General features: G+C 43.3%; 1 pseudogene; it reads right to left on the reverse strand.

The window, feature by feature from the left end:
- Positions 1-135,748: 135,748 nt before the first annotated feature.
- LOC126212864 (5S ribosomal RNA) lies at positions 135,749-135,866 on the reverse strand (annotated as a pseudogene).
- Positions 135,867-144,179: the final 8,313 nt, after the last annotated feature.

The following is a 144,179-nucleotide window of genomic DNA, read 5'->3' on the forward strand; positions in this document are numbered from 1 at the left end:
ATCTAGCGTCACACGGAATCATATCACGCAAAGTAATACTAAGAACGTATTCATCACACACGCGAGTCCTCAACTGATACCATGGACGAGTACTTCTCTTTATCTTTTGTCTCATACACAGTTTGAGACTCACAGTACTCACCACATGGAAGTACTCGTCTCTAATTTCAAGTCCTGCACACGCCATTTCTTAAATATTTCAACTTATGGTACACACACTATTTCTGAAATATTTCAACTTATTGTACACACGCTAGTAATTCAGCTTGTATTTCAACTTATTGCTACACGTGGTTTCATTGTGACCGTTGGTCACTTCCGAAGATTACTACGATCCCATTAATATTACCTGCCTGACATTTAATTCTCCCCACAAAAGTTCCTGAAATAGAGAAATTATTATTTCAAACTACTCTTAAATATTCCACATGTATACCATGTCTCCACTCTTTCGTCATTACGGAGCACAACTAAAACAGGTCTTAACAGCACAAGATCCAGCGGCAGAGTGCTGAAACATGGCCATTCTCTAGGTCATCTCGCACCTATCTCGAGGTGGGAGAAGACCATGCTACCGTATTGGTCAGCCACATTTCAGGTGCTCAAAGCTCAGGTAAATTTCATCTCTTTGGTCCCACCAAAGGTGGCCAAAGGATCGTCTCAAAGATGATCATATATTCACATTCACTATCAGCGGTTAGCAGACGACCATACATTCATTCATTTCACAGATCTCACCAAACTGGATGTAGGGATTTACTTTGTGGGAGTGCACATGTGATCAATTAAATAAATAAATTGTCATTCTTTCCCACACTGGTATCCGGCTTCGCTGTATTAATTGAAATTGAGTTATTTTACAAAAAAAAAATGTGTTGTTCTGACAAAAATAATGAAGTATGTTGTACCTATTTTCAATGTCGGGCGGTACTGTACCCTTTCAATATGAGGAATCTGATTATGCTACATATTTATTATGATGAAATATTGAAGTGTCGACGCAAGATTGACGTGTCAACAAATATGTATATGTGTAATAAAGTAAGGAATAATGAGTAGTGGTTAGGGACTCTGGTTTGTGTAAAAGGATGTTGGAAACCAAGAATCGTACTTTAAGAATTATGTAATGTGTGTATATGCGTGAATGTATCACAATTCCGGCGAAAATTTTTTGGACACTGTTATACACTCCTGGAAATTGAAATAAGAACACCGTGAATTCATTGTCCCAGGAAGGGGAAACTTTATTGACACATTCCTGGGGTCAGATACATCACATGATCACACTGACAGAACCACAGGCACATAGACACAGGCAACAGAGCATGCACAATGTCGGCACTAGTACACTGTATATCCACCTTTTGCAGCAATGCAGGCTACTATTCTCCCATGGAGACGATCGTAGAAATGCTGGATGTAGTCCTGTGGAACGGCTTGCCATGCCATTTCCACCTGGCGCCTCAGTTGGACCAGTGTTCGTGCTGGACGTGCAGACCGCGTGAGACGACGCTTCATCCAGTCCCAAACATGCTCAATGGGGGACAGATCCGGAGATCTTGCTGGCCAGGGTAGTTGACTTACACCTTCTAGAGCACGTTGGGTGGCACGGGATACATGCGGACGTGCATTGTCCTGTTGGAACAGCAAGTTCACTTGCCGGTCTAGGAATGATAGAACGATGGGTTCGATGACGGTTTGGATGTACCGTGCACTATTCAGTGTCCCCTCGACGATCACCAGTGGTGTACGGCCAGTGTAGGAGATCGCTCCCCAGACCATGATGCCGGGTGTTGGCCCTGTGTGCCTCGGTCGTATGCAGTCCTGATTGTGGCGCTCACCTGCACGGCGCCAAACACGCATATGACCATCATTGGCACCAAGGCAGAAGCGACTCTCATCGCTGAAGACGACACGTCTCCATTCGTCTCTCCATTCACGCCTGTCGCGACACCACTGGAAGCGGGCTGCACGATGTTGGGGCGTGAGCGGAAGACGGCCTAACGGTGTGCGGGACCGTAGCCCAGCTTCATGGAGACGGTTGCGAATGGTCATCGCCGATACCCCAGGAGCAAGTGTCCCTAATTTGCTGGGAAGTGGCGGTGCGGTCCCCTACGGCACTGCGTAGGATCCTACGGTCTTGGCGTGCATCCGTGCGTCGCTGCGGTCCGGTCCCAGGTCGACGGGCACGTGCACCTTCCGCCGACCACTGGCGACAACATCGATGTACAGTGGAGACCTCACGCCCCACGTGTTGAGCAATTCGGCGGTACGTCCACCCGGCCTCCCGCATGCCCACTATACGCCCTCGCTCAAAGTCCATCAACTGCACATACGGTTCACGTCTACGCTGTCGCGGCATGCTACCAGTGTTAAAGACTGCGATGGAGCTCCGTATGCCACGGCAAACTGGCTGACACTGACGGCGGCGGTGCACAAATGCTGCGCAGCTAGCGCCATTCGACGGCCAACACCGCGGTTCCTGGTGTGTCCCCTGTGCCGTGCATGTGATCATTGCTTGTACAGCCCTCTCGCAGTGTCCGGAGCAAGTATGGTGGGTCTGACACACCGGTGTCAATGTGTTCTTTTTTCCATTTCCAGGAGTGTATTTACAGGATTTTGTTTCTACGCATTTGTAACACAAATTCTCCACCTGTGAAATTTTTATATGAGACTGTCACTGTAGTTCAAACTGGTGTCGTAAATATTTCGGTAAGAAAGTTAAGTAACCTCCTTCACGTAATGCGTCATGCGCACCCAGCTGCGCGACAGTTGCCTGGAAAAAAGCCATTAATGTGTACCTTTCAGAGGCACAGGTGGAGAAAAAAAAAAGAGGCCATTATACTCGCTATTGACATTCCTTTGTAGAAAGCATCGCAAATATGACACGCTCAAACTTGAAACATATGATTACACTGTGGAGCTCTTAATTTATGATATTTACTAAAATGCCAAATGAAATAATGAGAAACATTTCTACATCTATTGTCTTTCTAGTTGAGAGATTGCTCAATTTGTTTAATATCTAGTTTCTAGCTCCACTGCAGCATTGGTTAAAATAAAATTTAATAGATGTACTAATATAAATATTTTGTGTCTACAGAGCCAGTAAATAATAATTTTATGATACACTTCAAAAAAAAATGAGGGAGCACAAAAAGACATTGCCCTTCACAGGAACTGCATACATAATTTTCTTTTCAAGTACTTGGTAATTTATTTTGTAGAATAAGTTGTGATGCACCATTTTAATTACATAGACATTAAGATGTGAATATACATTTCCCTTATCTGCATTGTTGTCTTGAGTGTACTATTTTTCTGCTTGTGGGTTTGTCATGTTTAGGTGTAAGTTATTACATTTACTGCTGCTTGCTTTGCCAATTTGAATTTTTTTGTCATTGCTGTTTGTGTTAATTGTTTTGTTCTGCTGCATTGCCTCGTCCCTTAGTTTAGCATCTGAGCTCAGTAGAATTAAGTTAGCTTAAGATGGGGTAGGCTATATGAGAGAACGAGTTGTGATGAATTGGAAGAAATGCATTGAGAAGCTATAAGAAAATTGTTTGGCCAAAAAAGTATTTTGAAAGAGGATATGAACAAAAAAGTAGGGTTTAGGGACAACAGGTTTAGGTAGGATTTTCTTGGAAATAAAAGATGAGGTAAGATAATGGACAATAAATAATGAGGTAAGCAATATATGAACATATAAATACAGAAAGCAAGCTTGGATTGGATTTTTTGGTGAAAACAAATGTTGAAATAAGAGGAAAGATCTATGGAATGAAGTTTGGGGTTGGACTGCAGTACCAAATGTTACACTGAAAACAAACCCTGCACTTTCCTCTTGTGTTATTCTGCTATGCGTTTGTGTACCCTTGTTTAATTGTGTTTTTCCTGTCTTTATGTGTTTAGCTACTAAGATTTATGTTGTAGAATTTTCTATTACTAAGCTACATTCACTATGATGAGGAATACTGTTATCCTCAAATATAATTTGCATTAATAATATGTTATTTACTTTGTAAAGATGTTTAGACATTATTTATTCTGTTTTGTTTTAATGCTCATGTGTGAAGTTGATGTTTCAAAAGTTATTCTGATCTTTTATGTATGTACTTATGTCATAATTCCTGTAACACTGATGTATATGCTTATTTCTATTCTTTTGTAAAGCACCTATTGCTACAAATGTTATCTGTATTGTTATGTTTTTTAATCATGTATTTTGCACCTTTGTTATTGTATTCTCATGTCGTAAATTTATAATTGTATAGACACCATTTCTTCAAATTAAGTTACATTTCACTGCACACGTTTCTGTTGGTCATAGTATACGCACAATATGTGAAAAAAAAGGGACTTATTGTTTGCACGTGTGTTAATAATTCAGCAAGGGACTGGTTAACAGCATTGCTGGTTCTAAGGACTCAACAAAAAGTTTGTGAGTGCTCAAGTGATGGTCTATGGACTTGCTATATTCTCCGCAAGACTCTTCAATGGTGATTGTGCACTGCACAGTCACAGCAGATGGCTGCTAGCCATCTCTACAAGGACTACAGTGGGTCTACACCTTTGATGACTCACCAATACCATTATTTCTACAAGGACTGCACTGGGTCTGCATCTCTGGTGGCCCACCAATACCGTAATCTCTACCAGGACTACAGTTGGTCTGCTCTGTGATGACCTACCTACCAATATTCTTCAAAACTTCGACTTACTCTGCGGTGGGTTTGCTCTGTTGTGGCCCATTACCTGTCTGCATGTCAAGAGTCAGCACTGTCTTTCTGTTGGAAGGACAACACTACTTCTTCAAGACTGCTTGGAAATCCACTACTTCCGTGTGCATTGTCTTTTACTGCTCAGACTTTGAGGAAAAAAAAACTGCAATTTTACTCTGATGAATGATCAGGACTGTCTTTATGGACTGTGAGAAAATTTTAGCATTTGACCAACATTGTATCAATAAGTGTGTGCATATGATTTCTTTGTTATTGTAATTGTGAAAAAAAATTTAACAAATATGTATTGGCCAGTGTCCAAAACAATTTGTAAAATTTTTTTTGGGGGGGGGGGGGGGGAGCATGGGGACTATGTAAGTAGGCTGTTTAGGTTTTCTTATTGGTAACGCCACGTAGCGCTCTGTATGAAAATCACTGGCTGTGCTGTGTGTAGTCTGTGGCTAGTTTGCATTGTTGTTTGCTATTGTAGTATTGGGCAGCTGGATGTTAACAGCGCGTAGCGTTGCGCAGTTGGAGGTGAGCCGCCAGCAGTGTTGGATGTGGGGAGTGAGATGGCGGAGTTGTGAGAGCGGATGATCTGGACAGAGACAGTAAATTTGAAAGACTGGATGTCATGAACTGATATATATATATGACTTTTGAACAATATCAAGGTAAATACATTGTTTTTTCTCTATCAAAATCTTTCATTTGCTAACTATGCCTATCAGTAGTTAGTGCCTTCAGTAGTTTGAATCTTTTATTTAGCTGGCAGTAGTGGCGCATGCCGTATTGCAGTAGTTCGAGCAATGAAGATTTTTGTGAGGTAAGTGATTTGTGAAACGTATAGGTTAATGTTAGTCAGGGCCATTCTTTTGTAGGGATTACGGAAAGTCAGATTGCGTTGCGCTAAAAAATATTGTGTGTCAGTTTAGTGTTTATCAGAATAGGTAAAGAGCGAAATGTCTGAGTACTTTTAGTTCTGCTCAGCTGTTTGAAATTCAAATAATGTAAGAAATTTATCAGCACAGTAATTCATTAATTTTTCTAAGGGGACGTTTCAAAAGCTATAATTTTCAATGCAATAGGGTCCGTAGCTGTGATGAATTTTTTGAAAGATTTCTTGAAGCCTTCAGCTGTCACTCTCTTTATTTAATGTACTATTGTACAATCGGCCTTAGGCCATTTCCAAGTATTTAAAACAGAAGTATCATATATTGGATACATTAGTGACACTTATGATTTTGATGTAGGAACAAGTCATATCTGTAGATATACTAGGTGCATTATAACTTACTTTATGGATGATTTTTTAGTAGTATATTATGTCATGTACATCGTTGCTCCTATGACATGTTATGCTTATAAAGTAAATCCGAAATGTTGGCGCTATTTTAGGAGCACGCTACTTTCGAGCAGTTGTTGCAAAGCTCTTATAGCCTATGTAAGGCCCATGTTTTAACGTACTTAAAACTAGGAAGATTACAATTATTTGACAGAAATTTGCTACTTAACCTGCATATGCTTTTGTTCTCAATTATATTTAATTATCGTTCATCATTGACTGTATGTAATTTCTTTAAAATAACTTGCAAATATTTGTTCTGTTATTGTGGGAGCACGTCATTTTTGAATAGTTGGTACAAGAATCTTATATATGAAATCTATCACAGTACTCTAATGAAATAGAACTGTGAACTATGAGAGTCGAGTGAAAACTGCATTATGGTTGCGTGATGTTTCGCATTACAATCATATTTATTAATGAATGTTGCGATAATTTTACGTTCTATGCTTCTGTAATGCTTCGCCGTAGAACTGGTAGAAAGCTGTCTAGGAATTTGCCATTTGCTCATTTAAAAATATGTCTGACTGATCCTTTAGATGGTTAAATTTCAATTTCTTCCATTAGATCCATGATCTATCCTTTCTGTAGCTTATGTAATATTTGACGTTATCATCTGTATCAGGTAGTTTGTTGTCGGTGTCTTCAGTGTGCAGCAAAAGTGGATGGGTTATTGTTGCTTATTGTCGTGTGCTCTTTAAATCGTGTTCTAACTTTTCTTCCTGTTTGTCCAATATAAAATTTTGGGCATTCTTCACACTTACCAATGCAAAAAAAAAAAAAAATTGAGAAACGTAGCTATAAGCATTGGTTATCCTAAAACCTTAGTAGACACGTTATTCAAAAAGAAAAACAATCAAAACATGCCCATCCCACAGATGAAATAAATTTAACTAGAGAGGAAAACGAACCAAAGGAAAATAAAGTTCTTGTATGGCCACATCTAGGTATTATTTTCGACAAAATTACTCTATGTTTCGAGAATACAGAAGTGTACACCAGTTACCGAATTTATAACAATCTATAACGATTACTGACACACACACCACGTAAATCAGAACCGTTTTCGCAATCACGAATCTACACAATTAACTGTGAAGAATGCCCAAAATTTTATACTGGACAAACAGGAAGAAAAGTTAGAACACGATTTAAAGAACACACGACAACAATAAACGACAATAACCCATCCACATTTGCTGCACACTTAAAAGACACCGACTACAAAATACCTGATATAGATGGTCACTTCAAATATTACATAAGCTACAGAAAGGAAAGATCATGGATGTAATGGAAGAAATTGAAATTTAACCATCTAAAAGCTCAGTCAGACAGAGTTTTAAATGACGCCGACGCATTACAAACGCACGTGAAGTCTGATATCTGCCAATATCTGCGTTACGGCTTGTTACGGATACCGCCAGAGCACTGCGAAACGATCTCGAAAGGACCACTGGAGCGGCTAAGTCCGTTAAGATTGTACCGAGTGAGTTAGCGCAGTGGCTAGCACACTGGACTCTCATTCGGGAGGACGACGGTTCAATCCCGCGTCCGGCCATCCTGATTTAGGTTTTCCGTAATTTCCCTAAATCGCTTCAGGCAAATACCGAGATGGTTCCTGTGACAGGGCACGGCCGACTTCCTTCCTCATCCTTCCCTTGTTCGATGAGATCGATGACCTCGCTGTTTGGTCTCTTCCCCCCAAATTAACCCGTTCAGACTGTAACGAACAGGTAATGAGAAGAGAGCTTACGATCCAGAGGTCCTGTTCAAGTAACACGCTTGACACGAGGTCTTGCATCTCGCTTCGGTTCTGCTGTTCTCACGTCAACTGGCAACTGCGTCACCAGCGAAACAAGTTATTCACAGACGAGTCCAGATATTGTGTGACACAAGGTGATGGCCGTGTTCCTGTGTGCAACCACTGGTGAGCGGTACCTACCAAATATCATCCAAGAAATCGACAGATTTCCAAGGTTCTGCGATTCCGGGGGGGGGGGGGGGCTTCACTGTTGACAGCCATACGGATCCCGTCATTGTTCAGGATCGCCTTGCCGCCAGGCAGTACACTGAACAGATCCTGTTGGACCATGTGATGGTTGTTGCATAAGGTAGTGGTCCTGAGTTCCTTCTAATGCCACGGCCTATTTGGCACGCACCAGTAGCGATGTCTTGCGAAGCCTGGACATTGAAGTAATGCAACCGCCGGCGGCGATGCACGACGTGCATCGCAGCTTGAAGGCTATTAATATTGACTTGGCTGGACAGTTTAATAAACAGCAATTAATTGGAGGTCCAAATGTGTTTCGTGGACTCCATTTGAACTTTACATGTGATGTACAAGCAGTTTTTGGAGGTGGTACATGGCTCACGCTTGCTGTTGTATGGGGCAACCATGCAGATTATGGTGGCCTTGAAGCCTTCCCAGATGCAAATATTTTGACATGGAAGACGTGGAGTATAGCAGAGACAACAGGACTTTTGGCTAAACAGCCTTATGGGACACTTGTTCCAAGTATGCCATTTGTGTTGAGTACTAGAAAGAAGAAAAAATTAAATGCAGATGAGTACCTGTTTATATGGGCCAAGATTGGTAATGGAAATTGTAAAATAAAGATCAATGGTGACTGTATGTTATATTACAGACAATAAAGTTGCCCTACCCGAGAACCATCCTTATCCATCCCGTGAGAATTTTTTTTTAAAGTATAAAACACTATTCACTATCGTGAATATGTGGGGCATGCTTGACGGGCGTGATCGCGGTCATCCTGTTCCGCCACAGTCTCTCATTGAAGAATGGGAACGGGTACCTACCTCCGTGCACTTATGCGGAGCATGCCACGGTTATTGAAGCTCTCAAAGTCCAGGAAAAACACCCTGATAACGAGATGAATGAATCTTTCCACTTTGTTTACATTTTAAGTAAACGATCGAGGATGTTGTTGTGCACTCAGTTTGAGAAAGATAAACGTATAATGTGGTAAAATATCCCCAACCTTATTTTTGCTGAATGGAGTATGGCATACGCCCAAAGTCATGTTCTCCTAATTCTTTTGAACAGTGTATACGTATTGTAAAGTTGCAGCACAAAATCCAAGAAACAAAAATAAGTCAAGAGCAAAGAACGAAAGATGAGCTCAGTGAAGAGGTATTACAGACACTTCTAGTCTGACTGAGCGCAATTCAGCCTGTAACGTTGTGAGATTTTTCGACAAATGAAGTAAGACTTTACTCGATTTGGGGGCGGAGTTACACACAATCACCCATACATAATGTAATTATCTAAAAATTTAATTTCATTTATCCGTATTTATTGAGCTACCAATAGGAGATAAACAGTAGCTACTTACAACTGAGGAAGCACGAGATTTTTAGAAAATAGCACAGTTCCTACAGAGTTACTGGATTTCACTTATCTGGAATAAGCACAAATATAAGGGCCAGTGAAATGAAAACGGAGCAACCGCCATAACAGGACCATGGAATGGTTCCGCTCAAAAGTAAACAACACACGCGTTAAGACATTTGTCCCACTGGGAGAAGGGACGACCTATTCCTGTTTCGTAGACCGCACCCACTCTTGAACTTCCCCGTCCAACTGGAACCGACGTCCACGCATGTCTTTCTTATGGCCGCCAGAGATGCAAAAATTACGTAGCGAAAGCCTCGTGCTGTGCGGATGACGTTACAGTGCTTGGCAGTGTGGGGACGGGCGTTGTTGTGCATCTTACCGGAAATTGTGTGAACAGCTTTGGATTTCGTTTGCGTCGGAGATTTAGGATATTTCCACCATTGGCTCTGCGTTTGCCCTAGGGCTCGAAAAGTTGGCACCACTTAAGTTCATAATAACCTATTCTTCGACTGCAGGGGCCCTTTGTTCGTCGAGGTCCTCGAGCTTGGGACCACTATCAATGTGCAGCTATATGAAGACGCCCCATTAAGTGAAAACGTTCAGGAATGTTGCCGGACGGAATCACCCTCGTGCACTATAACGCCTGCCCCCGCAGTGCCAATCTCACGGAGGCTACACTTGGTTGGGAAGCACTACATCATCCGTACAGTCCAGATCGTTCACAGTGTAATTTTCACGTCATTGGCGACCTGAAGAAAGACATGCTCCGACGTCGGTTTTAATCGAATGAGAAAGTGCAAGAGTGGGTGCGGTTGTGGGTCCGTCAGGCGCAGACCGCTTTCTACGAAACAGGGATTGAGCGTTTCGTCTCCTTGTGGGATAAATGTCTAAACGTTTGACGTGATTACCTGTGAATGAAACCATTCCATGGTCCCGTTGTGGTAGGAGTGTTATTTTCCCTGTTTTGTTAATGTACGCGCTGACTCGTTCCACATCCCTCAAGTTTCTTCGTGCTTGATAGAATCTATGGAACATGATGAAACAGTAAATGATCAGGTGGCTTGATCGCCATGTCGTCACCTCATCGTCTGTTACGTTAAGTTTTTTAAAACTGTTTGTTTGCTGTGTTTGAAGGGAAGATTTTGAACCATCGGAGGATTTCTCTAGAGCAGTCCGTAGGAGCGCCTACAAACCACATCCAGGATAGCCAGTGCACGGGACCCAAGGCAGGTAGAAACTTAATACCGGTGTAAGAGTGGTTACTACGGTGCGCCTACTTGTGTAGTGACCTAGTGCGCTGTGCATTAAGCCATTCTAGACTTTCCCGACGGAAAGAGCAGTGTAATTCAAATTGTAATAGAAGAGTGAAAGCAACTAATAGATTTGATCTATTTAATCACATGCAGTTTACTTCTTAATCTGAGTCACTCGCTAACGTGCTTGCTGGGCAATATTCAACTCTCAAAATTTTAGTACCATATTTTGACGACATTGGCAGCTTAGTCTGAATTCCGTCAGCTTGAAACTGCAACATGTACCTACGGTATAAAAGAATTTCTGTACCGCACAGAATGAAATAATGGGCCACTAACAAAGTCGTTATGACCATCTATCTCTTTATCTAATTATTTTTAATGAGAAAAGCTCCTTCATGCAAGTAGGCCCATTAAAATAAGCATGAAGCCGACGTTTCACGCACGCATGCGCACCCCTACCCATCCATCCACCCGCCCAGCCTTACACACACACACACACACACACACACACACACACACACACACACACAAACATACTTAAAAGTTTCGTAACATATCTCTTGGGGCTAATTAAGAGAGGGGTGTGGAAACCGGTGTCCGCGTGGTGGAAGGTGCTGGAGCATAGCTGGTGACCGCTCTGTTCTGAAAGGAGAGCTGCGCCTATGTTAAAATGAACAGGCGGAGAAAGCTGCGCCTGTGTTAAGTGGCCGGGCGATCCATCAGGCGGTCGGCCAGTTGTTTCAGACCTTTCCCATTCTCAACGCTGTACGCTCCTGAAGACAACAGGGCGCTCGTCCATCTCCGGCTGTCATCAACAGGCGCTTCCTATCGCCGGAAATGCCACTCCTAACACGCTACGGTGAGGTGTGTACGGTGCCGGAAATGCAACTCACACGGATGCATCGCTTTCTCTTGAAATAGCACCTTCATGCCTTTGCGTAAGAACTAAAGCTAACTACGGGCGACGACTATCAACATAATGGAAACAGCTCCGGCGTATGCTCAGAAGAAAGGATCGTTCTTGCGCAACATCTATCAATTACACAGTTCTTTTAAAAAATAATAACATTATAGTTAACTTTTGTTAGGTAATAGCTCAAACCTGCGTTGTTTTGTTCCACGGAATTCACATCTGACCTCAAGCAAACAAAATATATGTTGAATGAAAAGTCATTTAATTATTCAATGTGAATAGAAGCTTTATTCTACATTTATCTACATCTACATACATACTCCGCAATCCACCATACGGTGCGTGGCGGAGGGTACCTCGTACCACAACTAGCATCTTCTCTCCCTGTTCCACTCCCAAACAGAACGAGGGAAAAATGACTGCCTATATGCCTCTGTACGAACCCTAATCTCTCTTATCTTATCTTTGTGGTCTTTCCGCGAAATGTAAGTTGGCAGCAGTAAAATTGTACTGCAGTCAGCCTCAAATGCTGGTTCTCTAAATTCCCTCAGTAGCGATTCACGAAAAGAACGCCTCCTTTCCTCTAGACTCCCACCCGAGTTTCTGAAGCATTTCCGTAACACTCGCGTGATGATCAAGCCTACCAGTAACAAATCTAGCAGCCAGCCTCTGAATTGCTTCTATGTCCTCCCTCAATCCGACCTGATAGAGATACCAAACGCTCGAGCAGTACCCAAGAATAGGTCGCATTTATTGAAGTACACTACTGGTCACTAAAACAAATAATGAAATTTCACTTGTTGTGTATACAAGCATAGTAGCAGGAGATTATAATTAAAGTACAGCTACTCACGAAGATTAAGTGTGGGCTGTAAGTATCGTGTCCCAACGAAATTTGGTAGATATGGTGTTGCGGTAATGTGGAACAGATTTACGCAGCAAAAAAATTTGTTGTAATTTCGGCCACCATGTGGAAATCTGGCACTGTACACGGCTTGTATAACGCTATGACATCCACGCTGTCATTTGACAAGCCATAACGTGAGTGAACAGTATGGCTTTCGAGAAGAGAGACCGTGCGCTGTTAGTGAAACTGTTTTATGTGAACGGAAACAATTATAGTAGTGCATTAGGAGAGCACAGGCGACCGAAAGGTCTGAGGAAAGGCCCGATGTCATTAAATGGTTTGAAGGACATGATGATGAAACGCTAAAACATGAGTGAGCTTGGTGTGGCAACCGGAAGAGTACATATAACACATTGCGCATACGTAGGAAAGGAAATCCAGATTGATGACAAACCGCTGGAAACAGTATCTACCGTAAAATATCTAGGAGTAACCATCCAGATCGACCTTAAGTGGAACTACCACATAAAACAAATAGTGGAAAAAGCAAATGCCAGATTCAGATTCATAGGAAGAATCTGAAGGAAATGCAACGCATCCATGAAGGAAGCAGCATATAAGGCGCTTGTTCGATCGATTCTTGAGATTAAATTTGTACGTGATCTGGGTGTATACGGGGCGAGAAAGCTAGTACACAGAACTGCCACCTTTAATACCAGCAACTGCTCTAACACGGGAGGGCATCGCGTCGTACTGACTGTGGGTGGCAGGTGGGATACATCATTCCACGCTGCTTCAGTTGTCCCAGAGTTCATCGATCACGATGGTTGGCAGATGGTGGCGTGCCAGTTTCTCGACAGCCGATGACCAGAGATTTTCAGTAGGTGGAAGATATGGAAAATATGATGACCAAGGCAACAGTCTATCATCCTAGGTAAGGCGTACACAGGAGCAGACGTAGACTCGGACCACAATTCAGCAATGAGGAAGAGTTGGCTGCAATTGAAGAGATTGTCCAGAAGAAGCAATGTGCAAAGAACTGGGATACTGAAGTACTGAGGAACGATGAGATACGTTTGAAGGTCTCTGTGGCCATAGATACTGCGATAACTGATACCACGGGGCGAAATACATAAGAAGTACAGGGAAGCCAAGGCTGCAGAAAAAATGTGAAGAAATCAAAAAGGAAATGATCGTCGGAAGGACTCATTCAGCATACATAACAGTCAAAAATCCTTGGGTGAAATTAAAATCAAAGGCGTCTATATTAAGAGTGCAATGAGAATTCCACAGTTGAGAGCAGAAAGGTACATCGAAGACCTCTTCGCTGTGGAGGAACTGTGTGATTACGTGATTGAGAACGAAACGGGAGCCGATATGTAAGACATAGCGATCCAGTAATAGAGCCAGATTTTAATAGAGTTTCGAAAGACCTTCGAAAAATAAGGCAAAATGGTTAGATAACATTACTTCAGAATTTTTGAAATCATTGCAAGAAGAGGCAACCAAGCGGCTATTCAAGTTTGTGCGTAGAATCTACGCGACTGAACACATACCATCAGACTTTCGGGAAGACACCACACACACACAGTCCCGAAGATAGCAAACGGAGATAAGTGCAAGAAATATCGCACAATTTACTTAACGGTTCAAGTATCTAGGTTGCCGACAAGAATAATATACAGAAGAATGGAAAAGAGAGTAGAGGATTTATGATGATCAGTTTAGTTTTCGGAAAGCTAAAGGCATAAGAGAAGCAAGATTTTAGAAAAATCAAGACACCTTCCTAGGATTCGTCGGTCTCGAAAAAGCGTTCGACGATGCCAGATGTTACATGTTCGAAATTCTGAGAAAAATAGGAGTACGTTGTAAGGGAAGCTAGATAACGTTCAGTATTTATATGAAGCAAGAGACGACAATAAGCAAGAAAGACCAAGAACGAAATACTCGGATTGAAAAGGGAGTAAGACAGGGATGCAATCGTTCGCCCCTACTGTTCAATCTATACAAGGAAGGTGCACCCACAGAAATAAGAGAAATGATGAAGAGCGAGATTAATATTTAAGGCGAAAGGATATCAATGATGGGATTTGGTGATAGCATTGCTATCCTCACTTAAAGTGAAGAATTTTTTCAGAACGTGTTGAACGGAATGAACACTTTAATGAGCACAGATTATGAACTGAGAGTAAACTGAAGGAAGATGAGAGTAATAAGTTGTAGCAGAAATGTGAGTAACGGTAAACGTAACAGCAAAACTGAGGAGGACGAAGTAGACGAAGTGAAGAAATTCTAGTACCGTGGTAGCAAAGCGACACATTACTGACTAAACAAGGAGGACATAAAAAGCAGGCTAACACTGAGAAAGAGGGCATTTCCGGGCAAAAGAAATCTACTGAGTGCGCCATCAGCTGTCAGTACAGGCACAGCCAGTGAACCAAATGGATTTTATCAGAATCTTTTGTGCTTACCACAAGGATGGTTTACTTATACGATATATGACATAACATTGGTGCGTCTTCGTCAAGGAGTTGCTCCCAAATCTGTTTGACTAGTTGACTGCACATCTATTGGCACAATGGTTGATGTATGTAGGTGATCCGAATATGGTAATTCAAATTGCCGAAACTAGTTGTTTACATTAAAGAGCCAAAGAAATTGGTACACCAGCCTAATATCGTGTAAAGCATCCGCGAGTACACAGAAATGCCGCAACACGGCGTCGCATGGACTCGACTAATGTCTGAAGTAGTGCTGCACGGAACTGAAAACATAGATCCTGCAGGGCTGACCATTAACCCATAAGAGTACGAGGGGATAGAGACATCTTCTGAACAGCACGTAGCAAGGCATCCCACATATGCTCAGTGATGTCCCCATCTGGGGACTTTGGTGTCCACAGGAAGTGTTTCAACTCAGAAGAGTGTTCCTGGAGCCATTCTGTAGCTATTCAGGACGTTTGGGGAGTCGCATTGTCCTGATGGTTTTGCCAAAGTTCGTCGGAATGTACAGTGGACACGAATGGATGCAGGTGATCAGACAGGATGCTTACGTACGTGTCACCTGTCAGAGTCGTATTTAGACGTATCAGGGGTCCCATGTCACTGCAACTGCAGACGCTCCACACCATTACAGAGCCTCAACCAGCTTGAACAGTCGCCTGCTGACATGCAGGGCCCACGGATTCATGAGGTTGTCTCCATACCCGTACGCTTCCATCCGCTCGATACAATTTGAAGAGAGGCTCGTCCGATCAGGCAACATGCTTCCAGTCATCAAGAGTCCAATATCGGTGTTGATGGGCCCAGGCGTAAAGCTTCGTGTCGTGCAGTCATCAAGCTTACATGAGTACGCTCCGAAAGCCAATATCGATGATGTTTCGTTGATTTCTTCACACGCTGACACTTGTTCATGGCCCAGCATTGAAATCTGCAGCCATTTGCGGAAGGATTGCACATCTGTCACGTTGAACAATCCTCTTCGGTCGCCGTAGGTCCCGTTCTCGCAAGGTATTTTTCCGGCCGCAGTGACGTCGGAGATTCGATGTTGTACCGAATTCCTGATGTTCACGGTATACTCGTGAAATGGTTGTAAGGGAAAATGCCCACTTCATAGCTACCTTGGAGATACTGTGTCCCAACGCTCGTGCGTCGACTATAGCACCACGTGCAGACTCACTTAAACCTTGATAACTTGCCATTGTAGCAGCAGTAACTGATCTAACAATTGCGCCAGGCATTTTCTGTCTTACATAGGCGTTGCCGACCGCAGCGCCGTCTTCTACCTGTATTTGAATACGCATGACTATACCAGTTTCTTTGGCGCTTCAGTGTGTGTATATGAGTATGAATTTGATGCGATCTAGTAAGAAGATTACAGTTTTCAAATTCAGAGGTCGGTTTCCTGCTGACAATGTCAGGTAATGTTAACCAAGTTTACTAATGTCAAACATCGACTTTAATTTGAGGGAGAAATTTCTGAGAATGTGAATCTGGAGTACAGCATTGCATGGGACTCAATCATGGTCTGTGGGAGGACAGGAAAAGAAGAGAATCGAAACGTTTGAGATGTGGTGCTATTGAATAATGTTTAAAATTAAGATAAATGCTAAGAAATGAGGTTCTTCGCAGAACCTGAGAATAAAGGAGCATATGGACAACAGTGACAAGAAAAAGAGAGAGTATGACAGGGCGTGTGTTAAGACATCAGGGAAAAACATCCGTGATAGTAAAGGTAACTGTAGAGGATAACAGTCACAGAGAATGATAGAGTTTGGAATAAATCCAACAAATAACTGACGTCGTAGTGTGCATGTGGTAGTCTGAAATGAAGGGGTTGGCACAAGGGAGGTGTTCATGGCGGGCCGCATCAAACCAATCGGAAGAGTGACGAAAAAAAAAATACAAGAGCGTGTTCCCGAACAGTCACATTTTTCCACAACCATCCACCGCCACCCGCTCCCATTTGAGGTGGCAAATACCCGTTACTATTCCACTGAAAAGTAAGTTCTGTAGCATTGCCGTATGAGGTTGGTGGATCAGAACCGTTCTCTCTCTAACATATCATTATCTTACGAAAAGGCCGAGAATGTTTTGAGTGGAGGAGTGCGGCGGCTAGTAGCAGAGAAGTGCAAGTGGGACGAATGTTATATAATTTCTTAGAAACTTTCCGGAACTGCAAATTGTAGACGCTATGGTCTACTAATTTCTGGCCTCTAACGTATGTAAGTATACAAGCAAAGATCGGTATACGAGTAAGGCAGAATTAAAAGGCTCTAAATTGTTGTTGTTGTTGTGGTATCCTGTCCAAAGACTGATTTGATGCAGATCTCTACATTACTCTATCCTGTGCAAGCCTCATCTCCGAATAACTACTGCAAACCACATCCATTTGCACCTGCTTACGGTACTCGTCTCTTGGTTTCCCTCCGTAGTTTTTGCAGCCCACCCTTCTCTCCAATTGACAATTTTCTGACGCCTCCGAATGTGTCCTATCAACCGATCTCTTCTTGTAGTCAAATTCTTCTATAAATTTCATATCTCACTATTTAGTTCAGCAGCTCCTCATTAGTTACGAGATCTACCCGTCTAATCTTCAACATTCTCCTGTAGCAACACATTTCTAAACCTTCTACTCTCTTTTTATCTAAACTGTTTACCGTCCATGTTTCACATCCATACAGGGCTACACTCTAGAGAAGTGCTTCCAGAAATGACTTTCTAACACTTAAATTTGTACTCGATGTCAACATTTTTTCTCTTTTTCGAGTCGCTTTTCTTGCCATTGCCAGTCCACACATTACATCCTCTCTACATCGGCTATCACGGATTACTTCCCCAATAGCAGAACTCATCTACTACTATTAATGTATCATTTCTTAACTAATTCCTTCAGGAATATTTGATTTAAGTCGACTACATTCCATTGTCCTCGTTATGTCTTTGCGCCGTAAGAAAAAGATTGATATGTGCGGTTTTCTGGAATTTTTTTGCATCTCATCTGTTAGGTACTCACCGTTGCAGTACGAGATTGCTGCAGTACAGGCACTCACCTGAAACAGGAAAGGAATTAGATCGTTGGACGTGCTTAAGAAAAGCATATGGTTAAGGCGAGTTGATAAATTTTAATTTATTTAGCAACATTGAATGCACAACTATATAGCGAAGGACAATAAATATCAAAATTTTATATGTGATTGTTATCCGTAGAAACTATTCCCAGCGAGGTAATATCAATTTCAGAGTGCTGTGTACAATATGTGAATGAGAAGGGAGGTTTCAGTAGGAAAGATTGGAAATATCAGATATAAGACGGGCTGATTTTGAGTGGAAAGTAGACGGCTGGTTTGCCTAGGAACTATTTTGTGATGCCAAGAGAACTGCTGCTGCACCTGAGAATACGAATACAAGTCGATATTGCTCCCTTTTCTGACACACTGAGTCTCACAAAACAACCGAAGCCTCTGAAGGTCAGCAGAGTCGGCGAGCACTTCGTCGTGTTGATACAGTTTAACTGAGTGCTACGGGAACCAGAAGGTCAGTATAAGACTGCTGGTTAGTCAGAGAAACAGCTAATGATCTAGTTGCACACTAGCTGTGGTAATCGGATCAAGTGGAATTACATGTCAGTTCGTAATTGTGATTGCCTCCAGACCACACACGCCTCCATGCCACCGTTAAGGTAATCGGCCACATTCTACTCCAGTCTGCCAACGTTAGACAGTATTTCTCTCAGTCGCCCTCAGTTACAAGTTTTATATCTTCATTTTGTGTCCTTTGATGACTGATATACGTCATTGACAAAAATGTTGCCTGTTGTGTCTAGACACTTTTACCATCTATTCCATGACCTTTTGCTTTGTTCAGTCGTGCGAGTTTCATCTAACAATACATATGCAGGGTGAACCAGAACTCCACCAATAAACCTTCAGAGGTTTTTCTGGCATACCTTGTAAGTGTTTTGCTACAAGGGTTCCAGGGTTTTGTGCTACTCGTTACAGTGTTGTTGCATTCAGTTTGGTTTGTTTCCGCAATTAGCTTTTACCTGTATTGGAATTAAAATGTCGATAGTGTGCGCTATGTTTTTGTTTCCATCGATTCAGAATACGTGCTGTTGAGAACAGTAATGCCGTCCGTACTTCGTTGGCATCAAGTTTGCATTCAGTGTTGCTCGGTGCTGTCTAGGGTTCTGTTTTCCGGCAGTGTTAGTTGTTCGTTAGCAGTGGTACACATCAGTACCATGGATAGGTTTACTGATGAAGGGTTGTCAGGTATTTACCACGTGTATGGGTTTACTGAATGCAATAGAAGAGTTGTAGAACGACGCTAGACTAGGCTCTTCCCGCGATGACGGCAACGTTTTTTCGTCGGAGGATCGCTGCATTGCTCTGTATTGTGGGTTGTACGTTTTAGTTAACGCATATTATAGTCGTCTTCTTTGTGAAGGTATTTTTACAGAAACAAAGTTGGTTGCAGTAGCAAAACACGTAAACCGTAATTGCAATATTATTCCATAACGAGTTGCCGGAGATTGAGTGTCCTCTATACCAAAATACTCAAAAGGTATCCCTAAACAACATCGGAAAATTTGCCAATGGGGTTCTGGTTCAGCCTGTATAGAGCTAGCTTCTGGCTCCAGCTTCACACAGGAAGCGCAAATAATCTACGGACGGACGACTTGTTCGTAAAATGTAGTTTTATATACAAATTTCCTCTCTATTAGTGAAGACCGTATAAGAATCCCTACGGTCGTTCCAGAGATAGCCTTTTCATACAGACAAAAGGACGGGATGTGGGACTTAAATTTATAAAATTATATGTAGTCCCATGCCGCGTTTTTCTTCTGACTCTGAAGGCTATCTCAGGATTTAACGTATTTGATACGGTTCTCATTAACAGACAGACTAATTCACGAGCGAAGTTTGTGTATTTAATTTTTAAAAATTTGTGCAAATTGGCTGAACTATGATGAATGAAATTCCCCGCTTCGTTCTTTTATTTGTATTTGAGAGTTAATGTCAGGAAGTCTGGCAATGATTTTGATACAGTCTTCACTAAGAGATAGAATGAGTCACGGCGAAGATTTGTGCATATATTTACAAAAACTTTGCGTAAAGCGTATGAGCTATGATCATTAAAGTCCCCCTGCCATGTTTTTCTGTCTTTATGTGAAGGCGAATCTCACGAAATACTGTACAGATTTTGATACGAGGAACTTTAGTATATTAATCTGTTGCCGCTATGCCAATTAAGACATCCAACCGTAGATACTTAGTTCCACCCGGGCGAAGCTGTGGCGGGTCGCTAGTTGTTGGTATGCTTGTGGGTGTTTATGAAAATGTACCTATTCAGTTGGTTCAGTTCCCTCCTTGATCAGTGACACACCTGATGTGCTCCTCTGCGAATGTGAAGACAAAATCGAATTACGCCTCTGGTAGGGGATGAATCCTTTGGTTTAAGCGTGATCAGACCAGGGAGACGGGTAGTAGGTGCTCGTTTCTAAGCCACACAACAGGGATCGTGGTCACCTTCTCACGACCTAGGCTTAATACCGTGAGAGGACTTCACAACCTTGTCGAGACGAGAACAATTTCTACAGCCTTGTGGGACGTAAATTTATACGATTCCCAGCCAAACTGAATGACTCTGTCCGCCGACCCTTCGCCCAGCGAGCCGGGCCAACCACTGCAAACAGGTTCTCGCTCGCTTGCCCATCCTTGTAAGAAGCTACCACACATCTGACGACAATTATTCTTCTGCTCCTCCACAAGCAAACTTCAAAAACGGCGTCTTCATTTTTCTGAAATATCGAGCGAGAGAAATCTATGATGAGAACGCGGTCAGCAGAACTATGAGAGATGGCGTTGAAAGCTGTAGATCCATCTCATAACATTAGCGGCCTTACAGAGCAAGAAGCGCTGCATTTTAATATTATTTTATTGCGAAATTAAAGACATGTTACCTGACGTTTTAAAACAGGTCGTACCACCTTTGCAGTAGTTTTTTTGTTTTATTTTTATCTACAAGATTTGACAAAGAATAATACTTTTTTAAAACAACAATGATTTGAGGTTGAAATATAAATAAAATTTTGATGTTTTAAGAAGAATGTAAAAAGACCATAGGATAGAGGAGAGAATTGTTAGTGCGATTACCAATTGTGACTGGCGGTGAATACCTCGGAATGGTTCCTTCGGGCTGATGGCCGTCAGTCACAACAAAAATGTTTGGTTAGTAGTAGGGAAATAGTACTGCTGATCCTATGCATTAACTCTGGATGCTCATTCTTGTACAACATTTGGTTCTTTCTCGGTTACATTGCCAGCACCTTATACTTATTTACCATGGGCCGCCGATAGGAACACGTCAGGGCGCATATGTGGGGCCGCAAACAGATGAACCAGTGAATCTCGCCACATGGCGGACAACTCATCTCACCGCCGGACCAGAGAATGCAACACTTTTGTTCCGAAAGCAGGTTGGTTTTATTCAGGATTCCAAATGTTCAAATGTGTGTGAAATCTTATGGGACTTAATTGCTAAGGTCATCAGTCCCTAAACTTACGCACTACTTACACACACACCCATGCCCGAGGGAGGACTCCAACCTCCGCCGGGACCAGCCGCACAGCCCATGACTGCAGCGCCTGAGACCGCTCGGCTAATCCCGCGCGGCCAGGATTCCAGTGCGCCGTATTATTCTCCACTCTTTTGGCTACAAAACCTTATTTTTCAACATAATCTCCGTTCAATGCGACGGCTTTAGGCTGCGTTACTGAGAGTGCCCTGTATGGCTGCATGGTACCACTCTACTGGTCGATGTCGGAGCTACCGCCTTGCTGCACCAGTAGATCGATAACCTCCCTATCATCCACGTAGTGCTTCCCGCAGTGAGCATCCTTCACTGTGCCAAACACATGGAAGTTGGAAGGTGCGAGCTCTGGACTGAAAGCCGGCTGAGGAAGAACAGTCCAATGAAGTTCTGTGACCTCCTCCCGAGTGAATCCAGCTGTGCGGCGAGATGTCTGTTTCTGATCCGTCGATATCCTCCAGTGAGAGTGTCCGCGCGTTCCATCATTGCACGAGTCACAGCCGGTCGGTACGCGGGAGATCGGACAGGTTTGCGCGAGCTTGTTGCGATGATGATAGACGCCTCGCCCAAACACTCATCGTGCTTTTGTTCGCTGTCAGGTCTCCGCAGACATGCTGCAAGCGCCTGTGAATGTCTGCGATCCTCTGGTTTCCCGCCAAAAGAAACTCAATCACTGCTCTCTGCTTGGAACGCACCTCTGTTACAGACACCATTTTGAAGGCTACGTATAGCGCCACCACCTGTCGGAACTTCATGAACCTACAGGGGCTAAAGCGGGAACATTCCAGAGTTTCACACAACAAATTCTGAATTTTTCACCCGAAACTGACCGGATTAGTTATTGAATGCTCTTAATATTAAACCGACCGAGGGATGTGGCGCAGTGGTTAGCACACTGGACTTGCATTCGTGAGAACGATGGTTCAATCCCGCGTCCGGTCATCCAGATTAAGGTTTTCCGCGATTTTCCTAAATCGCTCGAGGCAAAAGACAGAATGGTTGCTTTGAAAGGGCATGATCGATTTCCTTCCCCATCCTTGACACCATTCACGCTTGTGCTCCGACACTAAATTGGACAAGCAAGTTAAGAAGTCTACAAACACAATGAGGAAACTAAGAAACAAATAAGGAGCAGTCTAAGGCGACAACTCACATGATAAACAGCGAAATGCATCAGCACTCCGTTGTTAGATTATCAAGTGACTGTTTTTGCATTGTTGACCAATAAGTTGCGGGACAAAATGCTGAAAAGTTTGTCATTCGAAACTGAATTAGCTTCTGTAAACAGGACTGTCGACAGCCAATTCGATTTGAAAAAAGTATACTTCTGGCATCTTGTTAAATCAGTAATTAGCACTGTAAATGATTACATTGTTCAATGCCAAGAGGCTAGCGCGTCCTTAGACAAACAGGTTTCTGAACTCGGTGCTGATCTGCGAGGACAGCTGAGGTCTATTTTGTCACTTTTTCAAACTATGGAGGACACTGCAAGCAGTGTCAGTCGATTGCTTGTTGTTGCTTTTGGGGGACTCCAGCTGTCCGGTACGGGCCTCGAGAAGCCGCGAGTGGCTAAATCGGTCGGAGGCAAGCCTTGCCGGATCGCTTAAGGACTGACAGCGGCGAGAGGCAGGAAGAGCAGTGGACGCCGCGTGCAACCTGGTCGACAAATTCCCGTCCTGCTCTGCAAGATTACATTTTAGGGCACGTCGAGGACCGCCAGATGGATTGGAGGCAATAACACCCCTGCTTGGAATCCTGGAAGTCACGACTCCTTCGCACCAGAGTGGAGTTAAGTGTTTTTTTATATTTTTTTACTGGTCCTTGTCATCGTAAGGCCACGTCCGTGTTAATATGGAATCCGACCTCCCAATGATTGTGTGTATGGTCACCGCTTCGGGCAACTGATGTAATTTATTGTTCCAAGACATGTCCCGCGCAGGTGTATGAGCATTCTCTGTTATTAATTGAGTTTATCAAATTTAAATTGTAACATAGTTTGTGTCGAAGACAAGGGACACTTTGTAGATGGTTGTACCTTAGTCACTGCATTACCATCCGCTGATATTTCAACCTTTTAATTTTTAAGTAATTATAAGAAGTATTTAGCTTGTAGCTTGTATGTGTAGTTGCGCCTGCAATAAGTTAATGTTGGCTACATCCTAGGCATTCTTGTCTGCACTCTTATTTGGGCAGATTAGTGTTCCGTTCTGATGTGTATTGGCTGGGTAGTTTTGCCAGCGGACGATGCACTCCTGTTTCCTGGACACAGAGCAGAGACGTGTTTTCTTTGTGCTGCGGCGGCACTTCTGTCGTTGCACGACGTCTAGGTTGGCCCTGAACTTAGTGCCTCTACCAGCCGCATCGTGTTGGCTCAAGTACAGTTGATCGCTTCATATATGCCGTGGCGGAGTGTCGCCAAATAATCCGGAACTCTCGATCTATCCAATTTGTGAATTCGGCAAGCTCATAAGCTTTGAAGCATGTTCTACAAGCCCGAAGTTTCTCCTCACTATACCCGCTCTTTAAAACTACTCGTTTAAACCTTGCATCCTTTTTCTTACTTCTGGAGTGTGTTAAGTTTCAAGGCCTTTTACGTATAAATATGTACTTTATTGTTTATTTCATTTATTGCGTACTGAAAGACCTGCTGCCTATTTTGAAAAGCAGGTCGTACGTTTTACAATTTTGCATGTTGAAAATACACTGTTCCACATTGCCAACATAATAAAAGAAGAGTAGCAATACTGATTTGGTACTGGAATAAAACGAACATAAATTGAGGAAAAGAAAACGGAAACAACTCAATAATTTAGAAAGAAGCTAATAGATGATAGGAGAAGTTTTTAAAGAAAGAAAGTGACTCACTACCTGGCTGTTCCAGGTGGGAGGGCATTGGAATAACTTCGAGCCACTCCCAGATGGAGCATAAATTTTCTTTGATCTAAATACAAATGATATTAATATGTTATTTACAATTTTTCATTAAATATAATAAACATTTAATAAATGTAATAAATATTAACTGTTGACCTTTTCCTTTTATCCACTGTCATTAGCTAACTCCATTCATTGCAAAACTTGCCTGCTTGTCTGTTTGCTGTGATAGCCGCCTGCTGCATTTCCCAACTTATCTTGTATTTTGGGGGATTCTCAATGCTTCTGCTGATGTGTATTAGCTGGGAGTCACATTTAAATTGTATGCCTTCCCAGCTTTGCTTGTATTATAGGAGGTTGTGCATTTTATTGCTTAAGGGATTTTGTTAAGGGTTATACAGCGTTAAGTGCGTCCATCAGCCATAATCAGTGGCGTGTCTTGTTATGCTTTGTGTATTTTGTTTAACATGTTACCCATGCTTGGTAATTGTTAGTGCATTTAGTGACACTCATTTGTAATTAATTTTACTGATAAAACTCAATTTGTTGAACCCGCTTGCAGGTACACATAGTTGCTACGAATTCTTGTTTGTATTTGAGGACTGTACATTGCTGCTTTCAAGCACTGTTCTCAATGGTATGAATTGTTAAAGTTCATTATTAATGAACTGATCCTGTTCAAGTTCTTTAAATTATTGTGGGCATTGTTATTCTTTCAACTAGATTTTTTCATTGTAATTATAGTAATTGTTTTTAAGTAATATAGTGTATTCCATGAAACAACAAATGAGGAAATATGTGGGTCCAACTTCCATGTGTTTTTCCTAAATTATCGCAACCCTTGTTGTGAGGTATCAAAAATATCTCACCTGGAAATTTGACCGAAAAAAGTATGTTTCTTTCTAAAAAAAAATTACTTTTATATAACTTTGTTAATAGTAACGGAAGTGGATGTTACAGTTCTTGTCACGTAGTGTGTTTCTTAAGCGTAATTATGCACACGGATTTCCATATTTTTGCCTCTTCATTGTTATCTGTTATCAAAAATATTCATTAATAAAACGAATTTAAAACGACCTGTCGAGTCACGCTAGCCGAGAGACATTATGTTACTGCCTCTGAACACTTGCTCATCATGACGTTTTTGTCCCTTAGGCACTAATTTCGAATTTTTGGTTCGAGTTTCTGTAATGAGGGAATTGAGGTAACTTATTTGGTGTGTGTGTGTGTGTGTGTGTGTGTGTGTGTGTGTGTGTGCGCGCGCGCGTGTGTGTGCGCGCTGACAGGATGGGCTAGTGAGAGAGAGATTGAGTAGTAGTAGTTTTTATACAGGGCATTTGACAGTTCCTGTTGCGAGCTTCTAGGACAGGGCTGGCTGCAGCGTGCCAAACTTCACACAGGCTGAGCGTGCGCACAGCTCGGCTTGTCTCTGTTTCCCTCGTCCGTTTCCGCAAGTGCTCGGTTCAGCGCGATATTCCATTTAGTATTGCGGTGTGGCATTTGTCGGTCCGCACAGCTCTCTTCATTTCGGGATAATCGTGGCGTCAGTGCTGTTCACCCTTTGCTATTTGTTCGTGGTATGAAGGACGTTCATGGTTCCAGTGTATGTTTGCACAAAAAGAGGCAGTTTAGCGGTCTATCGTCATTTAAAAATGAATGGGAATGACAGAAGAGAGGCATGGGAATTCTCACATTTATTATGCAGTCGCACAACTGATGGATACTGCAAATTTGTTATGAAACGATAATACAATACCACGCAGAAAATATTTTTAAAGATTTAGGCCGCACTGGAAAGTGCAAAAAATTACAATGATCGACAGACGTGATTCATTGTTCGACAGACGTGATTAATTGTTCAATACATGGTGAAGCACTTCGTGCTCTATGTGAAGAAATTGGTGGTATGAATAGCAACATTTCTGAAGTCGGACGCATTATTCCACTGCCAGTCGCAACAGTTTTCGATGGAGCTGAACCAAGAGTATTGAGGTTTTGTACAGTAGTGCAAAGCAGGTTGCTTAAGTCAAGGGCATGTCTGGAACGATTTTTCGATATAAAACTCCCTGTTGTATTTATGAAGGAAAACAGAATGCAGGAACAAAACTTAAAACATCCAGAATGGATTGCATACCTCACATTTAAAACTTGACTGCACGCTGCCCACAATAAGGCGTTGCAATGTGAGAAACAACTTTTTTCTGATTTGATGGGGACATATTTAAAGAGAAAACCGGGTTATAAAAGGGACACATTCTGAGACAGTCGTGTTCTTAAGCTCACGGGAGGTCAGGAGACTTCATTGTGGCCTTGAAAGAATTGTGAGGTTAGCTTCCTAAACGTTTTGACGATACTGTACTTGTTACATCTGTTTTCGAGACCCATTTCAGTTGAAAGCGCCACTGTACATGCGCTGATGTAACTGTTTGATCTGCAAGGTAATAACCATTTCAATAAAAAATCCCTTTAGCTTAAAACTGTCCTGGATGTCCATATTGCTTTCCTTAGGTGGAGTTTCCACATCCCCATAACGAGGTTTCAAAGGTTCTACAATTCTTCGATAGACATATTAGTGTGAAAGACCTCTTCCCGGTTATGAAATTAAATAACTCACTATTACTGAGAGCTGGTTTCTCAGGATGGGGCAGCATAAGGTTACGATTGTGGATGGGGCCGTAATCAGTTACTCTCGGTAGCACAACAAATACGTAAACTTTATTTAAAGAAATTAAAATTTTAAAACAATCTCTTAAAAACATGGACTGTATGACGGCTGAAGGCCTTATCACTGTAGAAAATTCCAGAATTTTATGGCCGAAGGCCACCAACAATAACCTCAAACAACAAACGACTGAAGGCCTGAATTACAAGTCAGAAGAACAATTCCAAATAGCACATATTAATGTAAATACTTCGTAAACTGTAACACAGTTGAAGGTCTTATTATAAAGGAAATGAAATTGTTACTAGGCTGAAAGCCACAAACAATTTGAAGTAACAAACCACTGAAGGCCTTAATCAGAAGTCAGGAATACAGTTGCTTTTAAAACAAGTTTGCATAAAAAAATGAAAAAAAACTTACTGTAACATGGCTGAAGGCCTTATCACCAAAGAAGAGAAATTATTGCTCGGCTGAAGGCCACACCAACAATAATTAGAAAATTACAAATGTCCCTAAAACAAACATCACAATCTAGGGAATCAGGACAAGCGGTTCTCAGCAAGTGTTCCAAGTGTCAGTCTGGGAAGGTAACTCAAACATAAGGTAAGATGGGATAGGCAGCCAAGAGATGTACTCTCTAACAGGATGGCAACTCAAACTAGGGGCAGCTTAAGCGCCGACCGACTAACCATTCCGCCTAACGTCCGATCACCGGTACAACGATGGAATATTTTTAGGCACGGGCGAAGAGACAGCCTGCACTCCGTCTTCGGAAAACACCCAAGGCTGAAGGAAACACTAGAAACAAGGTAGACCTCACAAAAAATATGCACAGTACAATACAAGAGGCTGTCGAACTACACGCCGTGTCGGGCAGCATCAACACGACGAGGAAAGGTGCACTGCCGGAAAAGTACGCTAACCTCCAGGACAGGTAACTGGGGCGTTACCGGCCACAAGGCATAAAATACCACTGGTTGCACTTCACTAATAAGAATATTACTAAATTCAACGATGAATAACAAACAGAGAGACGGCCGCAATATTTCACCGTCTTGAAACACTTCACTCGTTGCCGCCAGGCTCAGCTGCCCTGGGAGCAACAACTCGCCGACTAAAGGCGAGATCTAAGAATAGCCGAGGTTGCATTAACAGTTAACTCTTCACTCAACTTAAACGTCTAGGGTTCGGTGTGCAACAAAGTCGTCGATCTCGCGGCTACGCCTCCCCGATTCGGCAATGGCAGCACGCCGCCAGCGGTCCTGGCTTCCCCTCGCACTGCACGGACCTGCTCGCTGCTGCGCCCCAACTGAACTGATCTGCGTTCGCAACCCTCCACTCCACACAACGGGACCCGGAAATACTAGCGGTCGCTCCACAGATAGTACTGCAGTACTCTTATCGATAAGCGCTGCTGCTGCCACTCACGGGCAGGCAAGCCAGCAACTTAGTGACGCCAGTAAATCGAATAAGAAACGAGATGCCATAACCGCAATGACAAGATGCCAAGCAATAAACGCATTAACACGAGCCGCGCACGGCTCCGTAGTGTAGCAGCTTGAGTGCCAATAACTGTGAAATTATCAGCGTCCGTCCACATTGTATCACATAAAAATTATATTGTGTCTTCATAGCGGCGAAAAGAAGTAATCCATTTTGTTTCGTCTGAGATGTATATTGTTGAGGAATTTGAAATATAAAATCCAGTCGTATGCAGTGCGACTGCGTCGCCATTTAAGTGCGACGCGTTCTCCGTTCCCCTGTCCTCCCCCCCCCCCCCCCCCCAAGCGGTCAGACAGCGCGCCATGGCGGTGGGTGAAATGTGCAGCGAGGCTGAGCGCTATGGCAGCTTGCCTAGGCGCGGCTCGTGGGCCGAAATCTTGCTCAGTCCTGTTCTTGGGGATGTAGAGCAGACTTGTGGGTGAAGTTTTGATAAGGAACCTATGGCCATAGATAAAAGGTTTGGATATAAAAATAAGTTTGATTATCACACCACTTCTGAATCTCCCATTTCACAGTACACACACAGCAGAGACAATGAGCTGTCTCGTGTGTGGTCTACAAGAGCTGATACACAAGGGACCCTTCTGTTCGCTGCACAAGGTGTATGCAGGTCGTTTTCTGTCATGCGCAGGGTCCACAAACATTGATGGGCGTCCGTGGAGCACCACAGTCTACTTCAGACGAAAATGGTATGTGATCGACTGAGGTAACCGAAAATGGTCTCGTGATGCATACGCTGTGCATTTCTATCGTTACGCGCCGTATCGTGAAACTGTTTTTACATCCAAACGGTACATTTCCGGACACGGGTTCCTTACCAAAATTCGTTGTGTTAAGTCTCCTCTACAATCTCAAGAAGTCTGTAACTGGAACTGTGAAGCAGCCTGCACAGGACAAGTTGTTTGAACGGTATCTTGATCTTGTCTTTGAGGTAGCGTCTAAGTGCAATATATCATCCGTGACAAATAGTCTTTTGTAACATAGTGTAGTGCATTCGTTTTAACACTTTCTTTCGTCGTACTACGGCCTCTTGTTTATGAATGGCACATTCCAATGAAACTTTTCACCTTATTATGTTTTATGAAAACATAATAAAGTGTCAGTATTTTCTGGGTGGTGGTTTCGGTCTAACAGATGTAGTGTGAAAAAGTGAAGTGTTTTGAGGATGATGAAGTTGCTTGGAAAAAAAAGGAAAAAAAGCCTAATATAATTCTCAACATGTGAAAACGGCAGCAAGATGATAACTACGAAACAAATACATTACAATGGCGCAGAATATATCCCCAAGACTTTATTGGCTCTACGCAGTATCAAATTTTATAAGAACATCCGGTGCGGCATACACTTCGAACTGAAGTGAGCAGTGCTTGGTTTTGTACGATACCTTCCGCAAATCAGAATTGCTTTGGTCTTTCAAGCATGATAAGATAATAGCTGATAAAGGAATATACTTATGCATTCAGCTAGATAGATAATGTCTTGCAGCTCGCTAACAATTCTGATGCAGAACGCAACTGAACTTAGTTATGCCGCATGGACTAGTCATTCAGTTAACAAATAGCCACCACACGCAAAATGTCGTCGCACATGGGTAACGGGGGTGGGAAAAACTGGCGTAATAGGAGCTGTCCTTGTTGAATTAGAACTATTTCTTACTGAATCCCTCCTAAACCTCTGCACCCTTTCGCTACGTTTAGATTCGTACAATGGCTGCCCTAACACTTCCCGCACTTCACTGTGTTCTTATTTACTGTTTCCCAGAAGCGAGTGTTTGCCAGAGTTAGTCTTTCCTCCTAAGTTGCACCCTTTCTGAAACTCATTAGAATTTCAAAGCAGCTTACGCGCCGAGAATAGCACCAGCGCTACAGCAGCAGGCCACACGGTGGGCACCGCAAGATTCAGGCGAGCTGCTCAGTCCATAGCAGTGGAGCAAATTAAAACATGTGTTGTAGTTTGTCGGCCCATCGACATCGAGGCTGTTAGTGACGGAGGTCAAGCTCCCTAGTACACGGACGAGGCGGCAAATACGTACGGTATGTCAACGGGAAGCGTTGTTCCGAAGTACTTCAGGAAACACGAAGGAAGAAAAAATGAGGATGGCGAGATGGGAAACTGAACGTCGCTCTCATGAGAATTCAGGTCTACCTATTACGCAGACAGCTTATGTTTTTATTGTTCGAACATGAGGGTACTTTGATTAAGATCAGTAAAACACAAAAATACCGTAAGAAACAATTAATGGAACGAAAATGTTCTTAAGAAGATGTTATATCCACTCTGATGATTACCTTTTCCACTAAGATGTTGTTCTATGGGACCTTCTTTGCGGTACTATATAGCTTTACATCTGTAACGAAATGATTTTATAGTTCGGGCGGTTGGTTGGCAAATTAGCAAGTCACATTATCTTTAAATGTAATTTTATTGCGGCAAAATACACTACTGGCCATTAAAATTGCTACACCACGAAGATGACGTGCTACATATGCGAAATTTAACCGACAGGAAGAAGATGCTGTGATACGCAAATGATTAGCTTTTCAGAGCATTCACACAAGGTTGGCGCCGGTTGCGACACCTACAACGTGCTGACATGAGGAAAGTTTCCGACCAATTTCTCATACACAAACAGCAGTTTAACGGCGTTACCCAGTGAAACGTTGTTGTGATGCCTCGTGTATGGAGGGGAAATGCGTACCATCATGTTTCCGACTTTGATAAAGGTCAGATTGTAGCCTATTACTATAGCGGTTTATCGTATCGCGACATTGCTGCTCGCGTTGCTCGAGATCCAATGACTGTTAGCAGAATATGGGATCGGTGGGTTTAGGAGGGTAATACGGAACGCCGTGCTGGATCCCAACGGCCTCGTATCACCAGCAGTCGAGATGACAGGGATCGAGACGTGGCTGCAAAATGCGGATAAGATGCCTGAGTCAACAGATGGGGACGTTTGCAAGACAACAACCATCTGCACGAACAGTTCGACCACATTTGCAGCAGCATGGACTATCAGCTCGGAGACCATGGCTGCGGTTACCCATGACGCTGCATCACGGACAGGAGCGCATGCGATGGTGTACTCGACGACGAACCTGGGTGGACGAATGGCAAAACGTCCTTTTTTTCCGATGAATTCAGGTTCTGTTTACAGCATCATGATGGTCGCATCCGTGTTTGTCGACATCGCGGTGAACACACATTGGAAGCGTGTATTCGTCATCGCCATTCTGGCGTATCACCCGGCGTGATGGTATGGGGTGCCATTGGTTACACGTCTCGGTCATCTCTTGTTCGCATTGACGGCACTTTGAACAGTGGACGTTACATTTCAGATATGTTACGACCCGTGACTCTACCCTTCATTCGATCCCTGCGAAACCGTACATTTCAGCAGGATAATGCACGACCGCATGTTGCAGGTCCTGTACGGGTCTTTCTGGATACAGAAAATGTTCGGCTGCTGCCCTGACCAGCACATTCTCCAGATCTCTTACCAATTGAAAACGTCTGGTCAATGGTGACCGAGCAACTGGCTCTTCACAATACGCCAGTCACTACTCTTGATTAACTGTGGTATCGTGTTGAAGCTGCATGGGCAGCTGTACCTGTACACGGCATCTAAGCTGTTTGACTCAATGCCCATGCGTATCAAGGCCGTTATTACGGCCAGAGGTGGTTGTTCTGGGTACTGATTTCTCAGGATCTATGCACCCAAATTGCATGAAAATGTAATCACATGTCAGTTCTAGTATAATATATTTGTCCAATGAATATCCGTTTATCATCTAAATTTCATCTTGGTGTAGCAATTTTAATGGCCAGTAGTGTAAAAAAGTTGAGCTTCATTAAACGTCACGTTCGTGTTCAACTGTTTTCATTATTTTTCTGGCGCTTTACATTCAAACTTCGTTTATCTGCGCTCTCTCAATGTGTCAAACAGCATGTCATGTCATACTGTAGTGCAGCCGTTTATAGCCTGCTTTCTATCGGCCATTGCTTTCTGTTCGTAGAAGTTTTCTTGTTTGCCAAGAGTTTGATATAAACTAAGAGTATGTTTTAATACTTCTAAGTCTGTGTCAATTTTTTTATGTGCTGGTTGGAAGGTACTAAGTGATCGAAAAATGTGCTATATGGACTGTTACTTTTAGGTTTCTGAGGTGTTCAGAATACCTCGTTTTAAACCCTATTTCTCCTTAATTTGAGCGAAGTTTATTAACGACTGAAACATTTCACTTGCACATCGCTTGAAGGAACCAGAAACGATAATTTCACGGGATATTTTATTACTGCCAGAACAGCTATTGCATTAAAATTCAGTCACGTTTCCAGCTGCATAGTTCGGCTGTCATTATTCGATAGCTTAATTAGCACGAAGAGAGTTTTAATTGTTCCGGTGCCACATAATAACCGTGAGTCTGCAGCCAGTATATGTTTGCAGCATTCCATTTAAAATCCTTAATAACGATAAACGTGACAGGAAGGGTGAGCAATGGCTTCATCGGCTATTTAACGCCGGCAACTCTTTTTCGATTAAAGGCCAGTCGTTGAATGCTTATTAATAAACAGAAAAATTGATAAGTGATTAAAGAGAACGGAGGTTATTTGAAACTTTAATAAACTTACGAAGAATAAATGAGAATAGTTCTTCACTCAGTATTTGTTCTTATATTTCGAGAGTCATTTCAATTGTTCTTTTCAAAATGGGATCGTGATAGGTCGAATTAATAATAATAAAAATCAAATTACTTAGGAAGGATCCATTTCAGGCTACAGCAACTTTACACAAGAGCTCTCAGCAATTATCCGTTAGCAAAAACTTTAAATTTGTCAGTAAGAGTTCATTTCTAGGCTAGAATTGCTTGGGAGACCCCCTGGAGTTGTCCAGACACCACACTGAAGGTAATGTCTTCCTTCTTCATTTAGAGTTGAATCATGTCTCTTACGCTTCCCTCCCGGGGACAGATGGCCATGGCGAACAAGGTATGAGTAAATTCAGGGTGCTTCCGTGATGATGTGAAGAAATATCAGAGGTGTAAATACATAAAACTGCAACCAGTCTCTTTTTTGAATATTTATTTATTATTCCATGAACCGGTTTTCAAACCTTTTCAGGTTCATCTTCAGATGGTGTTCTGGAAGTTACATCACTATTTCTAGCTCAAAGCTGGGTGCTGGTTTACGACAGTACTGGCGCGGTTCACGGAATAATAAATAAATATTAAAAAAAGCGCTGGTTTCAGATTTTCGTATTTACATTCACTTAACAGTAACGGGTCCTAAAATATCCGTAACGGATAAGTTTAATTTCAGTGATGATGGAGGAGAGAAAATGTATCAACCCGAGGTAAGGGATACTGGTTCGGAAACGACCGAATCGAAAGTTATAAGCGAGAGTCGTTCTGATACCTCCGACGGCGGCATATCTGTAACGGTACTGTTGTCACTTAAGTTGTAAAACAGATAATTCCGACGAGCACTTGGGCGTTGAGGTTGGGATATTAACGCAGCTAATCCAATGCAGATGGCGTACTGTGGACTGACATGAGCAGTCCTGGTGTGCAATGCCTGCGCTGTAGTACTCTAAAGTCTGTTTTTACAAGTTTAAGTACGAGGCGTGTTTTTTAAGTAAGTACCTTTTTGAAATTAAAAAAATACGTGCTAAGATACCTCAATAATTTTATTTTTACATGAAAGCCTGTACCTTAATCTACTTTTCTACATAATTTCCGTCAGTATTGAGGCACTTGTCATAACGTTGTACCAGTTTTTGAATACCCTCCTCATAGAAGTCTGCCACCTGACTTGTTAACCACTGCATCACCACTGTTTTGACTTCGTGATCGTCTTGAAGACGCTGACCGCCCAAGTGTCTCTTCAAGTGCAGGAACAGATGGTAGTCACTGGGTGCAAGATCGGGGCTGTACGGAGGATGATCTAGAGTTTCTCATCGAAAAGATGGGATGAGATCTTTGGTCTGATTCGCCACATGCGGACGGGCATTGTCTTGTAGCAAAACGATGCCCTTGCTCAACTTCCATGGACTGTTGCTTTGATTCTGGTGTGACTTAGGCCACCCATGTTTCATCGCCCGTAACAATTTGGCTTAAGAAATCATCACCGTCGTTGTGGTACAGCTCAAGGAAAGTCAATGCACTGTCTAAACGTTTGGTTTTGTGCACATCCGTCAACATTTTCGGAACCCAACGTGTGCACAATTTTCGATAATTCAAGTGTTCGGTCACAATGCCATACGAAACACTACGAGAAACGTTAGGGAAGTCATCCCGCAAAGAGGAAATCGTGAAGCGTCTATTTGCTCTCCTCGTATTGTCCACTTCCTGCACCAAACTTTCATCAACGACCGAAGGACGCCCACTCCGTTGTTCATCATGCACATTTGCGCGGCCTTCTTTAAATGCTCTCACCCACTTTCTGATCATTCCATCACTCATAATGTTTTCTCCGTAAACTGCACAGATCTCACGATGAATATCGATCGCTTTTAGGCCTTTAGCACTAAGAAATCTTATAACAGCCCGTACTTCACAGTCGGCGGGACTCACTATTATCGGAGGCATCTTAAACACTCAGTACACAACGTAAACAAGGAAGAATCAGACTGTAATGGCGTCAGTGCGTAGATTATGGTACAGGCTTTCACGTAAAAATAAAATTATTGAGATATCTTAGCAAGTCTTGTTTTAATTTCAAAACGATACTTACTAAAAAAACACGCCTCATACTAACGTCGTTCAATTCTAACTGATCAGAATTGTGCCCGGCGACGGAACTTGCAGACATGAATTTCATGTATGGGCAAGCAAATGGAAGCACCAGAGAAGAAGAAAGGTATTACAGGTCGAAATAACCGCGCAGAAGGCATCCAGTTGACACCATATTTCCAAGACTGTTCAAACGATGAAGTGGAGCAGTGGAACAGGAGAGCTGGGACCGTAGTACACGACTGAGGAGGACGACGAACTACACGGACACCCGACCTCCAAGATGCTGTGCTGACTCGAATGGACGAGGTACCTGCAATCAGCACGCCATCAGTCGCACGCGAAATGAATGCTTGTCAGAGTACTGTGTGGCGAGAATTACGGCATATATAGCTACACCCCTACCATCCACAGAGAGTGTAAATGTTTCGACTCCTGCTGACTTTGGACCTTGTGTCGTGTTCAGCCAATGGTTCTTGCAGTGTCTTACAGTCGATCTTCATTTTCCTGCGAATGTGCTTTTCACGCTTCAAGCCTGTTTCACCGGAGACTGAATGCTAGATAGTAGCAACAGCCATCTTTGGACCAATGAGAATCCCCACACTACAGTTTTGAAGAGCTGTCAACACACATCATCAGTCAACGTGAGGACAGGCGTAGTCAGTAATTATGTAGTAGGCCAGTTTCTTCTTCTTCCCCGCTTAGATTCGCCATTGTACACAGTTTTTATCAGTGACATACTACCCAGGTTCTTGCAAAATATCCCATTTGTTATTTGTCAGTGGATGTGTTTCCAATATGATGGAGCCTCACCTCACTTTTGAACGGGGATTCTTGAACACCTACGTAGAACGGCTATGGCCGAACTTCGTGCAGCGATGCCATGTGTGCATTGAAGCTGGGAGACGCCATCTTGAACAACTGTTGTAAATGTAGTAGCTTGTGAAACTTGTACAGGGAAATGGAAATCATTTTTACTGTGCCGCAGACAGGATTTTCGGTCTCTCTGACCTCACGTTACGTGTGCTGTTACTAGTCTGCCGCCAGGGGAATTATCTAAGGGTATTGAGAAGTATACAGTGGGAATTCTGTAGGGTTACTTCATGATCAGTGTTCGGAAGTTTGGGCCCTTAGTGAGAGCGCTGTGCGAGGCTAACGAGGAACTTGAGTAGAATTTCGCTTACTTAGACCCGGTCGTTTCCGGACTAGACTCCCTTACCTCAAAGTGATACATTTACCTCTCTCCATTACCATGAAAGTTTGTAACATCGCCACGGAATCAACCTGCATAAGCTCCTAGACAGGACTCTGTGGGCTTAACGTTCTTTCCCGAAGGAAAGTGTCCCATCCACAACAGTCAGTATCCTCGTTCACTGAGCACCGTGGTCTGGTTTGGCGCTCAGCACATGACGTCCTTTCAGTGCTGATTACACGCTGCGTCCTCTAGATCCTGGGTCTGAACATTTTTTCCAGCTCCATGATTCGGTTTATAGAATAAAAATCCGCTTGAGTTGCCAGTAATTTTCTTAATTCATGCCACGACCGATTTCGAAGTTTAAAGCTTCATCTTCAGGGGCTACGACTTAATTATGGGAACATAAATCTGAGGCCGTCAGTCATGGGGGATCACACCCACGTCAAAAAAGGTCCTGGGAGTATAGGACCAGTAACCAAAGAGCCTGCCTGGACAGCAGCTCCTACTCTTCCACGCTTCAGTTGGTGTGATTCCCCATGACTGTCCCCCATACGTTTATGTTCCCATAATTATTCGGTGGCACCTTAGCTTTAAGCCTATAAACCATTCTTAGAATGAATTAAGTAAATTACTGGCAACTTGGCGGATTTTTATTCTACAAATATGTTCCTCTGTTGCGGATATTTACAAGATCTAATATTTCGTCCATGATTCGAATCAGCGCCTTAATTTCTCACACAAGAGCGACTGAGTGTTTTCACTCACCGAGATGGACGTGTGGAGCGTGAAATGTACGTAGGTACCCTCAGTTCAAGGACCAACAGGTCCAGTTCATTTCATCTACGCAAGAAGCAGTCCGCGGGAAGAGAATTTGTCTGACCCGTCTGAGGACATTATAGGAAGAGTCTCTTAGCACGTTCTTTACCGGAGAGCTGTCTGATCTCGAAGAGGAGCTTGTGCTGAAATAGTAAGGATACAGACGAAATATTTCTTCTTGGAAGATGATTAAACAAAGATAACGTCAGAATTTTTTGACCATGTGAAAGGTAAACTTTTCTTGCAGTAATTGACGTCGGGTAAGAATTAATGAAAACTGAAATGAAACTCTCTCGCAGATTAAAACTGTGCGCCGACCCCCGGTGCTTGTCTAGCGCGGCTAATGGTGTTAGGTACACCTCTCGACTCGGTTCCAAGCTTCGATCTGACAGTACCTCTCCATTAGTAACACTAAATTTGAATCTCCCAGTAACTCTTTCTTACTGGAGATGGAAAGCTTCCAGTCTGGCATGAGACGTGAACGGATGTCACAGTTGGTACAGGATTGCCTGCGAAAGAGTGGGAGTTCGACTCCCTGTGCAAAAAGCGGCTTTAATTTGCCAGAAAGTTGCATACCGGCGTTCTCATCGCTCCAGAGTGAAATATCTGTTGTTGAAAGAAGGCTGTGCAAGGAAAATTGACGCAAGTTTTTACAACAAACAACTGCAATGCGTCGAAGCACACACACGTAACACGTAAGACATAAAAGGAACACGTAAGATATAAAAGGAACCCTAAAACTCAGTAGAAGGTGGGAAGACTTGAGTTAAGATCTCAAAACATTTGCTGTATCAAAACAAGTTGTGCGAACTTTATCGAGACATATGGAGTGACTGACGTACCAATTATTTTTAGGAAGTCGATTTTGGAATTTGAACTTTTAGTGTAGACATTTTATCAAACAATGCGAAGCCGCGCATAAAAATGAGCATCTTTCGGAGCTCATACCTCAGGTTCTGTTGGTGGTAGGAAGGGGGGGGGGTGACTTTTTTTCGATTGGGCCTTCGGTTAGGAACCATTTGTATCTATAACAGAAGAATCAACTTACTGTCATTGTATGGTACATTGTATTGTACAGGGTCAAAGTATGAATATTACGCATTTCCTCCTGCTTAGGTAAATGTAGCAACTCGGTTGGTTCTTTCTGTATTTAAATGTGGTCCGTAGTGGGCATTAATGGGCTTGTGGAGGCACCATTAGTTCATGAGCGGTTCCTTATACAACTCCAAAAATGTTCTCCTTTTTTTCGTTTCAAAATCGAGTCTCGGATGCCAGCCATGCAAAGCAAATGGCTGACAGTTTTAGATCCCGATACCGAAAAACTGAAAACTTTCTTGATATCTTTATCAGTTTACCGAGATAAAGAGGTTCACACTTACTCCATTTGTACAAGTAAAATCCGGACGTAAAATCCGGTGTGAGACGAAAAAGTAGTATATAATGTGACGTAACAAGGAAAAATATTATGTAGAGTGTCTCCGTCATCATAAGGAGGGTTCTGGGAACCTCATGATGTAGTACTGTTGAACACGCTTAATTTTTTTGCACGCAAAATCCGGCCTGAATTGTAGAATTAGTTTTTCGTTGTTACACTTTAACACAAGTAAACTATCAAAACTTTACTAACCCATAAACTTCTTTTCACATGACTGACATGCCAAGCTGTGGCACCGAAAACAAAGGAACCAGCGGAAAAATACACCGGTCGGAGCGCAAAAAAGGCGAATATGCTCCTGTTTAAAAGACGGTGACTGAAAAGTGGGGGTGGACCTGTATTATTATAGCTTCCTCAGCACTTTTAAAAATTCTCCTAAGATTTTGGCAAAACGTTTTCGTGCTTTTATGCTGAAGGAGGAGACAATGGCAGTGGGAAAGAGACGAAAAAGTAAAAAAATACTATACGATAGTAGACAGTGGTTGTGGTATAGAAAGAGAGAAGTAGAGGGACACAGTGCTATGGAGCATAGTTGATAGCGACAGAACAGTGCTAGGAAAAGAGTGAAGACTATAGTCCAGAGGGAGAGGAATAAAGACAAGGGGTGAGAGCCAATTACAAAGAGAGACAGAGGCTATGACAATGACAACGAAGAAGAGACAACAGCAATGGGAAGGAACGAATAAGATAGCAGAGGTAAGAATGGGCAAGAGGTAGACAGTGACAATGAGATGAGGCAGTAGTAGTAAGACAGAACGAATGAGCTTGTGGCTAAGACGGGGGACAGTGATAGTTAGAGAGACATAGAGAAATAATGATAATGGGCTGAATGAATGAGTGAGTGAGAATGGGCAAGTGGGAGTGGATGGGTGTGAGTGACAGAGCGATGGACTAGTGGGTGTGAGCGAGTTACAAATAGGGGAACTTGTGCGAGTGAGAAGTGAGTTGCATGTTAAACGGAGTGCGAATACGTTCGCATGCCAATATTATTGGAAATTTCTTAAAGATGCTAGGGAAGGTAAAATGAGGTAGTTAGTAGCCCACTTTTGAGCCAGAGTCTTTCAAACAGGTGCATATTTGCACCTTTTGTGCTCCGATATGTTTTATGTTTTATTCCACGAAAATCTTAAGGAGTAATCTTTGTTTGTTGTTGTGTAAATTTAACTATTAAGCAGATACAAAACTCTGAGTCTGCTGAAATGTTAGTATTTCATTTCCCACGTTACATAAGCTAAACGCAACCCAAAAGCTATCTCGTATTCATGAAGGATGAAGATCAGTTTTGCACCCAGCCAGCAAGATATTATTTTGTTCCTGTGGACTCCTGAAATAGTCATTTTAGGCGTACGCTAGGATGGGCCCTACGACTAGATCTGAGGTAGTCCTTATCTGGCGATTTTGTGAGAGCTCTTAAGATTCCAAGACGAATTAAGAAGAGTATTACTTCCTCCCACACATAACCTCACGCACGGATCTTGACGGCACAACTAGAGAAATTCAGACAAGCTCAGATGTGTTCCAACATATATCATTCCGATCGATGAACAGAACAGGAAAGTGGGACACAGATACTCGTATCCATTGCATCCACTGTCACACACTGTTCAAATGTACAACTGTAAATGTATTTGAAGATATCAAGATGACAAGAAAAGTCACTTCACATGACACTCCCATTGTCTGTTTTTCACCACATTGAGAGTCAAATCACGGAGACAAACTGAATGAAGGCGTGATCACATCTATTGACGATATAATGCCTCGTATATGACAAGAACCATAAAAATCCTTCATGTGGAATGCCGATCTCAATTGTTACGCCGGCCGGGGTGGCCGAGCGGTTCTAGGCGCTACAGTCTGGAAACGCTCAACCGCTACGGTCGCAGGTTAGAATCCTGCCTCGGGCATGGATGTGTGTGATGTCCTTAGCTTAGTCATGTTTAAGTAGTTAAGTTCTAGGGGACTGATGACCTCAGAAGTTGAGTCCCATAGTGCTCAGAGCCATTTGAACCATTTTTTTGAATTGTTACGGCGCTGTTACATCCTGCCACATCAAAGTACAGCCTCCATGAGGCGAATAAGAAAACGATTCCAGCAGAACACGTTCTGCTTTCTGTTGAGATTTTCCTAGTCTGCTTGTTGAATAGTGTTGATCACAGCTTTATCTAAAGCCAAATATGGCACCTAGCTGTAATTCGGGTTCCACGACAAAGTTTAGATAACACCTTGGAGCCCAATAATGATAAATAGACCAGGCAGCAATCGGATTTTTGTATTTATTATTCACTCTAAGACAAAAAAATCGATGCATTACGAAGGAATCATCAGAATGGCACGGAGATCGGTAGACGATATTGAAATGTAGAGACAAACAAATTATTACAGTTTCAGAGAAATTGGATGATTCATTCAAGAGAAAAGAGCTTCACAAATTGAGATAGTCAATAACGCGTTGGTCCATCTTTAGCCCTTATGCAAGCAATTATTCGTCTTGGCATTGATTGATAGAGTCGTTGGTTGTCCGCTTGGCATTGATTGAGAGAGTCGTTGGTTGTCCTCCTGAGGGATATCGTGAAAATTCTGTCCAATTGGCGAGTTAGATGTCAAAATCCTCAGCTGGTTGGAGGGCCCTGCCCATAATGCTCCAACAGCTCCCAATTAGGGAAAGATATGGCGACCTTGCTGGCGAAAGTAGGGTTTGACAAGTGCGAAGACAAGCGGTACAAACTCTCACCATGTGTGAGCGGGAATTACCTTGCTGAACCGTAGACCCAGAATGGCTTACCATGAAGAGCAACAAAATGGAGCTTAGAACATCGTCGACGTACCGCTGTGCTGTGAGGGTGCTGCGGATGACAACCAAAGCAGTCCTGCTACGAAAAGAAATTACATCCGAGACCACCACTCGTGCTGCTGGGCTGTATGCCGGACGAAAAAAAATGGCTCTGAGCACTATGGGACTTAACATCTATGGTCATCAGTCCCCTAGAACTTAGAACTACTTAAACCTAACTAACCTAAGGACATCATCACACAACAGCCAGCCATCACGAGGCAGAGAAAATCCCTGACCCCGCCGGGAATCGAACCCGGGAACCCGGGCGTGGGAAGCGAGAACGCTACCGCACGACCACGAGATGCGGGCAGATGCCGGACGACAGTCAAGTTGGCATCCCACCTCCAGCCAGGGCATCTCCGGAAGCTTCTTCGGCCTCGAGTCTCATTGACTGGCGTAGAATTGCGTCCAGTGATGTGTGCCGCTTCGAACTTGTGCCGCGATGACCAGCGAATACGTGTCTAGGGACGCCCCAGACAAAGGTGGGATACCAACCTGAGTCTCGTCCGCCATACAGCCCAACAACCAGGAGTGATGACCCGCCCTCACAAGGCAAGAGTTTCCGCTGCTTGTCCTGTTGCTTGGCAAATCCTATTTTTTGAGTGTATTTATGGTACGTGAAGTTCTGAACTCAAACACAATCGGCGAAAGCAGAAGATACAGTTCTCAAAAATTCTCCAGAAATTCGACGTCGAAGTTTTCCGAGCGTCTTTAGTACCCTAAAGTAAGATCAGTTTTTCGACGAGCAGTGTGGCTTTGTGGTAGAGTGGTGACCCGTCATGTGGGTGGCACGGATCCGTCACTGACTGGTTCATATTTATATACAGAGGTGGATGCACTCTGAATGTTTCCGTGAAGCGTAAAATATATAAAAGTGGAGAGCAATCGGTAGCGATAGAGACGTCATCGCTGGATCTCTGGTTCGAATCTCGTTTCGGTCATTATTTTTTTCGTATGTTTCCATTCAATCCGAATATGTACGTCATTTAAATGTAAAATTCATGAAATTTGCTAATTAACACATAACTAATTATTATTTGTATACAAAATGCACAGCTTTTCTCTACTCACACTTTGAACACAAAAATCAGTTTTCGTTAGAAATATAAATTCTTAATAACCGACCTTTTATAAACGGCTGTTAATGAAGACTTTTTAAATTAAAAAAATACAATTTTTCAACTTTATATGTCTTACTCTTCACGGGAAACTCGCAGAATATTCTGCTTTGTTTCGAGAATTTGCCATAGCCAGCAGTGGAACCCATGATGTCCACATCTCAGGCGATCATTCTACCACACAGCCACACTACCTGTCGAAAAATCAATCTTATTTTAAGATATTAAAACCACTCACGAAACTTTAATGTCGAGTTTCTCCAGAAATTTTGAAAGTTGCATCCAACTGCTTTGGCAATTGATATTTGAGTTCTGAACTATTTAATCCGTTTACTATCCCTGAGATCTCCTAGTGAGTACTGTCTTATTTTCATTTTGGAGTGGAAGCCAAGGTACTCCCAAATTTATCACGTAAGAATTTACCTTTTCTTTTGGACCGTAGTTGCTGCAAAAGAAAACGATGTACGATTCTCAATGCCTTAAAAAACGACACCGCACAACTTTAAATAGACGATAAATTAAAAATAAAGAATGTTTTGCTGATATCCAGTTTCCTTTCAGAGACCTGTCAATTGGTGAGTCATTTACGAGCCTTGTGTCTCCACTTCTACTGGAGTTGTAATTGTACAGGAGGTTCGCTGAAGTTCAAAGGGAAGATTTTCATTCGTTTCACGTATCTAAATAAGTAAATATACAGATATGTAGGTAGCTCTTCACTACTTAGATCCAAAGCGAGGAGATCGTTAAGAATGCGGAACAAGTCATATTCCGGTAAACATATGGTTGCACATATCCGTAATCTTTTCAAAACTTATCTTTTTCGAAATCAAATGCCAAGTCATGCTATTTATTACAATGGCAGTTATCACTGTGAAAATAGTCCTTCCCATTTAAGTGTTGTTTCTACTTAAACTACCACTTAAAATCATAGTTTGTCGAAGAAGATCCTTCTTCTACGATTTTCTGTCTCTGGTCTGATAACGCGAGCCTGGAAAGTATTTCGCAGATATAAATTTTGACACCCATGCTTGATACTATTTATTTATCTAATTATTAACATTACAGAGTGAACCACCGCCTTGACCGAATGATGGGTCGTTTGCTACTAAATGATAATAACAATAATAATCAGCTGCAGAGACAGATTCTTCGCCTTTTTCTGCAGCTTCTTTCATTTCTGTTATTTTTCTTGCCTTTTATATAATTAGATAGTTAATTAAAAACATGTGTTACATAAAGTAGATTTGGGGAAAGGAAAATAAATTTCACTACAGTCTTGAGAAGAAAATAATATACGAAAGGAAATATTTAGATAATAAAAGAGGTCCTTGTTTCAAGTGAGAAGGCAAACACTTCAAGCATGTGTCACCTGAATTAGCATATTCTGTTCTGTGGTTACTACTGTGTGTCTGTATGACGTACAATTAACACTACGTCGTTTTTGTGTGAGGTATAACAGTAATATTTGTTATTACAATTACTGCCTCTATTTGTCGCGCCATACGCGGAAGAGAAGCGTCGGAAAGGTGACATCGAGGCTAGTCTCTTCGAATGGCACTTCTTATCTGTGCTGCGCGTTCATGTTTGTGTATTGAATCTTATTACAATCAAGCGTATTTTTATGTAGAGTATTATAAAGTTCACATGTTTCACAGTTCGCACTTACGCAGTTTACGTATTACGCAATTACCGTGTAGAAACAGAAATATTCGTTGTTTTACTTCTCATTACAAACTTATTACTAAGTTTCATGTATATATTACTTGTAACATTGTTGCAGTCATGTGATAGGCTACTTTGCCGTAAATTTATCTGTTTATGGTGATAATGGTGTGTACATATCATCTGTGCCTTTATGTTCATCTGTTTCCATGTCACTGTTTGAATCTCTGTTGTCACATGAATCGTGTTGTGGCCTCGGGTGTGTGTCTGGTCGTGATCTTGTGTATGATCGTTGCTCCCCATAAGTCTTGTGTAGCGCTCTTGATATTTCATCAGTGATGCGGTTAAGCATGCTACATTTACACTGAAGAACCAAAGAAACAAGTACACCTGCATAAGATCATGTAGGGCCCCCGCGAGGACTCAGAAATGCCGCAACTCGAAGCGGCATGGACTCTACTAATGTCTGAAGTAGTGCTGGAGGGAACTGACACCATGAATCCTGTAGGTCTGTCCATAAATCCGTAAGAGTACGAGCGAGTGGCAAGGGACCCCAGATATGATCAACAATGTTAGTATCTGAGGGGCTTGGTGGCCAGTGTAAATTTTTAAACTCTGAAGAGTGTTTCTGGAGCCACGCTGTAGCATTTCTGGGCATGTGGGGTGTCGCATTGTCCTGCTGGAATTCTCCAAGTCCGTCGGAATGCACAATGGACACGAATGGATCCAGGTAATCAGACAGGATGCCTAAGTACGTGTCACCTGTGAGTCGTATCTGGACGTATCAGAGGTCCCACTCCAGCTGCACAGGCCCAACACTATTACAAGAGCCTCCACCAGCTTGAAAAGTCCCCCGCTGACACGCAGGCTCCATGGATTCATGAGGTTGTCTCCATACCCGTACACGCCCATCCGCTCGATCCAATTTGAATCGTGGCTCATCCGATCAGGCAACATGTTTCCAGTCATCAATTGTCCAACGTCTGTGTTGACGGGCCCAGGCGAGGCGTAAAGCTTTGTGTCGTGCAGTCATCAAGGATACTCGACTGGACCTTCGTTGAGTGGTTCGCACGCTGACACTTGCTGATATCCCAGCATTGAAAGCTGCAGCAATTTGCGGAAGGGTTGTACTATCACGTTGAACGATTCTCTTCGGTCGTCGTTGGTCCCGTTCTTGCAGGACCGTTTTTCGGTCGCAGCATTGTCGGAGATTTGATGTCTACCGCATTTCTGATATTCACGGTACCCTTGTGAAATGGTCGTACGGGAAAATCTCCACTTGTAAGGTAATGGAAGGTAACCTGATGAAATCTCCACTTTATCGCTATCTCAGAGATGCTGTGTTCCATCGCTCGTGCACCGACTACAACACCACGTTCAGACTCACTTAAATGTTGGTAATTTGCAATTGTAGTACCGGTAAGCGATATACTACACCAGACACTTGTCTTATATAGGCTTTGCCGACCGCAGCGCCGTGTTCTGCCTGTTTACATATCTCTGTATTTGAACACGCATGCCTATAGTAGTCTCTTAGGCGCTTCAGTGTATCTGAGTCTCTTAAAGCTTGTCCTGCGTCTTCGATTTCTGTCGTCTCTATTACGTGTGTGATTGTCCCGTAATGTCGTGTTATGGGTTGGGGGACCTATGTACCTCGCATTCACATGTATCACTTTGGCTAAGGCCAAAGTTGTGCACGTGTGTAGGGTAAGGGCCATGGCCCGACAATCTCGATACTAGCAGGGATTGTCTGGTCTCTTACCTCTGTTTAGCTGCTAAACGTGGCTCAGAGAAATGTTCCAATGCAACCAGTGATAAGGAAATGCTGTTTACACTTTTAGCTAGTATCGTCGAGCTTCTCATCTATCGCCGCTCGTGATAACCGCGCGGTCTTTGAGTCTTGTCATGGTTCGCGCAGCTCACCCAGTCGGAGGTACGAGTCGTCCTTCCTTCTGGCGTGGGTGTGTTTGTCCTTAGAATAACTTAGCTTAAGTTAGCTTAAGTAGTGTGTAACCCTAGGGACCGATGACCTCAGCAGTTTGCAGTTTGGTCCCATAGGAACTTACCGCGCGCATATATATATACATACATATATATATATATATATATATATATATATATATATATATATATATATATATATACATTTTTCGCTTTGTCATACATGGCGCTGTAATAGTCACAAACACATGGCTCACAATTTTAGACGAACGGTTGGTAACAGGTAGGTTTTTTAAATTAAAATACAGAACGTAGCTACGTTTGAACATTTTATTTCGGTTGTTCCAATGTGATACATGTACCATTGTGAACTTACCATTTCTGAGAACGCATGCTGTTACAGCGTGATTACCTGTAAATATCACATTAATGCAGTAATGAAATGATGTCCGTCAACCTCAATGAATTTGGCAATACGTGTAACGACATTCCTTTCAACAGCGAGTAGTTCGCCTTCCGTAATGTCCGCACATGCATTGACAATGCGCTGACACATGTTGTCAGGAGTTGTCGGTGGATCACGATAGCAAATATCCTTCAACTTTCCCCGCAGAAAGAAATCCGGTGACGTCAGATCCGGTGAACGTGCGGGCCATGCACCTGCGGGCCATGGTGCTTCGACGACCAATCCCCCTGTCATGAAATATGCTCTTCAATACCGCTTCAACCACGCGCGAGCTATGTGCCGGACATCCATCATGTTGGAAGTACATCACTATTCTGTCATGTAGTGAAACATCTTGTAGCAACATCGGTAGAACACTACGCAGGAAATCAGCATACATTGCACCATTTAGATTGACATCGATAAAATGGGGGCCAATTACCCTTCCTCCCATAACGCCGCGCCATACATTGACCCACCAAGGTCGCTGATGTTTCATTTGTCGCAGTCATCGTGGATTTCCCGTTGCCCAATAGTGCATATTATGTCGGTTTGCGTTACCGCTGTTGGTGAATGATGCTTCGTCGCTAAATAGAACGCGTGCAAAAAATCTGTCATCGTCCCGTAATTTCTCTTGTGCCCAGTGGCAGAACTGTAGACAACGTTTAAAGTCGTCGCCATGTAATTCCTGGTTCGTAGAAATATGGTACGGGTGCAATCGATGTTGATGTAGCATTCTCAACACCGACGTTTTTGAGATTCCCGATTCTCGCGCAATTTGTCTGCAACTGATGTGCGGATTAGCCGCGACAGCAGCTAAAACACCTGCTTGGGCATCATCATTTGTTGCAGGTCATGGTTGACGTTTCACATGTGGCCGAACACTTCCTGTTTCCTTAAATAACGTAACTATCCGGCGAACGGTCCGGACACTTGGATGATGTTGTCCAGGATACCGAGCAGCATACATAGCAAGCGCCCGTTGGGCATTTTGATCACAATAGCCATACGTCAACACGATATCGACCTTTTCCGCAATTGATACACGGTCCATTTTAACACGGGTAATGTATCACGAAGCAGATACCGTCCGCACTGGGGGAATGTTACGTGATACCACGTACTTATACGTTTGTGACTATTACAGCGCCATCTATCTCAAAGCGAAAAAAGTGGTACAACTGAAACATTCGAATTTCTTTACGTAGCCTACTACACGAATATGTAATAAAAAAAGGGTGTTCCAACGTAAAAAAAACGCAGTTGATATCCGTTCAACTATGGTAGCGTTATCTACCGGACCAACCATAGCGCCATCTGGTTTCCCCCTTCAAGCTAGACGAGTTTCGTTCTTTGTAGTTTTTTCGTTTGATGCTTATTTCGTGAGATATTTGGCCTGGTCACTATCAATGGACCACCCTGTATATATCGCCGCTGCAATGTAAACCTATCCTTCGGTTATTTCTACCAGTCGTCTTTTCCGCAGCGTAGGAAGCAGGTGCACAAGGACGCCGAGCTCCGCAGCCAGTATTCACAACCCGCGCATTTGTCTTCATTACGAAATGACGCGCCACCCTCAATTACATAAAATTGCGGCGCTGCTGCACACCTGGATTTCAGCTTCTTATGACGATCTGCAGAGAGAATTTCCGTAAGAATTCCTTCAGCCGCGGGCTGGCGTTACCAAGGTCGCCGTTGGCCTCCCGCTTGCAAATTCTGCAGCGCAGCCAAAGAAAGCACCAGGAGCGTAACGGCAGCGGCGTCTCCCGGGGCAGTTTACTGCGCGCGCGGGCGCGGGCGGCCCCACTGTTTCGCACGTACACTAAACCAGCTAGCTGGCTGGCTGGCTGGCTGGCTGGCTGGATCACGGCTGTATACCCGTCCCGGTCGGCCTTGCGGCTTCGCCAGACACTCGAGAGCCAACGGCCGCCTTCGCTCTTCCTTTTATTTTCAAGGAGAAGGAAGGAAAAAAAAAACGAATCAAGGTCCGTCGCGGTGTTTGTAATTGCACAGTATCTCTTTTCTGACAGTTACAATGCAAAATAAACACCTGACATTCCGGCATGTACGGTTTATATTACCGGTACATGTACAACAAAAGTAGGGACATGCAATAAGAAGGAGACAGGTATCTATTACCTTGTAACCCTCGAGAAAATATACTACGTAGTCACGTGTGGCTTTAGTAAGATATCATGCTCGCGGATACCAAATTCCCTGCTGAAAAGCTGCAGAATACTTTGTTTTCTTTTCACAAAGTCTTTGCGACACAGCCCTCTCGACCTACCGTTTCATCAACACTTGTAGGAACTAGGAAATTTTATTACCTGTGTGAACTGCAACAAAAACAACGAGAATAATTTGAGGATGCTTTTTTTCGCAGCGACATTCTCGAATAAATGTTTCACGGAGTTCTTGCCGCATCAGATTTGTATTCAGTCTCAGACTTTCGACGACTTCATCCATCGTCATCGTCCGCAGATTTGCCACGTGGAATTGGCGGTACTTCCACATGCTACCAGAGATAAAGTCTATGAAGGAAGAACAATGGTAGTGATTTTGATTTCGTTAGATGGTTGATGATCCAGCTTATTTCTCAGTTGCCTTTCAGCGTCAATCGCCTGTTTCAATGCACCGTTAAAGACGCGTTCTCACAAGTTTCGTTGATCGATTTTAAAAAAATGGTGCAAATGGCTCTGAGCACTAAGGGACTTAACATCTGAGGTCATCAGTCCCCTAGAACTGAGAACTACTTAAACCTACCTAACCTAAGGAAATCACACACATCCATGCCCGAGGCAGGATTCGAACCTGCGACCGTAGCGGCCGCGCGGTTCCAGGCTGTAGCGCCTAGAACCGCTCGGCCACTTCAGCCGGCGATCGATTTTAGTTGACCAGAAAAAACTGAATCAAAAACCTAGTGAGAACCTTTTTTGTCAATGATTTTGATCACTTTTTAGCGGTTCAATAGATATTTGACCGATTCACACTCTATAGTTGAAGTCATGAATTATCGGTGAAGTGAACCATGTATTGACAGGTGTGAACCATCCGGCTCATCCAACTGGCCTGTCACTTTGCTTCAGGATTTTTGAAGTAGCCTGTCGCATCACTGTCTCACCTTTCTTTATACGTCACTGAACTTTCAATAGCAATTTCTCAAATTTTTCTTCCGAGCTTCTCAAATGATTTTTATGTCCTTCACTGTCCTCTAACGCCGGTTCCTTTAGCAATGTTTCCGAAGATCCTAATTGATTTCTTCTCAAGATCCACTGTCTCACCAGAAAAGACGCTTTCCATGATTGTTACATGACAGAATTATTCACAGTTCTTCTTGTTATACTACACGCCACTTCGTGCTTCTTCAAAGCCATTAAAACACAGAAACGGTTTGATCGATTTCAGCTGAAATGTATGAACCGAAATTGATGCAAATCACATTCAACTTTTGCTGCTCAACTAAAATCAGTCAACTAAACTTAACTCGTGAGAATGTGCCTTAAGGGTATAGTTGCTGTCTCGGTAAAGTTGTTGTTACACATTCTGATCTCATTGCTTTCGTTGATGCCCGTAGATAGATGCCTGCGATAATATTTCCGTTTCATCAAAAATATCGAATGTTTGTTCATGAGGGTGTGATCGGCAACAGCTGATATGTTGAATTACCGATACTTAGTGTGGCGTCGGTGGACTGTGAATCGTCCTGGAATTGTACGCATTGGCTGACCAATGTAACTGCTACCCCATTTGCCAGATATTATTTTATAATTTCCAGGTAAACCGAAATTGAGGCTGTCTTTTGCTGGGCGTAGCATCTCTTCACACCGACGTGACGAATGTCATAGGATATCTCCTAAAATCATGTCGGACCTCTTTGTAGCTGACGTGCAGAAACTCAACGCGGCACGGAAGTCCCCTGCAGAAATATTGAGCCATGCCGTCCATAATTGCGGAAGTGCTTCCGTTGCAGGATGTGCTCGAACTGATCTCCTGATTATGTTTCATAAAAGTTCGATGGGATTCATGTCTGGAGATCTGGGTGGCCAAATCATTCTATCGAATTATCCAGAACGTTCTTAAAATCAATCGCCCGATGAATGGTGTATTGTTATCCAAAACTTCCATCGTTGTTTGAGAACATGAAGTCCAAGAATGTTTGCAAATAGTCTCAAAGTAACCGAACATAACCATTGCCAGTCAATGATCGGTTCAGTTGGACCAGAGGACGCAGCCCATTCCATGTTAACACAGCCCACATCATTGTGGAGACACCACCAGCTTGCACAGTGGCTAATTGGAAACCTGGGTCCATGGCTTTGTGGGCTCTGCACCACACTCGAACGCTGCCCTCATCTCTTACCAACTGAAATCGGGATTCACCTGACGAGGTCACGGTTTTACAGTAGTCTATGGTCCAACCTATACAGTCAAGAGCACAGGAGAGGCATTATAGGCGATGTCGGATGTCGTGCTGTTCGCAAAGGCACTCGCATCCGTCATCTGCTGCCATAGTCCATTAACGTCAAATTTCAGCGCGCTGTCCTAACGGATACGTTCGTCGTACATCCGAAATTGATTTCGTCGGTTATTTCACGAATTGTTGTTTGTTAGCACTGACAACTCTACGCAGACGCCTCTGCCATCAGCGGATGCGTTGTTCGTGGTGAGAGGTAATGCCTAAAAATCGGTATTTGCAGCATACCTAGGGTACTGTCGATATTGGAGTACTGAATTCCGTAACGATTTCCGAAATGAACTGGCCCATGCGCCCAAGCATCTAGCTCCAACTACCATTACGTGTTCAACGTCTATTAATCCCAGCTGTGCGGTCATAATCACCAGTCGAACACCCATTCATATGAAGCACCTGAGTACAAATGATAGCTCCACCTGTGCACTGCCATTTTATATTCTGTGTAAGCGATTACAACCGCCATCTGTATATGTCCATACAGCTGTCCAACGACTTTTGTCACCTCAGTGTAATTTTCTTGGGTTATCTGAAAATTGATTTAATATCGTGTCTGCCCAGGACAATTTTATTTGTTGTTGCTGCGAATGAAGGAAGGAGTGCTGCAGTCTAAACATCTTCTGATGATTGAATATCTCTGTGTTTTTGTTTCCTACAAATGGCTAACTTAAAATCTCGTCGGCTTTAGCCGTCCTTCCGAAATAACGTTTGTTTGTTATCTGATCTCGGAATCTAAGTGTCCGTTCTAAAATATAGTTTTAGCTCTGTTTATATTGTTCTCCGCCATAGAATAGGCAATTAATTAGTATAATTTATTGAAGTAAGTGAGCGATGACCAAACAAGTCGCGCCGCAGCAGTATGGATATTGCAGCTTTGGTTAGTAAGAATCCTAGCTGCTGGTGAAACTGCAGCCCATGCAGACGTGGGACGCCGGGTTGGATGCTCTCTCAGTGGGCTGGCAGAATCCCGGTCAGCCCCCTGCACGACATGTTACCGCCAGTTCACTCCGTGACAGGTAAGGTGCATCTTCCCAGACTTGGCACCGCTACCTGACGAGCTGCTCAGGAACGTGCACCATCGATGAAATCGAAGTCAGATAGATATCCGACATAAAGGTGTTGTTGCTGAAAAATGTATCGTGAAGAATAGATGCAGGAGCATCAGCAACATGCCAAACATTCCATTACAATACACTAATACGTTGAAGCATTTAAGGGAAGTGTTTTCGTATTTCCTCAGCCTTGTTTGTCCTTCTCGTTACTGCACTGAACAGCACTACGAGTAATAGAAGACATGTTTTCCGACAGATAACTTTAATCCGACTTTATAGAACAAACTGTCACTGTATGTAACTTCTCAACAACATTTTTTTAGTCTTTATAACGCACATGAGCATCTACAAAATTTAAAATATTTATTTTATCATTTTTACCCTTCATTATGTACCCAAAAAAAATGTCTGTTACACTTTGCACCGAGCAGGGCTTCTTTATTGAAATTAATGAAGCCACATTCAGAAATTAGTTACAATGAGAGATTATTTAATAAATTTGATTTAAAAATGTATTTACTCACTAACATACATTTTGATAACGCCGACCCAATACACTATCTAATCAAAAGTATCCGGACACCCCCATATAAAACGTAATTGACGATTAGATGTCACGAGAGGTGAACTTGTAAGTATAAAAGAGGGCGAGCATTATTTTGCTGTCAGCAGAGAAGAGAAACAGCAGAACTGGTCTGTCAGGAGCGCTCAGTGATTTCGAATTTGTAGTAAGTCATTAGATGTCACATGAGTAATAGGTCCGTCAGAGACATTTCAACCCTCCTAAAGCTGCCCAAGTCGACTCTTGGTGATATGACTGCTAGCTGGAAACGCGAAGGAACAACCACAGGTAAACCAAGAACAGGCAGACCTCGTGATTTGATGGATACTGACAGTAGAATATGTCGGAGGATTGTTGTTGTAAAAAAGTCGAGTGAAATCAGTGGAATGAATGACTCGTGAATTCCAAACTCCTACCAGCAGTCTAGTAGCACAAGGACTGTGCGTAGGGTGTTGAAAGGATGGTACACAGTGGTCGAACAGCCACCCATAAACCACGGATTTTCCGTGGTCAATGCTAAGAGAGACTTGACGTGGTGTAAAGAATGACTCCACTGGACAGTGGGGCCGGCCGCTGTGGCCGAGGGGTTTTAGGCGCTTCAGTCCATAACCGCGCTGCTGCTACGGTCGCAGGTTCGAATCCTGCCTCGGGCATGGACGTGTGTGATGTCCTTAGGTTAAGTAGGTTTAAGTAGTTCTAAGTCTAGAGGACTGATGACCTCAGATGTTAAGTCCCATAGGGCTGAGAGCCATTTGAACCATTTGGACAGTGGATGACTGAATGCGAGTGATTTGGAGTGATGATGAATCACGCTACACCCAAGCACGGAGGAGGTAAAGGGGTAATTTTATACATTAGGTTTTGGTTCCCTTATTGCATTCGCTTCAGACGCCACAGTCCAACGTCACTACCTTCTCTGGTCACAGTTCTTGATTAGTAGTGGGTTGCAGTTCTGCCACAGACATCCAGACACGTCACTGAAAGTGTACTCAGCAGATTTACACTGAAGAGCCAAAGAAACTGGAACACCAGCCTAATATCGTGCACGGCCTCCGCGAGCAAGCAGAAGTACCGCAAAACGACGTGGCATGGACACGACTAATGCCGGAAGTAGTGTTGAAGGGAACTGACACCATGAATCCTGCAGGGCTTTCCATAAATCCGTAATATTACGAGGGGGTGGAGATCTCTCCTGAACATCACGTTGCAAGGCATCCCACGTATGCTCAATAATGTTCATGTCTCGGGAGTTCGGTTGCCAGTGGAAGTGTAAACTCAGAAGAGTGTTCCTGTAACCACTCTGTAGCATTTCTGGACGTGTGAGGTGTCTCATTGTCCTCCTCGAATTGCCCGAGTCCGCAGGAATGCACAGTGGACATGGATGGATGCAGGTGATCAGACTGGATGCTTACGTACCTGTCACCTGTCAGAGTCGAATTTAGACGTATCAGGGGTCCCGTATCACTCCAACGTCCAACTGCACACGCCCCACTCTATTACAGAGCCTCCACCAGGTTGAACAGCCGCCTGCTGACATGCAGGATCCGTGGATTCATGAGGTTGTCTTCATACCCGTACACGTCCATCCGCTCGATACAATTTTAAACAAGACTCGTCCGACATGCTTCCAGTCATCAACAGCCCAAAGTCGGTGTTGATGGGCCCAGGTGAGGCGTAAAGCTTTGTGTCGTGCAGTCATCAAGGATACACGATTGGGCCTTCGGCTCCAAAAGCCCATATCGATTATGTATCGTTGAATGATTCGCACGCTGACACTTGTTGGTGGCCGAGCACTGAAATCTGCAGCAATTTGCGGAAGGTTTGCACTTCTGTCACGTTGAACGAGTCTCTTCAGTCGTCGTTTGTCCCGTTCTTGCAGGATCTTTATGCGGCCGCAGCGATGTCTGAGATTTGATGTTTTTTCGGATTCCTGATATTCACGGTACACTCGTGAAATGGTCGTAAGGGAAAATCCCCACTTCATCGCTTCCTCGGAGATGCTGTGTCTGATCCCTCGTGCGCCGACTGTAACACTACGTTCAAACTCAATCAAATCTTGATAATCTGCCGTTGCAGCAGCAGTAACCGATCTAACAAATGCACCAGACGCTTGTTGTCTTACGTAGGCGTTGCCGACAGCAGCACCAATTTCTTCCTTTTTACATAGCTCTGTATTTCAGTAGCATGCCAACACTAGTTTATTGGCGCCTCAATGTATAACCGCCATGGATGTGGATACGCCCCACATCAATGTTTTCCAGTAGGTGTTCGAAAACATTTCATCATATAATGTACTTGACAAATTTTCTGTCCACAGCTCGTGGTCGTGCGGTAGCGTTCTCGCTTCCCACGCCCGGGTTCCCGGGTTCGATTCCCGGCGGGGATTTTCTCTGCCTCGTGATGACTGGGTGTTGTGTGATGTCCTTAGGTTAGTTAGGTTTAAGTAGTTCTGAGTTCTAGGGGACTGATGACCATAGATGTTAAATCCCATAGTGCTCAGAGCCATTTGAACCATTTTTGGACAAATTTTCTGTTCATTTCACTGTGGGTACTCGGTGAAGTATTATTATAACCAAAAAAAGCGAAATAAGTGACAAAAACGTAATATATTAAATATTTTCTCTTAAATTATCAATTTACGTTCATTCGTTTATATTATCGCTTACGACTTCTTATAGCCTTATGGCTTGAGTGCTATAACCACTTTCCGTTGTTTCCTAAGGTACAGCTCCAAAATTTCGTCTTTACTTGTGTAAAGAAAATCGTAGTTTGAATGTTACTGCAGATACTCACATTACTTCCACTTATTAAAATATATTCCCTAACAAGGTGAAGACGTCTCTCTGAAGCACTCTAATGTCAAAAGGAAAAATACGAAAGTAATTTACCTTAAGTCTGCGTGATCTTTGATCGTAGAGCAAAATTAAGCCCAAAAGACAGCTCCGTACAGCAATTATCCGGCTACTGGACAGCAGGGCTCCATTAGGACAGCGGGAGAACATCGTTCCGCAATTAAGCTGGCTGGAGCCCGCTGAGAAGAGGAAGGTCAACGGCCTTCATTATGCATGCCAAAGCCGGCAGTTATCGATTCCAGACCGTGTGCCGCCGTCATTATTGGCTTAAGCTCTTCGCCTGAGACTAACTCCTTTGCGGGTGTAATCTGCGCCGTCATCCCAAGGGGTGGGCTCCGTCTGTAATTCAAGCTTCTCACTGTTGTTTTAAGGGATAGAAAATAGTGATTCTGAGTGAAAAAGGCTCCTACTACATCAGTGAAAGTAACCGACAGAGAACGTTGGTTTTACTCTGCCATAGTGTACACACACACACACACACACACACACACACACACACACACACAGATAGATAGAGAGGGGGAGTGACAGTGAGTGGGAGGGGGGGAGGGAGAGAAATGCAGGTGTTGAACAAAAATATGGAAAACCGCATGAAATGCATGCCAGAATACAAATGCAGATGCTAGCGGAGCCTGCAGGTTCCGCTGTTGTATCTGACAACGAACGACACCTGTGCAATGAACCTCCTGAACATACTGCAACTGTCAATAGTGACCAGAACAGTGTCCTGTGTAGTGATGACTGCATGACTTCAGGGATAAGTGAATTCGGACGTGCGCAAACAGTTCATGCTCGAATGGCAGGTGCTTCCGTAACCAAAGTAGCCCAAGGGTTTAGAGTTTCAAGACGCACCATGCCGAAGACTTGTGTCGCATACCAAGAAAGCCGAAAAACATCAGCCTCTAAGTCACACAAAATTACGTGTTGAGTGATTGTGAGAGACATCTTTGAAGAGGACTGTGACAACAAATAAGAGGACGACAGATGCAGAAGTCACTTTCAGGATCCCCTCGCTTCTAAACTAATACTGTTATTACTCAGCTTAGCCGCGAGTCCGTAGAGGGTGGTATATGTGACGTACAGTATAACTGGTCAGCATTTCCACCCGGAATTTGCGAGTGTAAGTCGGACCTTCCTTGATCCGCCTTGGTGGGTCGTGTCGTCGTCGGATTTCCTCCTACCTGTGGACGGTGCAGCTCTCGTACATGTCGCCCCGTGCAGATTCTTCATTGCTGCATTGGATTTCTCTGTCGGTGGAAGCTAATTATCTGAAATTGCTGTCGATCAACTTTGGGGTATCTATTTACTCGAAATTAACATTCAGAATGCCGTAATATCATTTCTATTCCTATTAGATCAACAATGAAACACTCATGTCACAAACTACTCGTAACCGAGAGCATGGCTACCATCGAACAAGTCTACCATCCTAACGCCGACTGGCGAGTTTGGCGCGCAGTCCGTATCTCTTACTAGTTTCGTCACAGTTCGTGGATTTCCGATCAAGTTCGTACTTACTAAGATATGCATATCTTAATGAACGGGTGTGAATTTTAACGAGGCAAAATTATGATAAATAGTTTTAAAGATCCAGAGGCTCCTCCAAGTATTCATGTTGTCATAAATGACAATATTTTTATTTAATAATTAAACAAAATCGGTGACTTTGGCGCCAAGATGGCTGTACTTCCCGTCATGTATATTTCCCAGGATGACGCTTGTTGCTACGGTCCAGAGCCGAGCCCCCACTACGCGCGACATATGGTCGCTTCGTCACCTAGCCAGCCAGCGTGGGAAATGCTCTCCGACTCATGGCCGGCTACGGACTACAGCACTTCCTAACAATTGTGAATACATCAATAAGAGAGAATAATTTATTAAAACTGGAAAAATGTCTTCCTCACGTAAGAGGCACCTCACACACTGCAGAACTGGATGTCGCACTCGCGAACCTTGTCAGTACCAGAACAACAGGAAGGGACTTCCAGAAGGACGGAATTGCAGGATGAGCTGATGTTCCAAAACCACACATCAGTGATACAGATGCCTGTGACAGGGAAACGTGCTGCCGAAGCCATAAAACGTGGACCATGGAGCAGTGGAGAAAGTCATTTCGTCGGACGAGTGTTGCTTCACACTGTTTCCAACTCCTGGTAGAGATTACGTGCGAAGACTGAAACATGGTGGGGGTTCGATGCTGATCTGGGCAGCCACATCGTGATATTCCATGGGCCTCATGGTTACGCGGCAAGGTAAAGTTACTGATAAGGACTGTATGACCATTCTGGATGATCAGGTCCATTCCATGGTACAATGTTCGTTGCTTTACTCATTGGTGATATTATGTTCCAAACAGCTCGCATCGTCTAGACTGTTTTGGTGAGCACGATGATGAACTGTCGCATCAAGTCTGGCCACCATCGTCACCAGACCTCAATTTTAGTGAGCCTTTGTGGTCTATTTTAGAGAGAACGGTGCGTGATTGCTATCCGTTTCCTCGATCGTTAGCTGACCTGGCTACTATTTTGAAGGAGGAATGGTATAAGACTCTCGTGAAAACCCTACATGACCTGTATTTATCCATTCCGAGGGACATGAAAGCTGTTATGATTTCAAACGGCTTTCCTGCACCGTATTAGGCATCGTAATGTGTTGCATTTTTGGTGTTTCCATATTTTTGTCCACCTTCTGTATATACATACACTAGGCAAACTTACTGTTGCTTGGTATTTGACTACTCCAGAATTAACAATAAGAAAAAGGTGAAAGACGTTCATAGGTTCTTTCCTTCACGGTTGGTGAAATACAAAAACTATAATGTCCTTCAGTAGTGTAACTGTGAGCATAAGGGCAGAGCTGTAAGGTAGATGCCCGTATGCCCGCAGCTACACTACTTTCTTCCACACAGAACCTTACACCACCTCGCTTCTTCCACATTAGTTGAAATGCGAATGTGTATCGTTCCTACTTTCCTAAAAAAGCTATAAGGTGACTATCAAGTTGTGCGACTTTATTTACATATAATTATACAAAAGAACCGTGCTTTCTGCATCGACCCTGAAAGATTGGAAAAGAGAATGAGCCGTAAGGTGACAGGGAGGTAATGATTTGGCTCAGCAGATGGTGAATAGGGGTTGATGGACCTCGAAGGCGGTTATTTGTCAGTCTCAGAAATCTGGTATCGCAATGACAAAAATGGAACTGTGGACTCACGGACGGGCAGCTCACCTCGCCAGTGCGTATGTTCCCCCAATCGGCCTCTCATCATTGGAGGAGTCATTACACCCGAAAACTGATTAGGATAATTACAGTTCTCTGAATGGGAGGCATGGCAAGACATACTACGAAATACCTTCTCTGAAAACTACATAGAACACACAGTTCGAAGTCCACTCACAATGGAAACGTGTTACATAGAAAGGCAACAAATAAACACGATATCTTTCAAGATGTCCTTGTTGAAATTGGTGTCTGTGACCATGAGGCGATTGTAGCAACGTGTTTAAGAAAGTACAAAGGACATCTAAAACAAACATTTTCAGTAAACTAGATAAAGAGGTAGTTGGAACATTTAGTTATGGTCAAGATCATGTAGAGAAAAGTGCGTGAAGAGAAGTGTAAGAAAAGAAAGATCTGTTTTCATCACCCTACGATTAACTTCAATTTATTATTATTATTATTATTATTTCTTTACTTTCTCAGACGTTAAGTCTGGTTAAAAATGGAAAGTGACGCGGACCTTGATCAAGCGTCACTTCCTTTTAACTGTACGGTATATGTTATATTGCATTTAGGAACTTTCGGGTAATTGAACATGTATCAATAATTACAGATTTCTGTAGTTGTATATATAAGTTTGGATGTAGCTGTATTGCATTGATGTACTGGTGGATATTGTGTGGTATGACTCCTGTAGTTGATAGTATAATTGTTATAATGTCAACTATATCCTGATGCCACATGTCCTTGACTTCCTCAGCCAGTTGGATGTATTTTTCAATTTTTTCTCCTGTTTTCTTCTGTATATTTGTTGTATTGGGTATGGATATTTCGATTAGTTGTGCAATGCGAAATCTCTCCCTGAGCATAAACTTCACTGAAAATTAATGAGCCCCAACTGAATTTCAGCAGACGCACTTTCAATGTCCGCTGCAAACGGAATTGCAAAAAACATTAAAGTTAAGTTCAAATAGATTTAACGTACTCAATCTATTGTTAAAGTTTCCGAACAAATTCATCAAAATGTTCGCTCAGTGTCTTCTTCCCAAGATTTAGTTCATTTGTAACTATTGCAGCATTCGAAAAGTGTCCAAAAGATCTTTCCGAAAGTTGCTTTATTCACAACAGCAATTTTCTTTCAAAACAAAAAACATCGGTCTATCCTGCAAAGTTGTACTCAAGACATTTAAGTACTTTAAAATGTCCGTCAGAAATGCAAGATATAGTATCCACTGGGGCCAGAAAATTTTTTGCTGGCGGTCATTTTGTGACTATGTTTGTGTTTCAGTAAAAAAGTAAATCCGCTTCCCAATGCGGGTCGAAGCATAGGGATTCGACCAATTTTCGTTTAAAGCGTCTCAACTCTTCCTCAGATAGTTCTAACTCACTAATTTTTTCCTACCACGAACGCCAAAGAGACTTCGACAGCGACAACACTAACGGAAAGGAGAAAACACGCTCGGTCTTGCAGTGCGCGCATCGGTAACAAACGAGTGATGTCAGCAGAGGTGTGGTGGGGGAACTGCCGACTGACTGAGCCCGCCGGCAAGGCGCATTTGCTCCCCCTGGCCTCCACGAAGGGCAGGAGAAGCTGATGTGACGGGGCGCGAGTTGCGTTTATTGAACACAAGCCCCAAGACCGATTTGTGGGAGGTACAAGCCCAACGTACAGAACCAAGTCTACGCGTAGTCGACGGTATACAGCTAGAGAGAATCTGACCCAGACAGTAATCCGTAACGACTTCGTGGGACAGGTTGACGGTGATGCGGCCGGAGTACGTATAAATAACATCAAGCCAGCAAACACACTGATTTGTTCGTACTTCGTAGTGCGAGCGAACTGCTGTCTTCCATGCACCATATGACCCTACGGGCAGCCGGTGGCGATATCCACTGCCTGCAGTTCCGTCTGACAAATCTCGTACAACTCTCTTACTAGAAAGCATGAAGACGCCGTAACCTCACAGTACACACATTTATCAACTTATTCTCATCGCTATTGTGCAATGTGATCCAACAAAAGCATTTAGTCAAGATGAAATAGGTAATTTGATTCTCCAGTATGCTAATTCAAGGAGGATGCATTTCACCTAGATTTCTTCAGTTTGTTTCATCAAGCGTGCTGAAAGCTTAATTTTTTCACCGGACGACCGTGCAAGACAGTTACTGCATAACATGTATGTAATTTCAGGAACTAGTTCCTATGCATTTCGCTACTAATACAGTGCATAAATTTTACTTTATCAACGGACAATCAAAATTAGGACACTAAATTAACATCTACGCAGCTACTGCTGGAAAAAAACACGTCTTTAGTTAAGACTTTCCACACGAAAAATTCTGTTGTATCACTTTTCATGAAAGTTGAAAATTATTATCTCTGCGATTAATTTTAAAACTGGGTGCCGACAACAGTCTGCTTTAGAGATACTTATAGCGGTTCAAAATGGCTCTGAGCACTATGGGACTTAACTTCTGAGGTCATCAGTCCCCTTGAACTTAGAACTACTTAAACGTAACTAACCTAAGGACATCAGAAATATCCATGCCCGAGGTAGGATTCGAACCTGCGACCGTAGCGGTCACGCTGTTCCAGGCTGAAGCGCCTAGAACCGCTCGGCCACTCCGGCCGGCACTTGTAGTGGGTGCTGCTACATTATTGCTGCACTAATAAGAGAAATGTACTTTCAGGCACTGTGCTCAAGTGCTGTCATCAACCGACGAGTCTTGGGCGTACAGTACTAAGTTTATCTGTAATAAATGATTTGATGAGGTATTGAATTTACACAAAGTTACGGGAACGGACAGTAGTAGTCGTGTGTTTCCTGGCTGCACTTCCTCGAACACCAAGTAACATAGATATTGGGTTGACTACAGGGAATCTGTCCAGCTGGTACCAGCACGAGGCAAGAAACACTGTGAGAAGATGATAGCTGGAGAGCAGTTAGATGCTGGAGGGAAGCGGGAGCCATTAATACCGATTTGTCAATATTTGCGGAAACTTTTCACCTCACAAATTCTGCTTTCCTCCTGGCGAAAAACAATATCCACGCCGAAGTTTTGATTCCCTTGAGTACACTGCAATGGCACGAGAGAAGAAATCAGAAAATTTATCTGCGGAGAAGGCGGCGTCTGGCAGGGCTGGCGATCTGCTTCTCGGTAACTGAACTTCAGACAGACGTAATTCGTACCGTTTCTGGTCGAAAAGACGGATAAAGTTCGTCAAACAATCAATCTTGCAATGAATTTTTTTTTTAATTTATTACGAGCAGCAAACAAAGTCAGGTCTAATTTAGCAACCGCACTTTCTAACAGGGTTGAAACTTTTCTTATTAGTGAATGTGTAATGCATTTGTTGCAATACCAGTCTTGTGCACTGTTCCAAACATTTGCGGCTGATAAAACTCCAATGAGAGATAATTGTCATTAGTTTTGTGTGCTGTGGACGGAATGTCATTCGTGATTTTAATCACGCGTATATAACAAAATGTCATGAGATGATTTTGCCTCACCTCATAGTTAATGCTTTACGCCGAGGTAACCAAAGTCTTGGAATAGCTCCTAATTTCGTGTCTGGCCTTCCTTTTCCAGGCTTTGTGCAGCATCTCGACGTGCCGTGAAGTCTTTGGAAGTCCCCTGCAGAGATATTGAGCTATGCTGTCTCTATAGCCGTCCACAGTCGTGGAAGTATTGCGGGCGCCGAATTTTGTGCGCCAGTTCTATTATGTCACATTAGTGTTCAACGGGATTCACGTTGGTGATCTGGGTGGCCAAATCACTCGCTTGAATTGTCCAGAATGTTCTCCAGACCTGTGACATGGCACACTATCATCCATAAAAATGCTATCGTTGTTTGGGAATATGAAGTCCGTGAACGGCTGTGCGCTGTCTACAAGCAGCCAAATATAACCATTTCCAGTCAATGATCGGTTCAGTTGGACCAAAGAACCCAGTCCACTCCATGTAGACACAACCCACACAATTATGGACTCACCACCAGCTTGCATAGTGCCTTCTTGAGAACCTGGGTCCGTTGCTTCGTGAGGTCTGCGTCACACTCGAACCCTACCTTCACTTAACATCTCAAATCTGGACTCGTCCGACCAGGTCACTGTTTTTAAGTCGTCTAGGGTCCAACCGATATGGTCACGAGCCCTGGAGAGGCGCTGCAGGCGATGTCGTGCTGTTAACAAAGGCGCTCGAGTCGCTCGTCTGCTGCCATGGCCCATTAACGCCAAATTTCGCCGCACTAGCCTAACATATACGTTCGTCGTACGTCTCACATTGATTTCTCCGGATATTTCACGCGTTGTTGCTTGCCTGTTAAAACTGACAAGTCTATTCAGGCGCCGCTGCTCTCGGTCGTTAAATGAAGACCATCGGCGACTGCGTTGTCCGTGGTGAGAGGTAATGCCTGAAATATAGTATTCTCGGCACACTCTCGACACTGTGGATATTGAAATGTTGAACTCTTCTAACGATTCTGAAATGGAATACTCATACGTCTAATTTCAACTACCATTCCGCGTTCAAAGCCTGTTAATTCCAATCCTGCGGTCATAATCACGTCGTAAATCTTTTCACGTGAGTCACCCGAAAGCAAATGACAGCTATTCCAGTGCACTCCCCTCTTATATCTTGTGTACGCGATACTACCGCTATCTGTGTATGTGCACATTCCTATCCGATGACTTTCGTCAAGTCAGTGTATACCACAGGTGTCGGTACATCGTTCCGTTCACTTTGCCATCAAGATGCTCGTGAAAGCCATACTGCCGTAGAGAAGCCAACACACCACTTGTTCAAGTCCTCATTACTTCCAAATGCCGACGTAAAAGGTAGATGTGTATGTGAATGTGCTATGCTAATATGAAATTTTGTTTGTGAGTGAATAAAAGTGCACTCGATTGGCAGATGCTTACCAGGACGTGTCGTGCTATTCCAGATGTAAAATACAGGGACTTACAGAGTGTCCTTAAGACCATAGCGTCTCTTTCCAATCACAAATACTTATTACACAGCTAACTGGTGAGATACCTTCATCACATCTAGACCATGTTCTGAGCGGTTATCGAAGTATTTAATCAAATAAATTTGTGTATTTCAGTGTCCTTGTTGATGGGTGACATACTGTGAGACGAACTTAATATAAAATGGCTTCTTCTCAAGAGAAAGTATGATGAATGTCATGATTCACTAAAACAAAATCGGGCTTGCAGCCTCAGCTCTACTTCAGAATTAAGCATGAAAGAGACATACCGTCAATTAATATACGCGACAAGAAATTTATGCAGGCAGAGACAGTGTTACGAAAAGGGAAGAGTGGACGACCAAGAACTTCATAGGACAACACAGATTGTGCCACACAAGCTTTCGGTCGTGACCCCAGGAAGCGTATTTACACTGGTGGCAGACAGTTACATCTACCACGTTCAACGGCAGTGGAAGTCTTGCACCAAGAGGCAATTTTACGTTTACAAAGTGCAGTTGGTAAAGGCAATGGAGGAAAGAGGTAAGCCGAGACGGAAAGTGTTTCGGTTAACACGCTGAACCGACTGTCTGCTGATGAAACATTCCTCATCCCAGTACGCCTCAGAGATGAGGCGATCTATAATCGTTCATGAAAACAACAAACACATTTTAGAATCTACGGTCACATCCCCTGGCTACTCACGTGACTAGAAAACTTCATCGATTTAGTCAATAGATTAACGTGTCGAGTGAGATCATACGTGATGGAATCATTGGTCCATTGTTGTTCGGCTACACAACAATAAGTGCGCTTGTTTTACTTGGTACTTATCACGGAATACGTGGTACCACAAATACTTCACCTTACACCAACAATCATTTGCCGAGAATATAGTGCATTCCCACATTGTTAACTGTGAGAATTGCATATTCATGCGTTTCTAAATGAAACATTTGTAGACTGGTAGATTGCAAGAGGTGGGTCAAAATCCTGGGCAGCCTATTTAACAGATATTACTCTTCTCGGTGCTTTCTGCGGTATGACTTAAAAGTGAACAAATCTGCGGGATATCGGTGACTTCGAGCAGACGATTAGTGATGCCGTTGCCTTAACTGACCAGCATTTTCGTCAGCTATCACAGCAACATATCAAGTATCGCCTTGATGCGTTTCGCGCAAATAATGGTCCCTTATAGAGGTTGATTAATTAGATAAAAAGTCTTACGTATCTATCATTTTTTGTAATAAATTTAGCGTATCTATGTTTTCGTTTCTCTGCGTAACATGTTTCTGAATCTGTAAAGTGACTTTCTATCGACACACTGCTTGTTGGTTTCCCAAAGGTGTTAAAACAGCCATATATCGGAAGCGGATACGTGAAAAAATAATCATGAATGGACAATAGAACTAAGTGATGTGAAGCAAGCGTCTATCGCCACGGCGAATGGGTTATTTCGGCATGCGAAGTGACTGGCGTCTCACTGGGTATGGTGACAGCCTTCGCAGTGACAGTGGACTGCAGGATGGGCAGGACACACGGTATTATTGTGTTTGATCGCAGCCAGATGCTCTGTCGGGAATATACCACATATCATGTACGTGTGAAAAAATCTATGTTGTAATGACTGAACGATAAATCAGCACCAGGGTCATCGAACATAAGCGACTTTGCAAGCTGGGGCAGGTGGAGAAATCGGCGGAGCACACACTGTGTGAGGCCGACCAGATATGTAGTTCGCCGAAACGGAAGTTCTTGCTTTAGGGACGAGCTATCACACCCGCTTGTTCAGGGAAGGTATAAAAATACACACACCTGACGACAAAGTCAACCAGAAAGAAGGAAGCTTCCGTGTGGACGGATCCTGGATTCCGGCGCTGCGGTCAACCACCGTTGCATGTAGCAAGAGGAGAACCACAGTGGTAATGACCAAGGAAAAGCCCTTGGATTTTGGCGCGCCAGCTACATTGTATAATCTGCGGCCGCGAACTCGACTCCAGTCCACCACCAGCAATGGAGGATGAAACTCCGACAAGCCAGCCACTTGTATTGGCGAAACGTCAGAAAAAGAGCAAACAAACGTCGGCCGAAGAACCCGAGACAGAAGCCAACAGGCAGTTCGTCAGATCTGGAAATCTTGCTGGCCACGGGAGTACCTCACCATCATGCAGACGATTCATGCAGAAACCTGCCATCAGTGGGTGAGTATTGTCTTGTTGGAAAATGGCATCATAATACTGTCGCATGAAAGGTAACATGTGACAATGTAGATATCTGTGGTGTACTGTTGTGTCATCACCGTTCCCTCAGTCTACCAGTCGTGATCCGAAGTCATACCTATGGCATCCCGCACAATGATGCCAGAAGCCACGCCACTTCTTTCTTTTTGTTCTTTCTTTTGCTACTGTCTTTATCCCGCATTGTGCTCAGGGTCGGCAGGGTTAAGTACGGATTTGGCATGGTTAATTTTAAGGGGTGGCCGGATGCCCTTCCTGCCGCCACCCCATACCCCCCGGGACGGAATTAGTGTACCCCCAGCTGTGTGCGTCTAGTGTAATTCGTGAAATAGTGTGAATGTGTTTCAAATGTCTGCGAGTCGTGTACCTGAGGCGGGACGTGGGGACCAGTGCGGTATTCACCTATAAGGATGTGGAAAACCGACTAAAAACCACATCCAGGCTGGCCAACACACCAACCATCGTCGTTAATCCGCCAGGAGGATTCGATCCGGGGCCGGCGCGCCTACCCGAGTCCAGGAAGCAGCGCGTTAGCGCTCTCGGCTATCCTGGCGGGTCCAGAAGCCACACCACTGCACTGCGCTTCTACAAAACATTTGAAGAATGACACCTCTCCACAGGTCACCGCCGTACTCGCAGACAACGTTCGCTCGGAGTAGTGCAGAGCCGCGGTTCATCGCTGTGCACAATGCGACGTCATTTATCAGCAGTCCATGCTTCCAGGTCACTGCACCACTCGAAACGCAGCAGTTGGTATTCTGGTGTGAACGACAGCGTACCCATGCAACGAGAATTCCCTGGTCTGACTGTTGCTAGCATCCGACTAATGGTCCGGATTGGGGCACAAAGTTGCAGTGACTCCACTACTCGTTCCCGGACGGCAGGGGCGGGTGTTAAGGGATTGCGATGTGGTTTTTACACAACACGGCGATCCCCCATTGTGGTGGTCGGACGTGGTCGACCACAACCTTGACGACGAGTATGCCTGCTCTAACGTTCCCATGCAGTCCAACATCGTGTCGCTGTCACACCCGAATACCACAGAAACCTAGATATTGCCAGATTCGACCAGTGGGTTAAATGGAGACCCACAATAAGACCCCTTTCAAATTGCCAGGCACTGATAACGCTATCTCGCACGAGTTCGTTGCATCTCAGTGTCCTTTGCAGATTACCAACACCTGACGCTGTTCACGGCACGTATCTACCCTACCAGGCCCCGAAACAACGCTAAGCCACGAACAGCGCTAGCTCATTTTGGTGTCCGTTCTTCGTGTCACAGAGAACTGCACCGCCGCCCACCCTCCCCACCCAAAAAATTGGTTCAAATGGCTCTGAGCACTATGGGACTTAACGTATGTGGTCATCAGTCCCCTAGAACTTAGAACTACTTAAACCTAACTAACCTAAGGACATCACACACATCCATGCCCGAGGCAGGATTCGAACCTGCGACCGTAGTAGTCGCGCGGTTCCGGACTGAGCGCCTGAACCACTAGACCATCGCGGCCGGCCCCTCCCCACCCAAATAATGGGTGTATGTAGGACGTTGCGTTGTCTAAGCTCCCTCTCCGACAAACATAGAGGAGAACGAAAGTGGTGGCTTGGCGAAACCAGCCGCCTTGTCACGTCTCCGACTCCTGCATTCCCTTTCTCAGACGGAGTGACCCAGCAAACAGACGGACATCTGTCGCACCCACCCACCTTCACTGTTTTCGCACTCATTTTCCGTAACGATTACGCTTTTCGGATTTTATTAACTAGCTAGGCGAGGCAGTGATTAGCACACTGGACGCAAGTTGCAAGGCCGGCCGAAGTGGCCGTGCGGTTAAAGGCGCTGCAGTCTGGAACCGCAAGACCGCTACGGTCGCAGGTTCGAATCCTGCCTCGGGCATGGATGTTTGTGATGTTCTTAGGTTAGTTAGGTTTAACTAGTTCTAAGTTCTAGGGGACTAATGACCTCAGCAGTTGAGTCCCATAGTGCTCAGAGCCATTTTTTTTGAGCAAGTTGCAATCCGCGTCGGCCAGCCAGATTTAATTTCTCCGTGATTTCCCTAAATCGCTCCAGGCGCATGGCAGAATGGTTTATTTGAAGAGGGGAGGGAGGGAGGGAGGGATGGAGGGAGGAAGATGGCGTTGAACGTCCCGTTGAAATCAGCCGTACCCTTGGAAAGAAACCATTCCGCCATTTGCGATTTAGGGAAGGAGTGAAAGTTATCTGAGTACTCAGAACCACGCAGTTTTTAGTTAACCTCAAAATACGGAGAGATTAATATGATAAAACATGCTATTAAAATTAAATGATTTACACAGAACAGAGAAACGAAATCCGCAAAAACAGATACTCCTCTATGTAAAACAGAGCACTTGTCGCATTACTTCACTATGAAAACTCTATAGTTGTCGACAATAACCACCATTGTCAGGGAAAGCTACTGACTGTCGAAAGAGTCACGGAATCACACAGGTGTGACCATTGTGGGATAATAAGGGGAGGCCGAACTACTGACTTACGATATGTGTTGTTTTGAAACCGGCACCGCCATGTTAGATGCCCAAAACAACGGCTATCTCCTGTTTGCGAATGCTTCTCGTTTTTGTGTGAATAACACTCAATCAGGAAGAGATTTTCAGAAAATTTTCCGGTCTTAAATGCACATTTGATCCAGTAATAAGACACTTTTTGCTTCGTAATTTAATTTTCTTTTTGTTATATGTTTCGAAAAACCTATAAGAGAAGGATGTGATGTGTAAGTTTGCTTTCATAATTCAGCATTTTGCTTAATATGGACCGATAAAACTGATATTCGGTCTATCTCCTCTCCCCAAAAATGCTGTGGACGTATTTTGCAAGGTTTGGTCGGTTTCAAGTCTTTACTTATCGCGGCGTTCACACAGAGAGCTTCTCTAACTGGATTTATAGGAAATCTAAAGCCAAGTGACAGACAAAAAGCACTACAGTATAAATAAAGAGCGTAACCATAATTAATGTAGACAAAAGGAAATATCGGTTGAAGGTGTCCACTTACGAATGAAATGTGATTCCTGTACACTTTTGGGTTACAATTAGACAGGTTGGTACACCCGTAAACGACGCAAGCTGGTGTTTTTGATCAAAACACTTCCACCAGAAGCTAATGTTACGGCAAGTGACACGTCGGACGTCAGTTTGTGATGTAGTGACAACTGGTCTTATTGTACCTCCATGTGAGTGTATAACAGATTTAGAAGTGCCCATTGCAACGAGAGATTACAATAGCGCCAACGATGAAACGTCACTCGCAGCTCTTTCTTGCCAGTGGCATTTCACTGTTGTTTCCAGTGCAATGTCAGGTCGCTGTAGGCACTACTCAGTGATCTCTGTACCATGTGGAGTTGTTGTCTCTGAGTGTACAAGTGCAGTGCACCTACAGATTCCAGTTGTCTGCACTGTCTGCCAGATTTCGATCCATCTCTATGTGAGTAAGGGTTATTTAGCTATTTCAGATTATAAATCGTATGGCATGCACTACAACAGTGACTGAAGCAGGGAATTATGAAATCAGCTCTACTTCGTTGCAGTTCATTAGAAGACACATCTACAACATAATTGGTTTTTTCTTTCATGCCTATTTATAGTAAATAAGCACGTGCTCTGTTCAGGCGTAATATTTATCAGTAGTGGTATATTTGAGCACACAATGTCCACTTTATTGAAGAAGTGTTTGCATTGTTTACAACCCTTGATTTTAGGAATGATATTTAAATTTTTGCCTAATGTAGCAAATAATTTATGAGTGTCAGCTGCATTTCCAGTCGTTCTTTTGCACGACAGGTAAAAGTGTTTGTAGAACGTAAGTGACTTAGTGAAAAATCAGTTGTACAACCAACTTTTTAATGTCCAGGTCTCACGAGATTTTTTAAATAATGCAGCAGAACTGTCATCACTTTTTGTACTAGTCGCGAAGTAGTCCATCCTGTGCTTCAACAGGAATCTGTAGCATTCGTTGTAATAGGCTTATGCGTGCGCATAATTGGAAATTATTTTCTTTTGTGGTCGCCAGATTGTGGTTGAGCAGGATAGGGAGTATGAGGATGCAAGCTTAGGCAGCTGGAGTTCGAGGTCTTTCTGTGCCAGTTACATCTCTCTGATTCCGTAAGTTCTTGGACAGTTAGCTGCTTTCTTAACGAAGACGTTAGTGGTTAGTACCGAAAGCTAGTATTTTCATAGAAAGTTAATTCGATAAGTGAGCCGAGAGTAGTTTATACTGCAAATCCGTCGCGAAAGACATCGTGGTTATCTAGTGACTGTACACTATCTGGTCAAAAGTATCCGACACCCCTATGTAATACGGAATTGACCACTGGACGTCACGAGAGGGGGATCCGCCAATATAAAAGCAGGCGAGGAGCGTTGTGGTGTCAGTAGAGAAACGGTAACAGCGGGATGGGTCCGTCACAAGAGCTCAGCTACCTCGAACGTGGACTAGTCACTGGATGCCATTTGAGCAACAAATCCGTCTGGGTCATTTCATCCTTTTTAAAGCTTCCCTGTCGACTGTTGGTGATACCATAGTAAAATGGGGACACGAGGGAACAACCACAGGCTAAAGCAATAACAGGCAGACCTCATGTACTGCTGGACAGTAACCATCGAACACTGCGGAGAGTGATTTTCATTGGAAATCACCGGAGCAACAAATCCGTTAGGGACATTTGAAACTTTCTGTAGCTGACCAAATCGACTGTTGGGGATATGACAGCGAAGAGGAAATGCGAAGGAATAACCACAGCTAAACCAACTCATGTATCGATGGACATTGATCACTGGATAAGCGACAGTGGGTTGTAAAAATGCAAGAAATCAGCGAAAAGAAGCACTTGTGCGTTCCAAAATGCTACCAGTAGCCCGCGTAGCACAGTGACTGCGAGTAGGGAGTTAAAAATAATAGATTACAGTAATCGAGCAGCTCCTCATAAGCTACACATTTCTATGGTCAGTGGTAACCGACGCTTGTGGTGGTGTAAAGAGCGATACCTCAGGACAGTGGCACATTGAAAACAAGTGAGTTGCAGTGATGAATCACGCCATGCTCTGCGGCAATCAGTTGTTGGGTTTGGCTTTGGCTACTGCCTTGAGAGCGTTACCACCCAGCAAGTAGTGCAAACAGTGTAGTGGGTTGGGGTTGCCGTATGGGGGTGTTTTTTGTGATTAGTCTGGTATCCCGGCCCGGCGAGTTCGAGTTTGAGTCTGAAGGCCCACCGGAAGGTATGGAACTCTGTGACAGGCGCTGGGCGGCGCTGCTACATCTGCGGGCTCTGGTGTTACTGCTGCGAGGACACGCCCACTTTGCCGGTATGTCAGTACCCGCGGCGGTCCTTTAAAGCCAGCAGCACAGCAGCTCCCCAGTTAGTTGTGATTTCTCTGCGCTAATGTACTGATCTCGCTACATATCATTGTCTTGATTCTGAAATCGCTACGTATTAGGTTTCTTGGTTTAGTCACTGGACGTGTTTTTTCTAATGTGCCGTCTCCATAGTTTGTCTTCTCTAATTGTTGTCCCACTATATACTCTCGGGCGACTCGCTGTGACGCCCTTGGCCTGTCGGTCTGTGTTAGCATGACAATGCACACTTACATAAAACAGAATCTGGGAGTCAGTGGCTCATGGGCAATAACATTCTTAAAATGCAGTGGGCAGTCGAGAGGTCCTACTGACCCCTTTGTTGTAAGATTCCAGTCATATTTAAGGTGTAGTCTCCTTACTGCACATAAGAAAGTGTTAAATGTGGAAGGTCGTGAACAAATTTTACAGCAGTTTATACTGCATGCACTAGAGGAAAGTTTAGAAACGATTACTGTGTTAGCATGACGATGCACACGTATATAAAACAGAATCTGGGAATCAGTGACTCATGGACAATAACATTCATAAAATGGAGTGGGCTGTCTAGAGGCCCAACTGACCCCAATAAAACACCTCCAGACCCTAGCGTCCAACCGTAACTACCTATTCTGGTTTTGCCTCTTGAGGAAGAATGGGCTGCCATTCCCTCACGGATATTCAGATACCTGCTTTAAAAGACTCCCCGACAAACAGGTATTCTGAATTTACAAATGCTATGCATGTATGTTTACTAGCCTTTCTTCAAATTCAGGCCTGTGCAATTCAACCCGTCATAAAAGCGAAGGGTCGAGACGCCCCACACTATTGTCCACTAAACAGGTTTGTGGATATTTTTAATTAGAATATGTATTTGTAATGGAGAATATGACGAACTGTCTTAGTCTCTCATTCCGTGTTTCTCCTGAACCTAACCGCTTGAAACATATGCAAATGGTGAAAATCGTTTTAAGCAGTTTGTATTCAGTGTAAAGCGCCTTTCCACAGTTTGGGTTAAGAGCCATCGAGGGTCGCTATTGTCTGCTTACTACTTACAAAAATTAGCGTACTATGAACATGCTGTTCTATGGTAACGTCTATTACTGCACAGAGCTGAGTCAGTAAAGAATCTGTCTTGACTGGTACAATAATTCGTATAAGATGGTCACACATGCAAAAAGAAAAGGGTTTCAAGTCCTAGTCGTGTGTTAGGAAAGATCTGAGGGTATGCCATCACAAGGATTCGTAGAAAATTCATAACATGGTAATGCAGAAAATTCTTTAAACTACTGTATCAGGTGGTCTTAAAATCCGTCTGCACACGAGACTTTGCAGAAAACAGAAGCTGTAGACTGGAAATCACAAGAATTCCGATTAATCGCTTCCTTTGAATTGCAAGTGAGACAAACCCATTTTTCATGAGATAAAAAAAATCAACGTTCTATTTCTCCCCTTAGCATGATCGTCTCTTACGTATAATATAACGCATATTTCAGCATAGTTGATGAAATGTTAACCATATTGGCGTGAGGTGGAAAGGCTTCATTTCGTATCCGCATGTAATGTGTACGCATTTTCTTCCTTTCCGAGGTAAGTCTGGCAAGAGTTTCAGGTCTCAACACAGTACAAGCCTTGCTACGCAATAGGCTTTGATACGATTTAAACGAATTAATTTGCATGTTGGATCGTACACCACGTCATTACAGTTGAAGGTTCAGCGGTATCGGAACAAGATGATTCTACGTTAGTGGGTCCGAATAGACGGACAGGTAGATTTTATTCAATCTCAGAGGTTCCTTATCTTTTCCATTCTTCTTAGATGTATTTATTTTCGTCGAATCTGATAGTATAGTGGTTATGTTATTGGACTGAGAAATTCGGTTAAGTGCGTTAAGTGCGTCCAACTGAGCTACCGTATCTCTGATGACATCCAAGATAAGGGGGCGTTACTCTCTGAAAACGTCATTGTTCAGTGCCTGATGGTCCTCAAGATCTTAGGCATCGAATCATCTATTGTGTGCACAGCAAACGAACTCAATCTTATATTGTAAAACACAGCTGACTATCCTACTGATGATTATCCAACCTAGGGCGCTGAATCTACTACTATGTCTTACAATTTCTTCAAAAGAAAAATTTGCTATCACTTCTTACATAACATAACACATAACTGTCAATCGTGTAATATGTACGGGGTGGTCAGAAACAGCCCGAAAAAGCTTGTAAGAGCATCGCAGGCGAGGTTGTGCTGAGGAAGAATTGTTTTCGAGTTAATTAGCATTGAAGTTAGCCCATCAGACGGTCGCATGCGCAGATTCAAGCAGTCCACCAGAAACGGTGTCGCCAGACATCTTCTTCGTTCGGTTTGCTAAAATCGACGGCAGTAAGGCAGTAAGGATCGACCCGAGCCAATGGCTGGGCAGTCTCGTCTCATATCATCTATTCTATGAGAACAATTAACACTAATGGTACCTGGCAGGGTTCTCGAATTTGCGCACGCGAGTACCTAGTTGGTTAACTTCAATGCTAACAAGGGGAATTCACCATCGCACCCCCCTCAGATTTAGTAATAAGAGAGCCCAGTGGATAGCCTGTCAAAAACTGAACACAGATCAGGCATGAAAACAGGAAGAAGGTGTACTGGACTGTGAAAGAAAAAGAAAAATAGAAACAGGGAACTGTCCAAGAGTAGGAAGTGTAATATATAGCAGACAGGAAGAGAAACAGCGTCGTGATTAAGTGGTTGAGGTGACTACCAAGCCGGGGAGCCGTGTGCAAAACTGCCAGTGCCCCGTTTTTTTCTCTATTCGGTCCTATAACGACAGTTGATTCTGCACAACTACTTTATTAGCAGCCTAAAGGAAGTGGCTTTCTAATGAGAACCGCAAACGTTTGATAACAAGGCGACAAGTCAGCCGAATCCTCCACCAGAAAATACGTCTGGTGTGTAACACACGGCATTAGTGGCAGTACGACTGTCATACGATAGGAATCTCTTATCAAGGCACCTAATTTGCACAGCTGGTAAGCGAATGAGATATACCTTCTTGCCCGATGTAGGTGTTCGTATGAATGTGAATGTGATGACTCCCAAGGAAATGATCAAAGCATAACAGTTTGTCACATAAGTTTCAACAAATGAACCCAACAGTTCCACAATAACACAGTTTCTTTGTGCTGTGTCAAAACATATATGTTTTTAGCGTTTTTGAATTTTCGTTCCGTTTTGGAAGTCTTGACTCTTAAATTCCTTTGTTGTGGCATAGTTCACACCTGTTTATTTGTTGTTTTCATTTCTGTGAGATGTCTATGTGGTATCTCGCCTGCTCTCACTATTCACCACATTTACATGCGACGGTAAGGTATTATCATATCACTCACATTCAATAACAAGTGTGTAGTATGACAACTAGCAAGATTACAGAAAGAGGTCAAACAGTTCAATGACCGGACGGAGAGTTCATAATGTTTTGAAAAAATAACGGCGCAGTGTGTCGAATTTTTTCTCAACAATTATTTTTCAGCACAGGCAACCCTGTAACACACTTACAAGCTTTTCAGACTGTTCTGACAAAACTGTATGTAAGATGATGGCACTTTTGTGATACTATCCGGCGCGCATCAATATTTCCACCGCATACCTAATCTAAAAGTGTCTCTGGCCTCTGATACAGAAGCTCTGGTTTCGATTCCCAGATTGATAATTCGATTGTCTTGTATAAATAAGCAAAGACACTGACACAGAAGGAGCGTCAAATCTAAAGGTTTAGCTCAAGCCGTCAGCCACACATTTCCTGCTGTAGTTGTGTTCCTCGTACGGGCGGGTGCATGGAGAAACTGCAAGGTTTCATTTCTCTTGAACTACTCTCGATTTTGTAAACTTCATATCAAATGTGGTATTTTTGATTCTGAAAAAAGTGTAAGATAAAAGGCACATGTTTATATTTGCGATCGGTTTACTATTATAAACAGTAGTGTTGGTTGGTTTTTGGGGGAAGAGACCAAACAGCGAGGTCATCGGTCTCATCGGATTAGAGAAGGAAGTCGGCCGTGCCCTTTCAGAGGAACCATCCCGGCATTTGCCTGGAGCGATTTAGGGAAATCACGGAAAACCTAAATCAGGATGGCCGGACGCGGGATTGAACCGTCGTCCTCCCGAATGCGAGTCCAGTGTGCTAACCACTGCGCCACCTCGCTCGGTAAACAGTAGTGTTCAGAAGACACTTGTAAGTAAGCCGGAAAGCCGGGGAAAAAAAGTCAGCTAGACTGCATCAGCGTCAGCTGTGGTGTACTAGAGCCGCGCGTTATTATTTGTGACGCTATCGCCTGAGAAAGTAAAGCACCTGCGCCTTACTTCGTTATCACACGCCCAGTGCTTGGAGTGTTGACGCTCTGAGAATAACATGTTCTCAATCTCGTCTGGTCTTCCCTTAGACGCACTCCAGTAAGATAAAGGCCGACTGCATATAACAAGCCAGGCAGGCAACTGGCAGCGTGGCTGAGGTGTCTGAATCACGCTTGCTTGATTTGATTACAGCTGCAGAAAAATGGGCATCATTCTAAACGGAAGGTGGCATGCAACAGGCGGAACGCAGTTTCTGATCAACACGTTGTGAGCAAATGTTGTTGGAGGCGTCCAGAATTTTGTGGTGAGTAATGAAGTGAAGAGTCAAGTTCACGGTGTCAGTGAACCGTCAATTTTATGGCAGTGAGCGTTCCAGTTGTTTTCGACAGTTAGACTAAACACGATCATTGTGTGCCATTCTCTAGCACATATCGATGTCATGAATTTTAGAGAGTAATGTATTTCCGTTACAAAGACAAAGGACACACAAAGAAAACAATGAGCTATACTCCGAGGAGTGACTAGGAAAGAATTCGTTATCCTATAGATCGATAAAATGTTAATTAGTAAGCTCTGAAGAAAAAACGCTCCAGAATTACTGAACATGTCGGGGAGTCCATTACTGTCTCATTGCTCCCACAATGGGATTCGTACGTCCCGATATGCCCGAGGTTGCGCCATCCTCTGCGCATAACGTCTTCAAATGGTCTTGGATGCGGCTTGGTTTCATATTTGATAACATAGATTGCATACAAAAATTTTTCAGTATTATTTAATTATTTTTGGTGAGCTGAATACGTAATATAACTTTTATCTGGTACAAACTGTCGTCATACGGACAGTCACAACAGTTTAACAGATTTTTGCACTCAGATAATTGTGACTTATTTAGATTCATAATCTAAAAAAGCCTTTCACACGCATGTCGACTGAAATAATTTTTACGTTTGCAACCTCACTATGGAGATGTGTAAACGCTTCCCGAGTAAAAATTTGTAGACCACTTGAACAGTTATAACGTAAAAGAATTTGTCTTTTAAGCGGGAATTACATTGAAAATCAATCAGTTCTGTCTGCAAATGCACAGTGTCACTTTCAACTGAAACGGCAAATGATCTCTAAAACAGATGTAAGATTTTTCACTTTATAGAGAAATGCTTCCATCTGCGAGGCAGATGACCATTCAGAGTTGGCAGACAATGAGTTGTGGAAGATCTTTATCACAAATTAATATACTGGCCGGTTTTGGTACATCGTCATCATCATCAGAAATAGAATCAAGCCAAAAAAACCTCAATTTGATACCTGGCTCCATGAGTGTTATATTTTCAATACCTAATGTTCCCACTTGGGTAAGACTTGTTTTTGTACTTGATTCTGCCTGAAGACGATGTATCACAACTCATTAATATATTAATTTGCGACCAAGACCTTCCACAATTCATTGGGTGCCAGGTGTAAGACTGGAAATATTCTCAACATGTTTAAAAAACGATTCTTGTAATACTTTCAACACCATAATGAATTCATCAAAATTCGCTTTTTCTTTAATGCCAGAGGGCTTAGGAAAATTGACTTTTTTTTAAAATCAGAAATTGCCCCTTCCACAATGCGATTTTCTTTTGAAATGAATCCCTAACAAATATTTTTTCACCTCGCAACGTCTTTCTGTGGGTACTGTGCAGTCATGATCATGTAAAGTGAGAGGTCTGCAAGCCATTATCGATGTTCTAATTTCCGTTCCAGCTTCCTTTCTTCCTCCAGAAGCTCAACAATAGCGAGTCTTAAGCCGAAAAATGCAGCTTTACTGTATGATTAAATGATGATGGCGTCCTCTTGGGTAAAATATTCCGGAGGTAAAATAGTCCCCCATTCGGATCTCCGGGCGGGGACTACTCAAGAGGACGTCGTTATCAGGAGAAAGAAAACTGGCATTCTACGGATCGGAGCGTGGAATGTCAGATCCCTTAATCGGGCAGGTAGGTTAGAAAATTTAAAAAGGGAAATGGATAGGTTAAAGTTAGATATAGTGGGAATTAGTGAAGTTCGGTGGCAGGAGGAACAAGACTTTTGGTCAGGTGATTACAGGGTTATAAATACAAAACCAAATAGGGGTAATGCAGGAGTAGGTTTAATAATGAATAAAAACATAGGCGTGCGGGTAAGCTACTACAAACAGCATAGTGAACGCATTATTGTGGTCAAGATAGACACAAAGCCCATGCCTACTACAGTATTACAAGTTTATATGCCAACTAGCTCTGCAGATAATGAAGAAATTGATGAAATGTATGACGAGATAAAAGAAATTATTCAGGTAGTGAAGGGAGACGAAAATGTAATAGTCATGGGTGACTGGAATTCGTCAGTAGGAAAAGGGAGAGAAGGAAACATAGTAGGTGAATATGGATTGGGGGGAAGAAATGAAAGAGGAAGCCGCCTTGTAGAATTTTGCACAGAGCATAACTTAATCATAGCTAACACTTGGTTAAAGAATCATGATAGAAGGTTGTATACCTGGAAGAATCCTGGAGATACTAAAAGGTATCAGATAGATTATATAATGGTAAGACAGAGATTTAGGAACCAGGTTTTAAATTTTAAGACATTTCCAGGGGCAGATGTGGATTCTGACCACAATCTATTGGTTATGAACTGCAGATTGAAACTGAAGAACCTGCAAAAAGGTGGGAATTTAAGGAAATGGGACCTGAAAAAACTGAAAAAACCAGAGGTTGTAGAGAGTTTCAGGGAGAGCATAAGGGAACAATTGACAGGAATGGGGGAAAGAAATACAGTAGAAGAAGAATGGGTAGCTCTGAGGAATGAAGTAGTGAAGGCAGCAGAGGATCAAGTAGGTAAAAAGACGAGGGCTAATAGAAATCCTTGGGTAACAGAAGAAATATTGAATTTAATTGATGAAAGGAGAAAATATAAAAATGCAGTAAATGAAGCAGGCAAAAGGGAATACAAACATCTCAAAAATGAGATCGACAGAAAGTGCAAAATGGCTAAGCAGGGATGGCTAGAGGACAAATGTAAGAGGATGTAGATGAAGATGGAATGGGAGATAAGATACTGCGTGAAGAATTTGACAGAGCACTGAAAGACCTGAGGCGAAACAAGGCCCCGGGAGTAGACAACATTCCATTAGAACTACTGATGGCCTTGGGAGAGCCAGTCATGACAAAACTCTACCATCTGGTGAGCAAGATGTATGAGACAGGCGAAATACCCACAGACTTCAAGAAGAATATAATAATTCCAATACCAAAGAAAGCAGGTGTTGACAGATGTCAAAATTACCGAACTATCAGTTTAATAAGTCACAGCTGCAAAATACTAACGCGAATTCTTTACAGACGAATGGAAAAACTGGTAGAAGCGGACCTCGGGGAAGATCAGTTTGGATTCCGTAGAAATGTTGGAACACGTGAGGCAATACTAACCTTACGACGTATCTTAGAAGAAAGATTAAGGAAAGGCAAACCTACGTTTCTAGCATTTGTAGACTTAGAGAAAGCTTTGGACAACGTTAACTGGAATACTCTCTTTCAAATTCTGAAGGTGGCAGGGGTAAAATACAGGGAGCGAAAGGCTATTTACAATTTGTACAGAAACCAGATGGCAGTTATAAGAGTCGAGGGGCATGAAAGGGAAGCAGTGGTTGGGAAAGGAGTGAGACAGGGTTGTAGTCTCTCCCCGATGTTATTCAATCTGTATATTGAGCAAGCAGTAAAGGAAACGAAAGAAAAATTCGGAGTAGGTATTAAAATTCATGGAGAAGAAGTAAAAACTTTGAGGTTCGCCGATGACACTGTAATTCTGTCAGAGACAGCAAAGGACTTGGAAGAGCAGTTGAACGGAATGGACAGTGTCTTGAAAGGAGGATATAAGATGAACAACAACAAAAGCAAAACGAGGATAATGGAATGTAGTCAAATTAAATCGGGTGATGCTGAGGGGATTAGATTAGGAAATAAGACACTTAAAGTAGTAAAGGAGTTTTGCTATTTAGGGAGTAAAATAACTGATGATGGTCGAAGTAGAGAGGATATAAAATGTAGACTGGCAATGGCAAGGAAATCGTTTCTGAAGAAGAGAAATTTGTTAACATCGAGTATAGATTTAAGTGTCAGGAAGTCGTTTCTGAAAGTATTTGTATGGAGTGTAGCCACGTATGGAAGTGAAACATGGACGATAACCAGTTTGGACAAGAAGAGAATAGAAGCTTTCGAAATGTGGTGCTACAGAAGAATGCTGAAGATAAGGTGGGTAGATCACGTAACTAATGAGGAGGTATTGAATAGGATTGGGGAGAAGAGAAGTTTGTGGCACAACTTGACTAGAAGAAGGGATCGGTTGGTAGGACATGTTTTGAGGCATCAAGGGATCACAAATTTAGCGTTGGAGGGCAGCGTGGAGGGTAAAAATCGCAGAGGGAGACCAAGAGATCAATACACTAAGCAGATTCAGAAGGATGTAGGTTGCAGTAGGTACTGGGAGATGAAAAAGCTTGCACAGGATAGAGTAGCATGGAGAGCTGCATCAAACCAGCCTCAGGACTGAAGACCACAACAACAACAACAAGCCGAAAAATCCCTCCAGGCATGCCCCTTGACTTAACCGATGTTCTTTGCAGTAATATGTAGCATATCCATACTCTTCGTTCAAATCCATCAGAAACTGTTGCTACTGAGGATCACGTGCTCCATGCCTGGTAATTTAGCACGAATTGTTTCTTGAGGTACAGAAAAATGGGATCCCGTAGAAAACGTCTTTCCATGGTTGTAATTTTTTAGTCTTTCATTTTCACTTAATTTTTAAATTTTTTCTGTGCGATATTGGAATGCCATTCCACAGCAAGTCTGCAGTATCAGTCGATTATGCGACAGTAGAATTGATGTTAGGAATTCTCATCCTTCCCTTCTGTGATTCCCATTCATTTTTAAAGGTTAAAATTATAGCTTGTAGATTACCTCTTTTTGTGCAAAGAACCACTGGATGTATGAACTTCCTTTACAGCACGAGTAAATAGCAAAGTGTAAGCGGCGCCAACACCATGATACCCTAAAACTGTAGCAGGTGGTCCCGACCGCAATATGCCGCACCAAAATGTAGGAAGAAACAATGTCGCATCGCAGAGCTAAATCAAATGTTGCGCTTTCAAAGGCGAGATGTACCAAGACAGACTGAGCCTCAAATTGCACGTGTGCAGCACACTATGGACACGCGATGTTTTGCACGCTGTGGACGATACTGTTCTAGAGAATACAGTGGAGCCCTGGTAATTCGAGTTGATTGGGGCTGAGGCTGCCTAAAATTATAAAAAACTCAGAAAATACGGAAATATCACTAAATCAATGGGTAAATGATGAATAAATATTTAATGAGCACAATAATGATTAAAAAAAAAACAATGCAGTACATACCTGTGTTACATGTACATATATTGGCATACATTTCCAAGCTGCAAAAATTTCAGTTGCATTCTAAAGAAATAGTCCATATTCTTTTGTTTTAAAACAGAACCTCGTTTTTAGCAGTGATGCCACGCCATGTTCTGAAAACAACGTGTCAGTTGGAGTAGCCTAGTCTTGCTGCTCGATATAACGCAATGTCACATCTAGCGCTGCCAAACCGTCTGTGTGAGCGATCTCTGGTTCAGTTTCTTCAGGCATTTCCTGGTCGTCACTGTCTCCAGCGAATTCACTAACCATTTCAACTATTGCAAGATCGGTCACTTCAAACTGTTCATCACTGTTCATCCATTCTGAAACATCACTCGCATTCGCATTTTCACATCCAGTAAGTTTCTTCATCAGTTCTGCCAACGGTAGGTCATCTTCGTCTGTACTGTAGGTATCCGTTTCATTCAATAAAATCTGGTTGCAAGACTTTTTTAGTGTCTCCGCCGTTATTTCATATGATGAATCGGCTATCCAGTTAACTACGTCTTTTATCGTAGTACGTTTTTAAAAACTCTTTAATGGTTTCTTCACCTTGTGTTATTTGTAGAAGTGTCTCAAGCAAACGACGGTGATATCTCTTTTTCAAGCACTGTAAAACGCATTGGTCCATAGGTTACATTAATTTTGTCGCGATAGCGGCTAAGGACAGTGCGCGAATACCGTCACATCGTAATTCTTCCTCATCAGGCTATGAACCAGCGCTGTGAAGCGTTAAGATTGCTTTGGAAGGCAAGCACTTTTTCTTTGGGTATCTTTTGGTCTTTGGAACAAAATCTTCTGAAAACTCTTCTTAAAATATTTTTGTCCATCGAAACAGATTTTTGGTGGACATTTGTAACAGACAGTAATATTTTTTAAAGCTCTAGGCTTATCGGGATTCCCTATTACCAGCACCTTCAGTTTATGGTCTCCACTTGCATTCGATGCAGCAAGAACTGTTAACCTCTCTCTCTCTACGGTTTTTGCAGCCTGGGGCAGCCTTTCTTTGTCGGCTAGAATTTTATGTGTAAGTTTTTAGTGTTTAGCCGTGTTTCATCAAAGTTACACAGTTGATCATGAGTAAAATATTCTTCGCGTATAATTTTTCTTAATTTCTTACAAAATTGCGTAACAGTTTGAGAATCTACAGAAAGATTTTCACTGCAAATGCCAAGCTGTCTTAGCTGTATCCCTTCTTCGACCCATCCAACCACCCTGAATTTACAGTGAAATCGTCGTTACCTTAATTTAACTCATTTCTAAAAGATACAGCTTTTTATTGCAGAAGACGCGCTGAAATTGGATTTCCATTTCGTCTTTGTTGAGTAAACCAAAGGAACGAAGCTTCACTCGTTTTTTTCATAACCAGATTTCTTTATTGACTTCCGTAGAAATGAACAAATGACGAAATGGAACACTTGTCTGATGAAAACATTTCAGTTTTGTCTCTTTTTCTACGCCAATCTCCAACTGTTACTCTACCGACTCCATACTCAGCTGCAAGTTTTTTTTGATGTTTCTCCTTTGTCTAGTCGTTTCAAAGACTCAAGTTTCACATTCAACAAATTTTCTCTCACTCCTACCACTCACTGTAATGTATGAATTAAAACATTAAGAAACACACAGTTACGACTGCTACGGTCTCAGGTTAGAATCCTGCCTCAGGCATGGATGTGTGTGATGTCCTTAGGTTAATTAGGTTTAAGTAGTTCTAAGTTCTAGGGGACTGAAGTTAAGTCCATAGTGCTCAGAGCCATTTTAACTATTTGAAACACAGTTACACACATACAGTACACTGTACATACGTAAACAATATTTCAAAATTAATGTGACACAGGTGGAGTCACTACAGTACGTATGTTTCTACACAACCAACTACAGTACGTACAATAATGGTCAGCCAATCTTGTAAAATGTGTGCCTCAGTGTTACTCAGGCGAGCTGTATTTTAATGACAAGTGTTGCTGAGTAGGTACAACAATATGTGTACCAATAAGGATGGTTCTCACTGTACAACTGATTGTCAGGTGGTTCCAAACCTAATGGTACCTGTCCATCTGTAAAAGAAATGCATTAGCAGTCTTAAGTAACGGTTATTTCTGTGCGTTATGAACAAAAATCTTAAGTGGAACAGTATTATCCGTATTGTACATGAAAAACTGAAAGAAAATTCAAAAGTAATACATTCAATAGTTCGTAAAACGTACATGTGGATAACATATGAAACGGGTTTTTACTTAGTTGTTTTCTTCAGACCAGGTCGAATTACACAGAATCTCGAAGTAGCGGACCTCGAATTACAGGGGATCTACTGTACTACGCAGATGCATAGCTGTTGCCTCTTGATGGATGTGAAAATGTCGTTCTGTAGCAGATACCAGGTGATTGATGTATTACAAAAGACAGTTTGCTGCTGCAAATGGCTCGCCTGTTGCTCCGTGCAGTATCTGAGCTGCGGCTGTGCTCACGAGACACGGGCCAGTGGGCTGCGCGACAAAACACGGAGCGGCAGGTCGGACACCGGAACAGTGACATGGCGCTTCCCGCGGGCAACGACGAGGCCGGTGTTTGCAGGTCGCCGGTGAAGGCTGCTCACATCGCCGCTTCCGAAGCGCTTCACGGCCCGCCGACCGGTGTACCAGCAAAAACCACCTGCCGTGCCGCGCTGTGGTATGCCTGGACCACGGCTCTCCACTCCATTGAAGATACACTGATACACTGCGTTTGTCCAAACAGAGGAATGCAGGGCAGTGCACAAGAGCATTTCACTGTCGAGTTGTTCCTTTACTCTTGTGAGCGCATTCTAAGTAGGCTGTTCAGGTTTTTATATTGGTAACGCCACGTAGCGCTCTGTATGAAAATCACTGGCTGTGCTGTGTGCAGTCTGTGGCTGGTTTGCATTGTTGTTTGCTATTGTAGTGTTGGGCGGCTGGATGTTAACAGCGCGTAGCGCTGCGCAGTTGGAGGTGAGCCACCAGCAGTGGTGGATGTGGGGAGAGAGATGGTAGAGTTTTGAGAGCGGATGATCTGGACGTGTGCCCATCAGAGACAGTAAATTTGTAAGACTGGTTGTCACGAACTGATATATATAGATATATTTTGACTTTTGAACACTATTAAGGTATGAAACTTCCTGGCAGATTAAAAGTGTGTGCCCGACCGAGACTCGAACTCGGGACCTTTGCCTTTCGCGGGCAAGTGCTCTACCAACTGAGCTACCGAAGCACGACTCACGCCCGGTACTCACAGCTTTACTTCTGCCAGTATCTCGTCTCCTACCTTCCAAACTTTACAGAAGCTCTCCTGCGAAACTTGCAGAACTAGCACATCCCTCAGGCTGTGGCTAAGCCATGTCTCCGCAATATCCTTTCTTTCCCGGGCACACAGTTTTAATCTGCCAGGAAGTTTCATATCAGCGCACACTCCGCTGCAGAGTGAAAATCTCATTCTGGAAACATCCCCCAGGCTGTGGCTAAGCCATGTCTCCGCAATATCCTTTCTTTCAGGAGTGCTAGTTCTGCAAGGTTCGCAGGAGAGCTTCTGTAAAGTTTGGAAGGTAGGAGACGAGATACTGGCAGAAGTAAAGCTGTGAGTACCGGGCGTGAGTCGTGCTTCGGAAGCTAACTATGCCTGTCAGAAGTAAGTGTCTTCAGCAGTTAGAATCTTTTATTTAGCTGGCAGTATTGGCGCTCGCTGTATTGCAGTAGTTTGAGTAACGAAGACTTTTGTGAGGGAAGTGATTTGTGAAAGGTATAGGTTAATGTTAGTCAGGGCCATTCTTTTGTAGGGATTATTGAAAGTCTGATTGCGTTGCACTAAAAATATTGTGTGCCAGTTTAGTGTTGATCAGAATAGGTAAAGAGCTAAATGTCTGAGTACGTTCAGTTCTGCTCAGCTGTTTGAAAATCGAATAACGTAAGGGGTTTACCAGCACAGTAATTTATTAATTTTTCTAAGGGGACGTTACAGTATCGTGGTAACGATAGCATTTACTTCTGTTTTACGAGAGCATTCCATATCGACTTACACTTTATTTTTTCCCATCGTTCGGGGTGCGTTATTTCCCTCATCATTGCAGTTGCAAGTATGTAGCACTTTGGTCCAGCTGCAGATGACAGGACAATCACTAGAAGTACTAGGCGTGTTTTTTTAAGTAAGGTTCGTTTGAACATAAGTACACAACGGAAGGTTGTTTCAAAACAGTAAATTTATTTTCAGAAAGTACATACTTCACTCTATTTTTCGACACATGTTTGTTGAAACACGTATCATACCTCTCAACCAATTTTAAAATATCCTCTTCATAAAAATTTGATGTCTGCTCCGGTAACCAAGATTTCACTGCCGTTTTCATGTCGTCGCCATCATTGTAACGGTTGCCACTGATGTGTTGTTTGTGGTGGAGGAGTAGTAGATGGTAATCGCTCGGGGCAACATCAGGACTGTAGGGTGGATGGTCTATAACTTCCCAGCCAAAACTGTCCAATACATCGCAGGTCTGAACTGCAGTGTGAGGTCTTGAAATGTCATGGAGAAGGACAATTCCCTTTGTCAGTTGCCGCGTCTTTTGTTTTGAATCGCTCTGCGTAGCTTTCTCAGGGTTTGGCAGTATGCTTGTGCATTGATATGGTTCCTGGTTGCATGAAGTCGAACATCAAAACACCATGCCTATCCCAAAACACCGACGCCATGATTTTGCGCTGGGACAGAGTCTGTTTGGCCTTCACGTTTACAGGCGAGTGTGTGTGTGTGTGTGTGTGTGTGTGTGTGTGTGTGTGTGTGTGTGTGTGTCTCCATTCCATGCCCTGTTGCTTCGATTCGGGCGTTATATGCGAAACGCATGTTTCGTCTCCAGTTACGATCTGACTCGAGAAGACGTCACCTTCTTCCTGATAACGAGTCGAGAACTTCATTGAATACTCAAATCTCTTTTTTTTTTTTTTTTGTGGTCTTCTGTTAGGAGTTTCGGGACCCAAAGGGAGCACAATTTCCTAAACTTTAGGTGTTCAGAAACAATGTTGTAAAGAACTGATCTCGACACGTCAGGAAATTCGTTGGAGAGTCCTGTTATTGTGAAACGCTTGTTCTCACGAATCCTCGCTTCAACTGAAGCCACCAAATCGTCTGTTATCAAAGAAGGGCGACCGGAGCGGTCATCATGGACGTTAACACCGCCATCTTTGAATTCTTGTACCCATTTACGGACTTTGCTTTCACTCATAACGGTATCACCGTACACTTCGCAAATCTGTCGAATTTCTGCAGCAGATAGGTTCCTAGCTGACAAAAACCGTATCACTGAGCGAACCTCACTCGCCGTGGGCGAGTTGATAGTCTTAAACATTTTGAAAGCCAACGCATAAAAATACCTGGGTGTAACACTTTGTAGGGATATGAAACGGAATGATCACATACGCTCAGTTGTGAGTAAAGCCGGTGTTAAACTTCGGTTTGTTGGTACAATACTTGGAAAGAGCAAACAGTCTACAAAGGAGATTGCTTACAAATCACGTCTGACCGGTTCTAGAATATTGCTGATTTGTGTGGGACCCATACGAAATAGAGGATATTGAACGTGTTAAGGGAAGGGCAACACAAATGGCTACAGGGTTGTTTGATCCGTGGCCGTTTGTCACAGAGATACTGAAGGACGTGAAATGGAAGACTTTTGAAGATAGATGTAAACCATCCCGAGAAAGTCTGTTAACAAAGTTTCAAAAACCGGCTTTAAATTATGACTCTAGGATTATACTACAATCCCATACGTACCGCTCACATAGTGACCGTGAAAATAAGATTCGAATAATTACTGCACGCCCAGAGGCATTCAAACAATCATTCATCCCGCGCTCCATATGTCAATGGAACAGGAAACAACCGTTATAACTGATACAATGGGATGTAACCCCTGCATGCACCTCACGATTGTTTGCAGAGTATAGATGTAGATCCAGATGTATAGTCCAGCCTTGTAAGGAAATGAAACTTGCACGAGATGCAAATCAGACAAGAAGAGAATAAAACCTATCTAAATGCGTTGCTACAGAAGAAAGTTGAAGATTAGATGGGTGTATCGACAAACGACAAACTAATGAGGATGTACTGATTCGAAATGGAGAAAAAGAAATTTATGGCTCAGCTTCGAAAAGAAAGTATCGGTTGACAGGGACACACCTGAAGGAAGAAGGAATCATCTGCTTCGTTATGGAGGAGTTGTAGAGGGAGACCAAGGGATGTATACAACATTCAGGCCCAATTGGATCTAGGTTGGAATAATTATTCCCATGTGGGGAGGTGTGTGAAACCAGTCTTCGGACTGAAGACCACAACAACAACAACAGGATATTAATCAGGTAAGTTATTCATCGTATAATACACAGTATTAATATTTATGTTCACGGTATTATCTTGTATGTTTGGTCAACAACAAAACATATGGCATTTAAAGCCTATTAAATCGGTGTTCCTGAGGCACATTGTTGTTCGCGATCCCAGTAGAAAACTTTAACAGTTCAAATGGTTCAAATGGCTCTGAGCACTATGGGACTCAACTGCTGTGGTCATAAGTCCCCTAGAACTTAGAACTACTTAAACCTAACTAACCTAAGGACAGCACACAACACCCAGCCATCACGAGGCAGAGAAAATCCCTGACCCCGCCGGGAAAAACTTTAACAGTCATAGTGCAAGTCCTAGAGGGTGAATTTATATCCATTATAATGAACATATAATTTCACAATAACACTGACACTAGCCGTGGTGTTGGACATAAGAAAAATTACAGCATAACATTCAGGGCTGCTACACTTTTCAGTACAGCAGTTCAAATGGTTCAAATGGCTCTAAGCACCATCGGACTTAACATCTGAGGTCATCAGTGCCCTAAACTTACAGCTAACTAACCTAAGGACATTACACAAATCCATGCCCGAGGCAGGATTCGAACCTGCGACCGTAGCAGCAGCGCGGTTTCGCACTGAAGCGCCTAGAACCGCTCGGCCACATCGGCCGGCAGTTCAGCAGTAATCAAATGTTAGTGTTGCGGACAGCATTAATTGAAAGGTCAGATTTCTCGCAAGTGACCGACATACACTCAGTAGTAGGTAAAGAAGGTGACACAGCGCAGTTCATTGCTAATATTGCTAATATACTAGAAAAATGCAGGCTGTCTAACAAGAAAATTGCCTATAATACACTCGCGCGACGCATCTTAGAATGTTGCTCAAGAGTGTTTCGAGTCTGTATGAAAATTAGATTAACATGTGATACTGCACGAGTGCAAAGAAGGGCAGCACATATGGTCATAGGTTTGTCTGACCCATGGGAGAGTGTCACGAAGATGCTGAAATAAGAAAGACGCAAACTATCCCGGGAAGGGTACTTCGTAAGTTTCAAGAATCTGGATGGAACTATGCAGCGTTAGACGAAACTTAAGGACGAAAATAACTTTATTATAGCTCGAGGAAAGTTAGACACTATATAAAAGGACCTGATACAGCATAGTAAAGAAGGAAACTGAAAGAAGTTCGCATCGAAACGAACGGAAATGACACTTTTATTGAAAGACAATAATTATGGAGAAATCACCGCGATTTATTATCGTCCTTTGGACATTCAAAAGACAAAACTGGGCGAGTGATCACCACGGACAGTAACGTATGCTCTGCAAAGTGCTCCCATGCTGGACACAATGTTGGTAAGGGGTTTTTCTGGTATGGCGAGCCATTCCTCCGTCAGCGAGGTCGACAACTGCTGTATGGTGCATGTGAACATGGTGGAACACGTATCCCCAGAGCATCCTAGACGTGTTCGATGGGATCTAACTCGGGGTAACGGGCAGGCCAGTCCATGAACCGAATATCGTCTCGTTCCAAGAGCTCCTCCACCTGCGCCGTGCGATGCGTTTACTCATCGTCACCCTTAAAAATGAAGTCAAGGCCGAATGCAGCCCTGAAAAGAAGCACATGGGAAGGGGTACAGTGTTACAGTAACGTGATCGGTGAGTGTGGGCGTCAGCACGCCCACGCAGCCTCATGCTCCTCACACAGTATACCTAGCGCCTGGACTGCAAAATGATCCTGTTCGACAACGCCGGACGTACGTTAATATGGCAACAGATGAGAACACGTACTGCACCCAAGAATATTGCCCGCTGTTTACACAAAGAATCGCTAACGAGAAAAATTGAATGTCAAAACAGGCTACCGACTTCAGGAATCACTAGAATAACGTGTTCTTGTAAAAATTTTGTTTCCATCTTTTACAATGTTCCTCATCAAATAAAGGCACCCGCGTAGAAAGTGACAAAGGACTGCATGACAGGTTCAGTGTACAGACTTTAGTTAGTTTTCCTTTCAGAAACACTTAAAAGAAAAAAAAGATGAGAAAGAAGGAAGAAAAACATAGATTATACTTAAAGCGATTATCCTGAAAGCTACGAAAATCGCATTATTATCTTTCCATTCGGGCTGCAGAAACACATGGACACATATGACTTATCTATCAGCTATCCCATTTTTATCTTGCAGCTATGTAAAAATATTACTTGTGGTATTAGCGCCCGCATCTCGTGGTCGTGCGGTAGCGTTCTCGCTTCCCACGCCCGGGTTCCCGGGTTCGATTCCCGGCGGGGTCAGGGATTTTCTCTGCCTCGTGATGGCTGGGTGTTGTGTGCTGTCCTTAGGTTAGTTAGGTTTAAGTAGTTCTAAGTTCTAGGGGACTTATGACCACAGCAGTTGAGTCCCATAGTGCTCAGAGCCATTTGAACCATTTTTGTGGTATTAGCAAGACTTTGCTCGGCTTGGTGATGGTGGATTACGGCGGCTGAACGAGCTATTCACATTTCGCGGCACTGCTTCACATTAGAATAGGATGTTCTACTAGGTGGGGGTTATATAACTGTCTGACACGGGGGGACTGGTTTTGACATCGAGGACGCCGAGCGAGGTGGCGCAGTGATTTGGCACTACACTCACATACGGGTGGACGACCGTTCAATCCCGCGTCCGGCCATCCTGAGTTAGGTTTTCCGTGATTTCCCTAAATCGCTCCAGGCAAATGCCGGGATGGTTCCTTTATCGAGAACGGTAAACCGCAGTGTCTAAATGGCTCTGAGCAATATGGGACTTAACATCTGAGGTCATCAGTCCCCTAGAGCTTAGAACTACTTAAACCTAACTAACCTAAGGACATCAGACACATCCATGCCCGAGGCAAGATTCGAACCTGCGACCGTAGCGGTCGCGCGGTTCCAGACTGAAGCGCCTAGAACCGCTCGGCCACACCGGCCATCAAACCGCAGTGTCTTCTTGGTGTTGGACTCTAGGACAACACCCAGCCAATGTGATTTAAATTTTTTATGATTACACTAAATTGTTTAAAGGGAATGCCAGGATGTTTCCATCGTCTTTAACGACGTCTTCTTTGGTGGAACGATTAATTCACACCTTTCTTGCCATCCCTTACGAACGTGTAGCTGAGGTCAGCAATGAGGTCACTCAGTTCTAAAACAAAATCGTAAATCCTAGCGGTCTGCACATATGAGTATTGTGATTAACCACCTCCACTAGCATATTACTAAGATTGCAATGGGAGAGTTTCCATCCGTTACTACAGTTAATGACTGTATGATGCATGCTAGTGCTATGGCGGATACGAAGTATTGGCACTACATGCCTTTTTTTAAATATCCTTGCAGGCCTAATGCCTGAAGTGAACAAGATTATTTATTTAACCTTATGAGACCAGGGCCTTCAGGCTCTCTTCAACAACGGACCAGAGTTTCATACGTAAAGCATTTTTTACATCGTTCTTACTCAAGAATGACAATGATTTTAGTGTGACAAATACTAATTAAAAGATATTAATAGAATTAAAAATGACCTGAATCTATGTAAAGCGAACGTGAATAGCAGTCCTGTCTAACATCTAATAACGTTAATATTAGTACTGCTGCCTCTGCTACTACTACTATTACTATTAATAATAATAAAAGTGGCAGAAACAAAACGTACTTATAGGTCTACAGAAGTGAAATTTTCTGAGGTAGCGAGTTGTGAGGGAGAGAAATTTCAGGTATATTGCACCAGCTAAGAGCTTTGTGAAGCGAGGAAGATTTGTGTGGGAAGAATGATACTTATTTGCAACAGGCTAGCGAGTGCATACAGAGACAAGAGCAGACATCATTGTTGCTTTAGTATGTATTGTCGAGGAGAGATATGAGGGACTGTATGCGTTGACAAGCAGAGTGTATGGAAATTTCTATCGCTGTCTACACGTAGCGAGGATACATCTCCGTAAGATGGTGAAATCCGATGAAAGAGTCTAACGCAGGCGTTGAATACCAGTTCCAGGCGCTACGAACTTTTCACGGAAAGAACTTGCAGTGTTATATCGCTATAATTAACAACTGTAAGTATAAATTTTTTTTCACAGATGAAAAGCGAAGAACTTTTTATGTTTTCGTAGGGCTTGGAAATATGCTGATACTTTCTAGCATGTTGCAGCTTAGTGTTCACACCAGTATAGTTTTTCATCTGTTATTACTCCTAGACTCCTTATCGCGGGAGAGAAATTAATATTTGTCCCACCGATGATTAACGATAGTAAGTGTGCACTTTATTGAATACCTGGAGCAGTCGTTCCATATGTGGATCGTGCGCTTCCGGATGCCGTGAAGAGCACAGGATGCAACGAACTACAGGTGCCGTTTCATGTCGGTATTAACGATGTGTGTCGCTTTGGATCGGAAGAGATTTTCTCTGGTTTTGGGCGGCTAACTGAAGTGGTAAATACTGCCAGTCTTCCTCGCGAGATGTAAGTAGAGCTCACCATCTGTAGCATCGTCGACAGGACCGACTGCGGACCTCTGGTACAGAGCCAACTGGAGGGTCTCAGTCACAGGATCAGACGACTCTGCGACCGGGGAGGTTGCAGATTCCTCGACTTGCTCCTTAGAGTGGTCGGATTTCAGGGTCGGCCTAATAAATTATGTGATCAAAACTATCCGGACACCCCCAAAAACATATGTTTTTCATATTAGGTGCAATGTCCTGCCACCTACTGCCAGGTACACCATATCACTGACCTCGTTGTCATTAAACATAATGAGAGAGCAGAAATGGGCGCTCCGCGGAACTCAGGGACTTCGAACGTGATCAGGTGATTGGGTGTCACTTGTGTCATACGTCTGTACGCGAGATTTCCACACTCCTAAATATCCCTTAGTCCACTGTTTCCGATGTGATAGTGAAGTGGAAACCTGAAGGGAGACGTACACCACAAAACCGTACAGGCCGACCTGATCTGTTGACTGACAAGACCGCCGACAGTTGAAGGGGGGTCGTAATGTGTAATAGGCAGATATCTATAACGATCGTCACACAGGAATTCCAAACTGCATCAGGATCCACTGCAAGTACTATGACATTTAGGCGGGAGGAGAGAAAACTTGGCTTTCATGCTCGAGCGGCTGCTCATAAGCTACACATCACGCCGGTAAATGCCAAACGACGCCTCGCTTGGTGTAAGGAGTGTTAACATTGGACGACTGAACAGTGGAAAAACGTTATGTGGAGTGACGAATCACGGTACACAATGTGGCGATCCGATGGCAGGGTGTGGGTATGGCGATTGCCCGGTGAACATCATCTGCCAGCGTGTGTAGTGCCAACAGGCGGTGATGTGGTGTGGTCGCGTTTTTCATGGAAGGGGCTTGCACCCGTTGTTGTACGTGGTACTACCACAGCACAGCACACCTTTGGGATGTCTTGGAACGCCGACTTCGTGCCAGGCCTCACCGACCGGCATCGATACCTCTCCTGAGTGTAGCACTCCGTGAAGAAAGGGCTGCCTTTCCCCAAGAAACCTTCCAGCACCTGACTGAACATATGCGTGCGAAAGTGGAAGCTGTCATCAAGGCTAAGGGTGGGCCAACACCATGCTGAATTCCAGCATTACCGATGGAGGGTGCCATGAACTTATAAGTCATTTTCAGCCAAGTGTCCGGACACTTTTGATCACATAGTGCAGGTCAGGTATCCACTACATACAGGAAGCGTCTAAACGGGTAGCGTGGGGTGTGTGAAATGGACTGGGCGGTTTTTTATGTTAGAGAATCTCGATAAAGTTTGGAAATGTCTTCAGTCTCAAATAGTACAGAACGAACACGGGAAAAGTGCAGACACAGCAACAATCACTATTTTAGTTGTAAACTATCGTAGATATGTTGGGAAAAACCATTGGTACAAGCGCTTATAGAAAGCACTAATTAAATAGTTAAAGGTACAGAAGGCTGGACAAATACGAAGGTAAATTCAGCCGAAATTTTTAGAAAGCACCTAAAGGTGTCCAATTGTTGCTGTTAGAAGTAGTGGTAGTAGTAGTAGATCGAAATAGAAGTAGATTGTTCCTGTGAGTTACTAGGGGTAGAGATTATACTTGAATCCGGGATAAATTAGTAATTACATGAAATGAATTCGCAGTTGCGAGTTCGAAGAACCATCAGCTTGTAAGAGAACGACGACAATGAAAATTTGGATTTCTCGCATTAGACGAGCGGTTGTCTTAACCAGTTTGGCTCCCCGTGCACGACTCATGGCCAGACACAAGCTACCAGATGTCGTCGTTCCTGAGTCACAACCTGTACTCTGACACACATTATGCAATTCCCATACAATGAAGGACATTTTAGTTGAAAGTAGCTGCCTGGAATCGTCGGATAAATACGATATTGCAGTACCTGTGTTGTGCCATAGGATGACGTAATGTTCCTTCGGACATGCATGCGTGTCCAAGGTAACACTACATAGTAGTTCTTAACAACAGAGGCACTGCAATATCAAAATAAATAAATGGTTCCTTTTATCGAACGTCCCCCCTCCCTCCCTCCACCGTACTGAGATGATTCAGCTGCTCAACAGTTCAAAGAAAACTTGGAGTCTCCGTCAGTCACAAATACTTACCCCTCTCAAACAATTATAGTCTTTGTTGACTTCAATCTACCCTCGATGTGGTAGAAATAAATATCCATATTCGGTGGTAGGTATGAAACATCGTCAGAAATTGTACTAAATGTTTTCTCTGGAAATTATTTTGAGCAATTGTTTCAGAAGCCCACCAAAGTGTAAATGATTGTGAAAACATTGTTGACCCTTTAGCAACAAATAATCCTGAGGAAATAGGGTGCATCATGACTAATACAGGGATTAGAGACCATAATATGACTGAATGCAGCAGTATGCAAACCCACCAGAAGTAAACACAAAATATATCTTTTTAATATGCAGATAAAAATTCTGCTTGACTCCTTTCTAAAACTACTTCTCAACTTAGTAAGTGTTGAGCAGATGTGGCTTAAATTCGAAGTATTAACATCTGAGGCAGTTGAGAGATTTATATTGAATAAATTAATAAAAGATGGTACTGACTCCTCATGACACACAAAACAGGTCAGAAGCAGCAAAAAATGTATGCCTAATTCAAAAGAACACAAAATCTCCAAGATTGGCGATGTTTTACTGAAGCTCGAAAATCAGTGCGTGGTTCATTGTTAGATACTTTTAATAACTTCCACAACGAAACTTTCTCTCGAAATCTGACACAACATCCAATAAGAGTCTGGTCGTATGTAAAGTACATCAGCGGCAGGACACAATCAATACTTTTAGAGAGCGATACTAATGGTAATATTACCGATGAAAGCACTTCTAATGCAGAGTTATTAAACACAGTTTTACGAAAAATTTTTTCACCGAAGAAGACTAAATAAATATTCCAGAATTCGAATCGAGAACCACTGCCACTATGAATAACTTAGAAGAAAATATCCTCGATGTAGCGAAGCAGTTTAAAATGGTTCAAATGGTTCTGAGCACTATGGGACTTAACATCTGAGGTCATCAGTCCCCTAGAACTTAGAACTACGTAAACCTAACTAACCTAAGGACAACACACACAGCCATGCCCGAGGCACGATTCGAACCGGCGACCGAAGCAGTCACGTGGTTCCGGACTGCAGCGCCTAGAACCGCTCGGCCACAGCGGCCGGCGAAACAGTTTAAAACACTTAATAAAAGCAAGTCTGCTGGTCCATATAGCATACCAATAAGGTTCCTTTCAGAGTATAATGATACATTAGCCTTATACGTACCAATCATATACGATCGCTCGCTGGACGAAAGATTCGTACCAAGAAAGAAGACTGGAAAGTTACACAGGTCGCATAAATACTCAATAAAGGAAATAGGAATAACCTATCGAATTACAGACTCATATCACTTACGTCGATTTTCAGTGGGTTTTAGGACATACACTGTTCGAAAACAGTGTATGTTTTAACTCGAAGTTGACGATCTGTTGACACACAGTCAGCACGGATTCAGAAAGCACAGTTCTTGTGAAGCACAACTACCTAGCTCCTTATTCGCACAAAATAATGAGTGCTATCCACAAGGGATCTCAAACTGATTCCATCTTTCTGGATTTCCAAAAGGTTTATGACACCGTTCCTCACCAGAGACTTCTAATGAGACTGCGTGCCTGTGTAGTGTCACTTCAGTTGTGCGACTGGATGAATGATATCCTGTCAAAAAGATCACAGAATGTAGTAATCGGGGGAAAATTGAAACAAAAGTGGTATGTAGCGTTCTCCAAGAAAGCTCTATAGGCTCTCTGCTGTTCCTAATCTACATAAACGATTTAGGAGACAATCTGAGCAACCCTCTTCGATTGTTTGCAGATGATGTTGTCATTTACCTTCTATTAAAGTCATCAGAAGATTAAAACCAATTGCAAAATAGATACATGTATGTATGGTGAGAAAAATGGCAATTGTCTCTGAACAAGAAGTGTGAGATAATCGACACGAGTGCAAAAAGAAATACCCCAAACTGCGGTTGCACAATAAATGACACAAATTTAAAAGCTGTCAATTCACTAAATACCTCGGAATTACTATTATGAACTACTCGAACTGGAACGATCACGTATATATATTAATGGAGACAGCAGAACAAAGATGATGTCTATAGGCAGATCACTTGCAAGATGCAACAGGTCTACTGAAGAGACTGCCAACACTACGTTTGTTCGTCCTCTGCTTGAGTGTTGTTGTATGGGATCCTTACGAGATAGGATTGACGGAGGACGTCGAAAAGGTTCAAAAGAGGGCAGTTTGTTTTGAATTAACGAGAGTGTCATAGTTGTAATTAGCGAGTTGGGATGACCATCATTAAAACAAAGGCGTTTATCGTCGCGGTGAAATCGTTCCATGAAATTTCGATCACCAATTTTTTCCTCTGAATGTAAAAATATTTTATTGTCGCCAGCCTACTTAGGGAGAAATGATCACCATAAAGAAGTAAGAGAAATCAGAACTCGTAGAGGAAGATTTAAGTGGTCACTCTTCCCACACGCTGTTAGAGTGGAACGGTAGAGAAATATTTAAGTGGATTCTAAGAACCCTCTGTCAGGCTCTTATGTGTGAAATGCAGAGTAGTCATATAGATGTAAATGTAAAAGGATTCCAGACATTCTGGACCACTGCGCCTAGAATGACGAATCAGGACCGCTTGCGTTTCGGATGGATTTAGCTTTAACCCTATAATTCGTACCCATTTTGATAGCGCACGCTGGTCAGCACTGAATTCTCGATAGCTGCGCTAACGTTTATTGGATGTCAGCAGCATACGTGGGGTATTTACAGAAGGAAGAAGTAATGACACATCACTGACGTACTACGAAAAGAGTATAGGATCTTAGACCAAACCGTGGATGACATCTCATACTACGTGTCTCCATTACTATCATTATTTTATTATTTACTGTGAACTATGATAAGTACATTGTGAACACCAGAAGTATCTGGCAAGAAGCAACGCATTAACGAAACTTCTCGTACATTAAGGATACCCTGGCTTACGCTGTTGCAACGTTACGCTAATGACAGCATGGAAGCTGCTGTGGCGATGCACAGGGTTTGGGGCTATTTTCGGTCGTCGGTCGTTATTTTCGTGCCGAGAGAGGGCGTGCAAGCACGCTTGTCGTGCGAAGGGCGTGTGTGCCGTACGTCACGTGCGTTACTCGGGCCCGGCGTTGGCCATTACTGTGGGACCTCGTTAGGCCCGACAAGAGAGCGGCCGGATGGAGCAACGCCGCGCTCCCACTTTGCGATAGAGGGTATGCGGGATGTCTCGTATTCAGGAGTGGAGGGTCCGCTAGCTGCAGGTGGTATTTGTGCCCTACACAGCACAATGACGCATGAGCGCACTTTTAGGGGAAGAAGTACAAGACACAGAGGGTGTGCAACATTACAGGCACGTACGTTCAGTTTGCAGAAGTATTTTAGCGTCGGCTCTTTTTAGTATCAAGCTCGTTTCAGGAAGAAGATGAAAATCGGGTGTCTGTTGTTACCTGATCTTTGGAAGCAGAATATGTAATGCACGGTGTACTGTGCGCTGCTGAGAAGAATGCATGGAAGAGAACTAAGGCTACCTGTGGGGTTTTCATTATGACGTCGTCCAGAGCACAATAGTACGCGCCATTCTGAAAGCACTATCTTTAACGCAGCTGCGCCGGCCGCGGTGGCCGAGCGGTTCTGGCGCTGCGGTCCGGACCCGCGGGACTGCTACGGTCGCAGGTTCGAATCCTGCCTCGGGCATGGGTGTGTGTGATGTCCTTAGGTTAGTTAGGTTTAAGTACTTCTAAGTTCTAGGGGACTTATGACCTAAGATGTTGAGTCCCATAGTGCTCAGAGCCATTTGAACCATTTTAACGCAGCTGCGTTAGCGCTCTGTGGCTGCTTACACGCAAGCGACATAAATATACAAGAGTGGTTTTACAAGACCGGTAAATTTTCAAGAAAGAATGTAACAATGTTGTTGCACTTCCGTGTTTGGTAAGCTTGGTTATTAAAAATATCGTATACAACAGTCTGAACTGGTCAGAGGGTGACTGAAAATGGAGAAAACAGAGTTTATGCTGTTATTAAACATGTACATTTGATGTGGAGGACTGCCGCACAAATGAAAAGGATTAGATGAAGTTCACGTCGCTCCTGCATGATCACTGAGGACCATTTACTTCTGGATTAATAAATTTAATCGTCTTCGGACAATCACTGAAAACGAAGCGCGCTCTGGCCGTCCAGTTGAGGTCACCACAAAGGAAACTACAGGCTGAGACTGTAGGCATCTCAAATGAGCGAGTCCATAATACCATGTATGGAGAATTGGCTATGATGAAGTGTGTGCGGGGTGGGTGTCACGGTTGCTGCCGGCCGGGGTGGCCGAGCGGTTCTAGGGGCTACAGTCTGGAACCGCGCGATCGCTACGGTCGCAGGTTCGAATCCTGTCTCGGGCATGGATGTGTGTGATGTCCTTAGGTTCTGACCTCAGAAGTTAAGTCCCATAGTGCTCAGAGCCATTTGAACCACGATTGCTCACAGTCGACGAAAAGCGCATCTGGCACAACATTTCAGCATAATGTCTGGCGGTGTTTAATCACAATCCGCAAAACTTTTTGCGCCGATTTGTGACTGTTGATGAAACCTGAATCCATCATTACACACTAGAGTGCTAGACTCAAACGGCAGTCACAACAACGGACAAAGACAGGTGAAAGTTCATCGAAGAAGACCATTTTCCCAGCTAGTAACGTGATAGCAACTGTTTTTGGGATTCCCAAGCAATAATCCTTATAGATTATTTGGAAAAAGGCAGAACCATAACGGAATTTTATTGTGGTTCATTGTTGACTCGTTTGAAACTTTTATTTCCCTGAAAAAAAAAAGAGGATAATGCACCAGCCCACACGACAGCGATAACAATGGCGAAAGTGCACGAATTGGGCTTTTAATTGGTTCCTCATCCACCCTATTCACTAGACTTAGCCCACAGTGACATCTTCCTGTTCCCTGACTTGAAACTTTGGTTCGCTGGGATTTCACCAAATGAGGAAGTGATAGTTGCAGTCAACGAATATTTTGCAGTTTGTCAGAACCTGTTCCAGTGGGGTGAAAAGGATGGAGAATCGCTGGGCCAAGTGTATATCACTCAAAGAAGACTAAGTCGAGAAGTAAGATGAGTTGTTTACGAAACAAAATTTGTTTTTTACCATACTTATCAAATTACCCTAGTATTAAATGATCGTCCGTTTCCTTCATGCTGACACTTTCCGAGTAATAGCACTCAGAATCATCATTTGTGTGATGATGATATCATTGGCTGCTTTATAAATAGTTTATTCAATCTGACACGTACATACAACAGCTGTAATGCGTTTCCCCGTCGTGACTAGAGTCCGCATTTTTATGTAATCTCAACAAGCAAATAAGTACGTATTTATGTAACGAAATTGGGCAAAAAAAGTAAGAAAATACGTAACATTACGACGACATTGTATTAAATATATAACATGAAGCAATAATTTGAATTACACCTTAGCCCACTGTAATATCTGCGCAAATAAAATGAAACTATTTTCGCAAAGATCTGTTTACCAAAGTCCAACGTCACTGAAATTACCAATGTACCCCATATTTTATTTCATTTGGAAACACAGTGAACAAACAGCTACTTCTCCGAACTCTCTGCAGTCATAGACTATCGCCAGTCAGAAATATTGTTTTTGTAGGAGGAAAATGATCGCTCCATACCACAGGCTGGTGATGGTGCAAATTTTAGGAGATTAAATGTTTCCTGAGAGATGTCCGCTGATGCGTCTTTTTCTCCCCCGCTCAGGATATTGCAGATAGTAGCAAAACTCGAGTAGCCTGGATTTCTTGCCAGAACAGCGTAATTCACTAGCTTCAGCCCAATATCACTTCTAATGATAGTCAATTTGTATCTAACGTTTTCAACCATTCTTAATGATTTCTGCAAAGGCAACCTAATAGGTTCTATCCTTTAATCCTGCTGGCAAGAAGGCTTAAGTTGTTTTAGATGTACATAAGAACATTTTCGATTTTAGGTTCTGTAAAGCCAAATACCACATGCTGATTCAAGTCAGAATCGATGTGGACGAATGGATCCGCAGGACGAAGTGGCGAAGTGGTCAGGGCTCTGGATATTCGATAACAGCAGGTTTCGAATCCAGTCCGGTCATCCAGACTTGGATTTCCTGTGGTTTCTCTAACTCGATTAAGGCGAATGCCGGTGTAGTTCCTTTGAGTCGGACGTCGTCTACATACTTGTCAATGCTCGTGTTATCCGAGCTTGTGATACATCTTTAATCATCTTCTCGTCGACGGAAAGCTGAAAGTCAACCGTCTTTTTTTTTGATAACGATCCAGTTGTCAAAGAAGGTTTCCTTCACTAACGATCTCGTGCACATACGATGATTTTGCACGTGAAATGATCTTAGGATACAATATTTACCATCGCTAACGTTTCGAAGATTTGGAAACGAATTGTATAACTGTTGGAATTAAGTAGTTTAGAAAGAATAATGTTTCGTAGAGTTTAAAAATAATGGTTGTGTAGTTACCGAAATTAAACATTTTAAACACACTGATGAACAATAGTACTCGCAAAGTAATATCTAATTTCAGCGACGTCACGTAATTGACTCACTCAGCAAACTTCTGAGAATATAAAATTGTCTGAGCGATAAGAGCTGAACTTCCATAAATAATGTACGTACTAGCTTCCAAAATCGCTCGCACAGTAACAACAGCAAAGACATGCAACCTCATTTCAAGACTGTGGCGCTACCGAACTAGTGCAATTCGCTATCAGACTGCATCAACGTTGTTTTTAGCACTCAGTTCAGCACTTGACTTCTTGGGAAGGCGCAGGCATCAGATCCCCATCTGATCTTCAATATTATGGACTTTTGTGGATTTTCGGGGACCAGTTAATGCGACTGCTGGGATGATTCTCTCGAAAAGAAGTTCTTGTCTAATCTGAGCTTGTACGCCGTCGACGGCGCATTAACTCTAACTTACTTTCTTTTCATCAGCCAAAATTTTGAATATGATTCTTTAGAGTCATAGATATCCATAGTTCAACCTTATATAGTGCCGATGACGTCAGTCTTGATCAGTCGTCGTCAGTATTTCACGCGCGCAACACAAATCACCGCTCCTCGTAAAAGACCTACGGCACAGGTGGATTCTGGCAATTCTTGTAGATTTATTAAACACGAAAGGCGGCCATGATGAGTCTAAAAAATAACAGTCTCACTCATATGTTGCATACAATGCTTTACAAAATCCAGGTGGTCTACTGCTGCTACTACTGCTACACTGAAGCGCCACAGAAACAGGTATAGGCATGCATACACAGATATGTAAAGAGGCAGCATACGTCGCTGCGCTCAGCAACGCCTATATAAGACAACAAGTGTCTGGCACAGTTATTAGATCGGTTACTGCTTCTACAGTGGCAGGTTATCAAGATTTAAATGAGTCTAAGCGTGGTGCTACAATCGGCGCACGAGTGATGGGACACAGCATCTCCGAGGTAGCGACGAACTGGAGATTTTTCCCGTACGATCATTTCACGAGTGTACCGTGAATATCAGGAATCCGGTAAAACATCAGATCTCCGATATCGCTGCAACTGGAAAAAGATCCTGCAAGAACGGAACCAATGACAACTGAAGAGAAGCGTTCAACATGACAGAAGTGCAACCCTTCTGCACGCTGCTGCAGATTTCGATGCTTCGCCATTAACAAGTGTCAGCGTGCGAACCATTCAACGAACCATCATCGATATGAGCTTTCGGAGCCGAAGGCGCAATCGTGTACCCTTGATGACTGCACTTACACAGAGCTTTACGCCTAGCCTGGGCCCGTCAACACAGACATTGGACTGTTGATGACTGGAAACATATTGCCTGGTCGGATGACTCTCGTTTCGAATTGTATGGAGCTGATGAACGTATACGGGTAGGGAGACAATGTCATGAATCCATGGACCCAGCGTGTCAGCAGAGGACTCTTCAAGCTGGTGGAGGCCCTGTAATGGTGTGGGGCGTGTGCAGTTGGAGTGATATGGGACCCCTGATACGTTTAGATACGATTCTGACAGATGACACATACGTAAGCATTCTGTCTCATCATCTACATCCATTCATCTCCATTGTGCATTCCGACGGTCTTGGGCAATCCCAGCAGGAAAATGTGACACCCCAAACGTCCAGAATTGCTACGGAGTAGCTCCAGCAAAAAACTCTTCTGAGTTTAAACACTTCCGCTGGCCTGCTAACTCCACAGACATGAACATTATTGAGCATATCTGGGATGCCTTGCAACGTATTGTTCGAAGAGATCTCCATCTCCTCGTATTCTTACAGGCTTATGGACAACCCTGCAGTATTCATGGTGTCAGTTCCCTCCAGCACTGCTTCAGACATTAGTCGAGTCCATGCCACGTCGTGCTGCGGCACTTCTGCGTGCTAGCGGGGGCCCTACACGATAGTAGGCAGGCATACCAGTTTCTTTGGTCTTCAGTGTATTACTACATAACAATAACGTACCGTAGTTGTTTTATGCAATGCCTCGCGCAAATAAATATTTCGACAAGTAACGTGGTAGTAAAAGTGCCTGAATGTTTCTGATGAGTGTGGGGTGAAATACATAACAGTTCGTTCATTTTGTGGTGCGCAGTTAACATTTTAATATAATTATGACCTGTACCTTAATTGTTAAACACACCTACTTAATAATTAGGATTCCGCCTACAAAAGATATTGCATTACTTAAAAAAAGTGCTCAGCTCATGATGAGTAAGGCGCTAACAAGTTTATGCTACTATCACAACTCATCATGTTTCACATATTATAAGAAATGTTTATGGAGATGTAAAACACGAAAGATTCATGGAAATATGGCATTCATTGACTGCTGTATATTTATCATGCAAAGAAACGGCCTTAAGAACTCTCTCTTTGCCTCGAAAGCCGTTTCTCTCATCTGAAAACATTCTCAACAGAAAGGCCGTGGCGCTTCTATTGCTCCCACTCAGTATCTTAAGTTCCATGGAATACCCAGTTCCTTTTAACCACAAGAGAGAGAGAGAGAGAGAGAGAGAGAGAGAGAGAGAGAGAGAGACGGGATGCGGGGCGGGGAGAAAGTCAGTGAAAGACGGGTTGCAAGAGAATGCAGCCATTTCTCCTTTAGAAGCTTACAGCAAGTTCTCGGGCATTAATCGCCCTGAGAAAACAAATACTGCAATTAAGAAATGGAAATAGACAAGAGAAGATAGCGACTGTTAGCCGTTGTTTGGGCGAAATGCTCGTTCGCTGTAAGGCTCACATTCTGTAAGCTATTCTGCGGAATTTGCTGGCAAAAACAAATTACGTGAGTAAATTCAAGCTACGCCCCGGACACTGTTTCATACAATTACCTGTAATGGAATTTCTTTTCGCGAAGTTTATCTCTTTGGTCTGGATGCATCTGAAAATTACTATTAAATGAATAGTGGAGGGTTTTCTTCGTTGCATCGAAGTATTAAATTTCCTTCTCATTTTTTTTCGGACGGAATGCATGACCATGAGCTTCACTTTATCATTGTGGTTGATGTCTTGGCGGCATGTATGTGGCGTGACAAAAGGGAAATGGCTGACTTCTTTCTCCAGTTTGAGACTGTCCTCCGTCACTACCGAACTAGTCATTTACAGGTCGTTAAACCCTAATCAACTTTCATGTCAAACAGGAAATAGCTTTCCTAGGCGAAACAGTTTCGATCTTTTCTTAGTCGAGTATCAATGATTTATTATGATTAGTCTCATTTACATCCAGCACAACCGCATAAGTTACTCCATTATTCCTCGTCTCGTATTTTTGCACTGGCTCGGGTATAAAGTTGGTTGTGTCTTCCTATGAAATCATTAATAATAATGTACTGAGACCGACGTTAAGGTTCAGAATGGTTCAAATGGCTCCAAGCACTGTGGGGCTTAACATCTGAGGTCATCAGTCCCCTAGACTTAGAACTACTTAAACCTAACTAACCTAAGGACATCACACATAGCCATGCCCGAGGCAGGATTCGAACCTGCGATCGTAGCAGCAGCGCGGTTCCGGACTAAATCGCCTAGAACCACTGGGTTACGTCGGTCGTCCCGACGTTGAGGCTGATGTGTCGTCTGTAGATATCAAAAACGATTTAGATATGAGTTAAACTCTGGAGTTTCCATTTGAATGGTAAGTTAGTTGAAATGGGAGAAACTTGTAGTATTGACTTACCCTTTCCTTTTCCGATTAATTTTTCCGTTTCTCTCACATTGTTTAGCTTTTTGCGTCGGTGTGCGGGGAGTATTGTGAGAATTTAGGAATTCTGTTGGGAAGTTTACGCTTTCGTCTTGGTTCATCATTGCTTCAAGTGAGTTAAAATATTTTTTCTTTCCGTTTTATGATATTTCGTATTCGCTGGTTTGTTTGAGGAACTACGCCATTTTTGTTGATAAAACTGTTCGTTCGCACAATTCTTTGTTTACGTAGTTTCTCTCTATAAGCCAAAATATTTGTTCCTCTGTCATAACTACGTCGCGCAACCCAGTGGTTCTGATTGCAGATCTGTGCAATATGTGACGTTTCGAAGTTGTGTTCTAGAAGATTTGAGAATATTCTAGAACATTTGAGAACAGTCTTTAACATTAGAGAGTACAAAAGCTGAAGCTGTATTGTGTCAAGACGAAGTATTCTGAAACTTGTAGATGCATTTTTCTTAATTAATTAGGAGACGAGGTACTGGCAGAAGTAAAGCTGTGAGTACCGGGCGTGAGTCGTGCTTCGGTAGCTCAGATGGTAGAGCACTTGCCCGCGAAAGGCAAAGGTCCCGAGTTCGAGTCTCGGTCGGGCACACAGTTTTAATCTGCCAGGAAAGTTGCGTAGACGAAACTAGTTTTCTACATCGTGGTATTTTGACCTCATGCTTCCAATGAGATGTCTCAATCGCTCCAAAATGCTTTTGAACGAAAGTATATAAAAACGAATGAGCGTTATTACCGTATCAGACTTGCAGCTATAACGTGACTATGATTAAATGGCTGTGACCTTCCAAAAAATTTAAGTAATATAAGGCGTAATTTCTAAAGATGAAATTAAAAGAGAAACATGTGAGCTGACAGAGTAGGTAGGTATAAATAAAATGATTGCCCTGAAAAGAGGCGGCAATTTAAAGCAATTTTTATGTTGAAGCCGAAATTGCGTGTTATGTTACATCAGAACAGACTTCTATTACCAGGAAATTTACGTTAAGATGAACAAAGGTCTGAGGCACTTGCTTAGATGTAGATCGAGCGGTTGCAATCGTCTGACAAAAGTGGTGGGGAAGTCAACAGAGTCACACACTATGCATCAGACTTGGACCCTTAAAGCATTGGCTTCAGACAAAGAGAGAGAGAGAGAGAGAGAGAGAGTGAGAGTGGCGGGGGGGGGGGGGGGGAGGGGCTGGAGATAGAGGAACAGTGAGTAGAAGAATTACATGTTTTATTTCTTAAGACACTGTCGTTGGGGAAATATCGGACAAACCAAGTTAGTAAACGCGACGTGCACTGCAGACAGATTTATTATAAATAAGTAGAACTGTCCACGTTTCAGCATGTCACATGTAAATATTGTCCGCCTTCGTAGCCGAGTGGTCAGCATAAATGGCTACCATGCTGAGGTCCCGGTTTCGATTCCTGGTACTGCTAAGGATTGGAGGTTGGAGCACAGGTATTGGGTGCACTCAACCTCGTGATGCCAATTGAGGAGCTACTTGAATGAGAGGTAACAGCTTCAAGGTATGTTAAGTCGGCAACACGGCCGGGAGAGCTCTGTACTGACCACAAGTCCCTCCATGCCGTATGCGCATGACGCCGAATGGCAGAGGATGACAGACTGGCCCCTCAACATCTCTGAATGAGGAGCTCATATATGAATATATTATTTCCCCCAACTTACATTTCAAGTCAGTATCATAACGACAAATAAGAGAATGAAGAGCCTACACAGATGGTCGTTACCTCATGTGGTTACCAAATAAAGGAAGATTTTTGAAAAGGACATCAAGTTCCCCTTTGATCCGCTAATGTATTTATTCACAAGACCATCTATTGCAGTTTCAACCGCGTGGTCATTATCAAATAGAGTGCACGAAAATGTGAACACAGAGCATACATACAAAATTCTTCATATATCATCCCTTTCATGTGGTAGTTATATGAGAGAATAAAATTTATTCACATCATGCTTCGCAACATGTCAGAATTTAAAACTCAACTTGTTTAATCAAGCAGACTATTAATGGGCGAAAAGTGTTCACGGGTAACATGAGTTCTCCGCTACACATCGTACATTGTCTTGTGCAGTATTACTGAACGCGTAGGAAAACCATAGGAAACAAGGAAATCGATCGTAGACCTGAAACCTACTACAGAACTTTTTGAACTACAGCTCCCTGTATTAACTGTCAACCACGTGACGACAACGCAAGACTGAACGTGATCATCCAGGAAAATGACAAATGACGGCCTGTAAATCTATGTGTCATCTTTTTAAAAGAACCTACTGGTAGAGATGGTGTTGTAGGTAGAGTAAAACTGTTACCAGGAGCTCACAGGACCCTCCACCACTAACGTAAACTCATGATAAGAATCTTGTATGTGCCAAGTTCAAAAATGGTTCAAATGGCTCTGAGCACTACGGGACTCAACTGCTGTGGTCATAAGTCCCCTAGAACTTAGAACTACTTAAACCTAACTAACCTAAGGACATCACATACATCCATGCCCGAGGCAGGATTCGAACCTGCGACCGTAGCAGTCGCACGGTTCCGGACTGCGCGCCTAGAACCGCGAGACCACCGCGGCCGGCATGTGCCAAGTGGCTACGTGGAATTAGCGCAGTAAGACGGACCACATGCAGACGTGACTCGATGGCAGGAAGGAGCTACCGTCTTTGAACGGGTTGATGAAGATATAGTGAATGAAATTTGCTGTTTTGTTAGTGCATCATCGCAACATGTCTAAAAGGAAAGGTGTGCCGCGCACAACCATATAACACGACGTAGGGACAGTGGTCGTAAAAAGACGTTAACCGACATGGACAGGTGACGAGTACAACGAGATGTTCAATCTCAACCACTTTCAAACAGAATAGGGATTGGGAGTTCCATTTCAACCAATTTCCGAGAGAACATTGCGAATGGAACTGTATGCTACGGGCATTTGTTACCAATGCTTGTTGCACAGAAACTGGAGAGTGTATGATTGGAGGCGTGAAATGTGGTCTAACGAGTAGCGATTCATTCTTTTCTAAATGATGCAAATAGCCGAGTGCAACATAGGGTCAATGAGGCGTTTAACCAGCAGCGCTTGAAGGATGTAGTCCTGGCGGGAGGTGATCGGGTCATGCTTTGGCCGTGTTTTTCGTTCCATGACTACATGCGCCTGGTTATTCAGGTTATCGTGAACATGAATTAGGCTGTTTATTTCTACATTTCCGGTAAACAAATGTTACTCATTTTGATACGTTTTCATAATGAATATGCTGTGGAAACTCACGTTTTCCTGTACGACAATTGGTGTGTTCACATGGCAGCACATACATGTCCAGTAACATGAATTGTGACCACTGCCTATGTTCTACGTCAACGTACAATAATCAGTCACAGTCCGCAGGTGACAGCACTGCGAGTGGAGAGTATATAAAGCGTGCCGGGGTGGGAGGGAAGGGACGCGGAAAACCATGGAGTTGTAGTCGAAATGCGGAGGAGGAGACATTTATCTGACGTCCAAAAGGGCTTGATCACTGACTTTCAGGCCAAAGGTGGAAGAATTTCCGAAACGGCTAAGTTAGTAACCTATGTACGTGGCTCTGTGGTTAAAGTCTGCAGCGCATGGCAATATGGCGCTATTCGAAACCGCCGCCGACGTAGCTGTGGTGCACAAGGAGCCACATTTGACAGCTTGCTAAACGACGGCTGCGGAGACTCGTACAGCAAACAGACGTGCTACTGTTGACCAAATCTACATCTATATCTATATCTATATCTACATCTACATACATACTCCGCAATCCACCATACGGTGCGTGGCGGAGGGTACCTCGTACCACAACTAGCATCTTCTCTTCCTGTTCCACTCCCAAATGAGAGAAAAATGACTGCCTATATGCCTCTGTACGAGCCCTAATCTCTCTTATCTTATCTTTGTGGTCTTTCCGCGAAATGTAAGTTGGCGGCAGTAAAATTGTACTGCAGTCAGCCTCAAATGCTGTTTCTCTAAATTTCCTCAGTAGCGATTCACGAAAAGAACGTCTCCTTTCCTTTAGAGACTCCCACCCGAGTTCCTGAAGCATTGCCGTAACACTCGCGTGATTATCAAACCTACCAGTAACAAATCTAGGAGCCTGCCTCTGAATTGCTGCTATGTCCACCCTCAATCCGACCTGATAGGGATCCCAAACGCTCGAGCAGTACTCAAGAATAGGTCGTATTAGTGTTTTATAAGCGGTCTCCTTTACAGATGAACTATATCTTCCCAAAATTCTACCAATGAGCCGAAGACGACTATCCGCCTTCCCCACAACTGCCATTACATGCTTGTCCCACTTCCTATCGCTCTGCAATGTTACGCCCAAATATTTAATCGACGTACTGTGTGAAGCGCTACACTACTAATGGAGTATTCAAACGTTACGGGATTCTTTTTCCTATTCATCTGCATTAATTTACATTTATCTATATTTAGAGTTAGCTGCCATTCTTTACACCAATCACAAATCCTGTCCAAGTCATCCTGTATCCTCCTACAGTCACTCAACGACGACACCTTCCCGTACACCACAGCATCATCAGCAAACAGCCGCACATTGCTATCCACCCTATCCAAAAGATCATGTATGTAGATAGAAAACAACAGCGGACCTACCACACTTCCCTGAGGCACTCCAGATGATACCCTCACCATCGAGGACAACGTACTGCGTTCTATTACTTAAGAAGTACCAGAGCGACCAGATGAACCAAGCGGCTGCAAAGACTCTCTCCTGAACGAGCGTTGCTGTGTATGGGCCTCCGCAGAGGTGGCCTGGTTCATGCACCCATGCTGGTTGCTGTTCATCGGCGAGGAAGGGTGGATTTGGACGCCAATAACGCAATTGGATATCCACAGATGGACTCTTCAGATGAAACACATTTTATCCTCCATCGGACGGTTGGCCGCTAGCGTGTAAGGCGTGAAACGTCTAAAAGCAAACACCTTGCAACAAGGGAGGGAGCGTTTTGGTTTGCAGAATGTTACGGTGGCATTCCCTGGGTGATATCATGATTCTGGAAGTCACACTGTATCGACACAAATATGCATCTGTACTTGGGGATCATGTTCACTCCTACATGTAGTTTGTTCTGTCGTCAGCACGACGCCATCTATCAGCAGGACAACGCACGTGTCACACAGATTGCAGAGTACACACGTGATTCAATGAGCATCAAGGTGAGCTCCGCACTCTCCTGGCAACCAAACTCCCTGGATCTAAACTCAATAGAGAATCTGTGAGACAAACTCGATCTGGCTGTACGGGCCATGGGTCACAGCCCAGATCTTTAGTGCAGCTGGCCACGGCACTGGATTCGGCATGGCTCCACATCCTTGTCGGTATCATCCAGATCCTAACTGACTCTCTTCCTGCACGTCTTGCAGAGGTCCGAGCAGGAAAAAGATCTCGACAGTTGGTCACGTTAATGTGAATGGACAGTGTATATATTGCAGGTTTGTCGAACACTGAGGCAACGTATCGCACCTCGACTGGCTCTCTAATCACCCGATTTTAATTCTGTAGAAAATGCCTGGGTATATTGTGACAACGCTAGAAATATAGCAATCAACATCCCAATAATTTGGTAGCTCTCTAACATTCTGCATGGTGTCTGTCTGTTCTAAGTCGTGTCTCCCTACCACTTTCACGCAACGATACTCTGAGCGTGGTTTTTTAGGGAATTGACTAGTTTGAACCTGGGACCTGTTGCTGGTAAGGAGACGCCAGACCACACATGACATGTAGAGTTCAGAAGAGCTCAGTGAGACTAGCGGTGAGATAATCAAATACTTCATGATTTCAGCGTCAGCTCCACTGCACTCCATGTAAATGAATCTTAATACTAACTAAATTTAGTGGAAGGGGTTCAAGGCTTTCCTATTTTTAGTTAGCTGGTAAGATAACGTCGAAAAAGCAGTTAAGTTTACCATTGGAATTTTTATTCTACTCACAAAACATTGTTTATGAATTGTACTATTGATAAAAGGAAATATTTTAATACAGGATGATAAAAACCAAATGTGCTCAACAAAAACGTGGACGAATATTCCCTGAATGGGTTTCCAAGTTCTATAATGGATCGAAGGATGACCTATGCCATATCACATCTATAATCTAGTTTTAAATTAAGTTTCATAAAAGAGAAAACTATCAAAAATGGTCTACAGTGACCCTCAATTATCTGTAATTACCTATTTAACTTGTCGTAAATTACAGTGGCTGATGTGGCTTCTCAATAATTATATAACAGAAAAATGATTGCATTTCAGATTTTAACTACAAGTACCAAATGTGAATACCACGAAGTTTAATTGACGATCGACATTAGTATTACGTAAAAAGGGGATGTAACAGATGAGACTTTTGCAGTTCTGAGTGAAGCCTTATGCGCTCTTATGCGACATCGTGTGCGTTCATTACCTTGTTGGTGATTAGGCAGCGTCAGGGGCGGCGAGCGGCGCAGCTCCACACACCTCGCCGTCTCGGTAGCAACTCTCTCGAACTTATCCTTACTACTGTTTACCAAAGTTGGTTTAAGAAAAAGGTATCTAGCTGTGTTTTTAACTGACCAATCAGCATCTCAGTGTTAACCTTAAACTCCGCCTACAAAAATTCTGTCCATCCAATGAGAAACTTTATACTTTTCGTAGTAGGGCAATGTTTTTAATGTTTGCTACATAACAGAGATGCGTATAGTCTCACGTTAAAACTTGCAGGTGGTGTGGCCCTTTTAGTGTTATCATAAGATCTATACTGTTCTTCTGGAGGGCTCTATCTTTTAACATGGGCTGGGGGGTGGACCTCCCGGCGGTCGGCCGGCGATGTGGGTGTCCCATTGTCCCGCTCTTATCGTAGGGCCTTCTAGCCTACACGGCTCTGCTCTCGGCATCTGTTCTCGTTTCTCCCCTCGGAACTGCGTCTGTTTCACGGTGGGAAGGTATGACATGCATTTAGGCGTTCTTGTGTTAGTCTGTGGTATTCCATTTGCTCACTTGTTGATCGTGTTACTTTGGTTAATTTAATGTCAGGATTTATTCGGAGCTATGTGACATATTGCCGGATTTGGTATCATGCCAGGGTTTTCATGGAAGGTGTTGGATTTGCCTGACACCTTACAGCTCTACAGGACAGAATGGCTTCAGGTAGACATCGCATACCAGAAGATACTGGAGGACACACCGTCCTGCCGAAGTGGGATTATTACGGCGGGGTCAGGGATTTTCTCTGCCTCGTGATGACTGGGTGTTGTGTGATGTCCTTAGGTTAGTTAGGTTTAAGTAGTTCGAAGTTCTAGGGGACTGATGACCATAGATGTTAAGTCCCATAGTGCTCAGAGCCATTTGAACCAAGTGGGATTATTAACATGGCTAGAGACTACGTGGGGCGGTGTTAATTTGACGTCTCCTGGTGTGTCTCCTATTTTGACTGGTGTGCTTATCACCGTTGCGGTGGTAAATCGTTTGATGCTCGTCCCTATGGACGCTCGAGCCTGCTGTCACTCGGTGCGAAAGCTATCAGACAAGCGCTCCGGTCCGGGGCAAAACGTGCGGGCGCAGTCCCAGAGAGGCCCATAACCGCAGCCGATGGTATACAGTGGAACCGTGGCTCGGCGGGCCGTTGCGCCGGCGGCCTATCTGTCGCGTCTGCGGACGCAAGCGGAGCGCCGTTTTTCGAACTTCCATCCCGGGCAGATCGCTGCCGGAGAGTGCCGCGCACGAAATAAGAGCGCCCAGATAACACTGCACAGCTGCGAACCGACTCTGTCGCTCGTAACGTTCCCGTCCGCCTTCCACTGCTTGTGTAGAATGACATTATCGTGAAACGTAACGGTATCGCTCCCGTCCTCTCAGTATAGTTCAGTCCTTCATGTGGAAGGTACTATCGTCGGTCGAAAAACTACTACTGCCCTGATTGGTGCATCTGGTTGTTTTTTCTGGGAGCAAGCTAATGGCGGAACGAGGAATTGCTTCATGGCGAGAACGACAATATAAAGAAACAACCCGTTGTACATTTTTTCAATTCGTAAAAGAACGCAGGTGAAAGAGTATAACCCACCTTAACATTAAAGTTGAGGCTGAGGACTCCTCCACTGACGGAGCAATTGCCTATTCACAAAAGTGTACCAATAAAAATTACAATGTAGATCGGATGATCGGAAGATCTTTGTTACAAGCAACAGCTGTATAGCACATGCTGGATACTGGCAAAGTTACACTGTCACAGTGTAAACGAATAAAGACTGTGTAAAAGTGTGTGAAGTGATGTACCAGCTGGCCAGAAAATTGGAAGCAGACATATGGACACTGACGAAAATAGCCGCCCATACTGTCGCAAGCCAGCACTCAGCACTGTTTTACTATAAAAATACAGCGACAAGCCACTTTTTTAAATGCGTTTTATTTATGCCAATATGCATTTCGGGTTTTCACCCATCTTCAGCTGGCAAATTACATGTATCTTCAGTTTCTACAGTGGTACAATATCGACAGCAGTTTGGATGCTGCAGCTGGCCTGTGCAAAAGCAACGATTCCAATTATTTACTTCAATTTCGCGAGTTTAAAGTTACGCACTATCAGTTATTCATTTTACTTACATTCTCCTCTCCTTGTTTTTTCTTGGCTTTTCTTCTTTTGTGTAACAGCACAAACACTTTTCGTCACGTATTTTACACGGACGCACTGCGTTATCCGCCATGTTGTTGACTGACAGATAAACTGCTTGTATGTAAACAAAACTAAGGACAGAGTTATATTTTACGAAAGTTTTGAGGTTCTAGCTAAGCTACTGTTTACTAAACACTGACTTAGGTGATAGAAGTATTCTAAGTACGATGTATACAAAGTTTTTTTTTTTTGTTATTTGTTACTTACGCAGTATTGAAGATAATAAACTGACATAACACATTTATGCATGTAATAATATACAAAATAAAAATCTTAATTCTATGTTTGTTATATTGTAAATTTATGAATTACTGCTTTGTAGAAATGTGTTATGTCAGTTAGTTATCTTCAATACTGCTTAAGTAAAAAAAAAAAAAAAAAAAAAAAAAAACTTTGTATACATCGTACTTAGAATACTTCTAAGTCAATGTTTAGTAAACAGTAGCTTAGCTAGAACCTCAAAACTTTCGTAAAATGTAACTCTATCCTTAGATAAACTGCTTGTATGTAAACAAAACTGTCAGTCGACAACATGGCGGATAACGCAGTGCGCCTGTGTAAAATACGTGACGAAAAGTGTTTGTGCTGTTGCAAAAACAGAAGAAAAGCCAATAAAAAACAAGTAGCGGAGAATGTAAGTAAAATGAACGACTGATAGTGCGTAACTTTAAACTCGCGAAATTGAAGTAAATGATGAGAATCGTTGCTTTTGCACAGGCTAGCTGCAGCATCCAAACTGCTGTCGATATTGTACCACTGTAGAAACTGAAGATACATGTAATTTGCCAGCTGAAGATGGGTGCAAACCCGAAATGCATATTGGTATAAATAAAACGCATTAAAAAAAGTGGCTTGTCGCTGTATTTTTATAATAAAATATCATTATCCAGCCGGCCGCGGTGGCCGTGCGGTTCTGGCGCTGCAGTCCGGAACCGCGGCACTGCTACGGTCGCAGGTTCGAATCCTGCCTCGGGCATGGGTGTGTGTGATGTCCTTAGGTTAGTTAGGTTTAAGTAGTTCTAAGTTCTAGGGGACTTATGACCTAAGATGTTGAGTCCCATAGTGCTCAGAGCCATATCATTATCCACGGCCACGGAGCTCAACAGTCCAAATAAAATGGACAAATTGTTATACTCAGCACTATGCTAGAAGTAATGATGTAAACATCCAGAAAACAATCTTATGATGAACCTAAAAATTTTCGAAGACAGAATAATAAATAACTATTCAAAAAAAAGTGAGTGGTTGCAGTTTATGTATTTACATTCAACTAACAGTCACGGGTTCTAAAATATCCGTAATGGATAAGCTTAATCTGTGTGAATATTTGAATCTTTGACCATACGAATACGAGTCCAATATCTTACCAAGCACTGTGCCAAGTTGCACGGTAACTAATGTGGTCTGTTATTTCCAGCAGTAACAAGTCCTACAAATAGATAGGTTTTAATAATTATTTACTTCATGTCGTAGGTAATTTAAGATCAAGCTTTAAACACGTAAATTACTGAGTTAGTTAAGTCGTAGTCACTATTAACAGACTGAAAGAATGTCCAAAGCTAATTTCCATTACTGTGAGTTGCATCCTGTACCTCAAGTAAGCCATCGCCAAAATTTGTTAGATCAGGTTTCGGCCTATGTCTTCTCTTTTTTCAGTTTTGAGAAATGGTTAATAGTTTTATATTCATAATTTCAGAACAGCTTGTACCTTTCCACAAGTAACTGCACCGTGTTTTTTCGTAATACTTATAATGTTCTGTGAAAGATATTGGCTAATGCTTTTTTCTTATTTAACTCTCCCTGCTTTTCACTTCTTTCGTTTAACGTACTGTATTTCGAATTTTAGCGATATAAACATAACTTACGCAGGACTGAATTATGCGAAGAAAACTAGGTGGGAACATTTTACAAGTAAAATTTATTATCTATCTACTTTGAGGCCAAGAAAGAAAGATACTCGAGTAATCTTCATTTGTAGAAAACTTAACTTGTTGTTATACGCTAAAGTCTGTCAATATAGTTCCGTAGATAAGATACTGATCAGACGTCTCAGATGATAATGGATTTTAATTCGATGTGACATATATCCATGATTAACGAAACTGGATTTATACTGATTAAGCAGAGTAATTTTGTTTCGAGGTGCCGCAGTGAGGAAAGTTGGAATGAACTGACAATAAATGTGGACCTCTACGTGTTATCTTGTTAAAACGGTGGAGAGTTTCCGGTTGTGTGCTTTTAATTTATAATCAAAGGCGAGTGCCGGCTAACTTTTATCTCAGTTTCCAAATAAGCAGGTAAACAGGATTCCCTCGGCTGACACGGCCCTTATCGTCAGTGCCGGCGCGTTCATGACAGGGGGGGGGGGGAGGTCATTGTACCCAGCCGCCGTCGATAAACGCTCATATTCCTGGCGTGTGGGAGCGTGCCTTTGTTGACAGCTCCTGGGTTTGTGAACTCAGTCCTCAGAATAGCATTTTGTTTTCTTACGTGACACAGATGAGGCGCAATAATGCATTAAAAATGTTTTCTCCACTGGGTGGCTGTGACACTATAATCTATGATTGTAAATGCAGCCATGACCTTCATACGAAAATTAGGAAGAGAGATACGTGATTTGGCTTTATATCACAGAGGTGACGAAAGTCATGGAATACGTACTAATATTGTGTCGGTCTTGTTTCTGTCCAGCGTACTTCAGCAGCTCGACATGGCACGGACACTAGTCGTTGGAAATCCCATGAAGAAATACTGAGCCATGCTGACATTACAGACATCCATAACTGCGAAAGTGTTGCCGGTGCAAGACGCTGAGCGCAAACTGACCTCTCGATTGCGTTCCATAAATGTTTGATGGGATTCATGTCGGGTGGCCGAGCGCTTCTAGGCGCTTCAGTCTGGAACCGAGCTGCTGCTACGGTCGCAGGTTCGAATCCTGCCTCGGTCATGGCTGTGTGTGACGTCCTTAGGCTAGTTAGGTTTAAGTACACTACTGGCCATTAAAATTGCTACACCACGAAGATGACGTGCTACAGACGCGAAATTTAACCGACAGGAAGAAGATGCTGTGATATGCAAATGATTAGCTTTTCAGAGCATTCACACAAGGTTGGCGCCGGTGGCGACACCTACAACGTGCTGACATGAGGAAGGTTTCCAACCGATTTCTCATACACAAACAGCAGTTGACCGGCGTTGCCTGGTGAAAGGTTGTTGTGATGCCTCGTGTAAGGAGGAGAAATGCGTACCATCATGTTTCAGACTTTGATAAAGATCGGATTGTAGCCTATCGAGATTGCGGTTTATCGTATCGCGAAATTGCTGCCCGCGTTGGTAGAGATGCAATGACTGTTAGCAGCATATGGAATCGGTGGGTTCAGGAGAGTAATACGGAACGCCGTGCTGGATCCCAACGTCCTCGTATCACTAGCAGTCGAAATAACAGGCATCTTATCCGCATGGCTGTTGAAAAATGGTTCAAATGGCTCTGAGCACTATAGGACTCAACATCTGAGGTCATCAGTCCCCCAGAACTCAGAACTAATTAAACCTAACTAACCTAAGGACATCACACACATCCATGCCCGAGGCAGGATTCGAACCTGCGACCGTAGCGGTCGCGCGGTACCAGACTTAAACGCCTAGAACCGCTCCGCCACACCGGTCGGCCCCATGGCTGTAACGGATCGCGCAGCCCCGTCTCGATCCCTGAGTCAAAAGATGGGGACGTTTGCAAGACAACAACCATCTGCACGAACAGTTTGACGACGTTTGCAGCAGCATGGACTATCAGCTCGGAGACCATGGCTGCGGATACCCTAGACGCTGCATCACAGACAGGAGCGCCTGCCATGGTGTAATCAACGCCGAACCTGGGTGCACGAATGGCAAAACGTCATTTTTTCGGATGAATCCAGGTTCTGTTTACAGCATCATCATGGTAGGATCCGTGTTTGGCGATATCGCGGTGAACGAACATTGGAAACGTGTATTCGTTATCGCCATACTGGCGTATCATCCGGCGTGATGGTATGGGGTGCCATTGGTTACACGTCTCGGTCACCTCTTGTTCGCATTGACGGCACTTTGAACAGTGAACGTCACATTTCAGATGTGTTACGACCCGTGGCTGTACCCTTCTTTCGATCCCTGCGAAACCCTACATTTCAGCAGGATAATGCACGACCGCATGTTGCAGGTCCTTTCTGGATACAGAAAATGTTCGACTGCTGCCCTGGCCATCACATTCTCCAGATCTCTCACCAATTGAAAACGTGTGGTCAATGGTGGCCCAGCAACTGGCTCTCTCAATACGCCAATGAACTGTGGTATCGTGTTGAAGCTGCATGGGCAGCTGTACTGGTACACGCCATCCAAGCTCTGTTTGATTCAGTGCCCAGGTGTATCAAGGCCGTTATTACGGCCAGAAGTGGTTGTCCTGGATACTGGTTTCTCAGGATCTATGCACCCAAATTGCGTGAAAATGTAATCACATGTCAGTTCTAGTTTAATATATTTGTCCAATGAATACCCGTTTATCATCTTCATTTCTTCTTGGTGTAGCAATTTTAATGGCCAGTAGTGTAGTTGTTAGTCCAGTGGACTGATGACCTCAAATGATAAGTCCCATAGAGCTTAGAGCCATTTGAACCATGTCGGGCCATCTGGATACCCAAATCATTTGCTTGAACATTCCAGAATGTTCGTCAAATCCAATCGCGAACGATTGTGGTCCGGCGACATGACATTGTTTGAGAACATGAAGTCCATGAATGGCTGCAAATGATCTCCAAGTAGCTGGACATAACCATTTCCAGTCAATGGTCGGTTAAGCGAACCAGACGACCCAGTCCATGCCATGTAAACACAGCCCATGCCATTGTGGAGCTGTCACCTGCTTGTACAGTGCCTTGCTGACAACTTGGGTCCGTGGGTCTTCTGATCAGGCCACGGTCCTACAGTCGTCTAAGGTCCAACCTGTATGGTCACGAGCACAGGCGGCGCAGGCGATGTCGTGCTTTTAGCAAAGACACTCGTCTGTTGTCTGCTGCTGTAAACCATTAACGCCTGTTTTCGCCGCACTGTTCAAAATGGCTCTGAGCACTATGGGACTCAACTGCTGAGGTCATTAGTCCCCTAGAACTTAGAACTAGTTAAACCTAACTAACCTAAGGACATCACAAACATCCATGCCCGAGGCAGGATTCGAACCTGCGACCGTGGCGGTCTTGCGGTTCCAGACTGCAGCGCCTTTAACCGCACGGCCACTTCGGCCGGCTCGCCGCACTGTCCTAACGGATAAATTCGCCATACGTCCCCCATTGGTTTCTGCGGTGATTTCACGCAGTGTTGCGTATCTGTTAGCACTGACAACTCTACGCAAACACCGCTGCTCTCGGACGTTAAGTGAAGGCCCTCGGCCACTGCGTTGTCCGTGGCGTGAGGTAATTTCCGAAATTTGGTGCTCTTAGCACACTCTTGACATTGTGGATCACCGCGGTGCGGTGCGGTGCGGTCACAATGACCTCGGAAACGTATTCACATGGTATCACCTGATTGGAGATGAAAGCTCCGCCAACGCATTGCCGCCCTTTTATACCTTGTGTATGCGATTGTACCGCCTTGTGTATATGTGCATATCCCTATCCCGTGACTTGTCACCTCAGTGTAAACTCACACTCAAAACAACACGTTTAGAAATAAATATAAAAACACAGAGTGACGTCAGTACCTTATACCCTAAGAAAATGAGAGGTCTGTTAATGCGTCAGCATTGGCCAGGTGGGAAAGCTGTAGGTACCCGAAAAGGAACCATATTTTTATATGCATGACAGTTTAATGCCGTGAACAGGCAGGTCTAGAGAAGCCGCCGGGACTGAATGGGATACCGCCCATGAGGGCAGGAGAGGAGGGCGTCTGGTCGGTATGGAAGCTGTCAGCAGAAGAGAGCGAACGGCGTGACGGCTCCCGGCAGCTGGGTGCGGTTCCACCCCCACTTGACCACATCCAAGGCTGCCTATTGGTCGGTCAGATCGTAAGACGCGTAGTTCGGTAGCGTTACCTCGTGAGCAACACTTAAGTTCAGCTGCTGATAGTTAGACACGTGAGTTTCAGGGTGGTTCTATCTGGTTTTGGGCAACGTGACTGAGACGCTGCAACTTACCGCCAGACAGAAGGCACTGACGAACATCAAATGAAAAATAAAAATCAAATTAGAATTTTTTGAAAAAATCAAATTTTTATACTAGTAAACCCATTCAGTAACGGCCTCCACTGTACAGGTCTTTGATATAAATTACTTGCATATAGTAGTGAAACTGCCCACGTCTGACACATATTTAATGTGTGAATACTTCTAGACAACAATTAGTTTCGAGAATGACGCAGAAATCCGTGAGGAATTGTCATTGCAATACTTTAGACTTTGACTAAGGTTTTAAAATCTAGCAACTGGCGAAGCAACTAATTTCTCCTTGAGATGAATTATGTTTACATTTAATAGAATGTACTGTAGTATGCAAGAAGTAAAAATAGGGAGAACATATTCCGCCAAAGATAAAAGCACGACTTCCGTTCCCATCTATCACACAGTTTTAACCAATTACAGGTAACTGTGTCTGTTTATTTTTAATCATATTAACCAATTTCTATTAAAAGTGTAAGTAACATACATTTGTAAATTTCTTTTAATATGTTTTTTACTACAAAACATATGGTTTACAGTGTTTTTCGTTTTGAATCAATCACCATAACTGGCTTCTCGCGAAAAGACAGTACCCAAGACATTCCATGAGGGCTTCACTAAATCAAACAATGTTATAAACAACTGATTGTTTGTAGAGATGCATTTCTTTTTCCGTATAAATACTGAAGTTGCGACAGCTTTTTAAAATTGAACGGCGTTATTTCCTTTTCAAATATGATTCGATAACTATTGGAAGGACAGGAAAAGCGACATAATGCTTGTCAATTTGCAGCGACTTATTCGTAAATGTAGACGTGTAAATCTTTCACGTCCTCTATTGTGTTAACATCACACAAATGAACTGAACTGCATGATGTTGGTATTGTCCATCTTGTACTGTTTTGCAACGCTCCTTTTTCCTCTTTTGTATGTGTCCCACTGCAAGCTTTAATATGTGGTGCATTCCGTAACTAGCTGTTATCGTGGCTGAGTGATGGTAGGTAAGTAAGCTGCTGCACACGCAATAACGTCAGGTGCCCTTACATGTCTGCCTGGTGGTGTAAGTGTAGACTGTGAGGCGCGCTCCCCGCCCCCCCCCCCCCTTCTTCCCTAACACATGACACATGATGCATGACAAAGTGACACGCACACACAGTGTTGCTCCGGAGCTGTGTGGTGCATGTGGATGGGCGTGGGCAGGAGCACGTAACTATGCATCGTGCTGTTGAAGTACTTACATACTGTAGATCATTTTCATTATTCAACAAATTTAATAATTTTTGACGTCGTTTATGTTCACTGATGGAAAAAAGCTGCTCCGTCCCCTACTTTACACTTGTACGTGACGGCTTTCATGTTTTTGAATTTCTGAATTACTTACGTTCCTCCTCAGGCTTCAACCAACCTCCATACCAAATATCATCAAAATTTGTTCAGCAATTTAATTGTGAAAATTTAACAGAGATACTGCCATATGTATTATAGTATGGAAGTATTGATTAAACACATTGAGGATTATATCAGCATTGTATTCATCGTGTTGCGTAGTATTATGTAGAACATATCAATCAGTAAAAGCATTTTCGCAAATGTCATTAAGTTGAAAAGTGAAAGAATAAATAGCTTTCTCTAAGAGTAAATATTTTTTCCTGGTTTGCATTAATATTCTTCAAATCAACAAATATCTTCTACCACATACTTCCTAAAGTAGCCGGCGTTCTTTCTCAGCATTCATGCTGTCTCTGCACCAAATTTCTTCAAAATTGGTTCAACAGTTTAGTCGTGATAAGGTAACACATTAACACACTTTGGCATTTGTAAGATTTAAATTACGATTCTTCCGTGTCCAATTTTCACGAAATAAAGCATATATATTAACCCAAGATATGCTCAAATTGTTTGTGAAAACCCTGTGAAATTGCGCCTAGCAGTTTTGGAAATCAGCGTGTTCAAACAGACAGACATGATAGTTGTAGATAAAATTTTAAGTCACATTATCGTATTTCCCGTGATTTGATTTTAATGAAATCAAGGCTGTATGTTGCCCCAAGCTACGCTCACGTTACCCGTGAAAACGTCATGAAAATTCGTCCAGTAGTTTTGGAGGTTAGGCTGTTCAAAGAGACACATCAGTTTTACAGTTTTATTATTGGTATAGATATCCATAGCGGAAATGATTTCGACCATGGCTGTATCTTACAGTATGTATCTTCAAAGTAACATAATTCTATATCATTGCAGAATAAGGTCTACAAGAATAATTTTAATAACAGGAACAGGAATGACAAACTTCCAGTGGATGAGTAAGCTGCGTATTTTGCATTAATAGACAAGACGTTTGTGGCAGAATGCAGTTTTTAATCATCTGTGAATTACAACTCATGTAGGAATATGTTCCTTTCAACCATCAATTATGAGTTTAGCGACTGAGATATCCTTTACGTTTTGACAGTGAATAGCGACAATTCTACACAGATTACGTTTTATTAAAGGCTTGTTGGAATAAATTTATAACTTGTGTTCAGACAGTCTGCCTTGAGCCGCACCAAATGCTTCATACTTTCAAAGCAATGTTGACTATGACAGTAGTCTGTTCTTGCCCCGTAAGGTTGAGAACTGTAGGGTCCCCCTAAATGAGGCGGTTGGTAAACAACAGAGGCTGACAATCAGGTAGCTGACTGTATGTGGGGTGCACGCAAGGGCTTTTTAAATTAGGCGACTTTCCATCCAGTACAGAAAACGACAGCTGTAGGAGACCCAGAAGTATCAGTGCAAGATCGAAAAAATACCTCCCACAGGTGAGAGTAGTAAAATCGTAATGGTAAAGTGCCGAAGGATTCGCGACAAAGTGCCATAGTTTGAAGCGCTCATGAAAAGCAATGAAGCTCATATAGTACTAGGTACAGAACGCTGATTGAAACCTGAAATCGATATTACTGAGATGTTCGGGAAAATTGAAGTTTATGTAGAAAGAATGCGCAAAAGCGAAATGACGGTGGTGTATTTGTCGCAGTAGACAAGACACTCAATTCCTCTGAGATAGAAACTGAAGGTGCATGTGAGACCACATAGGCTCAGTAGTGGGTAAAGCTGGTGGCATACTTCGGTTTATCAGTAGAATACTGGGGAAATGCAATCCATCTATAAAGGAGATTGTTTACAAATCACTCGTGCGATCGGTTCTATAATTTTGCTAAAGTGTGTGACACCCTTACCAAAAAGGATTGACAGAGTATTGAACATATACAGAGAAGAGCCACACGAATGGTTTGTTTGAATAGTTCAAATGGCTCTGAGCACTATGGGCCATATCATCGGAGGTCATCAGTCCCCTAGAACTTAGAACTACTTAAACCTAACTAACCCAAGGACATCACCCACATCCATGCCCGAGGCAGGGTTCGAACCTGCGACCGTAGCGGTTGCGCGGTTCCAGACTGAAGCGCCTAGAACAGCTCGGTCACAGCGGCCGGCGGCCGGCGGTTTGTTGGATTTGTGGGAGTGTGTCACAGAGATACTGAAGGAACTGAACTGGAAGACTCCTGAAAATAGACGTAAAATATCCCAAGACAGTCTCTTAACAAAATTTCAAGAATCGGATTTAAATTATTGCTCTAGGAATCTACTACAATCTCCACGTATCGCTCAGGTGGTGTTCCGCAGTCTGGATAGCTAGCTCGTGTACCAATGCAGTTGGTCGTCAACAGCAGATTGCCGAGTGTGAACAGGAGGACAAACCACAAAATGATTGTGTACACGGAGACAGCGTGGCAGATAAACAAGATTGAATGACCCAGCCTCGCGGGATAGCTGCGCAATCTAAGGCGCCTTGCCACGTTTCGCGCGGTTCCTCCCGCCGAAAGTTCGAGTCCTTCGTCGGTCATGGGCGTGTGTGTTGTCCATAGCGTAAGTTATTTTAAGATTAAGCAGTGTGTACGCCTAGAGACCGATGACCTCAGCAGTTTGGTGCCATAGAAACTTACCACAAATTTCCAAATTTTTCCAATGACCAATCCTGAGAGTGAAAACAAGAGACGTAGTGAAATCTGAAAGCAAGATACAACGATGCGTTATGTTAGTGACACGAGGGCACAGTAGATACACAACCGAAGGCATGGCCATAATGTGACTAGCTTTGCGGTACGACTGTGAGCACCAACTGACTGGCAGGATGGGCATGGCACTGTAGCTCACCAAGGCCAGCACTGCAACACGGCGATACTAACGTTCAGAGAAGTAGTGATCGGTATCGAGTTGCATGCCGTCCAGCGGACTTATAAAGTTGTCTGGCTGCGATGCCCAGTGATCCGCATTATTTCCAACAGTTCCATAAGTGAAGTACGCACGAACTGACGGTAAGCTGCCACAGTTAAGAGAGCTAGCAGTAGTACAAATCCCCCACATAATCATGAACCATTCCAGCTTAAATAGTCACAACAAACCCTCAGTCACATCTGGGTTCTCATAGTTTTAGATGTGTGCATTTCAGCTATTAACGTCATCAGATTGTTTAAAGTAGGTCTCATCTATGAACGATAAGGAAAGGGAAATTTTGATGGAAAAATCGATGCACAGATTTCTTTGTAGGTGCGAAGTCGTCTGGTCGTACATTCACTCTCTGTAGCTACTGCATGTACTGGTTTTTCACCCGGAATATCCGTCCAAGCTGTTACGTGTCTTGGCCATAGTATATGTGCAGTAGTTGTAGCAAAATTATTAACCCCCGTTAGCTCAGTATTGTCACAACCCCTTCTTCCATCACGCCTATCACCTCCAACATGGTCAGCATGATTACAACACATTTCACAATGTTTCCAACAAAGTTTAACAAATGTACTGTTGCGTAGATGTCCCTGGGTAGGAAAGCAATGGTCAATAGTCACAACTGGTGTGTCTGCTATCACCCACTGACTTATAGTAACTGGCATGTAAACTCTCATCTACCTAAAGGTGAAGTTGCGGAATTCAAGTGGGGGTATTAGTGAACCTTTCATCGACTTTTCCTGAAGTGGGGAGTTCGTGTCCACCTCAACATACTGAGGAAGTTCGTCTCGTATCTAAGACAATTCCACAGGGAAACTACGCAGTGCGTGTCTATGCCACTAGTGTCAAGAATCCTGTCTACCTACAAAATTATTTCCAACAAGAAGATGTGAAGAGAGCTCAAGTCCCAAACCTCGACAATTTATCGAAGTTCGCTGGGTACTTCCGCCAACACTCTTGAGCCCCTCAGACGCAGTTAGAGTTACGTGGTAGCTCTCTGTTCGACGCTGCTGCTCAACTTCCCAACACCTTTAGTTAATGGTCCTCTGGCACGCTTACTGTACATTGCTAACTTTTTAATTTCCAGACTTACGCCTCTGCTTGTTAAGAACACTTAAGAAGTTTCTGTCTTAAAAGGGTAATTTATCGCAACGATATCTCATTAGTGAAGAAAATAATTAACTGTTAAGAGGATTACAGAGGACTTGTTTCAAGAAATTAGCACACTTTATAAAGAGTAATACCCTACGGCCACCGTACTACTTTCCATTTAAACAACCATTCCAGGTTTCTTACATCGCCTTTCCATTTCGTAATTTCAGTTCTCATCTACTTTTTTCTTTAAATTACACTGACCTTCCTTATAGCCTTCTTTCTTAGAATCACGCAAAAGACCACGAGTAACAATTTCAGTTTGTAACACCATAGATCTAATGCTGTACTGATTTATTTTGCCTTTTGTTTGATGTTTAATGTTATAACGTTGAGTTTCTGTAAATGTTTTGATTCATTGATAGCACAAGAGTGTTCGTTTTTTTTCCTTTGTAAAAACTTTGATGTCATGGTTTGATTCTCTGCAATGTAGTGTATCTATAATTCAAATTCTTTGTATCGTTTAGAGGGAACAAAAACATAATGTATATAATTGTAATTTTGTTTAAATAATTTTTTGTAGAAATGTCAATATGTGCAAATGTTCTGTTTTATTTAATATGTTTGGTTGCTGTTATGTAAATTGCTGACCTTCACTTAGTGTTCTTAGTTATTTTGTGTGTAAAAGGTGTTGTGGTTCCCCTCGAGAACGGAAGCACGCAGCGCGCGCAAAATGTGGCTGGCAAGGATAGAAAGGTGGATTAAGAGTCAGTTGGGGACGAGCTATCGAACTGTAAACTGGTCATGTAAAAGTTGTGTATTGTGCTGGTGCCGAGAGAGGCTTTTCGTGCCGCTTTCCAGTGCCTCGGATGGATGGATCATGAGCTGGAACTGTTCTGGAATTGGTACCTATCATCGCCACCAAGAAATGACAGAGTCCAGCATTTCCGCCTGCAAATCCACCCACCGACATGCACTCGCCACCCCGTTGCGCGATAACTGATAAAGGAACCGAGGAATTGTAAATATGTAAAGTGAAGGATCAACTCATTGGATATTTTAGTGTGCTGAAATATAAAGTAACTTATAACTGAATTTATGTACCTACCTTGATTTTTTCCTTATCACAACATCTCTCAGGTTCCTCTCCGTTTGAACTATGATAACCGAGTGTCCTTGACGTGGAAGAAATGGAAGCTTCAGAGCCAAACAGTTAATTAAATAATGTTGTTTGATATTTGGTAAGAAGGGAGTATTCAGATTTACTGTGGATTTGGTAAAATTATGGGAGGTAGTAAATGTAGCTTTGTGACAGCCTCCCAGTGATTGAAACAGTCCAATTTAAAGTTTAGTGGACTTTCAAAGTTACCTATGTAATCATTGACTTGAAAGTAGAAGACTGTGATAATAAAGACTTACTAAAGTTTGGCTTGAAATGTTCTTCTTAGTAAACAATTTGCTGTTACTTTTAAAAATTAAAAGTTCTTGAAACTGAGGCTTATAAAGTTTTGCTTGGTTATTGATCATAGTGTTGCCTGTTGCAAATTGTAAAAGGTGAGTCAGTTTCTTACAAATATGTCAATATTGTGTCTCACTGCAGTATAAGTCGTGAACTGCATTTGTGGAAAGTTATGTACTCATGTTTGTTAAGTGCTTTTCTCTCTTGAGTATTGAAAGTGCATGTTAATGGTGTAATAGGATCCACAGTTTGTCTATTGTGCTCAAGCTAGATAACGATAAATAGAAAGACCACTATCTATGAAAACAGTAACTTCTTTATTCAAAAGACAGTGATAAGTTACTTTTCAACTAACTCCGTTTAATTTTCATTCTAAGTAGAAAAGTGTTTAGTAGTGAGAGACTTAATCTACGCACAATAACTAATTTTGCTGTGAACCATATCCATATTTCATGCCAGATAGGAATATGTTTGAAAAGTAATATTGAATCTATGTCCAATATACGATTCTACAGTGAATATTAATAGTAACGTTATTGCGACCATTCAGTTTGAATAAGACCTGAAAGTAATAGTGTGTATTGTTATCTCTTATATTTATGCAAATAGTTTGGTCTGCTCTGTCAGCTCCAAACTTAAAGTGAACATATGCAGGTGTCAGAGTTCATTGCAGTCTCGAGTGACAAAAGTATAGGCTGTGTTTGCCCATTGAATTTACTTATTTTCAGTTCTTAAATAAGAATGTTACTCATTCTCATGCCTAATTAGGCTGGCGACCGTTTTTATTATCATTTGGACGATGTGGATAGGTAAATTAAATATTTACGTAATTCTGACTTTCACTTCCGATAAGCCACTTTCCGTTAGGTACATCACGGTCAACACAACAAAATTCCTTTCAGAGGGTAACACTGCTCTGTTGCTTTATACCATAATTGTTTTAACAAGATAGTTTTATTTCACGACCTGCCTCCAAGTTTAAGGTTATGGTATAGCAGTAGCGGACGGTAGTGTTATAAGTTCTCTGCATTTTGTTAACATGCTATGATGCTTGCAGTATATTTAAAACCGGGTTGTTCCCAACATACACAGGCATGCTAGAAATAATTCTGTTCATAGAAATTACAATTCTTACAGGCGTTTTCTTCCTCCTACTGAAGTATGTGACACTATTGACCCATCTCTGCTTCGCACGGATAGCGTTATGTACCTGCGGCCGAACGAATTGTTTGGCGTAGCGATAATCTATATCCACACTGTTATCTAAAGACAAGTCGTTGTTTAGCGTTGTTACCAAAAATCTCAAAACGTTCTTGACCGATTTACACCAAAGTTTTAAACGACACTGTAATAAATGTCCGCAAGGATGTAGGCTACGTATTTTTGAAATATATGTGGTATATAAACATATATGTACCATATAACAGGGAAATGTGTTGACCAATTCCTTCATAAAAGTAAGAACGGACTAAGCTATAATATTCTTAATGTCTACGGTGTATAAATCTACATAAACTATATAAAAGGCAATTTGATAGCAAAAATCTCGGAAAGGTTATGAGCGACTTACTTCAGATTTTTGTATGAGGCTCGAATGAACTTTCAGATGGATAAATTACACATATTTTTTAAACAATAATGTGCAGGTTTTCTGTTGAAATCGAGTGCGAGGAAGGTAATGCTGTACAATGCAGTTCTGTGAAAATGTGCCTTTTCGTTGTCTTTCTTGCAGTCAGGTTACATTTCAATGGAAGTACATAGCCATTAGAAGCATTATTTCTCCCATTATTCTCTTATCTTCTACACCCTTTGAAACGTAAGTTGCATACACAGTCGATTTTAAGTAAAAATAGGAAAGTCTTAGTTATGGCTATCGGTATATGATTAGAAAACTACTACGGAATCTGAATCGTCAGAAAGTTTCTAATCCAAGCCATTTGCAGATTAAAACAATGCGGAAATGTTACTGAAGCTACTATTCTCGCAGTTCCGGCAGAGGTCTCTCGTACCCGGAATGCCAATTACGCCAACCGACTGACATATTAATTTTAATGGACTTCAGTTCCCAGCCAAGGATTCATTGGTAATGAATTAAATAAGGTTCAAGATCAGAGTGAGGAGAGGGGGCGGGGGTAGGTGGGGTGGACAGGGATGGAGGGGGAGAAAACTGACACAGAGAGGGGGAAGGAGGTGATGGGTAGAGAAAGAGAGGAGGAGGAGGAGGAGGAGGAGGAGAGAGATATGAGGAGAAGGATTTGGACAAAGAGAGAAGAGGGGAGGTGATGGACAAAGAGAGGGGGCAGAAGAAAGTTAATAGGTGTAGCCAATCACTATATAGATATTTAGCAATTGCGAAGGATTGCCGGGTTCGCTTGTAAATTATACACGCAAACGTCCCTCGTGGATCACTGAAAACCGTATCTAAATACCCTACAGCAGTTCCTGAGATTGGCCTTAACACACAGACAAAAAAAAAAAAGGGGGGCGGGGAACTTTAACTTAGTAGTATGTGTAGACAGATGATGGATCAGACACTGAGACGTTACTCGGGTGGAGTGAGACTCAGTCTCGACTTTGCCTTCCTCATTTACGTTATAGCATCAGTGTATAGCTCCAAAAAACACTGCTGTCTCATTTTTGGCCCGTATTTGTCTAGTTGACTTTATGCTGTACAGTAATGATCTCACTGCCGATGAGAAATTGCGTCTTCTCCTTCATCATTTTCCTCATCGCCTCCTAACAAGGGAACATCCCCATCGCACCCCCCTCAGATTTAGTTATAAATTGACACAGTGGATAGGCCTTGAAAAACTGAACACAGATCAATCGAGAAAACAGGAAGAAGTTGTATGGAACTATGAAAAAAATAAGCAAAATATACAAACTGAGTAGTCCATGCACAACGTAGGCAACATCAAGGAACGTATGAGCATACGAGCGCCGTGGTCCCGTGGTTAGAGTGAGCACCTGTAGAACGAGAGGACCTTGGTTCGAGTCTTCCCACGAGTGAAAATTTTACTTTCTTTATTTTCGCAAAGTTCCGATCTGTCCGTTCATTCATTGACGTCTCTGTTCACTGTAATAAGTTTAGTGTCTGTTTTGCGACCGCACCGCAAAACCGTGCTATTAGTAGACGAAAGGACGTGCCTCTCCAATAGGAACCGAAAGCATTTGATCGCAAGGTCATAGGTCAACCGATTCCTCCACAGGAAACACGTCTGATATATTCTATACGACACTGGTGACGGCATGTGCGTCACATGACAGGAATATGTTGTCGACCCACCTAACTTGCACGCTTGGCGAATGGGTAAAAAGATTCTTCTACCTTGCCCGATTTAGGTTTTCTTGTGGATGTGATAATCACTCCCAAAAAAGTGATGAAAACATAAGAGTTTGTCACATAAACTGCAACAAATGAATGCAACAGTTTCACAGTCACACAGTTTTCCCTGTGCTCTGTCAAAACATATGTTTTTTTACGTTTTCAAATGTTTCCGTGTGTAGACCGTCAAATCCTGCATATGTCCAAGCAAATCTGAACATGTTCTGGAATTTTGGAGAGCGAAGTTGGTTATGTGTGAGTGCCTGAAGTTTGATAATTGTCTGAAAATAAAAAATTAAACTCTTCACTCGAGAGAAGACCTGAACCAAGGACCTTTCGTTCCGCAGCTGCTCACGCTAACCACGGGACCACGGCGCTCGTATGCTCACACGTTCCTTGATGTTGCCTACGTTGCGCATGGACTACTCAGTTTGTATATTTTGCTTATTTTTTTCATAGTTCCACACAACTTCTTCCTGTTTCCTCGATTGATCTGTGTTCAGTTTTTCAAGGCCTGTCCCTGTGCCAACTTATAACTAAATCTGATGGGGGTGCGATGGGGAGGTTCCCTTGTAAGTAACGTTTCTTTCGTTTCACAGTTCAGCCGGAATTGCTCTTTTCTACGGTATTTCGCGCAATACATGCGGAGAAGTGGAATACGTTATTTTACGAGTTAGTTTCCGTATCACCGACACGGTACGTCTATTACATACAGGGTGAAAATGGAAAAAAATTGAGCGCTTGGCATTATTGGCCGGGAGGCCCCTTACGGGGCTGGTCCGGCCGCCATAGTGCATGTCTTATTATTACATTCGACGCCACATTGGGCGACCAGCGTGCCGCATGGGGATGACATGATGATGAAGACAATACAACACCCAGTACCTGAGCTGATAAAATCCCCGACCCAGCCGGGAACCGAACCCGGGCCCCTCAGGACGGCAGTCCGTAACGCTGACTTTTTTTCTTGGTTGATCTCATTTTGTTCTGTATTGTTCGTTGAATTTGTTCGTGGCGGACGTCCGATGACACGAGTTCAGGTCGTTCGTTGATCCGTTCACTCAGTTTTTTTATTACAGGTGGCAGCTAAACCCTCTGACCGAACACGCTGAGCTACCGTGCGGCACCATTCAGCTATCAGGGCGGACAGGGTGACAATTATTGAACTATATGAAATAAAATCGTTGTAATTTCTGAACGGCTTGCGTTACAACGTTCAAACTGAACAATTGACCGCGGGGCACAATGGGAATAGTATGAGCATGCACACGCTTCTTGTTGTTGTCGGCCATTTGCACGTGAAACGGTAAGCGCGTCTGTGCATGTTGCGCTTGTGAAGGCCTCCTATGCGAGCAATAACAGCCCAACTGCGGCTCAAAGGAAGTTTGCGACCAAGTTCAAGCTGAAGACAACCGGTCCAAGAGTGCTAAAAATCAAGAATTTGATTCGGAATTTTGAGAGAACAGGCAGTGTTCCTGATGACAGTCGGTCGTCCAAAAAGGGTGAAAACGACTGAAAAAATTGAGAAGACACGAACTGCGTTTCAAACCAGACCCAGGAAATCGATCAGATGACCTGCACAACAGGTGGGAATCAATCGGGAGACACTGCGACAAACTGTTTTTGAAGACCTGCACCTCTTCCCATATAAAATTCAAATCCATCAGCCATTAAGCCCCAGTACCATGACACAGTGGTTGTGTTTCGTCAAAACTATTGTCCACAGAATTAACGAACAGGACTTTGATGTGAATACGGTATGGTTTAGCGACGAAGTCCACTTTCAGTTGGATGGGTTCGTCAATAAGCAAAATTGGCGCATTTGGGGGACTGAGAATCCGCATTTCGCTATCGAGTAGTCCCTTCACCCGCAACGGGTGACTGTATGGTGTGCAATGTCCAATCACGGAATAATCGATTCGAAATTCCTTGATAGCAAGGTGACTACCGAACGGTACGTGAATGTTTTGGAAGATGATTTCATCCCTATTATACAAAGCGACCCTGATTTCGACACGATGCAAGACGGAGCTCGACCCCACCGAATCAGGAGAGAGTTTGATGTCCTGGCTGAGCAGTTTGGGGGCCGCATTCTAGCTCTGGGATACCCAGAGGCCACTGGCATGGGCCTCGTTGGGCCGCCATATTCTCCAGATCTGAACACGTGATACTCCTCTTTGTCGGTCTATATTAAAGACGAGGTGTACAGCAGTAACCTCAAAACCATTGCTGAACGCAAAGCAGCCATTCAGGAGGTCATCGACAGCATCGATGTTCCGACACTTCAGTGGATTATGCAGAATTGGCGCTATTCGTCTGTGCCACATCCTCGCAAAGGATGGCAGACATATCACACGTGTCATAACCTAAATTCGAATACTTGTAGTGACATTTATACGTCGAATAAAGTATGTGCATGCCGTAGTTCGTAACTAATTTACTTTCTTATTCATATAGTTCAATAATTGTCACCCTATAGCTTCCCATTCATTATCAGTCGGCTGGACACTGGCCAGATATTGCGACTGAGGTTCATCATATCGCGTTACCCACATGAACGACATTGGCTGAAGAGAAGCGGATGAGACGTGAATCCGACAGTGGTCCAAAACAAGTGCCGTCAGTAAATTAAACCTATCTTAATTTAAAGACTTAGTTTGAACCTCATACTGCTAAATAGAGCTTAGTGATACTAGAGATTGTGTTCTTATCTGAATGTAGCCCTCCTAGGCCACATAGTAACGTGAAATCTGAATGATAGTTGATGTCATTTCTAAATGACAAACATGTTAACACACTGGTAGTGCAGAATGACAGAGGTTCATCTCACGTGATGACACAAAACTGGGCATCTACTATAAAGGTACCACCATAGTCTGACCCCATTGTTCGCCAACATCTGATGCACTTAGGAGTGCCTTTGCGTATATTTTTGCTCCAGACACTCCTCCTGCTTACTACAGCAATGAAATTTTTCTTTGAAGAAAGTACCTTGCAAATATCTCTCTACAGTTTATTACAAGATTACGGTTGAGTTCGTTTAGAACAGTCTTGTAGAAATTATATCCTGGGCGGCTTTCTGATCGTCGCGCTACAGTGTGTACCACGGACCATGCAGGCCGTTCTAAATTACAGGTAATCTTAAAAATATTGCTTGTAATCTTAAAAACGTTTTTATTGGAGAAGCTGTACTCGTCAAAATGCTGCCCTCTCTTCATTAAACACTGAAAACAAAGCAATACGAAGGCATTATCCAACTGCGACGGAACACAGTAGATGTGATGTACATGTAAAGACGAACAAATCATTACAATTTCAGAAAAGAATGTGGATTTATTCAGGCAAAAGAGCTTCATAAACTGAGGAAGTCAGTAACGCTATTGTTCAGCTCTGGCACATATGCAAGCTGTTTATTCGGTTTGGCATTGATTGGCAGATTTCCTGGATGTTCTCCTGAGGAATTTCGTCTCACATTCTGTCCAATTGCCACGTTAGATCGGGCCGCATGGCGGGAGACAATCAGGTCAGTATCCCAACACTGTCCGAGCCGTCTCCAGAGACACCTTCGCTGGTCATGGGAAGTCAGTCCCAAGCTGGACTCATCACTGAAGAAAATTCTACTCCAGTCAGTGAGATTCCAGGCGAAGACGAGTCTGGCGACACCCCAGACAGTGTTAGGATGAAAACTGACTGTTGCCCGCGATACTACCCGACAACCGTGAAAGAAGGTCTGATGTGCACTTCATTTCATAGCAGGACACCTTTGGTTGTTATCCGCGGCACCCTTACAGAAATAGCGGTACGTCGACGATATTCTACGGCCAGTTTTGTTGCCCTTCACAGGAGGCTATCCTGGGCTTGCATTTCAGTAAGATAATGCCCGCCCGCATATGGTGAAAGTTTCTTCTGCTTGTCTTCGCGCTTCCCAAACCCTATCTCGGGCAGCAAGGTCGCCGGGTCACTCCCCCATTGAGAACGTCTGGAGCATTATGGGCATGATCCTCGAACCAGCTAGGAATTTTGGGGATCCAGCTCGCCAACTGTACATAATTAGGCACGATATCACTCAGGAGGACATCCAACACATTTAGCAATCAATGTTTGCATAATGGCTGGGGGCGAACCATCGCATTATTGACTTTCTCAACTCGTGAAGCTCTTTCTCTTGAGTAAACCATCCATCATTTTTTTCGCAAATGGTAATCATTTGTTTGTCTGTAAATTAGTATCATCTCTATATATCCCGTCTCATTCGGATAATTCCTTTGTGGTGAGCCGTTGTTTTTTTACCCTAGAGTTTTTCTTTGTACTTCGATAGGAAGAAAAATGTTCAAATGTATGTGAAATCTTATGGGACTTAACTGCGAAGATCATCAGTCCCTAAGCGTACACACTACTTAAACCTGAATTATCCTAAGGACAAACACACACATCCATGCCCGAGGGTGGACTCGAACCTCCGCCGGGACCAGCCGCACTGCGATAGGTCATTACTTTTCTACATGTAGCAAGGGAAGCTTATGGATACTCTGTTGTTCTTTGTTTTACCGAGCGAGAAGGAGCAGTGATAAGTCACTGGACTTGTATTCAGGAGAATGGCGATTCAAGTTCCAATTCGGCTATTCTGACTGAGATTTTCGTGATTCTCTAAACCACTGAAACAAAATGGGATAGCTTCTTTGAAAGGGCACAGCGATTACCTTCCGCGTTAATCCGCTATGCTCCATCTATAATGACATCGTTGTCTACTCCAGGTTAAATCGCAATCTGCTTTCTTTTGTTCTTTGTTACAGCCATATGAAATATGCGTAGATCAATAAACAAGTCCAGGACTTCTTTGCTGGACGAATCCCTCATCGTACTGATCAAGTAACCAGCAGAGTTTAAATACCCACTAGGTTGTACACTACAGGTAATTCTATTTCTAGTGGTGTATATGAAGCCTGTTTGAGTCAACATGTTATCACGATATGGAGAAGATCCACGACGCGCTTTTGAAAATGCTGGAATCTTTTTCCGATGGCAAGGCTTTCTTCGGCGTCAGCTGTGTAGACACAAACACCAGGCTGCTGGAATGCGGCAGAATGCCCTGCTGCGGCGAATGATACTTAGCAGCAGGGCATATGTGTAGTTTCAGTGCCTGTTAGCTTTGCACAATATGTGTTAACTGGCACGGGCTTAAAAGCGAACGCTTGTTTACGTTTTTGGCTGCTTTCATTTAAATTCCTTTGCAAATAGTTCAGCTCACCCCTCCGTTTATTTCTCTCATTCCTTACAATTACATTTTTTTTTAAAATATTGTAGGTTGATCTTTGTGACACGCTTGAATGAAGATACGTAAAGTTTTGTTTTTGATTCATCTTTATAGTTTCGATTCGTTTTCTGTCTTGTTGTGTCTTCAAGATAATGAAAAGGTCAGATAAACGCATACAGTATCCATCATATTATCTTATTTTGGTGGGCTATTACAAATTTATGCCTGTTTCGGTGAACACTTTTCATAAATAGGAATAAAGTATTGCTGCTCTGTAGAACTCTTACGCTTTAAGATTTAGCTCAAGTTATTGCGTGTGTTTCACTAATGACATTAGTAACAACAACAGTGATACTCGAGGTCGTTTCGCGATAAATTTATGAGAGGAAGTAACGAGTTGTCTTACCCTTCTTCGAACACACTGTCTACGGGTTTCAGACGTAAATCTTTCTGTGGTGCACGAGCGTACCGTAGCGTATACCAATGGAGTTGGACTGTTGAGAAGCTCCGTAACCTTTTCGCACTACCTAAACTATCCCGTGACGAAAGGCGTCGCTCTTCGATGCGTCTCCTCTAGCTCTACTACTTACCCAATGCTCTACCATTTACCCAATCTTATATTGATCACACGCTGATGTGTAATACTGAAGAATCGGCCTTACAGCTGTTTTGTAAGCCACTTCATTCGTGGATGAACATCATTACCATAAGATTCTTCGACGGACCCACAGCCTGACGTGTTTTCGCCAGAATTAGTTTTATGTGCACATTGCACTATTCGTCTCTCCGTACGATTAAACTCGGTCCGAATAGACCATGGAAGGCCCAACAGTACCGACCGGCCGCCGTGTCATCCTCAGAATCAATGGATGCGGATATGGAGGGGCATGTGGTCAGCACACCGCTCTCCCGGCCGTATGTCAGTTTACGAGACCGGAGCCTCTACTTCTCAATCAAGTAGCACCTCAGTTTGTCCCACAAGGGCTGAATGCACCCCGCTTGCCAACAGCGCTCGGCAGACTGGATGGTCACCCGTCCAAGTGCTAGCCCAGCCCGACAGCGCTTAACTTCGGTGATCTGACGGAAACCGGTGTTACCACTGTGGCAAGGCCGTCGGCTCTCCGTACGATTACTCATCGGTATTTCACTGTTTTCACTTTCTCCAGTCTTTTGTCGCCAATAATGTAATCGACCAGTAATGGGCGTCTTCGGCTGTATACACGTTACATTTGTTTATATAGAGGGCTAACTGCCTCTTCTGCACCAACCAACGATCCTCAGCAGGTCGCTATAATCTCGTGGCATTGTAGCCTTCCGATAGGCAGCTGCATCATCCGCTAACATCTTCACGGAACTTCCGATATTGTCCACTAGACTAATTATATACACGGTGTTTCAAAAATATTCATCCGATTTCAAAATACTATATCTTCTACGTGAATAAAGATAGAAACTTTTGGGAAATTTTAAGTTACTTACAGAATTTTTATTTTAACAATAACCACCCGATTTCACTAGGGTATATCGTTTATATGCCTGCACGTACAAACTTTGGGGTTGTTGCTGTTGTCGTCTTCAGTCCAGAGACGGGGTTGATGCAGCTCTCCATGACCCTCTATCCTGTGCAAGCCTCATCATCTCCGAGGAACTACTGCAATCTACATACTTCTGAATCTGCTTACTGTATTAATCTCTTGGTCTCCCTCTGCGATTTTTACCCTCCACGCGTCCCTCTAATACTAAATGTGTCCTACCAACAGATCCCATCTTCTAATCAAGTTATGCCACAAATTCCTCTTCTCCCCAATTCTATTCAGTACCTTATTAGTTTCGTGATCTACCCATCTAATCTTCAGCATTCTTCCGTAGCACCACATTTAGAAAGTTTATATTCGTGTTGTCTTAAACTATTTATCGTCCGTCTTTCACTTCCATACATGACTACACTACTTGGAAATACTTCCTGAAAAGACTTCCTCACAAATCTGTACTCGATGTTAACAAATATCTCTTCTTCAGAAACGCTTTCCTTGCCATAGCGAGTCTACATTTTATATCCTCTCTACTTCGGCCATCATCAGTTATTTTGCTTCCCAGATAGCAACATTCATCAACTACTTTGTCTCATTTCCTAACTTAATTCCCTCAGAATTCCATTATCCTCGATTTGCTTTCGTTGATGTTCATCTTATATCATCCTTTCTAGACACTGTCCAATCCATTCAGCTGCTCTTCCAGGTCCTTTACTGTCTCTGACAGAATTACAATGTCGTCGGCAAACAGCCCAGCCCGCCAGAAAACTGAATATCGTAAATGTCGTTTGCCTTCTACTCACTGAGCTGTGTAAAACTCATTTCATTTACGTTCATAGTCCTTACTGCAAATTAGTACTCCGTCAGTACATGAACGCCTCTATAATGCGCTTTCACAAATCCTTGTTACTCTGAAGTGTAATTTATATCTGATGATCTCTATAGGCGCGAGCCCGCTGGCATTCTCAGCACTGAAACGCAAGCGCGGATACAGTTCCCCTCAGATGTCCTCGCTCCACGTGAAACATCGTGGCCATCGGCGAACTTATCATCTACAGACTGTTTGTGTTCGGGAAAATAATCTGATCCAGATGTCCGGGGTTTAAGTTTCTGTCTGGAGCCGGCAATTTAAGTGATTGCAGGCCTACCCCAGCGATATGTCAGATCAGTTAATTACTCGTTAACGGCACCTGGATCAATTTAACCCACAACAATATATGAAATAGTTTTACATGATGAAAATAAAAACTGCTCCATCCGGTACATAATTAACGAAAATGTGTACTGCTTATTTTAACTTTGGCATACTCTGGAGATACGTCTTCAGTTAGGACCAGCCTCTGGCGCTGCTTTTGTTCAACTAATTAAAGTACTGCAGCCTGGTTTCACTCAAATGAGTGAATGTATAGCTCGGTCAGCTAAAACACTAGTTTAGTTAATAGAATGAATACGTGGTTTAACCGACAGAAAAACCACTGATTGTTGTCACTTGAAAAGAAAGAACGAATAATTCAGTCAATACGCAAAGGTGCAATGGTGTCGAATCATTTCATTCGCTTGCTCCCACTGACTGCTTTCACTCGGGAAAAAAGAAACAAATGAATAATAATCCAACCGGCAGGAAAAACTACAACCGACTGGCATGATTGTTTTCATTCGGTTGCTCCCACAGACTTGTTTCATTCAAAAGAATGAATTAATAATTCAACCGATATGTACAGGGTTATTACAAATGATTGAAGCGATTTCACAGCTCTACAATAACTTTATTATTTGAGATATTTTCACAATGCTTTGCACACACATACAAAAACTCAAAAAGTTTTTTTAGGCATTCACAAATGTTCGATATGTGCCCCTTTAGTGATTCGGCAGACATCAAGCCGATAATCAAGTTCCTCCCACACTCGGCGCAGCATGTCCCCATCAATGGGTTCGAAAGCATTGTTGATGCGAGCTCGCAGTTCTGGCACGTTTCTTGGTAGAGGAGGTTTAAACACTGAATATTTCACATAACCTCACAGAAAGAAATCGCATGGGGTTAAGTCGGGAGAGCGTGGAGGCCATGACATGAATTGCTGCTCATGATCTCCACCACGACCGATCCATCGGTTTTCCAATCTCCTGTTTAAGAAATGCCGAACATCATGAGGGAAGTGCGGTGGAGCACCATCCTGTTGAAAGATGAAGTCGGTACTATCGGTCTCCAGTTGTGGCATGAGCCAATTTTCCAGTATGTCCAGATACACGTGTCCTGTAACGTTTTTTTCGCAGAAGAAAAAGGGGCCGTAAACTTTAAACCGTGAGATTGCACAAAACACGTTAACTTTTGGTGAATTGCGAATTTGCTGCACGAATGCGTGAGGATTCTCTACCGCCCAGATTCGCACATTGTGCCTGTTCACTTCACCATTAAGAAAAAATGTTGCTTCATCACTGAAAACAAGTTTCGCACTGAACGTATCATCTTCCATGAGCTGTTGCAACCGCGCCGAAAATTCAAAGCGTTTGACTTTGTCATCGGGTGTCAGGGCTTGTAGCAATTGTAAACGGTAAGGCTTCTGCTTTAGCCTTTTCCGTAAGATTTTCCAAACTGTCGGCTGTGGTACGTTTAGCTGCCTGCTTGTTTTATTCGTCAACTTCCGCGGGCTACGCGTGAAACTTGCCCGCACGCGTTCAACCGTTTCTTCGCTCACTGCAGGCCGACCCGTTGATTTCCCCTTACAGAGGCATCCAGAAGCTTTAAACTGCGCATACCATCGCCGAATGGAGTTAGCAGTTGGTGGATCTTTGTTGAACTTCGTCCTGCAGTGTCGCTGCACTGTTATGACTGACTGATGTGAGTGCATTTCAAGCACGACATACGCTTTCTCGGCTCCTGTCGCCATTTTGTCTCACTGCGCTCTCGAGCGCTCTGGCGGCAGAAACCTGAAGTGCGGCTTCAGCCGAACAAAACTTTATGAGGTTTTCTACGTATCTGTAGTGTGTCGTGACCATATGTCAATGAATGGAGCTACAGTGAATTTATGAAATCGCTTCAATCATTTGTAATAGCCCTGTATAACTACACTCGAATGAGTCGATTGTTTTCCAACAACCGAATGAATCGATTGTTTTCATTCAGTTGTTCCCATGACTATATCAGGTCTGCCGCCTTGACGTCTGATCTCCTTGTGCGCAATGCCGTCGCGGCTCCAGACTGAACCGCCCAGAACCGCTCGGCCACTGCGGCCGGCCCAGTGTCGTCAAGAACAAAAACACCTCTATCGGCTCAACATACGCGCCACATCTCTATGTTAGCAGAGAGCGAGAAGATCTAAAATACACTCCTGGAAATTGAAATAAGAACACCGTGAATTCATTGTCCCAGGAAGGGGAAACTTTATTGACACATTCCTGGGGTCAGATACATCACATGATCACACTGACAGAACCACAGGCACATAGACACAGGCAACAGAGCATGCACAATGTCGGCACTAGTACAGTGTATATCCACCTTTCGCAGCAATGCAGGCTGCTATTCTCCCATGGAGACGATCGTAGAGATGCTGGATGTAGTCTTGTGCAACGGCTTGCCATGCCATTTCCACCTGGCGCCTCAGTTGGACCAGCGTTCGTGCTGGACGTGCAGACCGCGTGAGACGACACTTCATCCAGTCCCAAACATGCTCAATGGGGGACAGATCCGGAGATCGTGCTGGCCAGGGTAGTTGACTTACACCTTCTAGAGCACGTTGGGTGGTACGGGATACATGCGGACGTGCATTGTCCTGTTGGAACAGCAAGTTCCCTTGCCGGTCTAGGAATGGTAGAACGATGGGTTCGATGACGGTTTGGATGTACCGTGCACTATTCAGTGTCCCCTCGACGATCACCAGTGGTGTACGGCCAGTGTAGGAGATCGCTCCCCACACCATGATGCCGGGTGTTGGCCCTGTGTGCCTCGGTCGTATGCAGTCCTGATTGTGGCGCTCACCTGCACGGCGCCAAACACGCATACGACCATCATTGGCACCAAGGCAGAAGCGACTCTCATCGCTGAAGACGACACGTCTCCATTCGTCCCTCCATTCACGCCTGTCGCGACACCACTGGAGGCGGGCTGCACGATGTCGGGGCGTGAGCGGAAGACGGCCTAACGGTGTGCGGGACCGTAGCCCAGCTTCATGGAGACGGTTGCGAATGGTCCTCGCCGATACCCCAGGAGCAACAGTGTCCCTAATTTGCTGGGAAGTGGCGGTGCGGTCCCCTACGGCACTGCATAGGATCCTACGGTCTTGGCGTGCATCCGTGCGTCGCTGCGGTCCGGTCCCAGGTCGACGGGCACGTGCACCTTCCGCCGACCACTGGCTACAACATCGATGTACTGTGGAGACCTCACGCCCCACGTGTTGAGCAATTCGGCGGTACGTCCACCCGGCCTCCCGCATGCCCACTATACGCCCTCGCTCAAAGTCCGTCAACTGCACATATGGTTCACGTCCACGCTGTCGCGGCATGCTACCAGTGTTAAAGACTGCGATGGAGCTCCGTATGCCACGGCAAACTGGCTGACACTGACGGCGGCGGTGCACAAATGCTGCGCAGCTAGCGCCATTCGACGGCCAACACCGCGGTTCCTGGTGTGTCCGCTGTGCCGTGCGTGTGATCATTGCTTGTACATAGAGATGGGTCGAACTCGTTCATTCCCGTGAATTACTTCATTCGTTTCACTCTTTGCCGTGAAGCGTTCAAATGAAGTAGTTCATTCATGAAGTACAGAAGCCTGGCGAACTTGCCCAGTTCGCCGCTCAGTCGCGGCTACGCTCACTTCTCCTCGCTCGTACAATAAAGCTTCTTAATACTTCATAATTTTACCAACAGATGGCCGAACTATGCAGTAACGTGCACGCAACGTTGTACGCTCTTACAGCGTCTCAGTTAACTTAAATAGAGCATGGTTGAAGGGGACAAAGGAATGACAAACAGAGAAGCCTGTCACATATAAGGAAGGTGATACACTTAATCTTGCTCGACATTTTTTCATGAAGCGCCCAAAAAAGTCTTTATCTGCCAAGTGAAACATTATTTGTTGTATTCATGGACTGAAAACTAGGGCTACCAACGAAATGCAGTCCAATTTTATGTTCCTTTTAAAATTTAATCCAAAATAGAATGAGTATGTTTACCGCTGTCACAAAGTCTATACACCTACGTTAAGTAATTATTCAGAAGTTTTCCTGTAGATTTTATTTTTGTTGAGAATAACAACCCTCCACATTCAAAATGTAAACTGTCACCTATAGTCATTGGTATGATTTCATGTAAAATCCCTCTTTCAGTGTTATTAACAAACATTTTATTTTAATGTTGGCTGTGCGTGCTCACACAGCCAGCCTCTTCGTTAGTATCTTTAATATTCATTTGTCTGCAAGCGCTGCCAACGGTAGGCTACTCGTAGACGCGAAGTATAACTGCACAAATGGTCACGGGTAATGATGCCAGCACTGCAGGAAGCAGCTGACGCTGCCTTCCCCTCGCCCCTCATCACCCCAACCCCTCCTAAAACCTATCGTTCCCCACGAACACCGCGCGATTCGTCGACAGGCAGTAGAGGGAGGAGTGAAGTGAAGGGAGAGTGAGTGACGTAGCGCCGATGTAGTGGGAGAGGGGAAGAGAGTGAGTGAACTAGAAAAAAGTGTGGAGTGTGCTATCTCTGAAGAGTTTGAAGTACCAGTTCATTGAAACTGAGTGGTTAGTTCACACTTCACTGGAGTGAAGCGTTCATTTGAACGACTCATTCACGAGCTCCCCATCACTACTTGTACAGCCCTCTCGCAGTGTCCGGAGCAAGTATGGTGGGTCTGACACACCGGTGTCAATGTGTTCTTTTTTCCATTTCCAGGAGTTGCAATGTCCTCGGAATACATATCACACAAACGTACCTGCAGATAACTTTTAGACTCTTTTTAACCGCTTTCCAAGAACCTCGAAACCTGGTTAGCATCCAGCGATGTAGCAACGTATAAAATACTATACGTATCATCAACAGAAAGAACATCCTAGTTCATAGCTCCCTGCGCTGCTAATCTAATGCTCCTGGCATTTAGAATGCCAGGGAAATACGAAAGCACATTTAACTAACTATGTTCCCATATGCAGCTCAGCAGGATGTGGTAACGCTCTACCTGTAAATGTATGTCCCTACGTACCTCCAACATGTATGTGTCTGAATAGCGGTTTATTTATACAATTGGCTGTAATACCCAAATCTGGTTCTTATGTACTGTTCTCATATTCTGTCTAAATGGGCTTATAGACCTGCTTAGGTATTCAGTTCCCTATTCGCAGCTTTTGAAACAATTCTTACAGGACATATAGAAGAGTATTATATTGCTAATTCAGACACATAGCCACTGATCTGGATTGAATTGGGATTATCGCAAATGTGTACCAACGGTGATTTATCATTTCTTATTTATTTACCAGTAGGATTTTTATAACACACGACCTCTGTGTATCCTTTGTTACATATTTGTCTTGTTTACTCAAGAATGATTTATATAAACAGCAATAATCGTCACACAGGAGACAAGGAATTTACAGACGAGCAGATGCTGCTATGACTGCCACTAATCGACGCACGCTTGGCGAGCCTCACTGCAGTTTAGTTTTCCGGTGCTGTACAAGCGGGAGTGCATGTCATGACGGTGAGTGCAACAAATTTTTCTCGGGCCTGTGACGGCCATAAGTCACGACTGGGCGCCGCGTGTGTTTAAAATACACGGCGACTGCGGCGGCGGCGAACAGTAGGCAGGAAGCTGTAAATTAGGCGTCGCCGTGTTTGTCCTCGGCTGCGCAATGGCGCGCCGACCGGCGCCTATAGCGTGTCGCCCGCAGTCGCCGGATCTTCCCCGCACAGGGCTGCCAACCGTGCCGTAGACCGTGACCTGGCGTGCATCACGGCGACGCACGCGGCTCGAAGTGTCGCTGTAAATCAGACGCCGGGAAGCGTGTGGGCCACAAAATGAGCGCGCGGTTTATCTTACGCAGCGCTTTTGTGTTGACAAGGAATGCTGGTGTCCTACGAGCAACGCTTATTCGGTGACATAGTCGTAAATTTTATTTTAATTTCACGTGTTGGAGAGAAAAGTCGGTGTTGTTTAGTTCACACGGTTTCGTTAAGGTGCTGGGCTGCACACTGATATGTCTATATTTCACACAGCTAGTCATTCATACATCTATAATAAGTCGATCAACTTCCAGCATTTTCACCGACTGGTGTGGCCGAGCGGTTCTAGGCGCTTCGGTCTGGAATCGTGCCACCGCTACAGTCGCAGGTTCGACTCCTGCCTCGGGCATGGATGTGTGTGACGTCCTTAGGTTGGTTAGGTTTAAGTACTTCTAAGTTCTAGGGGACTGAGGACCTCAGATAGTGCTCAGAGCCATTTGAAACATTTTCAGCATTTTCAGTAGTCCGCTTCTGGACGAATCTCTCAAGTCTCCTGTCTTTGCGAGCTTAGCTGATTGGTAAGCTCAGCTTTTACAGTGAATTCAAAAAGTAGCGCATGTTTATGGGAAAATGTTACAGAAGTTGTTGAAAGTGACCTCTATTACCCGAGTAACGTAACTGAATACGAAACTAGATGATGTCGCGCATATGTTGTTATAGTTGTTGAGGAGCTGCAGCAATATATTGTCCAATATCTTTCTGTAATTCGACAACAGTGTGAAACTGAGTTTCGTGAAAAGCATATTAATGGTATTACACGAGAAAAAGTCAAGTGGGAATTAATTAGCAAAGCCAGGGAGCCAAAAACCCCTTCTAAATCACTTTTACGTGTTAGTACTGATCCAATAAAGTCGTGGTATTGTCGGCTGTAAGAGCTGTAGCATTGTCCTACTGAAAGTAAAGAC

Source organism: Schistocerca nitens, chromosome 1, assembly GCF_023898315.1.
Source record: "Schistocerca nitens isolate TAMUIC-IGC-003100 chromosome 1, iqSchNite1.1, whole genome shotgun sequence".
Classification (NCBI taxonomy): Eukaryota; Metazoa; Arthropoda; class Insecta; order Orthoptera; family Acrididae; genus Schistocerca; species Schistocerca nitens.